General features: G+C 45.7%; 5 protein-coding genes across 9 annotated transcripts; 4 read left to right on the top strand and 1 right to left on the bottom strand.

The window, feature by feature from the left end:
• Positions 1-20254: 20254 nt before the first annotated feature.
• Positions 20255-22346, top strand: LOC132463635 (uncharacterized). Of its 2 annotated transcripts, XM_060059936.1 has the most exons (2): positions 20255-20632; positions 21041-22346. In XM_060059936.1, exons 1-2 carry the CDS (start codon positions 20299-20301, stop codon positions 22078-22080), a joined length of 1374 nt encoding a protein of 457 aa, XP_059915919.1. In that variant the 5' UTR covers positions 20255-20298; the 3' UTR covers positions 22081-22346. The 2 variants fall into 2 exon arrangements, with proteins under 2 accessions (XP_059915919.1, XP_059915920.1); XM_060059937.1 differs by having other exon boundaries at positions 20255-22346.
• An 8295-nt stretch (positions 22347-30641) lies between these two features.
• On the top strand, positions 30642-39176 carry LOC132463640 (calcium-activated potassium channel subunit beta-2-like). 2 transcript variants are annotated; one of them, XM_060059939.1, is made up of 5 exons: positions 30642-32754; positions 37562-37681; positions 37769-37939; positions 38132-38327; positions 38447-39176. In XM_060059939.1, exons 1-5 carry the CDS (start codon positions 32693-32695, stop codon positions 38732-38734), a joined length of 837 nt encoding a protein of 278 aa, XP_059915922.1. In that variant the 5' UTR covers positions 30642-32692; the 3' UTR covers positions 38735-39176. The 2 variants fall into 2 exon arrangements, with proteins under 2 accessions (XP_059915922.1, XP_059915923.1); XM_060059940.1 differs by lacking the exon at positions 30642-32754 and adding an exon at positions 33407-34133.
• Positions 39177-39453: 277 nt separating this feature from the next.
• LOC132463639 (phosphatidylinositol 4,5-bisphosphate 3-kinase catalytic subunit alpha isoform) lies at positions 39454-75477 on the top strand. The gene is made up of 21 exons (XM_060059938.1): positions 39454-39735; positions 40530-40959; positions 41401-41610; positions 42154-42404; positions 44836-45081; positions 47081-47166; positions 47437-47542; positions 49578-49730; positions 52668-52802; positions 55088-55212; positions 55345-55426; positions 55699-55863; positions 56270-56373; positions 56608-56779; positions 57202-57308; positions 59414-59535; positions 60029-60107; positions 60603-60773; positions 68450-68567; positions 68864-69015; positions 72536-75477. Exons 2-21 carry the CDS (start codon positions 40608-40610, stop codon positions 72804-72806), a joined length of 3207 nt encoding a protein of 1068 aa, XP_059915921.1. The 5' UTR covers positions 39454-39735; positions 40530-40607; the 3' UTR covers positions 72807-75477.
• Positions 75440-81109, bottom strand: LOC132463641 (calcium-activated potassium channel subunit beta-3-like). 2 transcript variants are annotated; one of them, XM_060059942.1, is made up of 4 exons: positions 80528-81109; positions 79879-80070; positions 76537-76711; positions 75440-75964 (listed from the first exon to the last, which is right to left on the bottom strand). In XM_060059942.1, exons 1-4 carry the CDS (start codon positions 80611-80613, stop codon positions 75656-75658), a joined length of 762 nt encoding a protein of 253 aa, XP_059915925.1. In that variant the 5' UTR covers positions 80614-81109; the 3' UTR covers positions 75440-75655. The 2 variants fall into 2 exon arrangements, with proteins under 2 accessions (XP_059915925.1, XP_059915926.1); XM_060059943.1 differs by lacking the exon at positions 80528-81109 and adding an exon at positions 80299-80516.
• A 2632-nt stretch (positions 81110-83741) lies between these two features.
• LOC132463634 (major facilitator superfamily domain-containing protein 8-like) lies at positions 83742-142510 on the top strand. Of its 2 annotated transcripts, XM_060059934.1 has the most exons (11): positions 83742-84041; positions 84547-84732; positions 84991-85053; positions 85216-85335; positions 86098-86177; positions 86765-87035; positions 87870-87943; positions 88441-88654; positions 89087-89209; positions 92744-92874; positions 93156-93399. In XM_060059934.1, the coding sequence occupies exons 1-11, from the start codon at positions 83966-83968 to the stop codon at positions 93237-93239; spliced, it is 1422 nt and encodes a 473-aa protein (XP_059915917.1). In that variant the 5' UTR covers positions 83742-83965; the 3' UTR covers positions 93240-93399. The 2 variants fall into 2 exon arrangements, with proteins under 2 accessions (XP_059915917.1, XP_059915918.1); XM_060059935.1 differs by lacking the exons at positions 92744-92874; positions 93156-93399 and adding an exon at positions 141911-142510.
• Positions 142511-144179: the final 1669 nt, after the last annotated feature.

The raw sequence follows: 144179 nt of genomic DNA, 5'->3' as shown, positions 1-144179 counted from the left end.
TTTCCATTGGATTTTGGATTATTGCAGAAAAATTTGCATCTTTGAAGCACCTCCACAAAAACTGAAAAAAATAAATAATAATAATAATAATAACTGTGCCCCAAAGAACGAAATGTAAACCAATGCATTCTGAATGGGAGTGTTTCTCCGATTTTTCCATGCTACACAGAACGAAATGTAAACCCACACAAATAAAGACTTCATGGTCATAATAATTGAAATATCATTAAGTTACTACTGAGTGTGTAGGGAGGTATTCTATTTTTTTCAACGGGGCTGAATCCAGTCACTTGACCGTCATGGTTGCTATGGTGGTTGCTATCGACCGCCCCCTCTAATACTCGTGGCTCTAAAAACCACGCGACAAAGGAGCTGCCGTCAATTGGGTTGTTTTTGTCGTAAACTAGGGTCCGATGGTTGAAAAATAGACAGATATTCCAAGGTATCCTTAAAAGGCAGCTTGGATGTGTTTATTTTCTGCAGTTTAGACTTCTTCTATAACTAATTTTTGTAAGCAAAACACCAAGCTCATTGATTTAATGAGGGAGGGTTATTTGAAACAATTTATTCAATAAATATTTGTGAGAGGTCATTCCTTCTCCTGATTTTACTTCCTATTTATGTCTAGGGTAAACCCCTACTGTCCACAAGCATCCCCCCCTCCCCATATGGATTTGGAGAATTGTTGCCACGTCCCAGTGGTGGAGGTATCATATATATATGAAAGAGGGCATTCAATTATAGCCTACTACAATGATCAATTAGGAGGCCGAAGCCCTAAAGGAAGTGATGCAATAGGTGATTGAGTCGACAACATTTAAGTAAGCTGTATAGGGTCTCTTATATATCAAAGGGGGTCTCAAAGGACGCATACGCTTCAACCTGTGGCTCCAGCACTACAGGAAATGACTCAGCAAGTGCTCCATCTCGTTTCAACTCACCCAGCGGCTCGCTTGCAAGATTTTGGCCTGAAGTTCTGTCCAGACCTACACCCTAGCCATCCAACATGCATATCTGAGAATCAGGCCTCTCTTTAATAATGACAAAAAGTTATGAGAGAAACACACATTAACTTTTTGTTATCATAAGCGGCGTGGTGCCGGCTCCTTTTGACCTTTTGACCCCCGTCTTCAAAAACGTGGCCACAGGCCAGCTGTGTCTACACACCTTTAGCCACAAATGTAAATCTCCATCCCACAAAAAATGGGGACTAGAAACTAACCTCTGTCTTACGTACATTTACTGTACTGTTGGAGGTCACGCCCCTTTGCCGACCTTTTCGAGATAGCTAGGGATGCTAAAATGTTTACACACATTCACCACATTCTGAACCATTAGGTCTTGCAGGCTACACTTCTGAGGGGCTTTGTCCAAATGACACTCCATTTGGGAAAACTTTTTTTCTCTAAGGGCTAGAACTCCAAATCTCGGATATGTCGTACACGGGGCCCCGGGAAATGTGTGTAAACATTTTAGCATCCCTAGCTATCTCGAGCTATAACGCAAGTGGGAAGCGCGGGGGCGGTTCTACGGCGCTATCGCTATTTTACAGGCGGATAAATGACACTTGCGTCGCGGCGCAAGTGTCAAAAGGGTTGGTCTGAAGCAGCCTAATTACCCGTAGGTGTGGTTTGGGCGTAACGTCCAACAAACCAATGAGAGTGCCAGCTCCCATCCCCTTTAAGAGCCATGAGCGCATTTGAATCGGACGAGTTGATATTTTGACAGCGCGTCTGCAGTCTCCGATGAGACAGATGCACATGAATTTCAAACTGCAAATGGCTCAGTTTATTGCCAAATAATATGGCCTAATTCACACATGGAATAAGGGGTTTTCTTCCACAACTTCAGAAATACTGAGTCTTCAAATAAATTTCGCCAAAGAAAACGTATATGATATAACATATGATATGCGGTAACTGTGGTTCTATTTAATGATATACGCAATACATTATAAACATTGTTTCTTATCAGTATTGTATGCTATCCTAATATGCATGTGTCCCCGCGGTAATAGACATTGCCATTGATTGTATTATGCGTTACGTGTTTAGTTTGCGTGTGTTTAAACAGAGCACACACGCGCGCCCGCATTCATTCATTCTTTTTAACACTCACTCGCGGTAAAACAATGTTTTTCACGATCAAATACTCATCAATCCTAAAAGTTATGGGCATGTAGGCCTACACGATGTCTGTGTCAAGAAAATATGTTTTTGCTGTACGGTGTTTGCAGATGCATTGATTTAAAAGTACAACTTATTACCGCTGCATCAGCTGTTCTTTCCCAAATAATTTACCAAGAATGTGCGGCTAGGTAGATGAGAGAAGCAAAGTGTATGCGCGAGGTGCACAAGCAATCCGTATGCATCGCATGCGCATGTATGCATCCGCCCTTAAAATAGCATCTGAACAACGCGCCACTGACTTTAAACCAGGTATTTCCTGGTCAGTAGCGCAATGGTTTTCAGAAACGTCAAAATACCGTTTGCGCCAGAACACGCCTCCTCCTTCCGCCGAACCGCCCCATGGGGCGCAAGATCATTCCCTAATTTACCGGCGAGTGGCGCAGGTGGCAAAAGAGCGCTCTGCGCCAGTTGTAAACTAGCAACGACACATGCGCCAGTGACTAAGTCACTTGCGCCGGATGCAAGATAGGGCCCAAAGTCTCACTCCAAGAACCTTAAAATATGAATCAATCCATTTGAAGTATGAAAATATCTTCCCGGTGGTGCAACAGAGCAAACAAGGGGTCCTTTGACATCTACGTTTCGAGACGATTGCAACAATGCCACACATGATCATATTTGAATATGTTTCGGGGTAGTAATTAGCTGTCGATTTTGGAGGCCTTTATCAATAATGACCAGCTATAGATTTGCTTCCCGATGGAGATTTTTGACAAATTACATGTTAATTAGCATCTACACGTTAAGCTGAGTCCAATGAGATCAAGCTCGGCCTCTTGCTACACCGAGATCATGTCCTAGACCTAGGTGTATCATGTAAAATACATGTTACCATTAGCTAGAGTGTCGTTCTTGGTGTCATTGGACTCAGCTCAACGTATAGATGCTAAATAACATGTCATTTTTCACAAATTTCTATCGGGAAGCAAATCAATAGCTGCTCATTATTGATTAAGGCCTCCAATTTCGACAGCTAATTACTACCATTAAACATGTTTGAATATGCTCATGTGTGGCATCGTTGTAATCGCCTGGAAGCCTAGATGTTGAAGGACACCTTGTTTGCCCCGTCACGCCACCGGGAAGATATTTACATGCTTCTGATTGACTAATGAATTGATTCAGCTATTCCCCCAGAAGTCTGGGGTCAAAAGGAGCCGGCACCACGCCGCTTATGAGACAAAAGTTAACGTGTATTTCTCTCATAACTTTTTGTCATTATTAAAGAGAGGCCTGATTCTCAGATATGCAGGTTGGATGGCTACGGTGTAGGTCTGGGAAGAACTTCAGGCCAAAATCATGCAAGCGAGCCGCTGGGTGCAGGTGCAACGAGATGGAGCACTTGCTGAGTCATTTCCTGTAGGGCTGGAGCCACAGGTTGAAGCGTACACACACACACACACACACACACACACACACACACACACACACACACACACACACACACACACACAATGCATTTCGCTGCTAAAACAACAACTTGGGCTGCTTCTAGGACAGGGGGTCCTTTGAGACCCCCTTTGATCTATAAGAGACCTCAAAGTACAGCTTACTTAAATGTTGTCGACCTGCAGTCACCTATTGCATCACTTCCTTTCGGGCTTCGGCCTCCTAATTGATCATTGTAGTATAATTGAATGCCCTCCTTCATATATATGATACCTCCACCACTGGGACGTGGCAACAATTCTCCAAATCCATATGGTGAGGGGGGGGGGGTGATGCTTGTGGACAGTAGGGTTGTACACTAGACATAAATAGGAAGCAAACTCAGGAGAAGGAATGACCTCTCGCAAATATATATTTAATAAATTGTTTCAAATAACCCTGCCTCGTTAAATCATTGAGCTTGGTGTTTTGCTTTCAAAAATAGGTTATAGAAGAAGTCTAAACTGCAGAAAATAAAAACAACCAAGCTGCCTTTTAAGGATACCTTGGAATATCTGTCTATTTTTTAACCATCGGACCCTATTTTACGACAAAAACAACACAATGGACGGCAGCTCCTTTGCCGCGTGGTTTTTAGAGCCATGTAAGGATTAGAGGGGCGGGTCGATAGCAACCACCATAGCAACCATGACGGTCAAGTGACTGGATGCAACCCCGTTGAAAAAAATAGAATACCACCCTACACACTGAGGAGAATAATGATATTTAAATTATTATGACCATGAAGTCTTTATTTGCATGGGTTTACATTTCGTCCTGTGTAGCATGGAAAAATCGGAGAAACACTCCCATTCAGAATGCATTGGTTTACATTTCGTTCTTTGGAGCACAGTTATTTTTATTTATTTATTTATTTTCAGTTTTTGTGGAGGTGCTTCAAAGATGCTAATTTTTCTGCAATAATCCAAAATCCAATGGAAAAACCCGTTGGCTTTTTGTCAAGGGAAACCCAGGTCGACGCTCACTTCCTGGTTGGCCAACATACGTCATCCCTCCACCACTATATACCAGTGTTTCCCATACATAGACCATTGTGTGGCGCGGCTCCACAGAATCAACATCGAGCGCCACGAATTGATTCTGTCTTTTTTTTTTTTTCTTTTTTTAATTTTTATTTTTTTTTTTTTCGATAACGCGATTTGTAAATCTAAAAATCGTTCCGTCCATTCATCTCTGCATAGCACTTGTTCTCCCTGTCATTCACACACACACACACACACACACGTAGCGAGAGCCACGATACGCTAACACATGAACCCACCGATGTCACCCGTCGCTTAGCAACCGGACACGCTGGGGTTGATAAGTTACCGGACTACTTTAACTACTACGGAGTGAAAATATCAAAGACGTGAATCAGGCAATAAATTCAATTTCCTTGACAGCGGTAATGTTCGGTGTGCATTAAAGTACAGACGGAGTGGACCAATTGCGAACTACTGCAGCTGCTCCAAGTTAAACCCCAAACTATTTATAGCGGACTACACCACCTATTCTATTCCGCATAGAATTGTATTCCGAACCGATTGAGGCGTATATATATGATACTTTTCTATTCCGATTGAGCTGTTCTTCCACATTTATGCAAATCAGATGTGTCCGCATGTAAACGCGGAGTTACATGCACACTCACTGACGGCCGCGTCGCCGTGCAGCGCCTGTGCCGCCGTGCGCGCTGCCACCCCCCCCCACCCCCCCCGCGCACCACACATTGGTCCTTGGTCTGTGGGAAACACTGTATACTGTAAAAACCCATGTTCAAGTTGAATGATAATGCATGAATCTATTCATGCTATTCATGACAATTATTTTGGCCATGGTGGATCCAGATCTGTTCCAGAGCATTTCTGCACCTCGGGCAACAGCGCAGGGTTGCCAGGTCCTGCCTGCAAAAATCGTCCTGCCCACATACCGTTCCAAATCCACCCAAAATGTCCTAGAAGCAGCCCAAGTTGTTAGCTAGGGTGACCAGACGTCCTCTTTTTCCCGGACATGTCCTCTTTTCGAGACCTAAAAAATGCGTCCGGCAGGGATTCCAAAAACGTCCGGTATTTTGCCTCGTCGCAAAAAAAATAAATAATATTATTGTTATTATTATTATTTCTTTTTTTGCCTCGTCGCATATTTGTGTTTCTGGGTCTTTCACATAACCTACTAGTTATTACCATTGTATATGTCTATGGTTATCACGGCCTTCCAAGTTCTGGAAATGGTATCTCCCTTACGTTCCACCTTCTTGCGCGAGCTGACTGTAGAGAGAGTCTGTCATTGGGCGACCGATCTCAGGGTTGCCAGAGCCACGATAATTATCCTCCAAATACGACCATTTTGGGCCTTTGGTACGTTACTTTGCCGTTTCCAATCTGGCAACATTGAGCACCTTGCCGCTTCCACTCTGTTTACAACAGCACATTACATCTGCAGCCATGCCTAAAAGTAAATGTAAGTTCACGGACGAACTAAAGAAAAAAAAAAAAATAATTTATTATTTAGAATATTGTATTTGTTATCATTATTGCTTTAATATATGAGGAGGACTGAAAAGTTTCTAATTTTCTTATTTTAATGTGGCCATATAAAGATTTTATTATTTAGAATGTTTTATTTGTTACCATTATTGACACATTTAAATGCCACAAAAAAGATTTGTTTTACATTTGCACTTTGCAATTTTGTTAAAGTTCAATAAATAGATGTTCATATTGTCATTTCATTTGTGACATTTGTATGCATTCACATGGTCATGGTGCGGCATGCTATCCACTACCCCCCCCCCCCCCCCCGTGACGAAGTGTCCTATTTTTTACAAACTCAAATCTGGTCACCCTAGCTTAGTTCGTGTTGTTTCGTCATGTTAATCGCTGGTAATAGTAAGTCATTTGTAGAAATATAGCCTATCATCACAGACTGTAGGAATGTCACCCACCCTCCATCGCGTACGACACTGACGCTCGTAATCTGTAGTGCAAGGGAGCTCGTGCACAGATCCCTGAGACAAACGGCTACGCGCACACATGCAAACCCATAGCGAGTGACGTAGGACGTAAAGTCCCGCCCAGGTCGAAGTGGCGTCGATTTAGAGAGTCCCGTACGTTTTCGTGAACACTGGATTACGTCGCATTTCAACATAAAATAGCGTGACACACACACACACACACACACACACACACACACACACACTGCATTTCGCTGCCAAATAAATAAATACTATGGCAGAATAAATAATAAATTAATTCATTATCATTCAACTTCAACATGCGTTATTACAGTATAGTGGTGGAGGGATGACGTATGTTCGCCAACCCGGAAGTGAGCGTCGCCCTGGGTTCCCTTGACAAAAAGCCAACGGGTTTTTCCATTTGATTTTGGATTATTGCAGAAAAATTAGCATCTTTGAAGCACCTCCTCAAAAACTGAAAATAAATAAAAATAACTGTGCTCCAAAGAAAGAAATGTAAACCAATGCATTCCGAATGGGAGTGTTTCTCCGATTTTTCCATGCTACACAGAACGAAATGTAAACCCATGCAAATAAAGGCTTCATGGTCATAATCATTTAAATATCATTAATCTCCTGAGGGTGGTATTCTATTTTTTTCAACGGGGCTGAATCCAGTATCTTGACCGTCATGGTTGCTATGGTGGTTGCTATCCACCAGCCCCTCTAATCCTTACATGGCTCTAAAAACCACGCGGCAAATGAGCTGCCGTAAATTGTGTTGTTTTGGTCGTAAACTAGGGTCCGATGGTTAAAAAATAGACGGATATTCCAAGGTATCCTTAAAAGGCAGCTTGGATGTTTTTATTTTCTGCACTTTAGACTTCTTCTATAACCTATTTTTGAAAGCAAAACACCAAGCTCATTGATTTAACGAGGCAGGGTTATTTGAAACAATTTATTAAATAAATATTTATGAGAGGTCATTCCTCCTCCTGAGTTTTCTTCCTATTTATGTCTAGTGTACAACCCTACTGTCCACAAGCATGGCGTGGACAGTCCAATTGGACAGTCCAATTCTCCAAATCCAATTCTCCAGATTTGGAGAATTCTACAATTCTCCAAATCCCCATATGGATTTGGAGAATTGTTGCCACGTCCCAGTGGTGGAGGTATATGAAAGAGGGCATTCAATTATACTACAATGATCAATTAGGAGGCCGAAGCCCTAAAGGAAGTGATGCAATAGGTGACTGGGTCGACAACATTTAAGTAAGCTTTACTTTGAGGTCTCTTATATATCAAAGGGGGTCTCAAAGGACGCATACGCTTCAACCTGTGGCTCCAGCCCTGTGGCTACAGGAAATGACTCAGCAAGTGCTCCATCTCGTTGCACCTGCACCCAGCGGCTCGCTTGCAAGATTTTGGCCTGAAGTTATTCCCAGACCTACACCGTAGCCATCCAACCTGCATATCTGAGAATCAGGCCTCTCTTTAATAATGACAAAATGTATGAGAGAAATACACATTAACTTTTGACTCATAAGCGGCGTGGTGCCGGCTCCTTTTGACCTTTTGACCCCAGACTTCTGGGGGAATAGCTGAATCAATTCATTAGTCAATCAAAAGCATGTAAATATCTTCCCGGTGGCGTAAGAGGGAGAACAAGGTGTCCTTCAACATCTACGCTTCCAGGCGATTGCAACGGTGCCACACATGAGCATATTTGAACATGTTTAATGGTAGTAATTAGCTGTCGAAATTGGAGGCCTTAATCAATAATGAGCAGCTATTGATTTGCTTCCCGATAGAAATTTGTGACAAATGACATGTTATTTAGCCTCTACACATTGAGTTGAGTCCAATGACACCAAACATGACACTCTAGAAAATGGTAACATGTATTTTACATGGTACACTTAGGTCTAGGACATGATCTCAGTGTAGCAAGAGGGCGAGCTTGATCTCATTGGACTCAGCTTAACGTGTAGATGCTAAATAACATGTAATTTGTCAAAAATCTCCATCGGGAAGCAAATCTATAGCTGGTCATTATTGATAAAGGCCTCCAAAATCGACAGCTAATTACTACCCCGAAACATATTCAAATATGATCATGTGTGGCACTGTTGCAATCGCCTCGAAACGTAGATGTCAAAGGACACCTTGTTTGCCCCGTTACGTAACCGGGAAGATATTTTCATACTTCTAATGAATTGATTCATACTTTAAGGTTCTCGGAGTGAGACTTTAAGCGGCTGCAGCAGAAGTGTTGAGACGAAAGATGATATAAAGACATTTATAGAATATTCCCATTCACATTATGATTCTTCGTCATAACATCCGACCAAAAATCCTTTACAGTCACCAAGCGAGGATTATGAAAGTCCAGGCCCCCCCTTCCGGCACTCGGGGTCCGACTGGGCCAAGTTTAGGGCAGGAAGGGCCCCCCATTCCGGCCCTCGGGGTCCGACCGGGCCAAGTTTCTGTGCGGGGGTCCCAGTTAGGCCTTAGAATAAGGTATTCAAATTTCAGGGCGGTAGGACATTCCTATCTCAAAAACAGTTTTTCCACCACATTCTGAACCATTAGGTCTTGCAGGCTACACTTCTGAGGGGCTTTGTCCAAATGACACTCCATTTGGGAAAACTTATTTTCTCTAAGGGCTAGAACTCCAAATCTCGGATATGTCGTACACGGGGCCCCGGGAAATGTGTGTAAACATTTTAGCATCCCTAGCTATCTCGAAAAGGTCGGCAAAGGGGCGTGACCTCCAACAGTACAGTAAATGTACGTAAGACAGAGGTTAGTTTCTAGTCCCCATTTTTTGTGGGATGGAGGTGTACATTTGTGGCTAAAGGTGTGTAGACACAGCTGGCCTGTGGCCACGTTTTTGAAGTCGGGGGTCAAAACGTCAAAAGGAGCCGGCACCACGCCGCTTATGAGATAACAAAAAGTTAATGTGTGTTTCTCTCATAACTTTTTGTCATTATTAAAGAGAGGCCTGATTCTCAGATATGCATGTTGGATGGCTATGGGTGTAGGTCTGGGAAGAACTTCAGGCCAAAATCTTGCAAGCGAGCCGCTGGGTGCAGGTGCAACGAGATGGAGCACTTGCTGAGCCTGGACTTTCATAATCTTCGCTCTGTGAATGTAAAGGATGTTTGGTCGGATGTTTACGACGAAGTATCATAATGTGAATGGGAATATTCTATAAATCTCTTGATATCATCTTTCGTCTCAACAGTTCTGCTGCAGCCACTTAAAGGGCCCTATTTTAACGGTCTGAAACGCAAGTGGGAAGCGCAAAGCGCAAGTAGCTTTGTGGGCGGTTCTACGGCGCTATCGCTATTTTACAGGCGGATAAATGACACTTGCGTCGCGGCGCAAGTGTCAAAAGGGTTGGTCTGAAGCAGCCTAATTACCCGTAGGTGTGGTTTGGGCGTAACGTCCAACAAACCAATGAGAGTGCCAGCTCCCATCCCCTTTAAGAGCCATGAGCGCATTTGAATCGGACGAGTTGATATTTTGACAGCGCGTCTGCAGTCTCCGATGAGACAGATGCACATGAATTTCAAACTGCAAATGGCTCAGTTTATTGCCAAATAATATGGCCCAATTCACACATGGAATAAGGGGTTTTCTTCCACAACTTCAGAAATACTGAGTCTTCAAATAAATTTCGCCAAAGAAAACGTATATGATATAACATATGATATGCGGTAACTGTGGTTCTATTTAATGATATACGCAATACATTATAAACATTGTTTCTTATCAGTATTGTATGCTATCCTAATATGCATGTGTCCCCGCGGTAATAGACATTGCCATTGATTGTATTATGCGTTACGTGTTTAGTTTGCGTGTGTTTAAACAGAGCACACACGCGCGCCCGCATTCATTCATTCTTTTTAACACTCACTCGCGGTAAAACAATGTTTTTCACGATCAAATACTCATCAATCCTAAAAGTTATGGGCATGTAGGCCTACACGATGTCTGTGTCAAGAAAATATGTTTTTGCTGTACGGTGTTTGCAGATGCATTGATTTAAAAGTACAACTTATTACCGCTGCATCAGCTGTTCTTTCCCAAATAATTTACCAAGAATGTGCGGCTAGGTAGATAAAATAGCATCTGAACAACGCGCCACTGACTTTAAACCAGGTATTTCCTGGTCAGTAGCGCAATGGTTTTCAGAAACGTCAAAATACCGTTTGCGCCAGAACACGCCTCCTCCTTCCGCCGAACCGCCCCATGGGGCGCAAGATCATTCCCTAATTTACCGGCGAGTGGCGCAGGTGGCAAAAGAGCGCTCTGCGCCAGTTGTAAACTAGCAACGACACATGCGCCAGTGACTAAGTCACTTGCGCCGGATGCAAGATAGGGCCCAAAGTCTCACTCCAAGAACCTTAAAATATGAATCAATCCATTTGAAGTATGAAAATATCTTCCCGGTGGTGCAACAGAGCAAACAAGGGGTCCTTTGACATCTACGTTTCGAGACGATTGCAACAGTGCCACACATGATCATATTTGAATATGTTTCGGGGTAGTAATTAGTTGTCGATTTTGGAGGCCTTTATCAATAATGACCAGCTATAGATTTGCTTCCCGATGGAGATTTTTGACAAATTACATGTTAATTAGCATCTACACGTTAAGCTGAGTCCAATGAGATCAAGCTCGGCCTCTTGCTACACCGAGATCATGTCCTAGACCTAGGTGTATCATGTAAAATACATGTTACCATTAGCTAGAGTGTCGTTCTTGGTGTCATTGGACTCAGCTCAACGTATAGATGCTAAATAACATGTCATTTTTCACAAATTTCTATCGGGAAGCAAATCAATAGCTGCTCATTATTGATTAAGGCCTCCAATTTCGACAGCTAATTACTACCATTAAACATGTTTGAATATGCTCATGTGTGGCATCGTTGTAATCGCCTGGAAGCGTAGATGTTGAAGGACACCTTGTCACGCCACCGGGAAGATATTTACATGCTTCTGATTGACTAATGAATTGATTCAGCTATTCCCCCAGAAGTCTGGGGTCAAAAGGAGCCGGCACCACGCCGCTTATGAGACAAAAGTTAACGTGTATTTCTCTCATAACTTTTTGTCATTATTAAAGAGAGGCCTGATTCTCAGATATGCAGGTTGGATGGCTACGGTGTAGGTCTGGGAAGAACTTCAGGCCAAAATCATGCAAGCGAGCCGCTGGGTGCAGGTGCAACGAGATGGAGCACTTGCTGAGTCATTTCCTGTAGGGCTGGAGCCACAGGTTGAAGCGTACACACACACACACACACACACACACACACACACACACACACACACACACACACACACACACACACACACACACACACACACACACACAATGCATTTCGCTGCTAAAACAACAACTTGGGCTGCTTCTAGGACAGGGGGTCCTTTGAGACCCCCTTTGATCTATAAGAGACCTCAAAGTACAGCTTACTTAAATGTTGTCGACCTGCAGTCACCTATTGCATCACTTCCTTTCGGGCTTCGGCCTCCTAATTGATCATTGTAGTATAATTTAATGCCCTCCTTCATATATATGATACCTCCACCACTGGGACGTGGCAACAATTCTCCAAATCCATATGGTGAGGGGGGGGGGTGATGCTTGTGGACAGTAGACTACACTAGACATAAATAGGAAGCAAACTCAGGAGAAGGAATGACCTCTCGCAAATATATATTTAATAAATTGTTTCAAATAACCCTGCCTCGTTAAATCATTGAGCTTGGTGTTTTGCTTTCAAAAATAGGTTATAGAAGAAGTCTAAACTGCAGAAAATAAAAACAACCAAGCTGCCTTTTAAGGATACCTTGGAATATCTGTCTATTTTTTAACCATCGGACCCTATTTTACGACAAAAACAACACAATGGACGGCAGCTCCTTTGCCGCGTGGTTTTTAGAGCCATGTAAGGATTAGAGGGGCGGGTCGATAGCAACCACCATAGCAACCATGACGGTCAAGTGACTGGATGCAACCCCGTTGAAAAAAATAGAATACCACCCTACACACTGAGGAGAATAATGATATTTAAATTATTATGACCATGAAGTCTTTATTTGCATGGGTTTACATTTCGTCCTGTGTAGCATGGAAAAATCGGAGAAACACTCCCATTCAGAATGCATTGGTTTACATTTCGTTCTTTGGAGCACAGTTATTTTTATTTATTTATTTATTTTCAGTTTTTGTGGAGGTGCTTCAAAGATGCTAATTTTTCTGCAATAATCCAAAATCCAATGGAAAAACCCGTTGGCTTTTTGTCAAGGTAAACCCAGGTCGACGCTCACTTCCTGGTTGGCCAACATACGTCATCCCTCCACCACTATATACCAGTGTTTCCCATACATAGACCATTGTGTGGCGCGGCTCCACAGAATCAACATCGAGCGCCACGAATTGATTCTGTCTTTTTTTTTTTTTTTTTTTTAATTTTTTTATTTTTTTTTTTCGATAACGCGATTTGTAAATCTAAAAATCGTTCCGTCCATTCATCTCTGCATAGCACTCGTTCTCCCTGTCATTCACACACACACACACACACACACGTAGCGAGAGCCACGATACGCTAACACATGAACCCACCGATGTCACCCGTCGCTTAGCAACCGGACACGCTGGGGTTGATAAGTTACCGGACTACTTTAACTACTACGGAGTGAAAATATCAAAGACGTGAATCAGGCAATAAATTCAATTTCCTTGACAGCGGTAATGTTCGGTGTGCATTAAAGTACAGACGGAGTGGACCAATTGCGAACTACTGCAGCTGCTCCAAGTTAAACCCCAAACTAATCGGAAGTATTTATAGCGGACTACACCACCTATTCTATTCCGCATAGAATTGTATTCCGAACCGATTGAGGCGTATATATATGATACTTTTCTATTCCGATTGAGCTGTTCTTCCACATTTATGCAAATCAGATGTGTCCGCATGTAAACGCGGAGTTACATGCACACTCACTGACGGCCGCGTCGCCGTGCAGCGCCTGTGCCGCCGTGCGCGCTGCCACCCCCCCCCACCCCCCCCGCGCACCACACATTGGTCCTTGGTCTGTGGGAAACACTGTATACTGTAAAAACCCATGTTCAAGTTGAATGATAATGCATGAATCTATTCATGCTATTCATGACAATTATTTTGGCCATGGTGGATCCAGATCTGTTCCAGAGCATTTCTGCACCTCGGGCAACAGCGCAGGGTTGCCAGGTCCTGCCTGCAAAAATCGTCCTGCCCACATACCGTTCCAAATCCACCCAAAATGTCCTAGAAGCAGCCCAAGTTGTTAGCTAGGGTGACCAGACGTCCTCTTTTTCCCGGACATGTCCTCTTTTCGAGACCTAAAAAATGCGTCCGGCAGGGATTCCAAAAACGTCCGGTATTTTGCCTCGTCGCAAAAAAAATAAATAATATTATTGTTATTATTATTATTTCTTTTTTTGCCTCGTCGCATATTTGTGTTTCTGGGTCTTTCACATAACCTACTAGTTATTACCATTGTATATGTCTATGGTTATTACGGCCTTCCAAGTTCTGGAAATGGTATCTCCCTTACGTTCCACCTTCTTGCGCGAGCTGACTGTAGAGAGAGTCTGTCATTGGGCGACCGATCTCAGGGTTGCCAGAGCCACGATAATTATCCTCCAAATACGACCATTTTGGGCCTTTGGTACGTTACTTTGCCGTTTCCAATCTGGCAACATTGAGCACCTTGCCGCTTCCACTCTGTTTACAACAGCACATTACATCTGCAGCCATGCCTAAACGTAAATGTAAGTTCACGGACGAACTAAAGAAAAAAAAAAAAAGTAATTTATTATTTAGAATATTGTATTTGTTATCATTATTGCTTTAATATATGAGGAGGACTGAAAAGTTTCTAATTTTCTTATTTTAATGTGGCCATATAAAGATTTTATTATTTAGAATGTTTTATTTGTTACCATTATTGACACATTTAAATGCCACAAAAAAGATTTGTTTTACATTTGCACTTTGCAATTTTGTTAAAGTTCAATAAATAGATGTTCATATTGTCATTTCATTTGTGACATTTGTATGCATTCACATGGTCATGGTGCGGCATGCTATCCACTACCCCCCCCCCCGTGACGGAGTGTCCTATTTTTTACAAACTCAAATCTGGTCACCCTAGCTTAGTTCGTGTTGTTTCGTCATGTTAATCGCTGGTAATAGTAAGTCATTTGTAGAAATATAGCCTATCATCACAGACTGTAGGAATGTCACCCACCCTCCATCGCGTACGACACTGACGCTCGTAATCTGTAGTGCAAGGGAGCTCGTGCACAGATCCCTGAGACAAACGGCTACGCGCACACATGCAAACCCATAGCGAGTGACGTAGGACGTAAAGTCCCGCCCAGGTCGAAGTGGCGTCGATTTAGAGAGTCCCGTACGTTTTCGTGAACACTGGATTACGTCGCATTTCAACATAAAATAGCGTGACACACACACACACACACACACACACACACACACACACACTGCATTTCGCTGCCAAATAAATAAATACTATGGCAGAATAAATAATAAATTAATTCATTATCATTCAACTTCAACATGCGTTATTACAGTATAGTGGTGGAGGGATGACGTATGTTCGCCAACCCGGAAGTGAGCGTCGCCCTGGGTTCCCTTGACAAAAAGCCAACGGGTTTTTCCATTTGATTTTGGATTATTGCAGAAAAATTAGCATCTTTGAAGCACCTCCTCAAAAACTGAAAATAAATAAAAATAACTGTGCTCCAAAGAAAGAAATGTAAACCAATGCATTCCGAATGGGAGTGTTTCTCCGATTTTTCCATGCTACACAGAACGAAATGTAAACCCATGCAAATAAAGGCTTCATGGTCATAATCATTTAAATATCATTAATCTCCTGAGGGTGGTATTCTATTTTTTTCAACGGGGCTGAATCCAGTATCTTGACCGTCATGGTTGCTATGGTGGTTGCTATCCACCAGCCCCTCTAATCCTTACATGGCTCTAAAAACCACGCGGCAAATGAGCTGCCGTAAATTGTGTTGTTTTGGTCGTAAACTAGGGTCCGATGGTTAAAAAATAGACGGATATTCCAAGGTATCCTTAAAAGGAAGCTTGGATGTTTTTATTTTCTGCACTTTAGACTTCTTCTATAACCTATTTTTGAAAGCAAAACACCAAGCTCATTGATTTAACGAGGCAGGGTTATTTGAAACAATTTATTAAATAAATATTTATGAGAGGTCATTCCTCCTCCTGAGTTTTCTTCCTATTTATGTCTAGTGTACAACCCTACTGTCCACAAGCATCACCCCCCCCCCCCCCTCCCCATATGGATTTGGAGAATTGTTGCCACGTCCCAGTGGTGGAGGTATATGAAAGAGGGCATTCAATTATACTACAATGATCAATTAGGAGGCCGAAGCCCTAATGGAAGTGATGCAATAGGTGACTGGGTCGACAACATTTAAGTAAGCTTTACTTTGAGGTCTCTTATATATCAAAGGGGGTCTCAAAGGACGCATACGCTTCAACCTGTGGCTCCAGCCCTGTGGCTACAGGAAATGACTCAGCAAGTGCTCCATCTCGTTGCACCTGCACCCAGCGGCTCGCTTGCAAGATTTTGGCCTGAAGTTATTCCCAGACCTACACCGTAGCCATCCAACCTGCATATCTGAGAATCAGGCCTCTCTTTAATAATGACAAAATGTATGAGAGAAATACACATTAACTTTTGACTCATAAGCGGCGTGGTGCCGGCTCCTTTTGACCTTTTGACCCCAGACTTCTGGGGGAATAGCTGAATCAATTCATTAGTCAATCAAAAGCATGTAAATATCTTCCCGGTGAAGGTGTCCTTCAACATCTACGCTTCCAGGCGATTGCAACGGTGCCACACATGAGCATATTTGAACATGTTTAATGGTAGTAATTAGCTGTCGAAATTGGAGGCCTTAATCAATAATGAGCAGCTATTGATTTGCTTCCCGATAGAAATTTGTGACAAATGACATGTTATTTAGCCTCTACACATTGAGTTGAGTCCAATGACACCAAGCATGACACTCTAGAAAATGGTAACATGTATTTTACATGGTACACCTAGGTCTAGGACATGATCTCAGTGTAGCAAGAGGGCGAGCTTGATCTCATTGGACTCAGCTTAACGTGTAGATGCTAAATAACATGTAATTTGTCAAAAATCTCCATCGGGAAGCAAATCTATAGCTGGTCATTATTGATAAAGGCCTCCAAAATCGACAGCTAATTACTACCCCGAAACATATTCAAATATGATCATGTGTGGCAATGTTGCAATCGCCTCGAAACGTAGATGTCAAAGGACACCTTGTTTGCCCCGTTACGTAACCGGGAAGATATTTTCATACTTCTAATGAATTGATTCATATTTTAAGGTTCTCGGAGTGAGACTTTAAGCGGCTGCAGCAGAAGTGTTGAGACGAAAGATGATATAAAGACATTTATAGAATATTCCCATTCACATTATGATTCTTCGTCATAACATCCGACCAAGCATCCTTTACAGTCACCAAGCGAGGATTATGAAAGTCCAGGCCCCCCCTTCCGGCACTCGGGGTCCGACTGGGCCAAGTTTAGGGCAGGAAGGGCCCCCCATTCTGGCCCTCGGGGTCCGACCGGGCCAAGTTTCTGTGCGGGGGTCCCAGTTAGGCCTTAGAATAAGTTATTCAAATTTCAGGGCGGTAGGACATTCCTATCTCAAAAACTGTTTTTCCACCACATTCTGAACCATTAGGTCTTGCAGCTAACACTTCTGAGGGGCTTTGTCCAAATGACAGTCCATTTTGGAAAACTTTTTTTCTCTAAGGGCTAGAACTCCAAATCTCGGATATGTCGTTCTCTGGGCCCCCATTTTAGCATCCCTAGCTATCTCGAAAAGGCCGGAAAAGGGGCGTGACCTCCCAAAGTACAGTAAATGTACATAAGACAGAGGTTAGTTTCTAGTCCCCATTTTTTGTGGGATGGAGGTGTACATTTGTGGCTTAAGGTGTGTAGTCACAGCTGGCCTGTGGCCACGTTTTTGAAGTCTGGGGTCAAAAGGTCAAAAGGAGCCGGCACCGCGCCGCTTATGAGATAACAAAAAGTGAATGTATATTTCTCTAATAGCTTTTTGTCATTATTAAAGAGAAGCCTGATTCTAAGATATGCGTGTTGGATGGCTAGGGTGTAGGTCTGGGAAGAACTTCAGTTCAAAATCTTGCAAGCGAGCCGCTGGGTGCAGGTGCAACGAGATGGAGCACTTGCTGAGTCATTTCCTATAGGGCTGGAGCCACAGGTTGAAGCGTATGCGTCCTTTGAGACCCCCTTTGATATATATAAGAGACCTCAAAGTAAAGAATACTTAAATGTTGTCGACCCAGTCACCTATTGATAGGAAGGTCCTACCGCCCTGAAATTTGAATACCTTATTCTAAGGCCTAACTGGGACCCCCGCACCGAAACTTGGCCCGGTCGGACCCCGAGGGCCGGAATGGGGGGCCCTTCCTGCCCTAAACTTGGCCCAGTCGGACCCCGAGTGCCGGAAGGGGGGGCCTGGACTTTCATAATCCTCGCTTGGTGACTGTAAAGGATGTTTGGTCGGATGTTATGACGAAGAATCATAATGTGAATGGGAATATTCTATAAATGTCTTTATATCATCTTTCGTCTCAACACTTCTGCTGCAGCCGCTTAAAGTCTCACTCCGAGAACCTTAAAATATGAATCAATTCATTAGAAGTATGAAAATATCTTCCCGGTTACGTAACGGGGCAAACAAGGTGTCCTTTGACATCTACGTTTCGAGGCGATTGCAACAGTGCCACACATGATCATATTTGAATATGTTTCGGGGTAGTAATTAGCTGTCGATTTTGGAGGCCTTTATCAATAATGACCATTTATAGATTTGCTTCCCGATGGAGATTTTTGACAAATTACATGTTATTTAGCATCTACACGTTAAGCTGAGTCCAATGAGATCAAGCTCGCCCTCTTGCTACACCGAGATCATGTCCTAGACCTAGGTGTACCATGTAAAATACATGTTACCATTTTCTAGAGTGTCATGCTTGGTGTCATTGGACTCAACTCAATGTGTAGAGGCTAAATAACATGTCATTTGTCACAAATTTCTATCGGGAAGCAAATCAATAGCTGCTCATTATTGATTAAGGCCTCCAATTTTGACAGCTAATTACTACCATTAAAAATGTTCAAATATGCTCATGTGTGGCACCGTTGCAATCGCCTGGAAGCGTAGATGTTGAAGGACACCTTGTTCTCCCTCTTACGCCACCGGGAAGATATTTACATGCTTTTGATTGACTAATGAATTGATTCAGCTATTCCCCCAGAAGTCTGGGGTCAAAAGGTCAAAAGGAGCCGGCACCACGCGGCTTATGAGTCAAAAGTTAATGTGTATTTCTCTCATACATTTTGTCATTATTAAAGAGAGGCCTGATTCTCAGATATGCAGGTTGGATGGCTACGGTGTAGGTCTGGGAATAACTTCAGGCCAAAATCTTGCAAGCGAGCCGCTGGGTGCAGGTGCAACGAGATGGAGCACTTGCTGAGTCATTTCCTGTAGCCACAGGGCTGGAGCCACAGGTTGAAGCGTATGCGTCCTTTGAGACCCCCTTTGATATATAAGAGACCTCAAAGTAAAGCTTATTTAAATGTTGTCGACCCAGTCACCTATTGCATCACTTCCTTTAGGGCTTCGGCCTCCTAATTGATCATTGTAGTATAATTGAATGCCCTCTTTCATATACCTCCACCACTGGGACGTGGCAACAATTCTCCAAATCCATATGGGGAGGGGGGGGGGGGGTGATGCTTGTGGACAGTAGGGTTGTACACTAGACATAAATAGGAAGAAAACTCAGGAGGAGGAATGACCTCTCATAAATATTTATTTACTAAATTGTTTCAAATAACCCTGCCTCGTTAAATCAATGAGCTTGGTGTTTTGCTTTCAAAAATAGGTTATAGAAGAAGTCTAAACTGCAGAAAATAAAAACATCCAAGCTGCCTTTTAAGGATACCTTGGAATATCCGTCTATTTTTTAACCATCGGACCCTAGTTTACGACCAAAACAACACAATTTACGGCAGCTCATTTGCCGCATGGTTTTTAGAGCCATGTAAGGATTAGAGGGGCTGGTGGATAGCAACCACCATAGCAACCATGACGGTCAAGATACTGGATTCAGCCCCGTTGAAAAAAATAGAATACCACCCTCAGGAGATTAATGATATTTAAATGATTATGACCATGAAGCCTTTATTTGCATGGGTTTACATTTCGTTCTGTGTAGCATGGAAAAATCGGAGAAACACTCCCATTCGGAATGCATTGGTTTACATTTCTTTCTTTGGAGCACAGTTATTTTTATTTATTTTCAGTTTTTGAGGAGGTGCTTCAAAGATGCAAATTTTTCTGCAATAATCCAAAATCAAATGGAAAAACCCGTTGGCTTTTTGTCAAGGGAACCCCCCAGGGCGACGCTCACTTCCGGGTTGGCGAACATACGTCATCCCTCCACCACTATTCACCTTATTCCGCTCTAGACAACGGGCGCTGCCATGACACCGACTCTGGTTTCTTACTTCCGGTTTGAGGTGATTGACCGTGAATAAATATGAGTTCAGGCACCACTTGTGCGGTTGTTGGTTGCTCAAATAATTCTAAGAAAATTAAAAACCTTTTAGAAACTGAGTGCTTTGATCACAAAATACGAAGGAGAGAATGTCCTTGTCCGGTTCCCTATCGGCTACATTCAATGCCACAGAGCAGACGTTTAGACTGGCTAGCTGTGCTTAAACTGAAACATCCGCCGAAAAAAGTTTATGTCCGTTCGCACCATTTCGTTCACAAACGACCCACCGAAGACCATCCCAACCCGGAATTATTCCTTGGATACGACAGACCAGTAGTGAAGAAGAGACGAACAATTGTTCGTGTCGAAGCGACAGGTAAGCCACTTTCAATGTTGAATTATGTAAGCGATCGCATCACTTTACAGGTAAACTCCAGTTGTTTACATTTTTACGAGCTCCACCAGCCTGTGCTACAAAAATATTTGGGCAGTCTAACCTACATTTTTATGAATAATATGCCCATTATGTCGCTGGATAGAGTAGATGTGTTGAAAACATGTCCATTATTGGTTTATTCCTGAATGCCACTGTAGTTAGTGCCAGTGGTATGAATTCCTCTGAGGGCTATCGTAGAGCTAGCTGCTATCGTTATGTTGGTCAGTCCTGAGCGAGGAAGAGCTTCCACCACCATTTGACATAGGCTTTTACTGTTATGTTGTCAGTGAGAGAAACGTTGACAGAAACTGTAGCGTTTAACATAGCCTATGTGCCCTGTTTTTACAGCAACAGCAGAAGTGACAGACCAGGAGGATGAGGGCATACCTGAGGTGCCACAACAACCATCACACAGCACTGTTTCCAGCCAGTGGGAAGATCCATCGCTCTGGGACCACAGCTATGGTGAACAGCAGGGTGTTGAGGAGACGGCCGAAGATGCCACAACACAAACTGAAGATTTCAGCTATTCCATGCTTCAGAGTGATGCAGATTCGTTCCTCTACACTGGAGTCTCACTGGAAACCTTCAACTCTCTTGTTTCCACTTTAGAAGGATTTGCTGAAAGGGCTTCTGTTTTGTCAGTGCGTGATCAGATACTAATGACACTGATCAAATTGAAATTGAATCGTGTGCTTGGTGACCTTGGTAGGCAGTTTCATGTGTCTCAGAGTGTAGCCAGTAAGGTCATCTCTTTCTGGATCGATAAAATGGAGGAGGTCTTACGCCCTCTTATTATCTGGCTTCCAAAAGAAACCATTAAGGCCACCATGCCAACTGCATTCTTCAAGCGCTTTTTCCCCAACACCACCTGTGTCATCGACTGTAGCGAAAGTTTGTTACAGAAGGCGAAAAATCTTGACTCTAGAGGAGAGTCCTACAGCCATTACTACTCGCACAATACAATCAAGTACCTTGTTGTTGTTGCCCCATGTGGCTTAATCATGTTTATCTCAAGTGGATATGGAGGACGCGCCAGTGACAAGTTTATCACTATGAACTCTGGTATCTTGGACTATTTGAGGCCTGGAGATGAAGTCATGGCAGATCGTGGGTTTTTAATTCGTGATTTATTGTTTGAAAGAAGGGTCAAATTGGTTCTGCCCGCTTTCACTAGAGGGGGTTCTCAGCTAACTGAGGAACAAGTCACAGCAACTCGCAGGATTGCAAATGTGCGGATTCATGTTGAGAGAGCAATTAGGCGACTTAAAGTATATAAGATCTTGTCTCATGTCATACCAATAAACATGACGCCCAAAATTGAAAAAATCCTCAGAATCTGTGCGACCCTAGCCAACTTAAGGGGTGATCTCATCTGTGAGCGATAGGTGACAACGGTTGTGTTCTGATGCTGTTGGGGTAGGGGTAGGGCGCACACACACACACACACACACACACACACACACACACACACACACACACACACACACACACACACACACACACACACACACACACACACACCCTTTATACATCTACAGAAAGGTTTACAGAAAGACTGATTACAAAAAGACTGATTACACAATATGTGACCTGAAATTGATTTAATAACACTACTTTGTACATCTACATAAATTGCTCCTGTATATTTCGTATTGACACTTGCTTTCTTTTGTAATTGTACTGTTTATATTTACTCTTTGTATAAGATTTGTTTTTACAGAAAGACTGATTACACAATGTGACATTAAACTGATTTAATAACACTACTTTGTAATATTCACCTATCTACAACAATACTTAATCTCAGCATATATGGAATTGATTGCATAAAAAAAATGTTTCATACTGTTAGCAGCTGCAGCATAAAATGTTTCTTATTTAGGTGCTTTTTTATGAATTCATTATGCTCACATATCTGTTGTGTAGTTTCAGTTGCTGACCAACGAATTCATCTACAAGCATGGGCAACATTGTTGAGAAATAAAATCTCTTCAGATGTCCTACCCTCTCCAGAACATAGGGCTCATCAAATGGTACAGTGAACATAACTGTCGTTTGGGCTCCAGATAAACAGTTTGGCCATCTTCAGACCGGCACAGAACATACCTATTTGTACCTGCATGTAATATCCTCGGCTACCTGTTTTCTGAAGTTGTGGTACTCCATCTACTAGCTTGATATCACTGCAGGTATGGTCAAGCTGATCCAAGAGGGTAGAATGGAGTTTACTTGGGACGGGACATTTTATTTCTAGTAGCACAGATGAGTCAATTACCCCATCTGGGCTTGCTGACAACCATGGCTCTGTAACATTAACAGTGATGCCCATTTGTGTAATGCTCATGCCTTGCTCTCTACGTGCATTGCCAGCAACCACCTCATTCTCTTTACCATAATTTGTGGCGTAGTTGCCACGAAAGGAGGGGTAGAGGTGCTCTGCAATGAATTTGTCTGGATTGGTGGATGCTCTATAAGGAACCTTTTTAGCTGCACTTGCAGTTATTCTTAGTTTTCGTGCGTTGTGCCACAAATCTGAAGAACTCTGCTCCCTTGTCTCAGATTCTAGAGTAGAAGCCTGTGCACTACTCACTTGAACATAACACTCATAAAAGCTTTTACATGTCTCACATGTGAGATCAGAACCAGCATGGGTTTGATGAGGTCTTAAAAAATCTTGCATCTACTGCAGTATGTGCAAGGCTACAGGGTTGCACTACTGGTTTGGCTCTGTAACACTTGCCCAACAGACTGTTTTTTAACTGGAAAAGTGGCTTTGTTGGGTCTTTGTCTACATTAGTCAAGAATTCGGCATGTGACATATATTGTGGGGTGTTTGGTAGTGGCTGAGCACCGGACACCCTTATACCAAATTCATCTCCTGCCCTGTGGTGGCTGAAGTTTATGTCCCTCAGTCTTTTTGGCTCGATGTTCCTGACTGTCCCTGCGTTCCACCTGCGCTACTCATCTGTACATGCAAGCCCTGTCTTCCCGGTAGTTACTGCATTTTCAACCTGTAATGAGCACATTAACAGAGCCTATACCCATTTGCCATTTGTTTCAAATGTTGTCATCCTCACCTAGCTAAACTGAATCGAAAAAACACTCATAAAAAGTGATATGATCATGTTACTTTTATTAATTCACAGATAAACAAAGGATTTTTTTTCTTCTTCATACCTTCCAAAGGATTGCTGCGGCATGACTGCACGATCTCCCTAATCCAGCCATACATGAGCACCCGACAGTCTCTATCAACCCCGACGGCTGCAGCATAACCCAAGCTATAACCTTATGGTTAGCACTTTGGCTCCTGTCGACCTCTGCCTTCAAAAACACATAGTCTTCGTGCTTACATAAAAAAATGCGCCAGACTTTATTGCTATGGAAGTAATTGAAGGCCTCAGTACTTTTATAATTGCGCATCTCCTCACGATCTCCACCCTCAGAAAAGACAAAATAATTGATTATATCAATATGGCTAACTCCTGGCCATAGTTTCATCTCATCCACCCAACCTGTCAGTTTTGACGGATTTGGGACTCTGATATGATCTTTTAAGATTTCATCGGCAGTGTGTAGCCACCGACTACTTCCCATAGTCGGTGTTATTTTACAGTTATGTAAAATAACTTCCTTAAGCCTTAAAATAACTAGCTTTAAGCGACGCTTGTAGGATCATGCAATGTAAACAAACACTTAACCGGAAATAGAAAACCGTTTAGTCAGTTGAACCCGCTATGAATCATGGGAAATAGAACGGTTGAAGAATAAGGTGAATAGAGTGGCGAAGTCACGCCCCTTCCGGTAGGGCTCATGGGACCTATGAGATCGAAAAATATGAATTGGTGTCAATGGAGAGAAAATAATAATTTTCTGGTCCCGGTCTTTATATGCCCTGGATTACACATATGTTGTTTGTGGATTTAAAGGATAATTTTTCATGCAAAGAGTTCGACCGTTTATTGTGCAATTGTTCAGATAAAGGCTGTAGAGAAAACACAACGAGAAAGACTACACGGCTCGTATGTGACGTCACGCTCCCTGCGACTGGCGTGGAGAAGACCGACAATCTTCCCATCGGCATAACTGAAACTCTGCACGTGCCCCGATTTATAATGGTTTTCACCTCTTTCGATGCTTTTATCCTCCCCTTGGAAAAAGCGGTGAAGTGGGGCAGAGAGATCGCCATCTCTGTGCCGAGTTCCAAGGGCGGGTGTGGCGACGTATATCATATGCGTCGAGAGCAGCGAAGAGCTGTAGTTCACAAAGCGGCCTCACATAAAACCTAAAATTATCAAACTTCTTCACGAACATTTTTAGTTTTCTTTGGATGAAAAATTATCATTTAAATCCACAAACAACATATGTGTGATCCAGGGCATATAAAGACTGGGACCAGAAAATAATTATTTTCTCTCCATTGACACCCATTCATATTTTTCGATCTCATAGGTCCCATGAGCCCTACCGGAAGAGGCGTGACTTCGCCACTCTATACTGTAATAACGCATGTTGAAGTTGAATGATAATGAATTAATTTATTATTTATTCTGCCATAGTATTTATTTATTTGGCAGCGAAATGCAGTGTGTGTGTGTGTGTGTGTGTGTGTGTGTGTGTGTGTGTGTGTGTGTGTGTGTGTGTGTGTGTGTGTGTGTGTGTGTGTGTGTGTGTGTGTGTGTGTGTGTGTGTGTGTGTGACACGCTATTTTATGTTGAAATGCGACGTAATCCAGTGTTCACGAAAACGTACACTGTCAACGCATGCTTTTGGCGACTGGGTTGGCTCTCAGATATACGTGTTTCTAACAAGATTATATCATTAAAAGTTACATAAAGTAACGGTTTAATAACACAAAAGCAGGAAACACGTGAGCTGCATTTCCCATTCAGATAATAAAGATTAATAAAGATCATACACATTCACTGACTGAGGATTATTCAAGGGAAAAGTACATTTCTCGCTAGAAATGTCATTAAAAACACGTTAAATGGTGAATCTGTCCTAAAATATTGCATCTCCCATTCAGTTAATGCTGGGTTTTGCGTATCATATGCACGCGAAATGGACATATCCGCCCTCCACAGTAGTTAATGCTGGGTTTTGCGTATCGTATGCACACGAAATGGTCATTTGGCGTATGTACTGCAAGCATTTTGAAAGTGTCAAACCGTGCGATCTGTGCGCATATTGGTGAGACTGGAAAAGCTGTCATATTCTTAGTTATCACAGACAATTTTTAACAATAAATGTTCTGTACGGAGCTCCTTAAGGGACAATTGGGAGAAAGCTCCCGGACAGAACCTTAGATGGAAGTCGTGCTTAGTGACAAATCACGACAAATACTTCCAATTGATATGCATGAGTTTGAAAATTGTGCTTTTTGACACGAACATTTAGAAAATACGTGTACCTGATCACGTTTCAATAGATTAAATAACGTGACAGTGTCACCTATTTTCGTGAGCCCGGGATGCCTGTACGCCGGCCATTATCGCCCGATGAAATATTCTTCGTCATATCTATCAAACCAAACATCCTTCACATTCGCCGAACGACGATTATGAAAGTAAAATGCACATTTCTCGCTAAAAATGTTTACATAAACACTTTTAATGGTTTAACTATTCTAAAATATCATATTTTCCACCCAGGATAAAAAGTATGTCCGCCATTTTCACAGAAGAATATCCTAAAAACGATCCAATAGGAAAGATGCTCACAGCGTCTATTAGAGACGTAGTGAGGCACCCCCCATTCCGTATGCAGAAGACGCCGAAGGGTACCTTTACCGTCACCGACCGACTAAAAAGGGTACCTTTCCCGTCAGTCACCGACGCTAAAGGGCCTTTGCCAACAGTCGGTATTTCACGTTCTCGGAGTGAGACTGTGTTGCCACAACCTGCCCCCTTGGCCTCCAGGGGCGCTGTGCCAGAGACGGGTTGCCACACTCCTCCACCCTTTGATGAAGGCTCGGGGCACCTCTGACTGACCAGCAACCCGGGTCGTGGCTGGATAGGGTGTTGCCGTTGGTCCGTCCCGGCCAGTGTCCCCCCTGGAACCTGTAGGACCTCTTGCCGGAGCGGTAGTCCTGCCCGAAGCGTAGCTGCTCCTGCTGCCGGCGCAGCTCAACCCGCTCCCGCTGGATCCCGTACCGCTCACGCCGGCGCTCAAACCGGATGCGCTGCCGCTTACGCTCTAGGAACTGCAGCTCCATGCATTCGGCGTCCAGACGCCGCTTCTCTACCTCCAGCCAGTTCCTCTTGCGGATCAGGTGCTCCCGGTCCTCCCTCTCTTGGAACTGACGGATGCGATCCCGCCTCTCCACCTTTCGGATGCGTCGCCTCGGCTGGGCTGCCCGTCCAGGTGGCGCTGTTCCCCGTCTGTCCTTACAAGTCTCAATTGGCTGGGGCTGGGGATTGACGTTGAAGCTCAGCTGTTGGGCGACCTGCCGGTTCTCTTCCAGCGCCTTCATCAAACCCAACAGCTGGGCCTTCAGTGCCTCCCTCTCCCGCAACCAGTTCATGTTTTGGGCCTCGTGTCTGGCGGCAGTCTCCTCCAGGGCCATCTTGTGCTCCACCTTCATCTTCTCCAGCATAGTCCTGCTGGCCACCAGCTCCTCACCTTTCGCCTGGTCAGCCTGGAACCTTTGTTCCTTCAGCCGCTGGATGATATGCTCCTTCTCAGCTACGGATTCCACCAACCTGGTGAGGGCGCTGTCTGTGTTGGAGGTGTCCGCCTACAGTGACTTGATCCTCCCTTTCAGGCTGCCCATCTGCTTCTCTTTGTCCCGAAGCTGTTCCTGCAGGTTCTCCATCCCGTTCTGTAGGTCATTGACCTTCCGCTCCTTAACCTCCAGCATGTCCTTGAGGTCCTGGATCTCCCTGATCAGGGTGCACTTCTCCTCGGGCCTTTCCTGGATCTGCTTGTTGAACGTGGGCCCCTGCTCGAGCCGTTGGACCGCCTCTCGGAGGAGGAGGAGTTCAGTTTCTCTCTGGGTGGCAGCTGCAGCTCTGTTGGGGCTCTGCATCGGGGTTCGTTCATCCATTGAAAAGGAAAAATGGTAACTTGGTCGAGCTGCCTCCATTGGAAGTCGGCGTTTACTTAAAAGATGGTCCGTAGATTGGTCGAGCTGCCTGCATGCTCCACCATATGTGGCAACCCGGCTTGGTGAGTGAGCCGCCTCCTTCCAATGAGCACACGAACTGGAGCTTACTTACAGCCAAAATGGCACTTTTATTCAATAGTAAATTAAATATATAACAAAGCAAACCCAAAAACTCAGGTTTGGAGGAATCGACAGTCTTTTTCCTCCGGGTGGAATCACATCACCCACGACACTGGTCTCTCCGCACACGCGAACCAGGAGAGCCCTGAATGAGTGTGGAAGCATGCTTTTTAAAGCATGAGCACCTGCTCCTCAGGTGCTCCGCATTTCATTAATTGGCCCCAATGTTCTTACTGGCGCCATCTGTGGAGAATCGGTGGTACACCGCCTCCACAACCTGCCCCCTTGGCCTCCAGGGGCGCTGTGCCAGAGACGGGTTGACACAGTGTGTCACTCTGTTCGAGCCTGCATGAGAGTTCAATGTTGTCATTAGCTGTTACGTGACGTCTTTCTGACCAATCGCAGTTCAAGGCCGACTTGGGCTGTACCACTTCGGGAGGGGGCGCTCAGTTACCCCCCTCTAGACAAAACCGAATTGGTTGCGACGTTGACCCGGCGCCCCCCGAAACGTTAACGGGCCACAGGGAATTCTCCCAAGTCTCCCGATTACCACTCTGCGTGTGCGTGCGTGCGTGCCTGTGTATGCAGGCGTTATTCAATTGCCTGGTAAACATATAGGACTACGGTAATATTCACACTGGTTTAAATAATGCATTTGATAGTGTGCTATTTCCCATCGTTGCTGAGCAAGAGTTTTGTTCGAAAGTTCAGTGATAGAAAACAAATAATAGCCCGGGCTATTGACGTTTTACGGTACCACTGTCATGCACCTACCCGATGTCAAGTGGACCGGGTTGAATTCACTGCGGGTCACTCTTCTTATATCCATCTTACCAAAGATATTTTGGTACTGTCCTTCTCAACACTCTCTGATCTCACTAAAAGGCTAGCAGAACGAAACAGCAATATCGACGAGATGCGCTATGCATAGAGAAGAAAGAATACCGACGTTGAATTTGCAACATTTTGCAACAAATTATTCTAAATCTGCCCATACATGGACACGGCAGAATTTTGAGGTTTTCACGCGCTACAATGTTGCATCTGTGGCTGCTGGTAATTCCATCACAAAGAAGTAAACTCTACGGGGCTATTTTCAGCATTATGTTGTTTTTTTAACGGCACAGCGATCCGGGGCTATCCCAAAAGATCCGGGGCTATAGCCTCGAATGCCCAGGTCTAACGACGCGCCTGCCTAAGGGAGACGCCAGCCACCCTTCTGAGAAAACTCATTTCGGCCGCTTGTAACCGCAATCCCGTCCTTTCAGTCATCACCCAACCCTCATGACCATAGGTGAGGATCGGAACGAAGATCGACCGGTAGATCGAGAGCTTTCCCTTGCGACTCAGCTCTCTTTTCGTAACAACGGTGCAGTAATGCGAACGCAATACCGCCCCCGCTGCTCCGATTCTCCGGCCAATCTCACGCTCCATAGTACCCTCACTCGCGAACAAGACCCCGAGGTACTTGAACTCCTTCCCTTGGGCTAAGGAATATTCACGTGCAGAGCCGGCGCTGGCCGTTTCGGCGCCCTTTCGGTGGCTCAACTTGCGCCCTGGACAGGTCTTCCGAGCGCGGGGGGGGGGGGGGGGGTGCTACGGTGACGGTTTAACTTATCCATTTAAGTTAAATGGATAAGACTGGCGATTGCTCCCGCGCCCCCTCCCTTCTCCGTTCGCGTCGTATATTTTAATTGACTGATTAAGGGCGCCACCAGAGGGCGCCCCCAACGCATTTGTCGCCCTAGGCGGTCGCCTAGCTCGCCTATGCCGAGCGCCGGCCCTGTTCATGTGATAGAAATACATCTTGCATGTAATAAAATAAAAGATCTAAAAAAACAAAGTAAAGACCGTCACGTAGCCAAATGGAATGGCGTAAAAGTACCGTTCTTTCTTGGAATATTTACTCAAGTAAAAGTATGTTGCAATAAAACTACTCCTAAAATTACAATTTATCCAAAAAGTTAGTATTTGTAACGGAGTTAATGTAGCGCGTTCCTACCCACCTCTGCACGCGACCAGCTCATTAAAGCCTTATTCCCCACTGAACTACATGTCCAGGTACAGCTGCAGCATCCACAGACAGTGTGTTGGGGCTACAAGGGTCTTCCAAAAGGAGAACTCAGCTGCTGTAAGGGCTTCGGTGGGGGTCCCTTCAGTGGAGGAGAAGCCGGCATGGGTGGCTGAAGTGACTGAACTGCTGACAGCACGCAGACAGCACGCAGCCCACGCCCGGGTCCTGGTGTCTGCTGGGGTGTGGTCAGCCAGGGCATTTGGTAAGGGAGTGCCCCGAGTCACCCAGGGCTCAGATGACAACGCATTGTCTGGGGCCTGTTGTGGTGGGGCATACCTGTGTGGGGGACAGTTATGTCCAAGTCACAGTCGAGGTGGTGCTGTGCTCTGGCCTGGTGGGACAATCGTGACTTTGGGTTGACAATTACTTTGGTGAGGCCAGATGTGGTGCCAGGCTTCACTTTGTTTGAGCCCAACACTGTGCTGCTGCGCATAGTCACGGGTGAACTGGCACCCCTGAAAGGCAAAGGCATGTTTACTGTGACTGTAGGAGAGAGGTCTGTGCGTCATCAGGTGTGAATAGCGTCTGTACAGGACCCGTGTATCCTGGGGTTGGACTTTTTGAGGGCTACGGGCTATCAGCTGGATCTGGAGAAGGGCACGGTGAGCTTCCAGGGGGGGCCTGCTGTCACTATGGCCCCCAGTGAAACCCCTGCCATTCCTCCTATCCGTCTTATCACACTCTGCAGTACGTACAGCAGAGACTGCCTTCAGCATCCCCCCTCCTTGTTCCTCCCCCCTGTGACACCTCCCCGGCGTGATCTTTTCTCTGCCACCTCCAGCACCGGTCCCTTCACCATCATGGGCCACTCCACACCGGCCCTGCTACCTCAGACGGGGGATTAGGGGACGCTGTCTGCACTGAGGGAGGTATGGAGAAAGAACTGTGACACACTGGACCCCCAGCAGAAGGGGAAACTGTTGCAGCTGTTGCTAGAGTTCCAAGGCAGTTTTGCCATGAGTGAGGAGGAGGTTAGGAGGACCTATCTAGTGCAGTATGACATTGACACGGAGAACGCACGGCCCATCAAGTGTCGTCCTCGCCGCCACCCTCTGGCACATCAGCAGGCATGTGACCAAGCTGTGTGGAACAGGCAAATATCATCAAGCCCTGGGCAGCAACAGTCGTCATTGTCCCCAAAAAGAACGGTGGCTTGCGGCTCTGCTCAGACTACAGGCCGGTGAATAGGGTCACCAGGAAAGATCCCTACCCCCTGCACTCATCGACGAGTCCCTGGACTTGTTCTCGGGGTCCTCCTGGTCTCCTCCTTGGATTTTCGCAGCGGATATTACCAGGTACCTCTCTCCCCAGAGGCCAGACCCAAGACAGCCTTCTGCCCTGGACGGGGTCTGTGGCAGTTCAAGGTACTAGTTTTGGACTTTGCAATGCCCCTGCCACCTTTGCGAGGTTGATGGACAAGGTGCTTTCTGGTATTCCCCTACAGCAGTGCCTGGTGTACCTTGATGACATCCTTGTGCATGGCAGCTGCTACAGAAAGATCCAGACTTTGCGTGGACTATGGTGTGTCAGGGGGCTTTCAGCAGCCTTCAGCGTGCCTCTCCCCAGCCGACCCCACCTTGCCCTTTATCCTTGATACAGACACTACCGGTGTGGGTGTGGAAGGGATGCTTTCCCATGTGGGGTCCGAGGGAGGGAGAGTGTTGGCCTCCTTCAGTCGGGGGTTTAACAAGGCTGAGCGTCGCTACTTTGTCAGACTCTTGGCAGTGGTGCTGTCAATCAGGCACTTCAAGTACTATCTGTGTGGCCTGCCCTTCAGGGTGAGGACTGACCACTCTGTTCTTCAGTGGCTCATGACTTTCAGGGGAGCCAGAGTGGCAGGACGCCAGGTGGGTGGAGGAGCTCCAGGCTTTCCAATTCAGAGTGGGGCACAGGGCTCGGGCGCGCTACAACAATGCAGACAACCTCCATCGCCACCCGTTTGCCACAGCTGGGTGCAGGTACTGTGAGTGGAGGGAGACCCGTGAGCAAGAGCTGCGTGAGGAGGAGGAGGAGGAGGAGGAGGAGGAGGAGGAGGACTGTGCTGCAGTGGGACAGGTAGAGGTGTTCCTCTGCCAGAAGCTGCAGGCAGTGGATGTGGCAGAGTGGGGACAGCAGCAGGAGCAGGACACGACCTACAGCCTTTACTGCTATAGGTGGAGACACAGCAGGCACCACCGTAGGAAGAGGTGGCCATGCTTTCAACGACGACCAAGGGGCTGTGGTCTAAGTTTTGGGCCCTACTTCTGAATGAGGGTGTGCTGCAGCGGGCGTTGAAGGAGCCAGCCATGGGTGAGTAACAGTGGCAGGGTCCCCAAGAGGCTGCAGGAGGCGGCTGCTTCAGCCCATCCATGGAGCAGCAGGGTCTGGGCATTTTGGAGTCGCAAAGACACTCCGCCGCCACCATAGTAGATGCCCTGGTGGGGGAATGTTCAGCCACTTTGGGAGTGCCAGAGAGCAGACACAGTGACCAGGGGAGGAGCTTTGAGTCCCGGGTGTTTGCCACCATGTGTGAGCGGCTGGGCGTACACATGACACGCCATCCCCTTGCGGCCCCAGAGTGACGCCTTGGTGGAGAGATTCCACCGCACCTTGGGCCAGCAGCTGGCCATCCCACCTCTCGGCACCAGCAAGACTGGGACACCCATCTACCCATGCTGCTCCTGACGTGTCGCTCCGCGGTCCAAGAGTCCACAGCATGCACGCCTGCCCTTCTCATGCTGGGGAGAGAACTCCGCACCCCAGCAGAGTTGGCGTTTGGTGAGCCACTCACAGGTTATGGTTAATGCACAACATTGTATTTTCAATTATTATTTATTATTGATGTGCTAAATTCAATCTAAAAATGTTCTTCTGTGAATTCCGATAACACGGTTAATCTAACAGGTTGGAAGGCCTTTTGTCTGATAATGTTTAATAATGCATAGGTTCTACAGGAGAATAGCCAGTAATAAAACATTTTATGCATTTTATGTATAACCATTGATGGATACCTTTATGTAGTCTTTGCTAGAGAGAGAGAGAGAGAGAGAGAGAGAGAGAGAATTTGGCTTGCATGATCAGCAAGGGCTATTTTAGATTGTGTAAAAAGCAACAGTTGTTGTTGCTCCAAATGTTGCCCACAAAGAAGGTTTAAATTTCTATTTTGTTCTGTTTCCATTTTAAGGTTTGTCCAAAATACACATACAAATGCCCTTTTGGCATATACAGTACTTTTATGGTGTAGGCTGAGTGTGATCATCTATTCTTCAGTAAGAAATATTCAGACCTAGAAACGCGATACTAAATCAATTGTTTTTTGCTGATACTTAACAGACGCCAGGTATAGATGGTCTTGAAAGGGAAAAAAACATCCCCAGAACGTTTTGGTCAGCAAAATGAGGGCCTAAATGAAGTAAAATGCTTTATTTTATTTTAAAATGCTTTATAAAGGGGAGGATCTACTAGCTTCACATTAATAAAGGCTTATAATAGATTCTGGTGAGAAGAAGCTTACAGAAAATCTGAGAGGTGGGAAGCCTTTCAGGATGGAGCGATTTCAAATTTCAACAGATAATAATGAATGGTCATAAGTTACTATAACATTGGAAGACAAATCATCCAGAGAAGGGTTGTCGACATCCAGAGAAGGGTTGTCGACATCCAGCGCCGAAGCCCTCTAGTTTGTAATATCTGAGGCGGTAGCGCTTCCTTGTGGTGAAACGCAGTAACGTTTCCCAGTTGTCATTCTATCATACAGTACATTGCAATACTTTAACTGTAGTTTGAACTAAGCCTTTCAATTGATACAACTCCTCCCGAATACCTCACGTTCAGTACAGTAAACACATACAGAATTATGTGTACAGTGAAAATTAGCAACAAGCAGCCCAGAATTATCAAGCTCACCCATTTATCATTGGCTATTATGGTATACAGTTTAGACACAATCTGCCTGGCCCACTTATTTGAAGCATGGCAGCATTGTACAAGGGAAGTCATATGACAAACATAGGTATGGCAGGCATTTTGTTCACTTGGAAAAGTTTAAATAAGCCATGCGTGGATGTTGTTCCTTAGAGCCCATATCATTTTGGAGAGTAATGGTAACAGATACACACACTACTGTGGATTATCCTAACCAACCAAGCCCACAACAGGTAGGACCTTGTGGATTAAACCCATTCATTCATGCATTCATTCATCTGCTGTTTCCGCCAAGAAGACCTACAGTACTGTAAGGTATCATTTTAGAATTATTATGACTTTTGAGGCAATAGAAATGTAAATACAAAGGGTTTAGATTATACATAATATTACATTGTGATAGAATACACAAATCCTATATAGTATGAAATAAAGGGAATAGTGATGTCTATTATTGACGTCATACACTGCCGAAACAAGGGAACTCTTATCAAATGAAATTCAGTTCCTATGTGACAAGTATGCACATATGTTACACACTGCACACATGCATGCAACATACATGATTGTACGAATATAATGCCTTTATTGTGTGACTGCTATATGAACAGCCTTTACAACATGCTCTTGATATGCAAGTCGCGTGCCCTATACAGGCCACAATATCGAATTGCCTTCTCCACTTTTAGCATTGTTAAGTGTTTACTACCCATACTTTGAACTGCAGGGTTCCCCACATACAGTAGGGCTTGTGTCTCTCTAAAACCACCATACCAAGTGGGCCCACCTGGCCAATAATTTCTGCATGGCAACATGCACACGCTCAGGCATTCTCTATTAAACACTAAATCCATAGCAGGCTTTAAAGTCTGCTGCTCAGAGTGCTTTGTAGAAGATATCAACTATATGAAACATGTAGAAGTAAGCCTTCAGGGAATCCAGCATAGATATTACACTCTTTGACGCCCCTTTTTGACGGCCCTCAAATACAACAACGCAGCCACACATATAGACCTACTTGTCTGAGGTGTACCCCGAATGGCATTGATGGATTATTCACTCACACAGAAGGTTTGCTTTAAGTTATCAGAGAGTAACCAATGACCCAGACATAGAGCTATAAATAAATATAATAGTATGGTCCATTGATCCTATGGCACATGCTGGAGGACAGCATAGTTCATCTGAACATTAAAGGGGAAGACCTCTGAACTTGACATTGCGGCATTAGCTGGCTATAGTTGGGTCATCTGTACATACAGTAGGCACAGACAAGAGCATCAGACTCGTTCCCGCATGGTGTCATGTGATCTGTCAGCACACACAGTTGCCCCCTGAGTAACCACACAGAGGAGGACAAATATATACAACATAAATGTCAGCTTTCTTCGCCAAACATTTGCATGCTAGCTTGCTTTGGTTTTAAATAATCATTATAGAGTAACTTGATATGATATTCTATGATAATGATGATACATAATGCATAATAATTATAATTATAACAATAATTTCCACAATAGTAATAACAATGATGGTTAAAAAAAAGAATCATTACAATTTCATTAGCAGATAAAGTGGTTATAGCAGCACGCTTAGATTAAAGTTTACATTTCTTGGAGATAAATATGATACGAAGTCCTCGTCAGCAGCCATCTGTGACATGGCAAGGATGAATTTGAATCCCTTCCTTTATCATTTGTTGAGAATTTGCATTGCAGTGCATTGCTAGAAAAGCCCATTCTCAAATGAAGACTGCTTTGCTTTCGGAAACAGTTGCTTTGACGACAAAGAAATTTTCTTTTTGTAAGTCACTTTTTTTTGTAAGCTGTAATATCATGCGATACTTAATGTCTTTCAAGACATAAGGGAAACATTAAGAGGTCACTGTAGTAGTCCCCCCTTATATATCCTTGGACTAGAAGCCCCTCCCCAACTTCTGACTTCAAAATGTGTGAAGCAGCTGTTAACTGGACGTTCAAGTGGACCTGAGAGTATGCTGGTCCTTCTGAACGTGTAAGTCCCCTGTTTGGCTCAAATCAATGCAGGAAAATCACCCAGAATATGATTGCACTCATACAGAGAAAGAGAATATATATATATATATATATATATATATATATATATATATTAGAGCTGTCAAGCGATTAAAATATTTAATCGTGATTAATCGCATTAATGTCATAGTTAACTCACGATTAATCGCAAATTATTTTTCTATGCTAAATATCCCTTGATTTTTTTGTCCCATAATTCTTCTCATTTTAATTCTCTTATCAACATGTTGAAGTGCATTGGCTTGCCTTGTGCAAATGATTTTTTATTGATAACAACATTGGCATATACTAATCAAAATAGGACGATACAAAAAAAGATTTTGTATCGTATAATTCATCCTGTTCAATATTGCAGACCCCTTATTAGGTTTATGATTTTTGCATTTATTTGCTTTTGTGTTTAACATTGAAATTTTGGTGTCTTTTTCCGAATGACAACATTGTTTCTTAAGCAGTTGGGAAAGTCATTCACTGTGGAAATGACTCATAAAAGAGGAATTTGTTGGACTCTTCTCCCTCTGTTGTGACCCAGATTGTAGAGTGTATCCTCTACGAGACTTAACCCTGGCCTTTTCTCTCTCTCTCTCTCCCTACTTTAGTGTAAATTAATCATCACTCAAATTTGTTGAACAACTTAAATCTGCCCTCTGTCCTGCTCACACATTACCTATAAAAGAAGGAAACAAAAGTGATCAAAAAAGTGAAACAGAAGGGTCCATCAGCGGTTTAGTTTTCTAATTGGATCTGGAATTAGAATAAAATAAAATTCTGAATATTTAATAAAGAATTTAGATTGTTGAGTGCGATGCCTGGTGACCTGACATTTCTAATTTTTTAAATATCATCTGTAATAAAAAGCCATAGTTTAAAGCGTTTTGCAATTGATCCTCTCTTCATTTCCGACCCACTGTGGGACATACAACTAATAACTCATAATATATTAAATTGTTTTGTCTGAGTGGAAACAGATAAAAGGTGAATGGGCTTGAAGGGTTGATATGGGACCAGGCTGTGCATCACCGGTAGCAATATTTACTGTCTCAGCGGATGGGACCAGGAGATAGGAAACCACCAGCAAGACTCTTGTTGGTGCAGCCCCAACGATGAGTTTGTGTTGACAGCAGGGTGTTCATGCTGCAGGCAGGTACTGCGTGCTTTTCAAACTGGAGCCAGTTCAGTTTGTCAGCATTACCACCTTTCATCTATGCCCATCCCTCATCATCTCATACTAACCTCATTATCATTACTGTGAAATTTGATATTTATCTAGTTTGAAATTACATATTTATCTAGTGACAGGGAGATCACTGCTTCTTTCCCTTGGCAGCACTGGACATCATGATCTCTAGAATCCTGTTCAGATGGTGGTGTTGGTGGTGGTAGTCGCGGTGGTGGTGGTCGCGGTGTAATGTTGTATAGGATTAGAAAATACATTGATGATATGTTTGAATGACGGGAATGGTTAGAGCTTGTGAGCTTGGCAACCCGTTCAGTATGCACCAAAGGTACCGGTATCCGTAAATATATTGTATAAAATATAACATATTTGTCACAACATGGGTTCTATGTTTCTGTTCAACAAGTATATTAATAACTCCTCTCCACAGGTCTTTTCAACAATCTCTCCGCACCCCTTCATCATGTAAAGGAGGGCGCCACTCTTCCGGAAAGATGTTCTTTGTCGCTGGCTCCAAACGCAGCGGAGGAGCAGCCAGAGGAAATGAAAAGTAAATGTTATCTCAAAGTATACCAGATGACACCCCTATGTGTCTGCATTCATATCAATCCACAAAACCCTTTCCTTCTGTCATTAGGTCCATGTACCAGAAGTTCCGCGATGTGGATATATTGGACAAGAAGAAAACAGTGACGGCTCTGAAACCCGGAGAAGATCGAGCCATCCTGCTGGGTCTTGGGATGATAATCTCCTCGGTGATGATGTACTTCGTCCTGGGTGTCACCATCCTGCGCTCCTACGCAGACAGGTAAGAGAGGAAAAGATAGTACTTCATTAATCCCATATTGTAGATTCACGATGGAGATTCATATTTGTATTTAATCTACAACATCCGCAGCCTGACGTCCTCATCTTTTTGTCTGTAAAGTTATGTCAGAGTAAAGCTTCCGCTAAATAGATTTGGCTTTCAAAACATCCTTCTCTGCAACTTTAACCCCAGTGTGTGGACAGAGGAGGGAGTGTGTGTGGTTCTCAACTCCACCATCGCCGCTGACGTCAACTGCTCCTACCACTGCGGACCGGACTGCTGGCGGGTCTCGCGGTACCCCTGTCTGCAGATCTACGTGAGCATCAACAACACGGGCCGCGTGAGCCGGCTGTCCCACAACGAGGAGACCCATGACGCCAGCTCTGAAGTGAGTAAGCTGCTGGTGGTGGTGGTGGTGCCAGAAAGGGAGGGGAGATTTTGAGTGTATTAAACAGTGGTCTTGAGATAACCCTCCATGTGTGTCATTGCATATCTATCTCTGTCCAGTGCTTCTTTGTCCCCAAGTGCCAGAAGGAGATGGGGGTCATGCAGGCCATGGTGGTGAACATCTCGGAGCGTCTGAAGGCCAACCAGCAAATCTCCTGTTACTACAACCCCAGCGAGAGGCAGCACGACACTGTGCTCCTCTCTCGGCTGTACGGCAACACCGCCGTCTTCCACTCGCTCTTCTGGCCCTCGTGTATGCTCACTGGCGGCACCCTCATTATCATCATGGTGAAGCTCAACCAGTACCTCTCCATGCTCTGTGAGGAGCTTGGCAAGGTCCACAAGTGAGAGGAAGGTGGAGGAAAGCTAGGTAGGCTGCTGAAGTAAGAAGTGAGAAGAGAAAATAATCTGGGCCATCAGAAAAAGAAGAAGCAGGGTTGGGGTTAGTTCAAACATATCTGACCTCTTGTAGCATTGCTCTCCCGCTGTGTAACAGATTCATTAATCCTCACCTCATGAGAGTTTAAAGATTATAATGTTAAAATTGGGTGTTTATTATTTATGGTTATTTAAGTGCCACAGGGCAACACATATTGCCATGGCACGTGCCTTTTAAAAAGATGGGAGGAAGTCATCTTGAATTAAAGTATAGTTGTTCTGCATTGTATTTAATATGCAATGCATACAAGAAACAGCATCTGAAGGTAAAGCTTATCCAAGCCTATCCAAAAATATGTTTTGATAAGAATTGTGTTTTTATATATATATATGTATATATACTAGAGCTATTGCCTGGATTATATATATATATATATATATATAATCCAGGCAATAGCTCTAGTCTAAGGGGTGTATGGCTAGTTGGTGCATGACAAACTGTTTAGGTCTGCACACCACTGTATTGCAACATTGTACATTTACATCTTTCGTCTTTGTTTTGATGTCACGCGTGAGGGTTTGTCATTAGAGGCGCTTTTCTAAGATTTCATAAGTAAAATGTAATAAATTGTAATGGTGGTTTATTGTGAATTCCTTTTATCTTGTCTAATGGCAATGAATGTTTCCTCCACATCCATTCTGAGGAGGGCGGTCCATGATGAGACTGCTAGCCTCCTTCAGCGAGCTAACAGTGTGCGGCTAGCGAGCTTTCAAAGTATGCTGTGTATTTCGGAACCGCCACGATGAATATTACGATGGAGTGCCATATACGCATCTTTCCAGAATATATTGGCCCCATCACCAGTAACTATATAAATAATTCTTAAAGAACGAGGCTTTTCCGACTTTCATCGATCCAAACTTGGATGGACTGAGCTGGTGAGCCGCTCGGGACGGACGGTATCCTTCAGGTAGCTTAAAGCTAATTAGCCTACTGGCTTTTACCTTCTTGGCTAACCGGTTAGCTAGCTGACAAACATAGTCATTTTCTTGCGGTTTTCTAATTTATCTATGACAAGTAAAGAGGGTAATCTTTGAATTTAGTCAACACCGTCGATGGCAGGCACGCCATTCGCTGCCACCCGTCTTTTAGCTCACTTTATGAAGTGAATAGTGAGCCCGTTCACATCGGAAAGTGACTGGTTTGCTCAGTGAACTTCGCTTGCTACCAGGTCATGTATCCTGAACATTCAATACTGTCTGTAGCAGTCAGCGCAAACACTGAAGACTTGTTTCGCTTGTTTTGCCGACCGAGAGCTAACGACAGCTAGCTGAAGTAGCGCTAATGAATATGAGCTAGCCACTAGGTTTGTTTACATGAATGCTTCGTGACATTAGCTCAAAACATCGTCACGCACTGTTGTTACCTGTCAACCTATTCATTCATGTTAATGCAAAAGTCAACGTTTGAGTTTCAAAAATGTTGTTCAAGATGTGAATGAGTTGACCTGCTACGTCTAGTCTAGGGAGGCCTATATGCTATTCCAACATCATAACACTTAAATAAATGATCGATATTTATAAGGCTATAATATCGTATCTGGATTACTAAACTACGTGTCACGATGAGCTGACTTCACAACCTGAAGGCCACTAACGTTTACACTACTAACCAAGAACAACAACATTAAATGATGCTCCAGACCATAGGAAGAATCTTAAAATGCTTTTTACACCTCTCTTTCTTTATTTTCTTTATTTTCAGCACAAACAGACATCATTCACCTTGCATAGCGAGTGCTGAGAAGAACCAGAGGAGCTTGAGAAACCTCCAAGAAGCAGGATGCCTCCCAGGCCGTCGTCGGGGGAACTATGGGGCATGCACTTGATGCCCCCGCGCATCCTGGTGGACTGCCTCCTGCCTAACGGCATGTTCCTCACGCTGGAGTGCCTGCGGGAGGCCACGCTGATCACGGTGAAGCACGAGCTGTTCAAGGAGGCCCGGAAACACCCGCTGCACCATCTGCTGCAGGAGGAGACGTCCTACATCTTCGTCAGCGTCACGCAGGAGGCTGAGCGGGAGGAGTTCTATGATGAGACACGCCGGCTGTGCGATCTCAGGCTCTTCCAGGCCTTCCTGAAGGTCATCGAGCCTGTAGGCAACAGGGAGGAGAAGATCCTCAATAGGGAGATTGGTAGGTCGGGAGTCTTTTCGTTACAAATGCCAGGTCAGTCTACTGTAGGTTATGGTGATGGTGGTAGTGATGGTGGTGGCACCGGGTTCGTTCGCAGCCTACATGTAGAGATCATTAGAGCAGGATAGTGCTGGGCAGGACAGGACAGGATTGGACTGGGACTGGGTTTAAGCCCCGATACCTGAACTAACCTGGAGCATGATGCCTAACTCTTACCCTCTGTTTAATTACATTTATCTGTCACCCTGGGTAAAAGCGAATGCTAAATTACAAATTAGTGGATGGCCAGTATTATTGTTGTTGTAATCGTGTTTGAGCTTAGCATGTCTTCTTTCATGCAAGGCTGTTTATATTCAAATTGCACTGTTCAGATAATTTAACTCAGTTAATCAGAGTGTGGTTTTAGAGTATAATACGATAATATATCCTCTTATTGCATAGGATTTGCCATCGGGATGCCCATATGTGAGTTTGATCTGGTGAAGGACCCGGAAGTCCAGGACTTCAGGAGGAACATCCTGAACGTGTGCAAGGAGGCAGTGGACCTCCGGGACACCAATGGGCCTCATAGCCGGGCCCTCTACGTCTACCCCCCAAACGTAGAGACCTCCACAGAACTTCCAAAGCACATCTTCAATAAGCTAGACAAGGGTACAGATACCTTTTTCCATCTCTTGCATGCCACCACACAGTATTGTAGCCGTTGTTTCATCATATATATATATATAGAGAGAGAGAGAGAGAGAGAGAGAGAGAGAGAGAGAGAGAGAGAGAGAGAGAGAGAGAGAGAGAGAGAGAGAGAGAGAGAGAGAGAGAGAGAGAGAGAGAGAGAGAGAGAGAGAGAGAGAGAGAGAGAGAGAGAGAGAGAGAGAATTATTCACATCAACATAATTGCCATTATTTTGCCCAATACTGTCATGAAGATGGTTTATTGAGATTCACAGATTTGGATTAATTAATATTCTACGGCCCCTACCGTTTATGAAAAAATAATTATAAAGCAATTGCAGAGTTGTAACAGTCTTAAATTTGGTTTAATGTAGCAGTAGTACAAAATTGACTGCATTGTTTTAGAATAAATATTATTTATTAAGTTAATTAGGACCTCTTGGTAAGCCAATCACATGAGATGAAATTTGATAATATGCAATTAATTGTGTGTTATACTGGACATCGGTTCCCCTCCCTCTTCAGGTCAGATCATTGTGGTGATATGGGTGATTGTAACGCCCAGCAACGACAAGCAGAAGTACACGCTGAAGATCAACCACGACTACGTGCCGGAGCAGGTGATCGCAGAGGCCATCAAGAAGAAGACCCGCAGCATGCTGCTCTCCCAGGAGCAGCTGAAGATGTGTGTGCAGGAGTACCAGGGCAAGTACATCCTCAAGGTGTGCGGCTGCGATGAGTACCTGCTGGAGAAGTACCCTCTGAGTCAGTACAAGGTGAGAGGACCCCCAACCTTCCGCCCCCACCCCCCACCAACACCCCCCACCCCACTTTCTGCTATTCCGCTGAAGCCAGATTCGCCCGGGATGCGGCTAGGCGTACGATGACTGGAGCTGCCAAGAGGGTTTCTTTGTGTTTGTTTGCATATTAAGGCGGGTTCTGTACGAGTTTGAAAGTCGGTGGTACATCATTCATTCTCCATTGTCCATGCACTTGCAAGTTATGTGAAAGAAAGTGAATCAAAATTACTTGCATAGTTTACATGACGTTAAATTAGTTTAACTTGCTTGTACCGCACCCCGTTACTCGATAAAATTTGAATCATTCATTTATATACACATTACATTTATTAAGTTATGGTATGTAAAATAGGTCATACGTTTCCTGAAAAGTGTTAAACACCTTAATCAATATTGTGATTTCCAGTGTTGTGCCTGAACGCGTTCATTGAACGATAGTTCATGAACTCATTCATATTTTCGGCGAACGTGAACTGAACGTACTGTATTACTGCCTGATGAACGTTACTGTGAACTCGTTCATTCTGGTGTCTGTGAACGGCACGCGCACTCGGTTTAACTTCGTTCAATTGGGGGGTTATTTGTTTATCAAAACGGCGGATGCGCACGCAGAATGATTTGTTTGACCGGTTGCCATGGTTATCTCCGTGTGTTTCATTTGCAGTTGCGGCGTTGTCAGCTTACTGTTACATTAAACTGCAATCAGAAAATGCGGTTATATGCTATAGACCCTATAGTGTCTGTGGTGTAAAGGCTGGGACGAATTAAAAAATATAAATACACTTTATGTTGAAAGTATAGACCGTCCCGATTCCCATTGAAACGAATGGCGCGGTGATTATTCTTCAGAACGAGATCTGTTAAATAGTGAAAAATGAATCAAACTGTAATCAGACAACACGGTTATATGCTATGGACCCTAGAGTGTCTGTGGTATAAAGGCTGAGACGAATTTCGAATTATAAATATGTACAATCCATAACGTTATCTCCCGCTGGCTCATAGCTCAGCGGACTAGAATACCTCCTAGAATCATTGCTTGTTGGCCGGAAACGTAAATGGGGGCTGTTTACGTTTGGTTGTAGTCTTTTCGCTCGGTTCTCCGACTCAACAGTAGGGCTAGAACCGAGCGAAAAGACTACAACCAAATTTGAACTACAACCAAACTAGTTCCCTTTCCGCTTCCGGCCAACGAAGCAATGAGTCTTCCAACAGAAATCAATGGGATTTACAAAATGCGCTAAATGTACAATACATTTTCGCTACGATGCTTGATTCAACCACTCTATATCATCCTAGACAAATCACGAAGTGGGCTCGATGTTCAAAATACCGGAAAAAAATAATAGCTCACACAGCAACATATTGAAAAAAAGAACTATGAACTAGTTCATTTTTTGGAACTGTGAACTTAGTTCAAATCTTTGAATTATGAACGTTGAACTGAACTAGTTCATTTTAAAAATTGTGAACTGAACTTTGAACTAGTTCATGTAGAAAGTGAACTATCCCAACACTGGTGATTTCCACATGAACAGGTAACTTCAGAGAAAGGTTCAGCGTGTTTCAGATTTGTGGCCAAACATCCCTGATTCCTTCCGCGGGAAGGAATTGCTTAGTCTGATTTCCAATAACATATCAGCAAACGCTGTTCTCAAATCCTGAAAATCAAACCGTCCAGACTAGGGCCCGACCGATTTATCGGCCTGCCGATTTAATCGACCGATTATAGCCTTTTTGAAAATAATCGGCATCGGCCAAAAAGACGCTGATTACAACCGATTTTTTTTTATTATTATTATTATTTTTTTATAAATGTTATTGCGATTAGTATCCTGCAGATTGCGCTCCTACTCGCCTTGCTAACTAACAACTTTAGCTGGAGTAAAAAAGAGGAGATTGAATTTTACCGTACAACATGAAAGCACGCTCGCTCAGGCAGCTGCGCGCTCACCTCACCAATGTACACAAGACGCGTTGTTTGAGCATGTTGTGCCTGTTTTTCTTTAGGTCCCAGGCCATGTTAATTTGTTATACTGTAGACTCTAACGGTGAGACCATACTGCTCAGCACGCACGTGTTAGTCACTGCTCACGAGCGCAGCACATTGGGAGTTAGTTATTTATTTTACATTACACTTATTTTTGACTGTAAATGTATTCTAAAACACTCAAAGGTTCTGCATTCAATTCACATATTCGTCAAAAGTGTTTAAAGTATATTTAAGGTATCAAAAACTATGTTTTATATGTTTTTTTTTTTTTTTTAATCGGCCGATTAAATCGTAATCGTAATTTTTCTCTGAAAATAATCGGCATCGGCACTCAAAAATCAATATCGGTCGGGCCCTAGTCCAGACGATGGTTGATGTTGGTTACCCTCCTGTTCTTCTCCCCTCTCCTGACAGTATGTGCGTAGCTGCATTATGCTAGGACGGATGCCCAACCTTATGCTGATGGCCAAGGACAGTCTCTACTCACAGCTGCCCATGGACACCTTCACCATGCCCTCGTATGCCCGCCGAATCTCCACGGCGACGCCCTACATGAATGGCGAGACGGTCACGAAGTGTCTGTGGGCCATCAACGGCACGCTGCGCATCAGGATACTATGCGCCACGTATGTCAACGTCAACATCCGGGACATCGACAAGGTAACACCGGCTGGCTTTGTGGCGGCAGATAGCCTCAATAGCTCCTAAGGCTGCCCCCGAATGCCCCCTGTCGATCAGAAGAGGATTATGGCGTGTTTCCACAGAGCGGTCATCTTAGGTGTGGTACAGTTAGATGCGGCTCACGTTTACACCCCGCCGACAGCCCCTTATGGTAGGGCGGAGTTTGAGCAGAATGGTGATAGCCGAAACATAAACATTGTGAAATCATAACAGCCAACGACAGTGTAGCCTGCTAATAAATTCAATGAAAAAGAAGAATGCGACACATTTAACAAAGGGCAACAATGTAGGAAGTCCGAGAAGGACAGAAAACTTTTGCGTGACATTTTCTTCAATAAACAAAGCTTTCGCCATTGTCCATAAATACCTTGTGGGTTCTGTATTGGTTCGTTTTCTCCCCCTGTCGCACGAGATGAGACGATTCTGTCGACCATCAACGGTAGGCGTGTGTTGCTTAAATTTGTCGGCACCCTTTCAGACCGCTTACCAATCAAACGGAGGAGTACCAAAAAGTAGGTATGGCTAAGCGTGGCTCAGTGCGCTTACTTTGGGACCCTGCCCACCTTGGGTGGTGGAAACGTGAACCTTACCGTACTGCACCGCTCGGTGGAAGCCATTAGTCAGCCAAATTGGTATAAGTTGCGGTCGAAGGCAAAAAGTACAATGTGTAATATATAACACAACCGGCTCACTGGCTCGCGAAAAGCTCTGCTTCCCATTAGGGGTGTGAACGGTTAAAAAAAATTGTAAACGGCTACAAGACCCCTTTTTTTTCGTGTACACGGTTAACCGTTCTTTCTATTAATTAATGATTTATTTATTTATTTTTTAAAGTGGACCGCAGTCGCGCTATAGGGGGATTATTTGTTTAGCAACACGGTGGATGCGCGAGCAGAATGATCGCAAAAAGAAAATTTGTTTGACCGGTTGCCATGGTTATCTCCGTGTGGTTAATTTGCAGTTGCGGTGTTAATTAGGATGTTGTCAGTTTACTGTTACATTAAACTGTAATCAGAAAACACGGTTATATGCTATAGACCCTATAGTATCTGTGGTATAAAGGCTGGGACGAATTTCAAATTATAAATATGTACACTTTATGTTGAAAGTATAGACCGTCGCGATTCCCATTGAAACGAATGGCGCAGTGATTATTCTTCAAAACGAGCTCTGGTAAATTGTAAAAAATGAATTAAACTGTAATCAGACAACGCGGTTATATGCTATAGACCCTAGAGTATCTGTGGTATAAAGGCCGGGACGAATTTCGAATTATATGTAAACTTTATGTAGAAACAATGGCGCGATTCCCATTGAAACAATGGTGCGGTGATTTTTTATATTTTTTACAATTTATTTCTTACCAGCATTCGTAGTGTTGGTCAGCTGAGAAATATTCCGCCAAAGAAGTTGATGTCGCTTAGCAACCAAGGAGGCTTGCGGAGTGATACGACAGAAAAAAAAAGCCGCCCACACGCACGTGTGGTTTGTTTCCAAATAAAAGTGAAAGAAAATGTCAGTCGTGTGGGAGTATTTCATTGTCTCGGAGACAATGAAATCCAAAGGACGGACGGACGGACGGACGGACGGACGGACGGACGTTATTTTTATTAATATATTTATATCGTTACATTATACTATTGATTTTGTTTCACCAAAAAAGTTAAATACAAGAACGCCCCCACTCCCGTCTGGGCTCCCACCCCCCCCTATATAGATAGATAGATAGATAGATAGATAGATAGATAGATAGATAGATAGATCTCTCCATCCTGGGCTAATGTGCTCTTAAAGGTTTCCATTGGAAATGTTCCTCTTCAGTATGATTCTACCAGCAGGAATGGTTCCCATCTGGCTTCCTGCTCCCTGCTCTGGTGACGTGTTCAGTCTTCAAAGGTTGACTCTGAGCAGGATGTCAATGTCTTGTTGAGGCTGTGCACCTGCCAACAGATTTACTGTGTTATCCTGTTCCTCCTAGATCTACGTCAGGACAGGCATCTACCATGGTGGAGAGCAACTGTGTGACAATGTGAACACGCAGCGCGTACCTTGCTCCAACCCCAGGTAATCACATCTATACATTACCACCTCCTGTACATTCCCCCCACCTGTACATTACCACCACCTGTACATTACCACAGTTTAGACGTTACCAACGCCTGTACATTACCACGATTAATTCACTACCATCGCCTGTATATTACCAGCTCCTGTACATTACCACAGTTTCCCTTTTCCATGGCCGCAGCAATCACAATGTTTTTACTAAGGGCAAGCTGGGAATAACAATATCATTGTGTGTGTGTGGGTGGGTATGGGTGTTTTTCCTCCTAGGTGGAACGAGTGGCTGAACTACGACATGTACATTCCAGACATCCCGCGCGCGGCCCGGCTCTGCCTCTCCATCTGCTCTGTGAAGGGAAGGAAGGGCGCCAAGGAGGTCAGCAACACGCCTCAACACCCCTCATGGGCCAGAACTACATGTATATCTAACATGTTATATAATGAGGGCTTTCTTTAGGGGTGTGCATCTCTCCTTTATAGGACAATCCAAATACGTATCTAGATACATGTGCTACGATACGATTCAGGGACGATATATTTTTAAATTGAACGATCCGTTATGAATCAATCTGATAGATAGTTAATATTAGTTTAACGTTAACGCATTCATTTTCTATTAATTAAAATAAGCCTTCTATAAAAGAGACATTCAAATGTGTGTGTGTGTGTATATATATATATATATATATATATATATATATATTCACAATCAAATGTAGATGTATATGGCATGGGGAACATGGAATCTAAAGTTTTTATATTTATTTCTTTATGGCATGGGGAAAAAATGGAAGACATTTATAAATGTAGAACTACATGTCAATTTATTTGTTTATTTTTAGACTTAATCGCTGTCCTACACAATTTAAAAAATAGCGAAGCATTTGTCAGCGGCAAGACCCAAAGGACTTCCACTTCCGATTTCAGATTCGCTGTTGCACTGAAAATCGTTTCACCGTTTTCGGACATATGGCTGTTATTTGCACACTCACAACTCCGGTTGTTCTCTGCTTGCTCTTCGGCGCGCGCAGAGACGCAGGGTGCGCGCATAAACATACACAAACACAAACACACACAGATCCGCTCGCTTCCTTAAGTTTCATTTTCCGGATCCGTTTGGGAATGAAATGAGTTTACAATGCTGTCTTGATATCAGGCTAAAGCTCACTCAACCCATTCGCAACGTTTAAATTGATGTGACGACAGATTCTTGGTCATTTTAAATCGATTCAGGGGCCCATTTATTGATGTATTTGCATCTGTGTTAATCCAACCGGATACTGATATGTATCGGTGAACGGTGAATCGTTACACCCCTAGCTTTTTTTAATCCAAAGGAATCTAAAAGTGTAGTGTAATTACAAATAATTCCTAGACGTGGAGAATTCAAAATTATCAACTGTACTGATTGTAGCTGTGGGAATGAGAAAACATGATCCGTCACATCTTCTCAACAAGCGTATTGGGTCTCAACAGAAAGCACCATCAAAATCCTACAGAAGACCTACACAATGAGTCCAAACATTTTTTTTTGTGTTGCTATTGTATGTTAACCTGGCCGCTATAGTAGACCAAAGCTAAAAAGGAGTAACAGTCAAACACCGGACACAATACACTGGAAGCTTTGAAGCCATGAGCTGCTCCCCTCCTCTCTGATTTCTAATTGTTGTGGTCTAGGAGCAGCATAGGACTCACAATACCATATTTTGAGTGCTATGACGATATGTAATGCGATTCAGTAAGCATTGCGATTCTGTACATTTCTTGATGCAATTGTACATTTTAATGTTATTTAAACGTTTGGTATCCAGGCAACATTGAAGAACCCACACTGAGTAAGCTAGAGTTTGAAAGTATCCAAAAAAAAAAAAGATCCAGTCCTTGAGAGGACGTGGTGCGCCTAGCTGGCTAACTTTAGCAATAGGTCTGCCTAGCTTTGTGGAAGGCTCCGGTCATGCAATGTGTAGACAGGCAGAGTGCAAGCAGGTAGGCGGGTAGAAAGACAGGGAGGCCCTCTAATAATTTTATTAAGGCTGAATTAACAAATTTAAAAACATGCCGAAAAATGCTTAGAAAATAAATAGCTGTCCCTAGCTTTAACGTTTGGGTTTATCGTCAAGGTTTGTGGGCTACAGGTCCGTCCAGGTCTATTGAATTAAGTTGATTGATTTATTGAAAATGTGAATTGACCATGAGTTGGGTTGGACAAAATAATATGCATTTTGGCACCATTAACTTGCTTCCACTGAGATTAAACATTTTCTAGTCAAACTGACAAATGCAGTATTGGCGTACAGCAAAGAATACCCATACTCACCTATACTCAGAAAGTCAGAATATATTTTTCCTCCCTCCATTAATGCTGATCCCCTCCCCCATGCTGGATGTGTTTGGCTTGTCGGGTCCTGCAGGAGCACTGTCCGCTGGCCTGGGGCAACATCAACCTGTTTGACTACACGCACACACTGGTGGCGGGGAAGATGGCCCTCAACCTGTGGCCTGTTCCCCACGGCCTGGAAGACCTGCTCAACCCCATCGGTGTCACGGGCTCCAACCCCAACAAGGTGAGAGACCAAAAATCTGCTAACTGGCCAAAAGGAACGTGCATTTAAAAAATGTTATACGCAGAATTCTATTTTACATCGAACATAGTCAAAAAATAAATGAACTAAACAGCCCAATTATATAAAAATAATTGAAATATACTGTGACTGCCTGGTGGCGGGACATTAATTGTTGCCCGCAATCACTCACACATTATTCATTCCTGCAAACTTTCGGAAAGAATCACTGTTTTCTTGGTCAATTGAGTCACGTGAATCGCATAGAACCTGAGAGTTTTTCTGTATAATCAAGGGCTACATTTTGCATCGAAGTCTGTCATTTGAAATCTTTCCATTGTATTGTGTGCTACAACCTCCGTAATGAATATTCACGCTGAATCCCGCCCAGGGTAGCTCAGAATTCGAGTAGCCGTGTATCTCGAAACACCGATCAGTCCTTGGGCCGCTGATTTTCACCCTATTTCACAGATGATTTTCGCCCTATTTTACTCTGAGGAGTTTGCAGGTCTGATTATTATCTCTGTGAGGGAATCTGTAAGTTTTCTCCCTTATTTGGCATTCAACTTTTTGTTCGCTCTGTATCGTCAAAACATTAAACAAAGGGATCACAAGGAGTGGCACTCGCATCACGTGAAGCATTTCCCAAGCAACAAGACAGGGGTTGGCTCATGTTTCAGAACAGCACCGTACAGTCTTCCAATTTACATTATTATTGATTTTCTAATGACGGGATATTTGCCGTTATTTTTATTTCGTTAAGTGTCTTGGGCCAGAGTTTAAGGCAAGAGGGGGGGCGTGTGATCACCATGGTTAAGATGGGGATCACACGGCCCCTACCGCTATTCCCCTCTGTTTCAGTCCCTTTCAGAATGTGCTGTTTCTGGTGTCTGTAGCTTTAAATTAACATTAACTGCTGCCCATTGCCGACAAATGAGCTGTCAGAGTGAACAGCAGCATGGAGGAGAAAGTGATTGTTGCTGTTTGCGGACTCACAGAGCTCCTGGAACTCTCTACGCTCCAGAAGTCCTATAGCATCTCCTCTGCGGGAGTCCGGCAGGAGCTCCGGCGGATAACTGATAAATGAGTCTAATGAGACAACAATTTTTGTACGGAATCTCCCTGCTTCTGAAATGCACGAACATCTCCGCCCAGTGCCTGTCTGCTTGTCCACAAAAGGGCGTATCTTATTTATGCTCTAATGGAAGGGGGATGTGGAAGTGGGTGGTAATATTCAAATGTGTCTTATTCCTACGTCAGAGGAGGCTCTGAAACTGGCTCATCTGGAAACTAGGCGGGGTACTTTCATCTCAGTCAAAAATGTACGGACTTATTTCAAAGTTCATATGCGTGTGGCAGCACCAGAGAACCAAAACAACACCTCAAATCCCAGAAAAAGTTTTGTTTACATAACATGTCATCTTAACCCTGCGTTCACACCAAAAGATGCAAAAAGTTGACGCGCGTCACGATCCCATTCAAAGTGAATGTAGAGACGCGTTGCTGCTTTGCTGCCGCTGCATTTGCTGCCGAGAAAACGGGCAGCAAAATTTGATTTGACGCGCCGCAAAACTTCATTTGCGGCGCCGCAAAACTTCGGCGGCAACGCGTTCAGGCAGCAAATGCATCTTTTGGTGTGAACGCAGGGTAACGCTGCGGTATGTGTCTGGATGTAAGGAGCTTATTCTGGGCAGCCTTAGATTTTCGATGTAGGTGTCCGAAAGAGGACGTTCACCTAAAGTCACCTCCCTGCGTTCACACCAAAAGATGCATTTGCTGCCCGAACGCGTTGGCGCCGAAGTTTTGCGGCGCCGCAAATCAAGTTTTGCGGCGCGGCAAAGGTTTTGCGGCGCGGCAAAGGTTTTGCGGCGCGGCAAAGGTTTTGCGGCGCGGCAAAGGTTTTGCGGCGCGGCAAAGGTTTTGCGGCGCGGCAAAGGTTTTGCGGCGCGGCAAAGGTTTTGCGGCGCGGCAAAGGTTTTGCGGCGCAGTTTTGTTGCGCGGCAAGTTTTGCCCGCGGTGCTTCTGAATTTATTCACAACCATGGCCGACATTACGAGCATTGCATGTCTTTACCTGTTGTGGAAGAGGGAGAGACGTTGGAATGCCGGCCGTTTATGGGTTCATGAGACCATTCGGAGCCGTACAGAGCTCGGTGAATTTCACCGTCTTCTGCAGGAGCTCCGTCTGGATGACGACCGCTTCCAGCGCTATTTGAGGTTGACTCCGGCCAGCTAGACCTGCTAGCTAGGATCGGTGCTAGGATCTCTCGGTTGGACATTTATACTTATATATATATATTTGTATTGGACACTTATAACTGGCCACGGTGGTGTTGAAGATCACCGGGTATGCGGAGACTGCAATTATTATCTTCTCCATTTTAGCACTTTGATCTGGATCAGGTAGTGAACTCAAAGTCACTCCAAGGGAGTAACACAGATTGGCTGTTACGGCATGTCACTCAGTGGCAACGCCTCAGTGGCAACGCTGTTGAACGCTGATTGGCTGTCATCACGCGTTTGCTGCCGAAAAGTTGAAATATTTCAACTCGAGCAGCATTTGACGCGCCGCAAAATACGCGCCCGTGCCCGGCAGCGGGCACGGGCATGCTGCGCTGCAAATCAGATTTTGACGCGCCGCAAAACAAATTTTGCTGCCCGTTTTCTCGGCAGCAAATGCTGCGGCAGCAAAGCAGCAACGCGTCTCTACATTCACTTTGAATGGGATCGTGCCGCGCGTCAACTTTTTGCATCTTTTGGTGTGAACGCTGGCAGCACTATACTAACCCTCTAAAGGACGCTGCAGTACACCAATGCCCAGATGTTCAGAGATAGGTGATGAATTACTCTGCATGCGGCCTCCCCCCGGCTTCCACTAGTTGATTATCAATGAGCACCTGGGCTGACATGGTCGTTTTTTCTTGGCATTGTGAACACACAGGAAACGCCCTGTCTGGAGCTGGAGTTTGATCACTTCAGCTGCCCCGTCAAGTTCCCCGACATGGCCTCCATCGAGGAGCACGCTAACTGGAACATATCGAGGGAGCTGGGATACAACTATTGCCACACCAGCCTGGTAAGGGAATCACAGGATTGGGTTGTGAAATTACACATGCGGTTTGTGTGTGTATTTGGTTTGTGTGTTAGTGTATTTGTCTGTCTGTCTGAATCGATGTGTGTGTCTGTGTGCGTGTGTGGGTCTGTAAGTTGTTGTGTCTTTTTTTGCATGTGTGTGTCAGTGGCAGCTGTTGGTTTTCAAAGTGAGGGAGGAAGGACTGTGCGCTTCTGAGAGCGGATCTTAGTGACTGATCCATTACGCCTCGTTTCCACATACGTATGTTTTTCGTATCCGTGCTTCCGTAAATTTACGGAAGGGGGCGCTAGTGTTTTACGTACGGACATGAATTTATTTACGGTCAGCCAAAAAGATGGTAACGTATGATAATGGCCGTTTTTAGGAGACCGGTACTTTGGAACATGAGGATTGACATATACAGAGATAAAAACAAAACCAACCAGGCTTGGGAAGAGATCGGCGAGGAGTTTGGCCTGCCAGGTACTTACATGTTTTGTGAAAAACATAAAAACTTTCATACGGTATCTCCGTAAAACGACGGCGAAAGTTCTTTCGGTCGGAGACGGTTGGATCGCATACGAGAATGTACGTATGTGGAAACGAGGCTTTAGTCAAATCAGGCCTACTCTTGATTTGTAAAACTAAATAAAAAAAATAATGGGTGTTTCAGAATGTTGGTCATGGTGTTAAGCCAATTAAGATTGAGGGACTTCATTTATAGACCAAGTCAATCCTCCTCGGTGTTTGTGTTGCAAAGATATCAGTGACCTGTTCATCACCAAACTTCAGAATTACGGCGTGGGTAGCTACAAGTTTTCAGCACCCTTTCAGACGGCTTGGTAGCCCAACGTAGGAGTGCTGACAAAATAGGTAGGCTCAGTGTGGTGTTCAATTCGGGACCTTGCCTAACTTTTGGTGGTGGAAACAAGAATATAAGTGAACCGAGCCGCAACGAATCGCACCGCTCGGTGGAAACGCCAATATAATGCTGCGTTTCCACTGCAGGGTGCGGTTCGGTTCGCCTCGCCTCAGTCCGGGAAGGAGGGGGCGGTATAGTCCAGCTCAGTTCCGAGGTCGCGTTTCCACCGCCGACAGTACCCTTTATGGTAGGCCAGATGTCGATCGCCGCGGCAGCTACGTAAACATCGTAAACAACGTCTTCCTCCCCAAGAATGCAGAGGAACGTCTCCACCTCCTTGTTCGCCCAAGCAAGCGTTTTACGCGACATGTTCATTGTAAAGAATGATACTTCGAGGCTACTGTTTGTTTGTTTTTATCCCCACGTCGCCCGGAAGTGACGGTTCTGTCGACCAATCAACGGAGGGGGTGTGCCGGAGGGCTGTGGAGCAGCCCTCCGGGCTGCTCCAAAGCCTTATTGGTTCATAGCGCTGCCAGGGCTCCTGCTTATTGGTTCATAGCGCAGCCAGGGCTCCTTCTTATTGGTTCATAGTGCAGCCAGGGCTCCAGCCTATTCATGAATAGATTTTGGCGCGATTCAGACACCGTAGCTGGTCACATCCTCTCAGAGGAGGAATTTCCTCTCCCCCATTGAACCCCATGTTATTCACCAGCCGCCAACACTGCCGGTGACATGAATGGGAGTCAGTGGAGGCTGAGGGAGGAATGTCCTCAAGCAGTGATTTTCAATAGGCGATAGGGGGTGCTAATGTCCCTTTACCCAGGGAAACTAACATTACATATACAAAAGTAGTCATATTTAAGGGCATTATTTCATTAGTAGTCTGGGCAATCTACATTTTTTATTTTCAACAATGTTAAGGAGGATCTTCCTCCCTCTGCTCACTGGAGAAGCCTGTGTGTGTGTGTGTGTGTGTGTGTGTGTGTGTGTGTGTGTGTGTGTGTGTGTGTGTGTGTGTGTGTGTGTGTGTGTGTGTGTGTGTGTGTGTGTGTGTGTGTGTGTGTGTGTGTGTGTGTGTGTGTGTGGTTGTATTTCTGCGTGTTTCCGTTTAGCTGTGTGTGTCAGTGGTTGTATGTCTGCATGTTTCTCTTTAGGCGTGTGTGTGTGTCTCTTGGAGTGCGTGTGTCTCTAGCCGTGTGTGTGTGCGTGTGTCTCTTGCCGCGTGCGTGTGTCTCTCTAGGCTTGTGTGTGTGTGTCTGTCAGTGGTTGAATGTCTGTGTGTGTGTGTCTGCGCCTATATGTATGTCTTTGTCAGCATTTGTGTAAGTATTAGTGTGTGTAGATGGGCCGGTGTTCTGGCAGTACAACAGCACAGTGTCAGGATGTGATCAGCGGATCTAATCCTAGGGACTTGTATTGTGCCCAGAGTAACAGGTTGGCGCGTGACAACCCCCTGACTGACAGCGACAACGAGCAGCTCCACTTGGTCTGTAGCAGGGACCCCCTCTCTGAAATCACAGAGCAGGAAAAAGACTTCCTCTGGAGGCACAGGTGAGGCTGTGTGTTTTCTTTCTGATTCCATTATTAAGTTGCGAGAAGCTCTCCAAACCTAACCTGTGCAATATGCTGTTGCTATATTTATGCATATGATATGAATTATTAAACATTTCTGTTTGTTTGTAGACATTACTGCTTCAACATACCAGACATCCTTCCCAAGCTCCTGTTGGCGGTGAAATGGAACTCCAGAGATGAGTCCGCACAGGTACGCCGTGTTCGCACTTCCAAACGCTGACAGGCTCTTATTTTGAAGGGCATCACATGGGTAACCGCTTCGGCCTCTGGCCTTGTTCGTCAGATTAATGCAACTTCAGAGATTTTTACAGAGATAACGCTGGGACGAATGTGCTTTGGAGTGCATTTTAGGATGTTGGAAAAGTAAATAAATACAACGTAAAGGGAAGTCAAAGTACTGTTTGTTTTGGTGGGGGTGGGGAGCATTTCCATGTGTGCTGAAGGGCTTGTTTCCCCTCCCAGATGTACTGCCTGCTGAAGGACTGGCCGGCCATTAAGCCTGAGCAGGCAATGGAGCTGCTGGACTGCAACTTCCCTGACCCCAAGATCAGGGAGTTTGCGGTGAAGTGCCTTGAGAAGTACCTGACCGACGACCGGCTGTCGCAGTACCTCATCCAGCTGGTGCAGGTGTGTGTACTGCGTAGTATACTGGGAGGGTCTAGTGGTTTGGGGTCTCTACTGGAGAACCATTAGTATTGGTATGATACTCAGTGGATATTGGGGTAGGAACCCAAATATCTGCACCCCAATATGCGCTGTCTTGCGTGTAGGCATCCCGAGGTCATGAATGACTTGTATCTTAATAAGTAAATAAGCGATAAGTTGTTTTAGATGAAATTGTCTAAATAAATACTTTATAGATGCTATCCAATGTGAGTGTTTGAATCCGGTCATCTGATTGGATTTATACAGCGTTCTCTATTGTCTGTTTCTAAGTGTGTAAGCAAACATTTATGTAACATGATTTATATAACACGTACTTTACTTGTTAATTTTAACAAGTAGAAAATGATCTTGTGTGTCTGGTCTCTAGGTTCTGAAGTACGAGCAGTACCTGGACAACCCGCTGGCTCGGTTCCTCCTGAAAAAAGCCCTGACCAATCAGCGTATAGGACACTTCTTCTTCTGGCATTTGAAGTGAGGAATCAGGAAGCTGTTAGCCGATAGCTCATGTGATCCCGTGGACCTTGCCTCACTTCACATCGACTCGTTCATTTAATAGAATGGAAATGTTAATTAGTCTTTGTTTGACACACCAGTGTAATTACTCTTATTTGACAAACAAAACCAACACTATACATAAGAAAATACGCCCTCCCTCGCTATCTCTCACATGCCCCTATTCTTTCTCTGTGTCCCTCGCCCGACCAGGTCGGAGATGCACAACAAGACGGTGAGCCAACGGTTCGGCCTGCTGCTGGAGTCCTACTGCCGGGCATGTGGTATGTACCTGAAGCACCTGAGCAGACAGGTGGAGGCAATGGAGAAGCTCATCAACCTCACTGACCTCCTCAAGCAGGAGAAGAAGGACGAAGCCCAGAAGGTAAGGGACTAAAAAGGTACCTAGCCCTTACCCTAAAGGGATGAAGGCGTGGACACACACGCTCTCACCTTGGTTCACAGCATCCCTCCTGTGTTTCAGCGACTCACTTAATTCATTCGATAAATGGTTGTTGGGATGTTTTTCCTTTTGTTTGGCTGAGGAAACGATGATGAAACAAAGTGTATTTTGCTGCCAGAAGAAAAAAAGTGTGAAAACCGTAACTAATAACGTTTGAGACGCACCCTGGCACGCTCCCATGCCCACACACTGTCTGCCAAGAGCTGTTGGAACACACAGGGGAGGTGCTGCAATGAAACGGCGTGTTAAATCACCTGACAAGCCTTTTTTAATGCGACACTTATTATAAAGAGGGGGAGGTAGATTTAATCATTTCGTTTTTTATGTCTCTTTGCTCTTGCCAGGTCCAAATGAAGTTCCTGGTGGAGCATATGAGGAGGCCCGACTACATGGACGCCCTGCAGAGCTTCACCTCGCCCCTCAACCCCGCCCACCAGCTGGGAAACCTCCGGTAGGAAGACTAGCGCTACGGCTAGGAAGCAGCCTAGCTCTCAAGCTAGTACATAGGCAAGCTCTCATGCTAGTATGAGGTCAAGCTCTAGGTCTAGAAGGTAGCTCTCTCGCTAGATCCCACGCTAATATGTAGCCTAGCTCCCATGGCTAGTATGTAGATTATTTCTCATGCTAGTGCGTAGATATGCTCGGGTAAGCTACTATCTGGCTATCTCACACTAGAAGATAGGCTAGATAGCTTTCCCTGTTCCATAGGCTAGTGGAAAAAGCTAGTTCTCAAAGTATGTTGCTATATAGCTTTCCTTGGTATAGGATAGTATGTAGGCAAGCTCTTGCATAGCCTAGCACTCAACCTAGTACCAAAGCTATAAAAAGCTATATAATGACGCCTCATTCTCGCCCCCACCGCCCCCTCACAAACACAACAAGCATGGAGGATACCGGTGAAGAAAACGAGACGGCGGCGTGAGATGAAATTGTTTCAAAGAGGAGAAACAACGGCTCCATAATATGGAAATTGTTTGGGTTTAAAAAAACAGATGAGCAGCAGCTGCAGGTCATCTGTAGAGAGTGTAGCAAAACCGTTGCGGCTAAAAGTGGAAGCACGACAAATCTGTTCAGCAGCGGCACAATGTGCAGTATGGGGAATGCGTAAAACTCTGTGGCTGTGCTGCTGCATCACCGGCCGCGACAGCTTCTTCTGCCCCGAAACCAGGGCCGGCGCTCGGCAAAGGCGACCTAGGTGATCGCCTAGGGCGGCAAATGTGTTGGGGGCGCCCTCTGGTGGCGCCCTTAATTAATTAAAATATACAAAACAAGCGAAATTAGACCAAACATGTTCCCAAATGGAACGGAGAAGGAAGGGGGCGTGGGATTAAAGTTAGGGCGCACTGAAACCCTCACCGTAGTACGCAGGACAATGCGTCAAAATCATCTATCCCACTTTATTGAAAATATCGAGATATATATCACCATTCAGCCAAAAAATATCAGGATATCATATTTTGCCTATATCGTGCAGCCCTACTATGTTGCCTAGCTCTCACGCTTGGATGTAGGCTGGCCCAATGTTGTTGAGCGTGATAGCTTTCAGTGTTTCCCCAAGCACTGTATGTTTAAGGCGGCCGCCTGAACAACAATAGGGCCCCGCCTTGATTACCAATGTATTAAAAAAACAAATATATATAGATTTTTTTTTTTTTTATCTTTAAGCATTAACAAAGTACAAAACTTTTGTAGCGAAAGAAAACATACTTCCATCAAGTACCAAAAATAAGTAAGGAATAATCACCGAGAGGCCGGGCAATAAAGAGTTTGATATGCCCGGCTCGTGGACGGCTTACGCGGTAACCTTCCGCGAGCCGGGCATATCAAACTGTTTATTGCCCTGCCTTGATGTGATTATTCAGTTTATTCTACTTCGCGCCGGCCAACATAATAAAACAATTCATATACTTTAATAATTAGCCTTTTTCTTATTCGTATTGCATGCTTATTAAATGTATGCTCTGTTTAATTTCATCTCCATCGAAAAGTAGTTCCCTTTAGAACTACGGTGAATAACGTTAGCTCAACTGTAGGTAACGCGTTTCTATAGCAACCACACAAGGCTGGATCTGATCTCACTAGTTTAACAACGTAGTTGTTACATTCGTATCAAGTCAGCTTTAATGACGATCGATCAAACATGCACTCCTTGGTTTATTTTTACAACGGACCTCATGTTGGAAATGTATGTGATAGAAAACGATACAAGCGGCGTATTGATTTACTGTGCTCAGTCAGTAGCAAGTAGAACCGACAAGTCAGCTGGCAATATGCCTCATTAATGCACCCCTCCCAGCCAATCAGAACCGAGCATTCTTAAATGAAGTAGAATAAAGATAAATAATGCATCGGTAATACTGTTCTAAACAATAATCGTGCCATAAAGCTTTTTGAATAGAATTGAAACGGCGGCACCCGGTGGTTACATACATTCGAACTGAAACCCTCACCGAAGACCGCAGGGCCATGAGACAACCCCCCCCGCGCTTTTTATTTTCCCTAGTCCATGTGCTATGCTTTTGTTCGCTTATTGGTTTTGAATATGTTGTATTGTAGGCTAGAGGAATGCAGGATGATGTCTTCTGCCAAGCGACCTCTTTGGCTGAACTGGGAGAACCCTGACATGATGTCTGAGCTCCTCTTCCAGAGCAATGAAATCATCTTCAAGAACGGAGATGGTGAGCTCACGACGCCTCCCTCTCCCCACTCCCCCATGTCCTTCCTTCCTTATTGCCTATTTTCCCGGCAGTCTTATCTTTCCTTGTCTCATATTGTGGCGTGCACACAGTATAGTTGTATAGCATAATGCATGAGCAGAGCCTATTTATACAACACCACTCCCCTCTGTGGTCCTTAACCCTGACGCGTCGCCAGGAACGTGTCCAACTCCACACGCCACAGCTCCTCCTGCAGCCTGCTGCATCGCAGACGGATGCAGGCGGTTAAGTTCATGCAACCTCAGCCTCAGTTCCTTAAGGGACATCAGGTGATCAAAGAGGCGCTCCTGCTAACATGTTCACCCTTCTGTTCTCAACTCACCCTCTCTGCATCTCAAACACCTCTCCACATTGCCCTGCCCCTCTCTATATCTCTTCATCCCTCATCCTCTTTCTTTCTCCATCTCTCCTCCCTCCATATGTCTCTCGCTCTCCCTCTCCTCTCTACCTCCAGATCTAAGGCAGGACATGCTGACGTTGCAAATCATCAGGATAATGGAGAACATCTGGCAGAACCAGGGTCTTGATCTCAGGTAGGCTCCCCGTCTCCGTAGTGACAGCCCTGTGATAGAACCGGACTGGCCCTGCCCCCTTCCTCCTCCTCCTCCTCCTCCTCCTCCTCCTCCTCCTCCTTCCCCTTCAACTTCTGTTTTATCTGTGCTGCAGTACCTGCATGCTGATTTACAGTGGTGATTTAAAAGTGGCTCCTATGCTCATTCTATAACCCTCTGTATCACACACACTCACTCTTTTGCTCACTTGCTTCTCTTTCTCCCTCTCGCTAGTAAAGTCTCAAGGTACCAGATAAATCCTATGATCCATTGATCTATTAAATACACTTCTTAGCTTCTCCTTCTACACTTTGCTTTGGAAGATTCTTAGAATATTACCTTTCTTTTAATTATTACAACCAACACACACCATGTCCTTCACTCACGTGCAAACATATATGGTTAAACTCGCACACACACACACATTCATAAACAATCATACTCACACCTCACTCTCTCACTTGCTGTGCCGTGCAGGATGCTTCCATACGGGTGCTTGTCCATCGGGGACTGCGTGGGTCTGATCGAGGTGGTGAGGAACTCCCACACCATCATGCAGATCCAGTGCAAGGGCGGCCTGAAGGGAGCGCTGCAGTTCAACAGCCACACGCTGCACCAGTGGCTCAAGGACAAGAACCGAGGAGAGATGTGAGCTGTTTTACCTTTCTCTAGGTCTTTACAGTGGTAATCCTGGAGGCAGGATAGTCCAGTAGTCTCTGTTTCTCTTTCAAGAAGTTCTGATCCATTCAAAGTGGGGCTGTTACTGTAGTATAACTACTTTCAAATGTGAGTGGAAAGTTGGGTAACTGTATCTCCATCAAGGAGTACGTAATGGGATATGAAAGAATCTCCAAATGCGTACTGCGATTTGTGAACGTGTATTCAGAATCTGCATGTGCCTTTACCTATTGAGATTTGTAAATGTGTAAAACAAATCTGTAAATGACCAAACAAATCTGTAAATCCATATGGCTAAGTATTTTGCTCAAGTCATCAGTTACTTGTGCGTTGACGTAACCTTTCTGCATTGGCAGAGACCTGCAAATGTGTGTGGCGATTTGCAAATGTGTTTGGAGATTTGTCTGTGTGTTAGTAGTTATACTGCCCACATACCAGCAGTCGGCAGTAGCACCCAGTGATTTTAAAATTGACAGGGCTGGGCTGTGTTTGCAGAGTCACTAGAATATGATCATTAAAGGAGACATATTATGGTGTTTTCCCAGCAAGTAAACATAGTATTTGAGTTCTAGAAAACATGTTTTTGAAGCTGTTTGCTGGAAATAGCTTTTAGAAAAAAACTCGCCTACCGCTATTCCCCTCTGTTTCAGTCCCTTCAGAATGCGCTGTTTCTGGTGTCTGTAGCTTTAATGCAAATGAGCTGCTGCCCATTGACCAATGAGCTGTCAGACTGCACCACAGCATGGAAGAGAAGGGATTGTTGCCGTTTGCGGAGTCCTGAGCTCTATATCATATCATATTATAATAATAATATTATATATTGGTATTTTTATAATATTAGATCCAATATCACGGCCAAAAGCTATGGGTGCCTCAGATTACATTATGAATCATAAAGACTGCGTTTGACGTCTCTGGCACTTCCACAAAAAGTAAAGAGTCGTAGTGGGGGATATCTCGGCCATGGTTGAGAGGAATTGGGGGAAAGGAACTTTGGCCTTGACTCTCTGAAGTCCATGAACCATGACATGGAGGAGATTGTACTCCGGGAGGTGAGCTGCCGGACTTGCCGCCGAGCTTCACGCTCCGGAGCTGCCGGACTGCCGCCGAGACCTACCCCCGCCGGACCTACCCCCGCCGGACCTGCCAGCTTCGGTGGCAGTTCAGCTCCCGGAGTATACCCGCCGGAGCAGCCGGAAAGCTTCGGCCGCAGTTCAGCTACTGGAGTATACCGCCGGACTGCCGCCGAAGCTTCAGCGGCAGTCCAGCGAGGGTAGCTAGGCGGCAGTCCGGCAGCTCAGCCATGAGAGTACAATCCCTTTCCCCTCCATGTCTCCTCCTCCGGACTGCCGCCGAAGTTTCGGCAGCAGAGGTTTCAGAGATTGTACTCCAGGAGCTTAGCTGTGCAGGGCTGCCGCCGAGTTCCCCCCGCCGGAGCTGCTCGTCCGCTGGTCCACAAAATCTTAGCTATGCTCTGATTGGAGGGGAGTAGGGAAGTGGGAGGTAATATTAAACTGTGCCCACTTCCTACGTAGGAGGGGGCGCTGAAACGGACTCGCCAGTTTGGTAACTGTAGGTGGGGTACTTTCAGGAATGCATATCCCACTCAAAAAGTCATGGACAGACTTTTCAAAGTTTGTATGCGTGTGGGAGCATAGCTGTGTGGCTTGAAAGACGTCACATGAGAAGAGATTCCTAAACAAAGACGTTGGATCCTTATTTTACTAAACGAAAACGGTGAATGACCAAGCCGTCTTTGGTCATTCATGATCGTACAGGGGGCCACATTCTTGTAAGAACACGTTAAAGGGGACATATTTTTAAATCAACACTTTTCCTGGGATTTGGGGTGTTGTTCTGGGCCCCCGCCGGAGCTGCCAGACTGCCCCAGAAGCTTCGGCGGCAGTCCGGAGGAGGAGACATGGAGGAGAAAGGGATTGTACTCACGGATGGTAGCTGCCGGACTGCCGCCGAGCTACCCCCGCCGGACTGCCCGCCGAAGCTTCGGCAGTCCGGCCGTCGTCGAAGCCGTCCGGCCGCCGCCGAAGCTTGTACTCCAGGAGCTGAACTGCCACCGAAGCTCGCAGGTCCGGCGAGGGGAGCTCGTGGCAGTCCGGCAGCTCAGCTCCCGGAGTACAATCCCTTTCTCCTCCATGTCGCGGTTCATGGACTTCAGAGAGTCATGGCCAAAGTTCCTTTACCCCAATTCTTCTTAACCATGGCCGAGATATCCCCCACTACGAGTCTTTACTTGTTGTGAAAGTACTAGAGACGTCAGACGCAGTCTTTATGATTCATAATATCATCCGAGGCGTGCAGCTTTTGGCGGTGATATTAGATATAATATATAAATACCTATATATTATTATCATTATATTATATAGATATAGATATAGAGCTCCAGGAGTCCGCAAACGCCAACAATCACTTCTCCTCCATGCTGTGGTTCACTCTGGCAGCTCATTGGTCAATGGGCAGCAGCTAATTTGCATTAAAGGTCCCATGACATGCTATTTTATGTATTCTTAAATATTAGTGGGCAACTAACACAGTATTCAAAGACGTTCCCTAAATTCAGCCGTGGTGCAGAGTTACAGCCACTCCGAGCCAGTCGCACATTGAGCTTCCCCCAAATGCGCTGTTTCGTTGGGCGTGTCAAGGAGGAGGGTGGGGGTGTGGCCCTGAGCAGCTTGCAGCCACCATGCGCTCTGTTTACAGTGGATGTATCGCAATGGCGAGCCGCACACAGCCTTTAGCCGTGTTCTGTAAATATTCTAGAACACACGGGAGTCCTGGAGCTCTATATCTAAATATTATCATATAGCCTACACAGATATCTATATCATATAATATATATTATCACGGCCAAAAGCTGTGTGAGCCGATATTATGAATCTCAAACGACCGCGTTGGGTTCTCCGACGTTCCTGGTTCTTCAACGTCCACATCAATGTGAATACACACACTGTAACGCAAGTGTTTCTTGTCGGTTCTTTGACGTGTCTTGTATTTCCACAACGAGACTGTCGTGGGGGTTATCTGAGCCATGGTTGAGAAGGAATTGGGGGAAAGGAACTTTGATTTGACTCGCTGAAGTACATGAACTGCGACATGCCGCCGGTTGCCGCGAGGCACCATCGCCCGGCAGCGGGCAGCCGGCAGCAGGCAGCGCGCGGTTCAGTCGACTTCAGGTTGATGTGAAAGTGGAAGAACCAGAGACGTCGCAGAACCCGACAAAGTCGTTTGTGATTCATAATATCGTCTGGAGGCGCACACAATATGTTATATGATATAGATATCTATGTATATGATATTATTTAGATATAGAGCTCCAGGACTGTAACGCAAGTGTTGTACACTTCCTTGTTATTTGGATAACCGTTCTGCTGTTGGTGTGACGTCGGACTCTCGTATCTGGTATTTCTACAACGAGACTCGTATTAGGGGGTTATCTCAGCCAAGGTTGAGAATGAATTGGGGGAAGGAACTTTGGCTTTGACTCCCTCAAGAACATGAACCACGACAAGGAGGAGAAAGGGATCTTTGCCGGGCAGCGCTTATGCACCTCCGCCTCCGGCGGTGGTCCCTCAGCGGGGCTCAAGCGGGAGACATTCGCCGCCAACAATCCCTTTCTCCTCCATGTCGTGGTTCATGTTCTTGAGGGAGTCAAAGCCAAAGTTCCTTCCCCCCAATTCATTCTCAACCTTGGCTGAGAAAACCCCCAATACGAGTCTCGTTGTAGAAATACCAGACGTGTTATGCGCCATCACACCAACAGCAGAACGGTTATCCAAATAACAAGGAAGTGTACAACACTTGCGTTACAGTCCTGGAGCTCTATATCTAAATAATATCATATAATACATTGATATCTATATCATATAACATATTGTGTGCGCCTCCAGACGATATTATGAATCACAAACGACTTTGTCGGGTTCTGCGACGTCTCTGGTTCTTCCACATCAACCTGAAGTCGACTGAACCGCGCGCTGCCTGCGGCCGGCTGCCCGCCACTGCATGTCGCAGTTCATGTACTTCAGCGAGTCAAACCAAAGTTCCTTTCCCCCAATTCCTTCTCAACCATGGCTTAGATAACCCCCACGACAGTCTCGTTGTGGAAATACAAGACACGTCAAAGAACCGACAAGAAACACTTGCGTTACAGTGTGTGTATTCACACACACACATGTGGCACTCGCACGGTCGAGTCTCATTGGCGGGCCAACGTCTCTGGGCGGGCCAGGCAGAGTAAGGGGAGGAGCTGAGATTCCTCATGACGTCATGAGCACAGATTTCCAAATCAGCGCGCTAGAGCCTCCGTTTTTTCAAAGGTGAGCAGAACAGCTAGTGCTCGTTTTACACCAAACGCAAGTTTTAGCCACTGGGGGACCATAAGCAGGCTAGGGGAACTCATATTTATGTTAGAAAACCTCATAAATTGAGATTTTCATGTCATGGGACCTTTAAAGCTAGACACCAGAAACAGTGCATTCTGAAGGGACTGAATCAGAGGGGAATAGCGGTAGGCAAGATTTTTTTCCTAAAAGCTATTTCCAGAGAACAGCTTCAAAAACATGTTTTCTAGACCTCAAATACTATGTTTACTTGCTGGGAAAACACCATAATATGTCTCCTTAAGGCCCTTTTACATCAGGGAAAAAAGAAAGATTGACTCAACCTAAATAGGTTAGAGAACCAACGTCCTTTCAGCGAAATGGAGTTTTACTTCTGATCCAAGTGTTACATATTTTAGGGATGGCGGTTTAGGATGAGGGGTAGGGATGTGATTAACTCAAAAATGTCATGGTCGAATAATCAGTGGGTGGTATGAACGAATAATCGATTATTCGATGTGTGCCGCCATTCACAAAGGCAGCCATGAATAATCGGCAAAAAATCACTTAATATCTTAAACCCAAAAAAACGATTACCTGCTAAGTAGTTCCAGTCAAATTGTCTGTTCAGCCTTCAAAACGAGAGCTGGTAAATTGTGAATAATGCATTAAACTGTAATCAGACAACGTGTTTATTTTGAATTATATGTAAAATGAATTATATGTAAAATGCATAAAGTTAGCTCTCTGGCGCATAGCTGAGCGGACTAGAATACCTCCCATTGCCAAGTCGTAGCTAAGGTCTGTCCTATTTACTGGAGGAGTGAACAACGTTTCCGTTGCATAAGAACCTTACGGAAGGGTAATGATTGTTCCAGGTATTAGTCAAACCCTCAGTTATGGCTTGTGAAAAACTTTATATTTGGATTGTAAAACGCATGAAAATATAAATGAATGGTCTTCATTTATTTTCTTTGGCAAGTGACCATGGTATAAGCGGGATAATGCCCTTCGAAGTGTCCAACATTACTTCCGTACGTTAATTCGTGTTTATTTGAATGGGAAAAAATGTTAACGGTCCAAATTAGGGCTGGGCGATATATCGAATATATGCGATGTATCGCGAGATGTTCTCCAGGGGATGTATAAAATGCCCCTATCGCGAACATCGAATATAAATTGGCACGCAATGTTTCTTTTTGCCGCCGCCGGCATACTCGTTGTGCTTTCACGCGACGGGGCGACAAGATCTCATACAAAGTGAACGTAGAGACGCGTATCTGCCAATCAGCGTTCAACAGCGTGGCCACTGAGTGACATGTGTAACGTAACAGCCAACCAGCGTTCAACCGTCAAACTCGGTGCAGTGCAGTCCGGGGTGAACTGCAGCACGGAGGAGAAAGTGATTGTTGCCGTTTGCGACTCCCGGAGCTCTATATATAATAATATAATATAATTGTTTATATAATATCACGGCCAAAAGCTCTGTGTGCCTCCTGATGGCCGTAGCGTGGGGAGCTCTCATAGGGATTGGGCTTCTCGGGGTTTGTTTAACGCACAGCGTTCCCTTCTCTCGCTATTTCCGGTGGCTCTCTAAACTCACTCCCCCCGCCCATTGCGAGTCCACGAGATTCTCATGGACGCGCGTGTGTGACGTAGTCTGGAAGGCGCGCTGCTGTAGGTGTTACTGACGTAACATTATGCCAGACATGGTTGAATCGAGCATTGATGATGTGCTCTAGAGGAGATTCAAAATATATCGAGATATATATCGTGTATCGAGATATAGTAAAAAAATATCGAGATATTCATTTTGGCCCATATCGCCCAGCCCTAGTCCAAATGTTAAAAATCTACTTTGACCCTCGGGAACGAATAATCTAATAATCTGATATTCTGACCCATCCCTAATGAGGGGGATGATGATTGGGTAGTCATTTGGCGCTTTTGTAAATCCATTCATGTTTTTTGGAGGCGTTTGTTTTTTAAGTTGTTTACCCTGTTTTCTGGATCTATCTGGAGGCTTTCTCTGTCGGGTTAGGGTGGTGTTCAATGAGAAACTGTTACAACTACCCCCCACTGATACCATAAAGGAACTCCTATTCAAGTACCCAAGTGCACGTTATGCATATTACTGATCAATATATATAACAGATGGTCTTTAATGCAGTTTACCACCTCGGATTAGAGTTCTGTGTCTTGAGAAACGTTAATAGGCTTTTTTTATGCTTCAGCATGTCCAACATGTACATGACCATGGGGACTATGACTAAGCAACCCCATTGGGATTTGTTGAACTGATTTATTCACAGGCTAAAGCCGCAAATGATCCACCTTGGTGCGATGGTGTGGTGTTAAATTGAGTTGTAACTGATGACGTGTCTATATATTCCTGCTCTTGGAGCAAAACTCCTTGACTTTTCAGCGCGCGTGTGTGTGTGTGTGTGTGTGTGTGTGTGTGTGTGTGTGTGTGTGTGTGTGTGTGTGTGTGTGTGTGTGTGTGTGTGTGTGTGTGTGTGTGTGTGTGTGTGTGTGTGTGTGTGTGTGTGTGTGTGTGTGTGTGTGTCACAATCAATCATCAGATCGGGCACATACCGATACTGAAAACACATTTGCATATTCCTGTAATCATTTAAAAAATCCCAGTACGCTAATAGAGATTTCTTATCACGTTTATGAATCTGATTATCCACACACGGATTAGGACAGTTAATCAACTCTTCCCCCGCAGTTGTAAACAGTTAGGCTACAATATAGATAGTAAACCCGAAGTCTGCAGGCCTGGTTTGGATGTCTGAATCCTAATTATAAAAAGTGACTCTTTAGCCTAGAGCTATTTGCTTTGATAATCGACAGTTTGGATTCAGTTTTATGGTAAAACATGTTGTAGCTTCATATTCAGGGACAATTGCAGTCATCTGTTACTTTTGTATGGAAAGCCAGTTTAGTCAATATTATATAATTAATAAATAATTAAATTAAGATAATGTAGGTTTGATAATGAGGTGATCTTTATTTATCTATGGATTTATTTCATTGCCATGTTTATATAATTCATAGGCATAATTATTTATATATGTATTTACTTGTTAGATTCGTACTTGAATGGCATGCCATACGTTTGGTGTATTGAATCAGTAACCTGCCTATTGAATCTGATAAAATGCTTTAATTGTATTTTCACACACTTTAGAACATATACTGTGTTTTATTGCTGTGATGGTTGTTGGATTCAAGGGTATGCTGCCAGATTATTTACTGCGATGTTATCGTAATGCATTGTTATTTAAATTTGATATTGTTCCTCAGGTATGACCAGGCCGTCGATCTGTTCACGCGGTCGTGCGCAGGCTACTGCGTAGCCACCTTCATCCTGGGCATCGGAGACCGACACAACAGCAACATTATGGTGAAAGAAGACGGACAGGTAAAGGTTCAGCTGGCCTACGTCCACCTGGTTTATTAAAGTTACTCTTTATTCACCTAGCGGCCATCCCGGCTCTAATATCAGCCTGGAGAGAACTGAATGTGGAATATAGAGCTAGCGTTAAGAACCAAGATGGCCGCTAGGTAAATGGGGCCAACACCTCATAACACGTAACAGATCGCATTAGAACGATAAGGGTTTTAAACTCTTAATGGCGGTCGATGTGTGTGTCTTCACACCGATGACGCTTGACAGCGTTTGCTTCACTCTACTTGTTGTTGCCCCTCCCCCGATAGCTGTTCCACATCGACTTCGGCCACTTCCTGGATCACAAGAAGAAGAAGTTTGGGTACAAGCGAGAGCGTGTGCCCTTTGTTCTGACGCAGGACTTCTTAATAGTCATCAGCAAAGGAACCCAGGAGTGTACCAAGACCAGGGAGTTTGAGAGGTACTTTGTCATTTCCTTCAGTTTCCATAGGGGATTAAGCGTTTTATTATCCTTATCATTATCTGTTTGTTTTGTCTCTGCATTTTTGCAGAGACAAATCTGATGTATGTTTTGTTTGTCTGCATCTATTTCCATTCGGCCTCTCATTCTCTCGCAGCCTCGCTCACTCTATTCCCCCTCTCCACCTCTCTTTCACTCTATCACCCTCCCTCTTTCTCTATAAGGGGGATATATGTGCCTTGCCTTGCCTATAATGTCTCTTACGCCCCATCGACACTAGTGAAAACAATCTTTTCCCCTCCGTTTTCCTTGCAACGTTTCAGGAATTTCTCTGTAGGATGGGCAAAATGATTCTTTTCCGGGAACTAGTTCTTTCAGTTCAGTTCACTATAACGATTCGGTCGTTTTGATTCGTTCGTTACGTCAGATTACATCTTAAAAAAATAAAAAAATAGTTTTTTTTAATTGGTCATGGGTCCGGATAGGACCGTCAAGACCGCAGTCCGCCGTTTGGAGATGCCTGCTATATAGTATATCAAACGTCCCACCAATATTTATACCACTTGCTTACTCTCTATATTTCATTCATGGTTTTACATTTATAATTTTATTTTACTTTACATTTAATTCTTCATTGTTCAGGCATTACAGAACTTGCATGGTCATAAATAAAAAATACGAACTGCAGTTTAATTTCTTTGTTTGTTCTTAAATTGACGTAGAATGGAGCAAAGACTCCTGGGATTGGGAAATGTGTTTATCCAATAAACAGCTGGAGGTCAAGTCTATTTTCGAAAAAATGTAGGGGGATATATGAGTGGCCCCACATCGAATGGTATGACCCAAGATACTTCAGACAGAGAAAGCGCGCATATTCGACGGTACCGCCTTGTCATTGGTTTACCCAGGTGCCATTCCAACACCATTGCTACCTCTCATTGGCTGAATCTTTGAGAAAGTTGTAGACTCAATCAATATAAGTCGCGGGGAGACGGAGCTCTGTTCGTTCGTATATTTTATTTACGTGACCATATGTTTGGTTTATGTTAAAAAAAAAAGAATCAAAGAACCAGTTCTTCTTGTTTTGGGGAACCACTTCTTGTCGTTCACGTTCGGGATTCGTTCGTTGTAACGAATCAGTCGCGACCGCGACTGCAATGAGTCCGTCTTGCAAAGACGGACTCATTGCAAAAACACATCTAGCTGTAGTAACGCTGTAGTACATATTCAAGGCCACTGTGTGGCGTTGGTTCTCAACCAAAAAAAGAAGACAAGGCGGAGCCTGCGCATCAAGCCTGCGCATCAAACCTGCGCATCAAGCCTGCGCGATGTATACAAACATACAGTCGAGGAGTTTGTTGTTAAACCTTGTAGATTGAGCAGAAAATACTTTTGGATGTACAGTGTAATTGCATTTACCATGGGGCTGTATTTAAAGCTACAAAAATTATTCAAACAAAGCAATTCGACGGAACTCTAACGTTTCCCAGCTGGTGGAGGGCCGATGACTTCCTCGTTTGCGTATCTGGCTTCCACACGAATCCTAACACGAAAACGCATAGAGCCGTTTTTCTCTTTTCACCCTGGGACCTGATTTCAAAAAAGTGTGTTGTCGGGCCCCGAAAAAATAGACGTTCAGCTGAAACGCACAGGACTTCTGCGTTTTCCCCAAAAATGTATGCCCCTCCATCTGTCTTTCCACCTCTTTCTTGCACTCTCTCAATTGCCTCTCTCTCGCGAGCGAGAGAAAAGCATCAGTCAAGGTGGTCTTGACTGGGGGGGTGGGGGGGGGTATTTACAGTGTTGCCACAGTTACCTTGAAAAAGAAATCTGATTACTGATTACTAGTTACTCCTTAAAATAGTTACTAGTTAGTTACTTTCCTGATTACTTGATTTGAAAAGTAACTAAGTTAGATTACAAGTTACTTTATTAGTTACATTTAGCTGCGACAACACCCCCTGCCGCCTCAAAATAACCGGTTTTGCCAATACTAACCCCCCCCCCCCCCCCCCATATTCTTTACTCAGGTGTGTGAATTGACCTTGTAGGTGAGTCAATCTATGAAAAAAAGGGCTTAACCCCAAAAAAATTTATACAAAAGGTTTTTCAATTGATTCTAGTAGTATTTGGTGTGCTGAATAACATACTAAAAGTATACCAAAATATACCTCCCAGAAAGCCCTCATTTCCAAGATGGCGGCCGAAATGGCAGCGGGGAGCTTGAAAAGGCTATATCTCAAATTGAAAAAGATTATTCGAATGATTTTTCACTTGATTCTGGTACCTGCAAATATGCTTATGAACATACTAACAATCTAGGAAAATATACCTCCCAGAAAGGCTTCATTTTCATAATGGCGTCCAAAATGGCGGCCGGGAGCTTAGAATGGCTACATCTCAAATGGAAAATGTTACAAAATAATGTTTCAACTGATTCTGGTACCTCTATACATTAAGAACGTGCGAAAAATCTAGGTAAATATAACTGCTAGAAATACATCATTTTCAAAATGACTGCCTGTAAGCTTACATTGGTTAAATGGTTAAAATTGGTTACTATTCAAACTAGAAAGGTGGTGTTGGTGTTGAACAACTTTCTCCTCTGGAAGAAACTTGTTATGTGGATTGTCACATTCCTTAAGTTGACATGGTCCACAGACAGTAGTACAAGGTAGTCCATATTTTCTGTAAGAGCAGCGGAGTGTCTTGCAGGCAGTGGTACAGTTACAATGAATGACCTTCAAGAGACTGTCTGGAGCAACATTCATTGTTGACATGAGTGGGACAAATCTATTGTCCTGCAGGCTCCACCCCCAGTTCAGGGCATCCATACCATCTTCTGTTCCCATCCAGACCATGACCTGGTAGTATACTCTACGACAGTGAAATTTGGTCGCAGATTCAGTTGGTGGCAGGCGTTACAGTTGATGAAGCTCTGATATGATATGAAGCATCCATAGCGCAAAATAATATAACATTATTTTTGTAAAGAAATAAGTCGGAGCTCTCCTCTCCGTTTATATGCTTTACTCACAAGTGTGTGAATTGACTTGGATATGAAGCGCATATCCAGCATCCGTAGCGCACGGAATGTTATGTTATTTTGCGTAGTGCAAAATTCGTATTTTAAAGAGATAAGCTGAAGCTCTCCTCTCTTCTTGTTAAAAAAAAAGATATTCAGCAGCGGCGGTCATATTTCAGCAGCGGCGGACCGCCGCTGCTAAATGCATACAGGGGAGACACTGATATATTTATATAGATATGTGTATATATATTTTTCAATACATTGGTATTCAAGGCGGGGCCCTAGTGTTGGTAAGGCGGCCACCTTAACCATACAGTGCTGGGGGAAACACTGGTTCTTATGCAAGTCGCTTTGGATAAAAGTGTCGGCTAAATGCCCTTAAGGTCTAAATATCAATGTTCTCTCCCTCTGCTTCCCACTCTCTCGCCCCACTCTCTCCCACTCATATCTCTTGCCTATGTCCTTCCCTCTCTCCCACTCTCCCCCCTTCAGGTTCCAGGAGATGTGCTACAAGGCCTATCTGGCCATCCGCCAGCATGCCAACCTCTTCATCAACCTGTTCTCCATGATGCTGGGCTCCGGCATGCCCGAGCTGCAGTCCTTCGACGACATTGCCTACATCCGCAAGACGCTGGCCCTGGACAAGACAGAGCAGGAGGCTGTTGACTACTTCATGAAGCAGATGAACGATGCCCACCACGGTGGCTGGACCACAAAGATGGACTGGATCTTCCACACCATCCGCCAGCACGCCATGAACTGAAGCGGGCGTAGCCCCCGGGGCAGTGGCGACCACGGTGGGCATGAGGCGAGAGCGGTTGGGACTGAAAGGAAAAGGTTCCTACACCCGGTGGAAGGAGTCGTTCCCCTTCCTCTCTTAGAATGCCGTCTAGGGCGCCGTGACGATCGCCGGCGTGCTTTTGTTGCCTTTTCTACTCTGCGTCTGACCCTCAGCCGTCTGCTCCGCGGAACTCTCCAAGACCCGGGGGGAGCAGGAGAGGTTCCGCTCAGATCTTCTACCTTCTCCACAGCAGGGAAGAGGAGAGCGGGGAACATTCAGCCTTCTTCCTGTAAGCACCGAACCATGAGCGCACTGCTTAGTTGATCCTTAAAACATCAGCATTGAAAGACAGTATGACTTATTCTGGTAGCCTAGCAGTTACACTAAGTTATGTTCTACCCACTACCTATGAGGACCTGAAGGAGGCAGAGCACATCTCGCCTCAATTTGGGCCTCTTTTGTCCGGAGGATGCATGGCAAGGAATTGAAAAGCGGACCCGAAACAGATCCCTGAGGTGCCCTCAAAGCCGGTCGACAGGTTGAATCTGGAGGCATCGGCACTTCGGCAAACGCTGCAAAGGACAGGAGGGTCGCTCTGCTGTGGACAAGGTGTTACGCAAAAAGCTGAGTTTATTCAAAGTATAACGTTTGACTCCCGCTGACGACTATCACGTTTTTGTTTTGTTTCTTTTAATGTTCGTGTCCTCCATATATCCCCTCTCGTTCTACAGATGTGGGCCTGGCCTTTTTTTTTTTACTGCAGTATATTCATCCCTGGATGCTTACTGTGCACATATACCTTTTTAAGTCTTTATTTTATACTGAGCCAAAGTCCCTGTAAGTCACCTATACATCATTTGTTGTTTTTAACTCACTACTATTCCAATTCCAGTTTATCTACGTAGCACTGATCTTTTCTCCATTTCAGTTTTTTATTTTATGAAAAAAAAAAAAATGTTATCTGTCAGTATTATAATTAGTGTTTCCAGCATTAAGTTACTTAGCGTTGCAAGGGATGAAATACCCATTTCAAGGTTTGAGAAAGCTAAAGTACATGTTTGAGTTCAGCTCTATTCTTGTTTATCGTTGTCCTTATTTGGTTTCTGTGAGTGACTAAGGCACACCGTTGTTCTCATCGTGATGTTGTGTTACACTATGCAAACTGTACCTTATTTGTCTGTTCGTACTTTCCCACACAAACGTGTTCTGGTTAAGTCCTCGACAAAGTGATGAAGTGAAACCCAGATGACTTTCCCCACCTTGTCGCAGTCCAAGGCTAGCATTTTATAGACTGAACAGAGAAGATGAAAATGAAGAATAATAAGAAGAAAAATGAACCGATGATACTGCGTCATCATCGCTGTAGAACTGGCTGCTCACGCACAGAAGGACCATCAACCCTGCCTTTTCCATGTTCTTATTTGACTTTTATTTCTGTTGTGCTGAGTCATGACCTGTATGGGCACCACAGCCCTCATGGCGACCCTGTTTTAACCTGTTAACCCTCTGCTTCAAGCCTCTTCAGCTGAGATACCGAGACGATGTAGGTGATTTAGAAACAATCTACTCTACAATCCAACCTTGTGATCTTTAATTCCCCGAAACCCGTTCCCAAAGAAATAGTCTGAACCTCAAAGGGAAATTAAAGAATTACATCTGAGAGTGCCCGCTGGCGTCATGAGTTGAGGCCTTGTCTCAGCTCTACCAAATAACACAGAAGAGATGGACGCCTTCTTGGCCAGGCCTCACGTCTCTCATAGATAAACATGTATCTCACTAAGACCTGTGGATGAGGGGCCGTGGACTGCCCAGGATAGCGATGCCTTAGTGAATGTGTGCGTTTCCGTACAGGATACAGACCCAATGGGCTGGCCCCATTCAAGAGTGTCACATGCAGACGATAAGATGGAAAAATTATCCTAAAGTTCAATGCCTTCCCCCCCCTACACTTTGTCTTTGTATGTGGTTGCTTTGGTCATTTTATCGCTGCATCATGCATGAGGTCCCGAGTGCGATTGTCTTTTGGTTGACCTGATGTTTACTTGAATTTCATGTTAAAAGAAAGAAAAATGACCTTGTTACTTGTACTTGTGTGTGGTACTACAATGTCACGATGAAGGTAACTTATACCGAAAAAACGTGCAAATGCTTTCCTTGAATAACGCTACAGAGGTAATATATTTTTGTATTTTAAAACGTATAGGCAGAGGAGCTGATGTCTGTTGAAATCGGCGAAAGATGGAAGGAAGAAATAAATAAATAAAAAATAAAAACTAAGTTGGAGTCGTGCATTGTGTGAAGCGGTTCTCTTAGTGAAACCAAGTAGACGGCTCCTAGCTGTCGAAACGATATGAAACGATATGAATCCTAACTGTTGAAGGACGGGTCTTTGAAAAGTGCAGAGTGTTGTTGTGCAGAGAGAGATCTGAGCTCAGTAAGGGGTTGCCCTGCATGTTTTATGTTTTTGTTTGTTGTAAAGGACACATCATCCATATGATACATCTATTCATGTGTACATTTCCATAACACCTCTTAGAATGATCTTGTCAACCCACTTCCCTCCCCTATTCCTCTTATGAACCCATGTCTGACAAAAGTATTAATTCATAAACTCATTGTACTGTTAAATAAAAAATATTTGTCTTTATTGAAAGCGCAGTCTTAATTGTGTGTGTTTGTCGCTTGTCATCATAATCCAACTCCAACCACAGGCATCTGGTCTGCATTGCATTCCGCTGAGGGCCTGCTAAGGGGCCGTTGGGACGGCGGTTAGGTCTGGACGTGGAGGGGCCGGTCCTCGGGGCCCTGGTCCCGGTGCAAGGGGACGGGGGCTAGGTCTGGATGTGGAGGGGACGGTCCTCGGGGCCCCTCCGGCCCAGGTCCCGGTGAACGAGGCTGAGCTGCTGGGTGAGCTTCACTAGTACCACCAGCAGGGCCCCTCCGCCTAGCATGAGGCTGGGCCACAGCAGGGCCCTCCTCAGGGAGTACTTCCTGTGCAGCAAGGCGTGGCCCCGGTGCTTGGCGGGGTCCGTGAGACAAGCCAGGCTCTGGCCCAGCTGCTCTCCCAGGTTGTCCTTCACCACCAGGGCCTCGGCTTGCAGTGCCGCCGCCTCCATCTTACACTTGGGGATGTAGAAGCACTGGGAGAAGAGATATGTTACGGGGGCTCAGAATTCCCCTCTTAATAGACTTAGAGGTTTGTTTGAAAGTTGCCCTGTGTTCTTAACCATTATTTCTTAGGCTGGGAAGATTGATCTGCTCATTACACCATTGGCTCATGTGTGGCCCAATTCATAGCAGATACCTTTTCAGGGGGCCTTTGGGGAAATTATTTTACTATGGTCCCCCTCTGGCCATCTCCACTTCTTTGAGGTAATTAGATGTTACCTAATTTTGTTGAGGAATGTTGAGGCCAGGTTGGATAGAAGTGATCCAGGCCCTAACTCCTGTTATTAACCCCATAGTCCTGCCCAACTGCAGCGCTTCAGGATCAAATAGTGTGACAATGAGGGCCTCCCTCCGTCCACCGCACGTTCACACTATTTACAGGACAAGACTAGAGAGCACAGAACAAGGTGCTTCTGATCCCATCATTTCCAGCATGCTCAAATTTAAGATATCCCATAATTTGCATTAAATTATATTCCTCCTGAACAGACTAACAGCAAACCCGCCCAAGGGAGAAGCCTGGATGGGATGACCTGTGCAGTACCTGGGGCGCCAGGATCAGGGCGTCCTCGTGGTGGTGCAGGAGGTTGGCCCGGCCGGAGGCGCTGTGGTTGACGGTGACCCGGAGGCAGGGCATGATGCTCACCCCCCGGCACTCCACCCAGTCCTGCAGGAGCTCCACCTGGACCAGCACGCAGCCGCCGCGCTCCACCCAGTTGCTAGGGGAACACCGGCCAATCAGGTATGTCAAGTTTTTCTTGGTATGGAACTTTACCACGGTGACAGTCTCAAAGGGGCGTCACAGACCCACAGGACCAACCAAGGAAACACAGCTTTACTTAAATAATTCTAACCAGTTAACACACCATTACAAGGTTTAAAGGAGAAATCCGGTTTAAAATGGATCTGGGATATGTTTAAGATGATAATGAGATGGGATGTTCGTTTGGGAGGACAAAAGCGCATGTAAACGCATTCTTAAATAGGCTGTTTTAGCCGATTCTACCAAAACGCTATAAACTGGGATCCATGGGGGCATCTTGTCATGGTAAAAACGAAATCAACTTAAAAGGCTAGAAGTAGCCCGACACTTCTTTGATAGTATAATACGGGTCTTAAAATATAAAACGAGTCATTGAGAACTTTGTAAGTGTACAGATTGTTTATTAAAAAGTACATTTTATACACACAATACCATCAGTAGATCACCCGTCGACGCCATTTTGTTTTTAAGACTCGATAAGTAGATTGGCGAACACAGAGCTTGTGTGTTGCTGACGGATGTCACAATCTCTGTGTTCGTCAATCTACTTATCGAGTCTTGAAAACAAAATGGCACGGTTAGGCCATTTGAGCACGGTTAGGGGTGAAAACGGCCAACGGCCACGGCCAGATGGCCTAGTGTGAGCGCAGTATTTTTTTTAAACATGCCAATTACAAAATATAAATACCATTTCAGGTTAAACATCTTTACAATGGGTCTTGCTCGTTGCCCGAGACAATGGCAGCCAGTCTGTCTCTTGTAACATTACCAGGGGTCTGGTTATCTGCTAGGGGGCACGGGGAGGCCATGATGACGTCACAGGGTAGGGTTGTCCCATTTGGTAGGGGATCGGTTAGGGCTAGCAATGAGGGGTAGCAATGAGCATGAGCAATGAGGGTTAGGGTTGAGATGTAGGGTTGAGACAGTGAGCAAAGAAACGGGATTGGGCCTAACTGAGTCTTGCAAATGTGATTGAGACCTCATCGCACACTTCCCAAGTTTTCCGGGCAGACTTCTTTGATTTGCCATGGAAGGATGCCATAGTGTAGCAAACACTGAAGGCATGGAAGAAGAGGATACCACGTGTTTTCTCTGGGCCTATGGCTGAAACCACCTCATGTATTGGGATCCATTCTGTCTTCTCTCCTTTGCCAAAAGTCACCCACATTTTCTCAAGGCCAAGTTGCATCAAAGAGGGCTTAACAGAAGCGGCTATGATAACAATGTTTGTGTATTTGCCATCGATCATCAGGGATTTGTGTCCTTGTTTCACTGCATGCTGGGCATGAAGGAAAATATGTGTGCTGCCTCTTCATGACTGCCCGGGGCTACTACATCCAGGTTAGCAGCTTGGTGGCCAACGGCATCTTCCCCCTTCGTCACAATGACTATATTGGCTGTTTACATATCTGTAATTTTATCAGCAATGAAATGGAACAATTCCTGCTTGTTGTTTTCATCCCGTAGGAAGCTTTGCCAGTTTGACAGAGTTTTGCATGTGCCTGTTACACTCCTCCTGATTGCTTTTTCCCGTTTTGACCTTGCCTCAGACTTCAGACTGGACTTCAACTTAAGTAAACACGATGTACATCCGACTGTATGTATGGCTGTATGTCTCTATTCTTGGAAGTATTTATTGCATATTCATCAATGCATAGTTAGAGGCTGAGGGTTTATCCTTTTGACACCTTTCAGCAAGCACTTTGATGTATTGGATACAACTTAGTTCATGCCTTAACCCTACTTTTAGGCTGATCGTTCTTCTAATGCCTTTTATATCCCGTGTGATCTGTACACCATCAGGTTAACTAAAACCCATTTTACCTTGGCTCGGCTGTGCCAGCGCGGGATTCAGGTGCGGCTATCTAACTCTTTCAATTCAGGTGCGTCTACTGTTTTGGGGTAAATTAGGCAGCATTTGGGATGCTAACTTTGAATTGAATAACTTTGAAATACTGACATTGAACCCCATTCTGAGTTTAACTGCAGTGATATATCACCAGTTTGCCCTGGTCGTGCAGATATTCACTCTTGTCTAATCTATGTATGATCAACAAGCCAACAAAAACTGTATTTTGATGCGTTAGAGGTTGTTCCTTAGCATAATCTAAAGCATCTAAAATAAATGACACCAATTCGTCCTTAATGAACAAACTGAATACATTTCTATGAGAAAACAATTATCGCTTAACTGCTCCATTAACGTGGTCGAAATCTTGAAAAATGGCTGCCATCTTGAAATTTCAAGTAGCTGTGGGTGGCTTATTGTCATGTGACCCAAAGAGACTGCTTTTGCCAATTTTCATGCTTGAATAACCACTTAAACCATTATATAGCTTAACTGCTCCTAAGGTGTCGAAAAACCTTGAACAATGGCTGCAATCTTCAAATTTCAAATGTCTCGAAAATGTTTCTGGTCGAGTGACCCATTGAGACTGCGCATGCCAATTTTCATGCTTGTATCATCAACTGTATGAATCTGACGAAAATAAGCACTTAATAAGCCGCTCCGCTCATAGGAATAAAACACATTGAATATCGATACAAGCGATATTATAGTGTGAAATATTGTCCAATGTCCAGTCTTTAGACCAAGACTAATTTGAACGAAATCTTTCCTTTTTCAATTAGCTATTTTGTTTTGCAATAGAATTCTAATAACCCAAAATCAATTAGTGTGCTTCTATCTAAACCCTTTATCTATTACCCCTTCAGCTTATATAGTCACAGGAACAAACAATAAAGAATCAAGCTGTTAAGAACTAGCTACTCTTTGTGCATGTAGACATGTCTCAGACACTAGAACGCACAGATTATTGTATTTTTATAGGTCTATATTCCTACAATTTGATAGATAATTTCTGACTCCACCCAGCGACTATACTGAAGTCACCGCACCCTATTTGGAGGCAAAGCGGCAAAGCATGGAGCTCTTAAACTGGTAGTGGAGACGCTAATCAGCGTTGAACGGTACGACTCAGCACAGCCAAAAATGCTGATGGAAAAACAGCGATGGGTTCTACCTGTATTCACACATCCTTACCTTTTCACATAGGGTTCTACCTGTATTCACCCATCCTTACCTGTTCACAAAGGGTCTGACCTGTGTTCACACATCCTTACCTGTTCAAATAGGGCTTGACTGTGGTGATTCCCACCACGAAGAACATTAGAACGGAGAAGGCCATCATGGTGAAGCCCAGTAGAACGGCCCTGTCCTCCCCAGCACTGGATACGGGAATCTGGGCCTTGAGGCCGCCATCATCAGCCACCTTCCACATCTGCTCCTGCACTGGCCGTGACTGGAGCAGGCCTCTGTGAAACACACACACACACACACACACTCACACACACACACACACACACACACACACACACACACACACACACACACACACACACACACACACACACACACCCACGCACCCACGCACCCGCTAGATTGTATGGGGACATTAATATATGCATGACCATTGCATGGCAGAGACTCAACACCTGCCTACTTTATCTCCACATTAATATGGATGACACATCGGTACTTACAGATTCACACTGGCACAAATTCATGCAATGCAGCTATGTGGACAATGTGTACAAGCTCACAAACACACTCTCTCGGTCTCTCTTTCTGCATCGCACACCCTAGGGATGACACGGTAAAGGGTGCAGAAAAGCAAACAGAACAGGGAGAAGGCTGACGTACACAGCTGCTGTGTACACATTGGTAATGAAGCAGACCTCTCTGTGAGAGGGGAGCGGGTCCGGGTCCTACCTTGTGGGCCTCTTGCGCGCTCCCTGCAGGTTGATGTTGATGGGGACGTTGTAGGATCCACGAGGAGCCGTCGCGCTCAAGAACATCTCCACACCCTGCTGAATACTCACCACTAAGGCTGCGCCCGACCAATCAGGCCTGGGTGAACCACACCCCCGCCACCAAAACCCCTATCTCCCCTCGCCTCGATCCACAAGTCAAACTAGGAGCCAGTGTGGCTCAATGTGCGGCTGTAACCTCCCGTAGACACTGTAGATGGGACTCACCGCGCGGACTGAAGGAAGTGATTGCGGTTAAAGGTGGATTTTCCTGTTGTTTACCGAGTCTCAAAGGTGACTGCACAAAGGCTTCCACCCTGGCGACTCCCAGGTTCCTATAGAAACAGCCATGAGGTGAGCCAGGTAACTAATGGCTTCCCACTGGACCAGGGTGTCCCTGTAGACACACCAATCAGAGACTGGGTTTGTAAGACTTCCCTCTTCTGTACACAGTGCTAATGTATATACAAGACCGAATTAAATACCCAATGAAGGCCAAGTGCTGTGCTGTGCTTCATTACTTTATATTACTTTATTCAGCGTTCATCCAAAGTAATATACAGTGAACTGAACACAAACCCCCGTCACAGTAAACAGGGTGGAGGCGGTGGTGAAGGGGATGGATGGGGGCTGATGTGAGGGGAGTGGAGACATTTTGTGGTGGGAAAGCATTAGAGAGGTTATGGAGTTGGGGTTGTTTTTTACTCTGCCAAAGTACGGAGGAGGGATGCTTCCTCCACACATGGGAGAGGGATTCATCTCCTTTTGAAGTGTTTGATTTCGGGCTGGAGTTCATATTCAATATGCAGGGGCAGTTTGATTGGCTGCTCTGCATGGGAGTTCCCGGTGTCTTTAATGCACACTTTGATAAACAGAGACTCCATCAGCAGGATCAGGGAGAGAGCGCCCGAGAGAGAAACCAGTGGTGCAGTGGCCTGCTGGCTGTGCTGTGTGTTCTGAAAGTAGAGGCTGCAGTGGTCTTCTCTCATTCAATGAAGGGGAGGAAGTTGTTTGGTTGCTAATGGCAATGAAAGGGAAGCCACTGAGCGGCCCTGTCGCACATCTAGTATTGCAACTGTTGTGATGTCTTTGTTTGTAATATAATAGCAGACAGGTAGCTGGTGTTGATAACATTTGTCTTTTGAAGGGTTTTCCTCGTTCCATACCATGGTCCAGCGTTATTAGAATCCTAACATGATCATGGATGGTGATCCATCACCTGCCTCAGCCTCCCTCCATCCATCTGAACTGGTATCTGTTTTCCGAAGGACAGCATTCGAAGGATACGCATTCTCTTTGCCTTTTTCCCAAAATGCTGAAGTTCCTCTACCCCAGATTTAACTTTTTTGTTGTTTTGTTTTGAAAATGTAATGTAGTCCTCCGTGTCTTTCTCCCGATGTTATTGATTCCAGAATGCCTTGTGCTTAGTTTGGAAATGGCGGTACATTGAATGGCAGCAACTTTCCACAGTCATTATTTCTTGTTTCTGTTCGGGCCTGACAGCTCTGAGTAAGTATGCTGTTGTCTCCTTTTTTCTGCTGCTGTCCTTTAGACTTTTTGTGTAGGAGGGCTTTAGGAAGCTGTTGGCAGCCAGAGGCTACTACTTGAGCGTTCATCCTCATTTAGTTAGCTGTCAGAGGTGATGTTATCCCCCGCTGGCCCCCAGATCATCAGTTGAACAGAACAACTTTCATTTGTCCCTAGCACTCGTTTTGATAAAGAAAGGTTTTAGCATTTCACGGCATAATACTCAAAAGCACACAATTGTTGTGTCCACTAAATATATGAAAACATTATGTCTGCATCACAAATCCACTCAAATCCATTTAGACTAGAGAACACACCTGCCCCCCCCCCCCCACAGATACACACACACGTAGACTGGAGAACCCATCAGCCCACCCCACACAACACACACCCCTGTCCCTCCCACCCACCATAAAAACTATAACTATATTGTCCTTCAGGAATGTGTGCTACATCCAGCCTGTTTATGGAATATCATGACTGCCTGTGCGAGACACACACATATGCACACACAGGCACACGCACACACACTCGCAAACAAGAAACGTACCTTCAATGCCACAAACATATTCCATATTTATAACTGAGACCGTGCCACACCCTCACTGATCACCTGCTTCCTTATGAAGAGGAACTGGGAACTGGTGAAGGCACCGGAAACATGCTCTATTCCCAAGGCAGAACTTTGCAGAACTATTTAAAACACACCGAGCAACCCCAGAAAGTGGAAAGTGCTGGCAGCTCTAAATTTTAGTTATTTTGAAGGGAGCTTGTGAAGATGGATGGTTGCAGAATCAAGCCTAATTTACGTATGAGTTTCCTAACAATCTGTCTTAAGCAGCTACTCCTCACAGTTCATTACACACCAGAATCGGTAAGAGCAGAATCAAAAACAAAGAAACATCACAAAGCTCAGCTCCAACTCCAGAATAACAACAAACAGAACACTAAACAAACAAGTGTCGTCCCCCCGGCGCCAAAACCCAATGTTGCCATACAACCCTGAGAATATCTTATGCAAATGTTCACATTTTCAGTGACGTTCACATTTGTACAAGTGAGAATTGAGAGCTGGGCGATCCAATTGTGACCCAGTTCAATTGTTGTTTTACATCTCTGAAGTGGAGCAGCGGTGATCGGTTAAGGGCTCTGAGATATATTAACATCTGTAGAAGTGGCAACCTTTGACAGAAAACCCTATGAAATACATCTGAAGAGAGCATAGTTACACACAATACAAAAGAAGTGGCTCAGGAATAAGCTGGTTGTCTGGCAACCAGAATGTTGAATTTTCTTTATTGACACTTTTAGCGATGCAATTGTCACTAAAGTAAATCGCAGGTGCGTACAGATAATTATAAACTATATACAAAGGACTTTTTGAATTAAAAGATAATGGCAGCGATAGCAGTGTAACTTTGGTGGATGACACCCTTTGCTCACCTCCTGTAAGTGTCTGCTGAGAAACAACTCTTGATGTGAAATTGGAGTAAATGTTAATAAAAAATGCATAAAGCAGATTATCTTCCCTCACCTTCCTCTTGTTACCTGACACACTGCAGCTCCCAGAGCACTGTGGTGCGGCTCGCTGACGTTCCTCCACATGAAGTAGACTATTCTCATAGATTATATAATTCTGTTCTGAGTTGAATTCACTGCCTCATTTGTTTCTCTGAGCTTTATTCTTCAGATAAGAAGCCTGTAGTTTGATTCTACTTTTCTTCTGGAGATTACGAAGGAGAGTCTCCTCAGAGATGCTGTTCTAAGTGGAGTCACACTGTCTTCCATTTCCGTTCCCCTTCCTCCCCTCCTCCACGAGGGACATGTGGAGTCAGAAGCTGGTGATTAAAAGGAGAGAAAGTCTTTCAACATCATGGATAAACACCAGAAGAGGAGGATCACGTTCTTAACCATCGGACTGATATTCCTGCTCAGCGGCATCGAGTACGGTGAGTTTAGCTTTGTTTGTCTGATTCGAAATCTTTGTAGCTCAAAGTAGTAGAGCGAACGATAAAACTTGGGCCTGACATTTCAATGATTGAACTGGTATAACTTGTGGAGATGGTAGTCACACACACACACACACACACACACACACACACACACACACACACACACACACACACACACACACACACACACACACACACACATTCATGGCTGCACCATCTGGATAATTGAATCAGATTATGATGAAAGCAAATGGGGCATAGCCTCACCCTTCCGCTCTCCTCCCTCTCTCCTCCTCCCTCTCTTCTCCACCCTCTCTCCTCACTCTCTCCACATCTCTCCTCTTTGTCTCCCATCCTCCCCTCTCTTCTCCCTCCTTCTCCCCCTCTCCTCCTCCCCTCTCCTCCTCCCTCTCTCCTCAGCCCCCTAGTCCATTACACCACCTCCTTCTAGTCCATGACCCTATCCACCCCAGCTCTTTATTTAGCTCTCCATTCCTTCTAGCGGTCATTCTGCCTACAATATGGCGTTACCTCCAGATCCTGGAAGCCCCGCCCTACTTCCTGGGTCTGGGCCTATCAGCGTTCAGCCTGAGCGGGCTGCTGACGGGGCCGCTGTTTGGCCTGTGGTCGGACCGCAGCAGAGCCACAAAACACATCATCCTCTTCTCCAACCTCTTCGAGATCGCCGGTGAGAGAGTCTGACTCAGTTATGATCCACCATCACACGTAATGTTGGGAGAGAGTGTGAAAGAAAGAGAAAGAGGGGAGAGATGGAGGGAGGGAGGAAAATGGAGAGATTTATTGTCGTTCTTATTGTGACAGATGTGTTGTATAAAGTTAATCATCATGGTCCTGACCCTAACCCTAACCCTAACCCTAACCCCACTCACCACACCATTAAAGTCATGCGGTGATCCTTTTTTAATCCCTTCTCTTGTCTCCTCAGGTAACTTCATGTATTTCCTGGGATATTCAAAATGGTTGTTGTTATGTAGTCGGCTTGTAGCAGGTGAACACGCTCATTCTTTTATCGCTACACAAACGTGCATGCACACACACACACACACACACACACACACACACACACACACACACACACACACACACACACACACACAATTACACACACAAATGAAACCTACTGATTATTGTGTTTGTATGTGTATTGCAGGTGTGGGTGCGGGGGCCGGGTCCTCCATCTTTGGATTCATAACGCGTTGCACGCAAGCAGACGAGCGTGCCAGTGTCTTTGCCGCCATCATGGCCTTTCGCCAGGCCGGTCTACTAATTGGTCAGTCATTGCCATGGCAATAGAATGGTCTCACGTTCCCCCTCCCTCCTCCCTCTCTCTGTTCAGTGTATCGTGATATCAGAGCTCACTCACGTCTCTCTCTCTCTCTCTCTCTCTCTCTCTCTCTCTCTCTCTCTCTCTCTCGCTCGCTCGCTCGCTCGCTCGCTCGCTCGCTCGCTCGCTCTCTCTCTTTCTTTCTTTCTGCTTGACGGCCAGACTCTCATCTGTGTTAAATTGACCTTAAGAGATTCAGTGTTATAAACCAGCAGCACCACGGCCAGTGAACTGTAGTTAAGTTATGATATAGTGTCCAACAACCTCTCTCTTTCTATCTCCAGCTCATGTATGTTCTCTAGCTCTCTCTTTCTCTCTCTCAAACTAGTCACATAGACACTTATGTGTGATGTATCAATAATCTCTCTTTCTCTCTCTCCCTGTGTCATCCTCACATGTCTGTTCTCTCTCTCTCTCTCCCTCTCTCTCTCTCCCTCACATGTGTGTTCTCTCTCTCTCTCTCTCTCTTTCTCTCTCTCTGTGTCTCCCTCACACGCGTGTACTCTCTCTCTCTCTCTCGCTCGCCCTCTCTATTTCTCTGTCTCCCTCACATGTGTGTTCTCTCTCTCTCTCTCTCTCTCTCTCTCTCGCTCGCTCGCTCTATTTCTCTGTGTCTCCCTCACATGTGTGTTCTCTCTCTCTCTCTCTCTCTCTCTCTCTCTCTCTCTCTCTCTCTCTCTCTCTCTCTCTCTCGGTCTGTCTTCACAGGCCCGGCGTTCAACATGTTCCTACGACTGTGTGACTTCAAGCTGGGCCCGTTTGTTGTGGACAAGTACACCTCTCCCGGGGTAACCGAGTCACCTGATAATCAATACGCTGAGCCTATCAATTGGCTGAGCCTATCAATACGCTGGCCGTTGGTGCTAGGACTCCTGATGACACGTGGTGGTTCCTCTCACAGCAGCCGTCTTTTGTTTCCTGCCAAATAAGTAGAGGTCGCCGCCCCCTTTCGCTGTTTCTTCAGCCAATAACCACTTATTATCCATCGCTTTTTCACCGGCCCCTCTTGTAAAAGTGCATGACACAACATAGTCTCTCATCTACACATACAAACTAGTTCCTGTGTGTTTGTCTGCCAAGTTCTGACTGCCCGTACAACACTCCATGATGACCCGAGGCCAACCAGGGTGTTCCTTCCATGAAGGAATCCTGCGGACCCTATGAACCAAACAAACGCTTTGGTTTTCAGAATAGAACTGTGTGAATGGGAATAAAGTTCCTTTCCTGTTCCCCCCTCTCTCCTCCTCCCTGCCTTCCTTTCTGTCTCTTTCCTTATCCCTCCCTCCCTCCCTCCCTCCATCCCCCCTCCCTTTTCCTTCCCTCTCTCTCTCTCTCTCTCTCTCTCTCTCTCTCTCTCTCTCCACACCCCTCTCAGATCTTCATGTGTGTGCTGTGGACTCTGCTCCAGTTCGTGGTGCTTGCCTTCTACTGGGACGTACCATCTGCAGACTCAGCGGAGGGGGGTCCATTACAGGAGGAGGTGGTGCTGTTGGAGATGAACGAGGAGGAGTTGCCCCTGGTGGCCGCCGAGGAGGATTCTGTGCACCGCTACCTCGCCGTCCACTCGGACTACCGGCCCCAGCCTGTCCGCTGCCCCTCCAAGGACCACGACCCAGATCCCCCCACCAGCCCGGGCGCCGGCAGCGGTGAGGGGGGGGGGGGGGGGGGGGATGGGCGGGGGTCGGTCGATCATCTGTGGAGATCTGCCAGGCGGCGTTGTCTATGCCAATGCTCATGTTTTGTATCTGCTGTATTGATCTCTCTGCAGGCATGCGCACACACACACACACACACACACACACACACACACTCACACGCACACGCACACGCACACGCACACACACACACACATTCAACAGCACTGATTCCCCAGCTCTGTGTGTGCAATTCTCTGGCGGACGTCAGATCCCATTCAATGTGCATTGACGGCCTCTGCTTGGATGTGTCTGCTGTGTGTCAGAATATGTATCCATGCTGTCAGGTGTCCAATCCAATTGGTGTCATGATCACACATGGGTTACAGGCAGCCAACGTATGCCGCCATCGATTTACTACAAGCTGCAATTTATGTTCCATCAGCCCCAAGCCCTCCCCCACTCCCCGTCAGCTTCCTAGTTTAATTACCTGTATCCAAGAGCGTTTGTGTGCAAGGCAGTAAGTGATAGAGAGAGATGGAACAACAGTTAAAGACAGAGATTCCCTATGGCCGTTGTTCATAGACCCCCCCCTCCCCCCCACCCCCCTCCCCAGTCTCTGAGCCGCAAAGGTAATTTTACTTCAATGAAGTCCTCCTCCCCTTACGATGTGCTTAACGTGTGCTGCGTGGATGTTGTCCAGGTCCTCTCCCTCTTCCTCTCTACTCTTAACCCTGTTCTCAAATTGTTCTATTCTCTCTTGACTCTCTGACTCCACCACCACCACCTCCCTCTACCCTCTACCACCCTCTACCCTCCACCACCCTCTCCCCCCTGGCGCTGCAGAGTTCCTGCGAGAGGAGGTGGTGGTTCTGCTCACGGCTCAGTTCATTACGCTGTTCAACCAAACCGCACTGGAGGTGAAGAAGGACAAACACACATACGCATGCATTCTGCAGTTGACTTCAACATTACCCACACACACACATGCCATGCTCACCAATGAACAGCATTGGGGGGGGGGGGGTTCCTCAAAGGCCAAAAGTGTACCTGCATCAGTTGGTTAATAATAGCGAGAGAGTTGGAATTGTGTTTTGGCATGTGGTCACTGTGAGGATACCAGGCAGAACAATCATGTTAATCATTTAACTATCACAATAAAGCATGTTTCCCATAATACCTTCTCTATTGAGGGAGTCATGAGTCTGCTGTCCTCATGGTATGAGGAATATGTACAGCATATTAATGCTTTTGTTGAATACTCAATTCTGATTAGTCAATCGCGGTATTCCACCAAGTAGCCGGCGGCCATCGTGCAAGCAATGGCCCCAGTTATCCAAACGCACAATCCAACAGTTGCTACTTTTTGTGGAAGCAATAATATCAATTAACATTAACCGTCTCCAAACGGCCCCAGACAATGGTGACCCCGATGACACAGCGGTACTTTGGCTTCACGGAGCTGGGCAACAGTCTGATGTACGGTGCGTGCGGCGTGGAGGTGATCCTGGGCTTCCTCCTGGTCCGCTGGCTGAGCAGCCGCGTGGCGGACCGCGTGGTGCTGGCCGTCGGCCTGGCGATCTGTGGCGTGGCCTGCGTCTGGTGCCTCATCTTTCTCACCGACCTGCGAGGTGAGGAGGACCACACAGATGGCCGACTAATCTGCTTCACAAGGGGGGAAACAGTTATATACCGTGCAGAAAGAAAGAAACACGCCTAGAGTGGAATCACAAATTGATTTGTTTGTGTGAGCCTGTGCAGGTGTGTGTGAGGGTGTATACGTGTGTGTATAAGTGTTTGTGTGCTTGTGTTACGTGCTATGTTTGTCTTATAAATGACATCATTAGGCTTTGGGAGGCGGGCCAATACGTCAACATGAGCTGATGCTCGGAAGGCCTTTCATAAAAAAAACTAAATGGACACTTTGTTAAAACCGAAGAAGTTTTGCGCTGTTATGCTATGCATCACAACTAGCCAACAAACAGACGGACAAACAGACAGACCAACAAGGGCCTGACGGACAGCACTGAGCTCCTCATTGACACACGGTGGCTCTCCGGCAGGCGGGTACGAGTGGGAGCTGACAGCATTCATCATCGGCGTGTTCCTGCAGTTGCTGGGGCTTCCTTTCGTGGCCGTGTCTCAGGTGTCCCTCTTCTCCAAAGTCACCGCTGAAAAAACACAAGGTGCGGCTTTAACTTCATACACGCAGTGCGCCCTGCCTTAGCCTTCAGCCCGCGCTCACACACAGCACCATAGGTGTTCCTAGAGGCCTGACAGCTAATGAGACAAAAGATCTACATAAACGAACTAACTAAGTTTGGAGTTTGGGCATCCAGTTATTAGGGGTCCGAGCAGCGAAGCTGCTTGGCCCCTATTGTTTCTGTAATGTGTTTTTTTTTTCTCAAATTCTGTAAAAGTCATACTGCAGCCTATACCGTAAGTCGAAAACTCTTGAAATGTTCAGGTATGGTTACCAATAACACCCTCTACCCATAAACCCAAATTTGTGATACTGCACCCAAAGGTGGCGCTATTGTAAAAAAATCATGAATTAGGCTTATTTCTCCTCACCACAATGACCTGGACTCAAAATTCTTTCAGAATATTAATCTCTAGAATCAGACGCATTTATTAAATCGTGGTCTTATGCACTAAATATGTATACTTTTCCCACAATTTCATATTAAAGCTAAACATGATAAAAAGATTCACAGGCTACAAAAATAATCAAAAATTCACCAAAATCACCACATAAAATCTTTAGACCCAGCCCCACAAGGATCATCGAACAGAATTTGTTTTACTTAGTTCCATTTGAGAAATAATGGCCAAAAAAGTTGCAGCAGGTAGCCCATTTTTCTTATATGACCATTTTGTTCATACGACTATTATTAAGTGGATACCATTACCCCCCACTACTAATAAACCCACATTTTGGTACATCATCCAAAGGTGGCGCTATTTAAAAAAATGATGAACTAGCCTAATTTCTCCTTTCGAGATTGACCTGGACTCAAAATTCTTTCATCATATTAATCTCTAAAATCAGATGCATCTTTTTCACCCTGTTCTTCTGCTCCAAAAATGTTTATTTTTCCCACAATTTCATAGAAAAGCCAAACGTCCAAAGTCTCAACCCATTTTGCCTATATGAATATTTTGTTATTGTATAACTACCATACGGCTATCATTAGGTGGATACCATTAACAGTACAAATTTTCTGATCCCTACTCTTTTAAGAAAGCCCTTAAATCTCTTGTGAAATGTGTGCTTGGCGTTTTCTTGATTTTGTGTGATTATCAATAGACATTTCAACACTGTGAATGAGGCTTCATGCAGTTCAGGAATGTCAGTGGCTCAATGGGATATTGCCGTGTACTGGTGATCTTAGGTTGAGTGTTCGAATCCTGATTAGAGCATTATGAACAAGCTGAGCATGACATTCTGTCATTGCCCCTCATTTAAGAAACACAACATTGAACAGCACCTGAAATTCATTAGGCAGTCAACATTCCAGCTCATTAGTTTCCAAGAATCTGACTGCCATGAAATACTATGGCGTTAAGGGGAACTTCTTTGTTAACCCTTCATAATGAACTCTGTCATATTAATATTTCTTCTGTAGTGTAACCGTACGTCCACACCAGGAGCGACCAAAGCGTCAAAGACGCTTTGGTCGCTCACAAAGTTTCGCTGCGAATATTTCTGTTCGCTTTGGTCGCTTTGGTCGCTCATGATGTACAATTAAATTTTGCAGACGCATTTAAAGGAGCCGTATGCTTTTAGTACAGACAGCCATATCAAAGAGTGAACTCTCCCATACACTTTGGCCATATTGCCGAGACGGTTTTGCTTGTTGGATAAAGTGCTTCGACAACAAGTAGGACAGTGATTCCCCCCAATATAAAAAAACTCCTAAAATGTAGGCTAATTACAACCGAGAACAAAAAACCCTGCGTGCTGTAGTAGGCTAGTTAAAATATGTTTCACTGATCTGCATCTGCAAATCATGATCTGCACTCATTCGTCGCACTCAAAACAAATAGACATTGGCGCACATGGCTAATTTGCATACGTGCACAGGACTGGTTGGCTCCGCAAGGCAAATAATGGAACATATCTATATCTATTCTAGGCCTATCTGTCTATCTATCTATCAACGCGTGTCTAGTTTTAATGTGATGTATTGTGTGTATGTCCAGTCAGACTTGTTCTGTGTGGTCTTGTAGGCTACTGTCCTGTGTGGGCCGAACCACCTAAATGGATTCCTGACGATTTGTGTCGTTTGGTATAAATAAAGACTTGACTAGGCTATATATCTATCTAGACTATTTAATTAACAATTATTCACCTCAGGCTCCGTGAATAGTGGGGAATAGAGGGATAAAAGACAAGAGATATATCCCTTGTCATTTATCCCTCGTCTTGTCGATTAGTTTGTTTATGTGACGATTTCAAAAACTTTTTTGGTTTTGTTTAAAGCATGCTACACACGATTTGTTGGTCAGATTGGTGGCATGGAGAGCAAATGAAAATGATTCCCGCTTAAATACGAACGTTCTAGATGTATAAATACTCCCGCTTATCATCACTTGGTATCCAAACCACTATGGCGTTTCAATCTCTGAACTGAAAAAGGGTTGGGTCGTACAACACCGGGTGCCCAGTTACAGCCGCGATTAATACTTCAGCCGACATTTTGTTCAGTGAGTGAATAAAGGTTGGTACGATTCGAACCAAAGTGCCTGCCGGTGTTCCCTCGGATCCACGCAAGCGAAGAGCGTCTATACATTCCGATTGGCTGTCAGTGTTTGGCCGCTGAAGCGCGTCATAGTCATTTACATAAAGTTAAAACGTTTTCAACTTTTTTTTGACGCTCTGGTCGCTCAACTTTGGCCACTGGTAGCGTTGGTCGCTTTGGTCGCTTTGGTCGCTCTTGCCCATAGAAAGTGAATGACTTCCGGCGATTTGGTCGCTCAATTCGCTTCTGGTGTGGACGTACGTGTTCTTGACATCAAATGTGTAATTTCCCCAGAATTTCAAAGATTTTTCAGGTATTTGCTTTTAAGAAAGCCCTTAATTAATTTGAGAAATGTTTGCTTGGAGTTTCCTGGATGTTGTGTGCTTATCAATAGACATTTTCACCATGTGAATGAGGCTACATTTCAGGTTTGTCAGTGGCTCAATGGGATAATGCCTTGTACTTGTGATCCTTAGTTTGAGAGATGAATCCCGATTAGACAATTATGCTGAACATGACATCCGGCCATTGCTCTGCAGCCCAGTCACCTGAAAGTCGAGGCACAGTATGGCATTAAGGCGAACATCAACATCTTTCCTTCATAATTATATGTCATATTTATGTATCTTCCATTAGTGTGTTCTTGACTTTTCATTTTGCTCGGACCCCGTTAATCACTGCTTGCGGTTATATTTTTTCTTTGGGTTTATGATCATTGAAATATACGCTCCTTAAAAGTACTAATGAAGCATTACTATTTCAAAGAAGGAATCTCATAAAAAGATCTTTGACTGAAATTCCTCCATTAGACCAAAACCATCTTCCCCCAAAAATGAATTATTCAAGATATATATGTTGTGTTATTGGGAGGTTAAAATATTTGTTACTTGAATTTCAAATAAAAGTGCAAATAAATAAGTACTTTGCAAACTTTGAATAAGTTACCAAACATCCCCTTGCCCCTCCATGCTCCAGGGTTTAGTCAAGGTGTGCGTCGGTCCGTGGGGGGTCTGGCCACCATCCTCGGGCCTCTGTGGGCGGGAGGCCTTACAAACAACTTGTACGTTATGCTCGGCATGATGCTAGCTCTCCTGACTTTAATCACAGTGAGTACCACGCCTTCAGCAAGCAGTGTCCACCTTGTATTACAGCTGCAGGGTTAGCATGCAGGAGACGGAGACAGCCAAACCCACCTGCTGTCTATTCCCTCCCTTGGTATTACCCCAACTTAATATATTCACACACAATCATATCCCAAACTATGCCAAATTAAAATAATTACCCCCTACATTATCGTGCATAAAAAAAGTGTTCATAAATAGTTTCCTGTACACACATCCATACAGAAATTATTATTATTGATGTTTGCTTTCTTTATTTTTCCTAGATAATGACCTATTTGTCCTACAGCCACCTCACCGAGCCTAGGACCGTGGAGTGTGCGGAGGGCAGTGCAGACAGCGGCCTTTAGGCCGGGCCCCTGAGCACTAGGGGTGGTGAGGAGAGGCCCTAGGTCTCCTGAGCATCCCTAGGGCCTCCGACCCCGCGGAGGTGAGGGGAGGCACTTCTGCAGCACATCAATGCACTTGTCTTGTGGTTCTGGAATAAAAACACCCACAGCTTCTCAGCCAGCCCTCGTCGTTCAGTTGTATGCTGACGTTGTACCAAACAAACCCCTTCCATTTATTCCACAGCCTCAGCTTGCTGTAGCCCGCACTGGCAACAGTACTTGTGTACGTGCAATGTAACCATACCTTTACAGGGACAGACACATATTCAAGTCAGTTTTATGATGGCTGTGCTATAATCGGCCACTATGTGTTTTTCCTCCCTCTCCCTCTCTGACCCCGCGTCGACTCTAATCCCTTCAATTGAATTGAAGAGCAGGTGACCCTGGCTGGCAGGAAGCTGTCCGAGGCTCTGAGTGGATTGGATTGGATATTGAGAGACTGTCGGAGCCAAGCTAGATGGCATAGTCAAGATGCGCGAGTGTTTAAACACTTGTTTAGTAATTTGTTCACTTTTGGATATTTTGAGAATGAAAAAAAACACCTCGTTTAAAATAAATAATAAATAATATTGGAACTTTTCAGGACATCTTCACTAGTGAACTGGATAAAAATGCAAAATTTCCCCTTGAAATATCTATATGTATAAAAGTGTTGACCAAGAAAAACCTTCTTGACTGAAACACTGGCAGGTTGAAGTGGGTGTTTTATCAGTAACACGGATCGTCCTCTAGGGTCCGCTGTTTGCTCTGCGTCCCCGTTCAGAGTTTGAAGGAGCACCAAGGTAAATTGCAGTGCCTTGGTGCCACTGACCGCGGCTCAAACAAATCTCTCTCTTTCTTGCATAATAATAGATAAGGCAGAGTAACCTGAATAGTTTTCTCCAATCAGCATTCGATGTTTGACTATACAGTTACTATTGCCTGAAGTGGAACTTCTCATCTCATCTTACTTCTTATCCGACATTTTAGAACTGATAACGTTAGGTTCATAGAATTAGGTCAACTCTACGTTAGCAACCTTTTTAAATCTTGATATGATCCCAGGTTTCATGTCTTCCTCAAGGAAATGTCCCACTTGAAGATTTTTTTTTATTATAAACATATTTCCGTTAAATATTGAAGTATTTGCTCGATAGCTCCTGAGTTATGGGACCCAGACACCCCAGACCAATGCAGACCTGTCCTGCTTCGTGGTACTAACAAGACACACCTCATTAAAAAATCATATTTTGCACATCCTATTTATTTTTTATTTTTTTAAGAATCCCATTAATTTCCTATGGAAAACGGCTTTTTGCTCAATAGCTTCTGAGTTATGGGAACCAGATACCCCAGACCAATGCATAAGTATTCTGCTACGATATACTAATCAAACACACCTTAATATATGTTTTCCCACTTCAATTTGATTCATTTTCAATGGAAAAATGCAGAGCCTTTCTGGTATATGTGTATTTTTTGGTTAATTTATTAATTAATTGTACTCTTTTGCACCTACTATTTCATTTGCAATATTTAAATAACACCCTTCTTCCAGATATGTGAAAACAGATTTTTGCTTTACCTTCCACCAGGGGCACCAGCAGGAGCATTGGAATGGAACTAAGTATTGTTTCATTCAGCATTTTGTTGCTGTTTTTCATTGACTATTTCATTAAGTGAACACACCCAAAGAAGTTTTTGCAAATTTCATTTTAGCTTGAGACCTATCTCTAATATTTCCTTCTTGCAATCCATGGCAATGAATGAGACTATGCACAGTATAGGTGTAAAGCGATTCACAATCAACACAGCTGGTGTGTTTTATACACTCAACAGAATATTTTGGTAATCAGGCATTGATCATTACGGTATAGCCTAGGGTAAAAGTAAGGGTAAAAATGGCTGTTACCAGAGAGAATAGATGAAATGGAAATGTGTGTGTGTGTGTGTGTGTGCCCCCCCCCCCCCCCATTAATGCTTTCCACATTTTCTGATGTAAACACAACTTTTAAGCTTTTATTCTTTTTTAAATCTCATTTCAAAACAAACCTGGCACTTGGACAAGGCACAATTGTCCTCAAACTTGTCATCCACATAAAAGACACAGCAATTGCCTTTTCTTGACTTCCTCAAACTTTTTATTCTTTGTCATTTGGTAGGACACTGGTATGTTTAACTGGTATGTCACCAGCGTTGGGGAAGTTACTTCATTACTTTACTTTGCTACCGTGCGCGGAGTAATGCCTTATGTCACTTGTTACTTTTGCGTTACCCGACCCTCCAGGTGAATTTTATTGAATTGAAATGTCCTTACGGGGCAATTTGGTTCACAACAGGTAAATAATAATAATAATAATAATAATAATAATAATCGTAATAATAATTTACATTTATATAGCTCCTTTCTCAAACCCAAAAAGCAAAAAGCCAGGTGCAAAATATGATTTTTTTGTGAGGTGTGTCTTGTTAGTACCACATAGCAGGACAGGGCTGCATTGATCTGGGGTGTCTGTGTCCCATACCTCGGAATCTATTGAGCAAAAAGCCGTTTTCCATAGGAAATGAATGGGATTCTTAAAATATTTGAAAAAAAGGGAGGTGTAAAATATGAATTTTTGGTGAGGTGTGTCTTGTTAGTACCACATAGCAGGACAGGTCTGCATTGATCTGGGGTGTCTGGGTCCCATAACTCGGAAGCTATTGAGCAAAAAGCCTTTTTCCATAGGAAATTAAAGGGATTTTTAAAATATTTGAAAAAAAGGAGAGGTGCAAAATATGAATATTTAATGAGGTGTGTGTTAGTACCACTTTGGGTCAGTTATGGGATCACTTTGGGTCAGTTAGGGATCACTTTGGGTCAGTTGTGGCTTCTTTTTGGCAAGGTTCTGGGGATTTTGGCCACTCTTTGGGATACTTCTGGCTACATTTTGGTATTCCAAAATTGGTTTTGGCTGGGTTTTGGCCTCCTTTTGTTTTTCTTTTGGCACGCCTAATTTGGCCCAAATTTGGGCCGTACATCATTCCAAAGCTTTACCAAAATGGCATGCCAGTTTTGGCCCAAAATACTTTTGCTATCTGGGTAACTTCATCACGGTGCCATGAAATTTGAGATGTGTGCAGAATAACCGTTTAAATTGAGTGCCAGCGGTTGTGGGCACCGGCGGTTGTGTGTAGTCTTCTTCAATCGGCTTATCCTTCAGGGGGAGAAATCAACACTCTGCATAAATTGTACCCAGCGTTTTACAAACATGGACATTTAATGGCTGTAGCCTACTACTGTTCATACTTCTGACAGGCTGGGGGTATGGGGGGGGGGGGGGCAATGTGTACAAGCGCTATTGAAATAATTAATGCGACATCTACAGTTTACAAATATTGATTCAGCCTTGTTTCTGATGGTCGCTCTCCAGAAGCGCAGCACTTACGCGCTAATCAGTCATGTCAGCTATCCCATTTCCAGAATAATAATAATTATAATAATAATATCCCAGTTATTTCTCTCTGGCCCGCACACAAGGCTTTACCTTTGATGGGAAGATTCATTTTAAAACCCTTCCGTTTTGTTACAACTTTTTTTACAAAGAGTAACCGAGCGGTTTATTGTTATTATTGTTCAGGGTGCCTCAAGAGATCCTGGGGGGGGGGGGTCAGTATGGAAAGCCAAGAAGGCCACAATCCGGCCCTAGAATGGCGCGGTAAAAGTGCAAAACCGCACGGAATCCATACGGATTCCGTATGGTTTGGCAAGAATTCCGTACGGTTTCCGTACGGTTTCCGTACGGTTTTGAATGACTAATAGCCGCGGCTATTAGTTATTCACTCCGGCTATTAGGTATGCAGAACGAGCCCCTCCCTCTTCTTTGCTTGACCACTAAGTTTGAAGGCTGTCAGAGCTGCAGTGCCTCCATGTTTCGCTGTAACATAAAGCTGTGTTGTCTTTACTAGTTTCACTACAATGTAATGACCACCATTAGCTAGTGGAAAATACATTTGTGTCTAGTACAATGATATATTTGTATGTGTGTTATGTGTTATATGTTAGGCTATATATTGAGATGGCAGTGTGCGAAATACCCGACAATATTCGGGGATGTCCTCATCCCCAGATTGTTCTCGATATGCAGTAGCCAGCTAGGCCATAACATTACATAACATGAACATGAACTGAATAAATGCCAGGTATATCGGAGACGGGCACACAATCAGTGCATTTGCAAATGAGAGCATGCAGTATGACCGATCTTGTGACATGTGGTCGGAGAGAGTCGTGTGTGTGTGTGTGTGTGTGTAGAGCAAGTTGTTGAAGGAAGTGTTTCTACTTGACGTTACAATATTTCATGGATGCAAGCAAGCCAAGACAATCAATCTATATCTATAGCCTACATGACAACACACACACACACACACACACACACACACACTTTTCGGGATTAATTTTGCTTAGCCAGTGAAAGTGATCAGCTGTAGATTCCACACACTGTTAAAAATACTTCACTACAAGTAGGCTATAAGTCCTCCAAATAATTCAGCAGAATTGCATTAGGCCTACGGCCATAAGCATATAGACAGCCGTCATTATGCGCTAAAATGGTCCCGGCCAGTGTTCTAAAATGGTCCCGGCCAGTGTTCTATAAATTATGGGAAGAGCCCCCCTGGATCGGCTGGGAAAGTCATAGTCACGCTGATTACAGGTGTTTTTAAAATGCGTATACGCGGGCTCTCACATGACAGCCATGCAACGGACACATCATCTTACATAATTTGATGTATTGCTGTATAGTTAAACTAGCAAACCATCGCAAGGAAATGTAACAAAGCTGTAGCTGAAAGATTCATCCACAAACATCAGAATAGAAAAACACTGGCAGGGACCATTTTAGCGCATAATGACTGCTACCTATGCTTGTGGCAGTAATGCAATTCTGCTGAATTATTTGGAGGACTTATAGCCTTGTAGTGAAGTATTTTTAACAGTGTGTGAAATCTACAGCTGATCACTTTCACTGGCTAAGCAAAATGAATCCCGAACAGTTGAACCTCTGAATTGATCCTGAAAGCCTATGTCCTAGAATAATTCATTTGTATTCCGTTTTAGGCCATCTCACTAAATGTCACTTAAATGTAGCCTATTTAAGCTCACCAAGTCCAGTATTCAGAATTCAAAGCATTTATTCACAAATACGTTCTATTTTTTTGACAAGCGGAGCCGACAGTCATGTGCAAGTATGCAAATTAGCCATGTGCGCCAGACAGAAGATAGACGCAATGAACTGATTATTGGGAATTGTTGTGGATATGTAGGCTGGTTAGTTGTGGTTGTTTCTGGTCTTAGTGAAACAGTCTTGCCTTGGAGTTGGAGAAGTTGGAGTGATTGTGTGAATGTCCGAGAGAGAGCGCACCTGCCGTGGTGATGTTGGGCTTGTTGTGGGCTTATATGTGATCAATGATGTATCTGTCTGATCGTATTAGCTGTAGATGGATGGTTAAATAATGTCACAAGATCGGTCATACTGCAGGCTCTCATTTGCAAATGCACTGATTGTGTGCCCGTCTCCGATATGCTATATACCTGGCATTTATTCAGTTCATGTTCTTCTGAGTGCGCAAGAACGGTGCCAATTATTGTCGTGTTTGCTTTGTAATGCACAACTTTGCCCCTCCCTGTTATAAAATAACGTGCATCGCAACAACTTTAGCCAATGCAGGCTCCTATTGCTTTACCAGTGTGTTTAAAGTGTGTGCGTGTGTGCGTGTGTGTGTGTGGGTGTGTGTGTGTGTGTGTGTGTTGTCATGTAGGCTATAGATATAGATTGATTGTCTTGGCTTGCTTGCATCCATGAAATATTGTAACGTCAAGTAGAAACACTTTCAACAACTTGCTCTACACACACACACACACACACACACGACTCTCTTCGACCACATGTCACAAGATCGGCCATACTGCATGCTCTCATTTGCAAATGCACTGATTGTGTGCCCGTCTCCGATATGCTATATACCTGGCATTTATTCAGTTCATGTTCATGTTATGTAATGTTATGGCCTAGCTGGCTACTGCATATCGAGAACAATCTGGGGATGAGGACATCCCCGAATATTGTCGGGTATTTCGCACACTGCCATCTGAATATATAGCCTAACATATACAAATATATAACTGTACTAGACACAAATGTATTTTCCACTAGCTAATGGTGGTCATTACATTGTAGTGAAACTAGTAAAGACAACACAGCTTTATGTTACAGCGAAACATGGAGGCACTGCAGCTCTGATTGGTTAGACAGCCTTCAAACTTAGTGGTCAAGCAAAGAAGAGGGAGGGGCTCGTTCTGCATACCTAATAGCCGGAGTGAATAACTAATAGCCGGAGTGAATGACTAATAGCCGGAGTGAATGACTAATAGCCGCGGCTATTAGTCATTCAAAACCGTACGGAATTCTTGCCAAACCGTATGGTTTGGCAAGAATGTGTGTGTGTGTGTGTGTGTGTGTGTGTGTGTGTGTGTGTGTGTGTGTGTGTGTGTGTGTGTGTGTGTGTGTGTGTGTGTGTGTGTGTGTGTGTGTGTGTGTGTGTGTGTGTGTGTTGTCATGTAGGCTATAGATATAGATTGATTGTCTTGGCTTGCTTGCATCCATGAAATATTGTAATGTTATGGCCTAGCTAGCTACTGCATATCGAGAACAATCTGGGGATGAGGGCATCCCCGAATATTGACGGGTATTTCGCACACTGCCATCTCAATATATAGCCTAACATATACAAATATATCACTGTACTAGACACAAATGTATTTTCCACTAGCTAGTGGTCATTACATTGTAGTGAAACTAGTAAAGACAACACAGCTTTATATTACGGCGAAACATGGAGGTACTGCAGCTTTAGTCTCGACAATGCGTTACTTTAGTCTGGTATTTCTCTTCACTGATCGGTTAGACAGCCTTCAAACTTAGTGGTCAAGCAAAGAAGAGGGAGGGGCTCGTTCTGCATACCTAATGGCCGGAGTGAATAACTAATAGCCGGAGTGAATAACTAATAGCCGGAGTGAATGACTAATAGCCGCGGCTATTAGTCATTCAAAACCGTACGGATTCCGTACGGAATTCTTGCCAAACCGCACGGAATCCGTACGGAAACCGTACGGATTCCGTACGGTTTTGCACTTTTACCACGCCATTCTAGGGCCAGATTGTGGCCTTCTTGGCTTTCCATATGTGGCCTTCTTGGCTTTCCATAAAATAGCGACCCACACGCAGACACTTCCGTTCTGCCCCTTCAGAATAAGAGTCCCTAACAGGAACTGGGTTACATTAGGCCTACTCTCCTCCTTCATGAAGAAACGTCCCCGTTTCCGCACAGCAACAACCTAAGCGTACCAAGGAAATGTCCCACTATACCCTTAACCATAAACATGGAGCGTCATACCCACTATACATAATCAAAATTGTTGTTATTTTACAAAAATAATAAACTAAAATAATCACCACAATTAAATCAATTAAAGGGATACTTCTCCCATTCTATCATTATAAAATCGCTATTGTAATATAGAAAAATATATTTTTTTTTTCCTCAGTCTAACCCAGTCTTCCCTTGGCCTAGCTTTCCTGATTAGAGTGGAAGCGATCAGCGGCGGTGACCGCGGCGCAGCCGTCCGGTGTAAGTGTCAGTAGTCGCTGTCGGGACGATTGAAACACTTGTTTCAAACGCAACAGGTGTCATGTTATCCCGTGGACCTGGTACTTTTTGTTTAAAATAAATAAAAGGATGTTCAACTGTCTATCCCTAAACATGACTTAGGACAGGGAAATAAGTACATTTAATGCAAATTTAGTCGTCCAAAAGAAGAAAAGTGAGTTTTAATCGTGTTTAATGTGCATCTTGACAATTACGCACAATTACGCACGGGCCAAAAATATATTTTGACCTATTTAGATTATGTGCAATTATGTGAAATTTTAGCAAAGACGAATACACTAGTATGTTGTTCGGTATGTTGCAGAAAAAGAAGAGTAAGGTCATTAGTTTCTTTTTAAAATATGCTGTTTCATTCGTCCCGCATGTGTGTTTCAAACGTCCCGACTAGGCAGGGCGTTTGAAACAAATGTCAACTTACGTTCAAAGTTAAAAAACAGCTCGATCATCCAACATATGTATTAAATTACACTTGTAACTAAGAGAACACACATGTGAGCGGTTGATCACATGTTGAAATGATTTGTATACGTAACGTCATCTTTAAAAAAGACGTTTAACTGAAAAGTGTTTCAATCAACCCGGCTCTCCCCTACAAACCACTGGTTACGTAAATTTGTGAGCTCACCAATAAGGAATGAGGCAGGGCGGAAGCTCGCATGAACAAATTTGCAATGTGAAAATCTATTGTTGGATTTGGACGGGGAGGACGGGGGCCTTGTGTGTAAGGACGGGGAAATGTGTGTAACCAGTAGATGCTCAAGATGAGCTGGGAATATTTTGACTCTAGCAAACGACTCTAGCAAACGAAATAAAACTTCAAATTTATGTTGTTGTTTGTGATTTGTTTACTAACCCAAGTGTTGTTATACTAAAGTAGGCCTACTGGGGAGAAAAGAGAGTACAAACACTTGTTATGCTGAGCTACTGTAATTAGCAAATGTTTTTATGCTGTACAGTAATATACAAATGATCAGTTTGAAAAAACGAGGGCAGAAGATTCAGATTCAGAAAACTTTATTGTCTGTCGTAACAGAAAATCATCTTTGACGTGGCTCGACAAACAAACATGAAAATGTACTGATAGGCATTCATACAACAACATTGATCTCTGAGAGCACATACAGTGTGTATAGATCTTAAAACAAGTATAAATATTAAAAACTGTAAAAATAACTAAATAAAAGCTGTGGATATGTGTAAAGTGTAAAGTGACAGTGCGTCAGAGTTCCTTTGTCCATAGTTCATTGTTTATTTACGCTGTTTATGGCAATGGGTATGAATGAGTTTTTGTGTATGTTTTTCTTAGATAGGGGTACTCTATACCGGCGGCCTGATGGCAGAAGTTGGAAGGACTTGTGCAGGGGGTGGGTGGGATCCTGTGTAATGAGGTGGGCTTTCCTTTTAACTGCCTGGCTGTGGAGTACTGATAATTGAATTTGAGTTTTGCCAGTTATTTTGCTTCCTTGATTGACGATCCGGGAAAGCTTTGATTTGTTTTTGACAGAGGTGAGGGTGAACCAGGATGTGATGTTGAACGTGAGTACAGATTCTATGAGTGATTTATAGACAGCTGTTAAAATGTCCTGTTTGACATCAAAGCTCCTGAGTTTCCTCAGCAGGAACAGGCGTTGCTGTGCCTTTTTGTACACAGAGTCTGTGTGCTGGGAGAAGGACAGGTGGGTGTCCATATCTGTGCCCAGGTATCTAAAGGCCTCTACCTGCTCCACTGTCTGCCCATTCAGCCTCAGAGGTTCAAAGAGAGGTTGGGGGGAAGATGTTTGCCTCCCCCCACAACACAGCTCCTTGGTCTTGGAGATGTTGAGCTCCAAAGAGCTCTCTTTGATCCACTGCATCAGGGCGTTGACCTGCTGATAGTAGGCAGCCAGAGAGGAGTGATCCTTGATGTCGGCCACCAGAGCCATGTCATCTGCATACTTAAAAAGGGGAATGTCACTGTTGTTTGTTATGTTGTTTGTGTAGATGGAAAATAAGATTGGTGATAAAACACAACCCTGGGGGACACCAGTGTTTAAAATCATGTTCTTGGATTTAAAGCCATTTACCACCACGTGCTGGGACCGGTCCTGCAGGAAGTCTTTTATCCACAGGATGAGTGATGGGTGGACTTGTATATCCAGAAGGCGGTTGCAGAGGGTGGCCGGGTTGACTGTGTTAAAAGCGGAAGAAAAGTCCATGAATAAAATCCGTGTGTGGGAGTGTTGGGAGTCCAGCTGTCTGCAAACGGTGTCCAGGAGAGTCAAACAGGCATCCTCCACCCCCCGCTTTGCCTTATAGGCAAACTGAAGTGGGTCAAGCTTGTCCACCACCATAGAAGTGAGGTGATCACACACCACCCTCTCCATACACTTAGAGAGAATAGATGTGAGGGCCACCGGTCTGAAGTCTTTCATCTCCCTGGCGTTGGCTCTCTTCGGCACTGGTATAAGCGTGGACTCCTTCCACATCCGTGGGACACAGCTGGAGTCCAGGAGATGCTGGAATAGTCGAGTGATTACATCACCCAGCTGAGCTGAGCATTCCCTCAGCACCTTGCCCCTGAGCCTGTCCGGGCCAGAGGCTTTGTGAGGGTTGATGCGGCCCAGCATGGATGTGACCTTCCCTTTATCCACTGTGAGTGATGAATTGCTGGTGAGGGTCCAGTCATTCTGGGGGTGTGGCATGTTGAACCTGCTGTAGTATGTGTTGAGCTGCTCTGCAAAGGTGGCAGGGTCAGAGCATTGGATGAGGGCCGGTTTCTGGGCTCTGCCCATCATGGTGTTTAGTCCCTGCCATGCCTCCCTTGCATTGCCAGTGGTGAATTTTTCCTCCACTTTGTTCTTATAGTGGAGTTTGGCCAGCCTGGTCTTCCTTCTCAATTCACTGTTGCACTCTTTCACTCTGTTTTTGTCTCCCTGTAGGAATGCCACCTTTTTGTTGTTAAGACACTGTTTCAGGTCCTTGGTAACCCAAGGCTTGTTGTTCGGGTACATCTTGACCTGCTTTGTTGGAATAACAGTGTCCACACAGAAGGACAAATAGGAGGTGATAGAGTCTGTCAGCAGATTAAGGTCTCCCTCACAGCTTTGGAAAAATATTTCCCAGTCTGTGATCTCCATGCAGCCCCTTAATGCATCAACAGAGTCATTGTTCCAGACTTGAACAGTTTTTGTTTGATTGTCTTCTGTTTTTAGTTTTTGTCTGTATTTTGGAAGCAGCAGAATGACATTGTGGTCGGAGCGACCGAGTGGTGGGCGGGGCTTTGCGACATAAGCTCCCGGTATGTTACCGAAGCACAGATCCAGCGTTCTGTCAAGTCTGGTAGGTGTGGTGACATACTGCTCCAAGTTTGGAAGCAGTGTGGTGACATCGCATCTGTTAAAATCCCCTAACAGGAGGACAGGCTGATCGCTGCTCTGATTGACAGCTCTGTTGTAGCAGTCAGCAATGCGCTCCGCTGCACATGTGAAATCAGGTCCAGGGACATACACTGTAATTTGTGTAAATTCACGGGGAAGGTAGTGAGGCCTGAACGACACGGTCATGACTTCATGGTGTTTACTGCATTCAGTCTCTCTTACAGTGAAGTTGACAGCCCACTTTGTGTTGACAGCCATACAGAGCCCGCCCCCAATCGACTTCCGCGTCATCCTAGTGTCTCTGTCAAAACGAATGATCTTAAATCCATCTATATCGACATCGGTTATTTCTTCTGACAACCATGTCTCCGTGAAGCAGAAGAGGCTGGTTTGACGGTAGTCTGAGTCAAGTTTGATGAGTGCGGAAAGTTCAGTTATTTTGTTGCGTAATGATCGCACGTTGGAGAGAGTTATTGCAGGTAGTGGCAGCCTCCTACCTCGTCTCCTCATTCTGTTCCGTATTCCTCCTCTGGATCCCCTTTTCCTACGAATGCGCTTGATGTAATGATTCCTCTGTAGATGCTGAGGAATCCCATTCAGGCAAGAAGGTGTTGCTTGTAGATCCAGCGAGGCAGGCTGCAGATCCAGCAGAGCCTCCTGTGAGTAGGTGAGCCTCCCTCCATGGCGTGTCATGGAGTTTGCCGGTGTGATACAGATCGCAAATACTGGTTCCAGAAAGGCGATCAGGACACACAAACTCGCTAAATATTTGAGCGTAGTAGTTATACTTGCTGTCGATAAATACCGCACTTAAGGACTCTCAGAAAACACAAAACAACTCCAAAAACATGCAAATTACGGGAGCAGCACGCCGCGAGTCGCTCACAGAGTAGCGCCCCGTTGCCAGGCAAGTCTAAACCAAGTCTAGCCAACGTATCACAGGGATATGTTTACACAAAGTTTGCTCGCGCTACCACTCGCGCTGGGACCATGGGTCCTACCCCCTCCAAACGGAAACAGGCGGGCGGTGCAGCGGGCGCAATGCACTGTGGTAGTTTGAGGATTTCTTACTTTTGAGCCAGAGAGACACTTTCTGCCTTTTCTCAGGCTAGAATGAACCGATTTCAATTTTCTTTGCACATTTGTAATACATAGAATTATTTACATCACATAACCTTCATATCTCCACCGGTGAAGTATCCCTTTAAAATAGTTGCGGCACAACATTTACGTTCAGCTCCACAGAAATAATAATAAACCAACATTCAAACAGCATGTCAACCCACATCCGAAGCTCAGATATAATAACACACATATAACCATAACTGAATAACGCTATCCATAACTGATAAAGTCCTTGAATTGAAGAGTAGCTTGAGAGCCCCCCATCGGCGCCCTATGCTTGGGCACTGGGGCTCTGCGGGTTAGGCATGGGATGCACTGCTCGCACAACTGTTGAATATCTTTAAAAATTGAGGGCCAATAACAAGTTTGCCTTGCCCGTTCCCATACTCGCTCCGCAGAAAAGTGTGCCGAGGCAGGACCCCCGTGTAGGTGCTGCAGCACATCAGGGACCAGTGAGGAGGGCAGGACAACCTGACACATGTCACCCCACCCCCGTGCAGGAAGATTTCACTGTCCGGCAGAGCAGTCCATTTTTTAACAGCAAGGCAGGGATATTCAGTCCATAATTTCCAACATTGCAGAGATCTACCTTTCATGTGCCCCCGCGGCGGTCGAAAACCACTCCCCTCAATCCATTGCAACACTGCACTTGTGTCAGTAATGGTTTTTGCAGCTCTCTTATTCCAGTCCCGTCATGTGAAAGTGCATGCATGAAAGACATGTCAGACTCCCTGTCTGTGTCCACTTGCTGCCCCGTGGTGAGGTCAGAGGTGCAGGGGTCCACAGCAGATGGCGGAGATGAGAAAATGTCTGACAGGGGAACCAATGGCTCGGTGTCTGAGCCAACAGAATTCACCTGAGCAGCTGTCTCCTGATGGGTGTTATTCACCACACCAGAACCTGGGTTTTGAGGCCGCCTTGAGAGAGCATCAGCATTGACATGCTGCTGACCCTCTTTGTGCTGCATGACCCAGTTAAAAGGGTCATGTGGGGTCCTTGTCAATCGACATGCTGCGAAGACCCAGCAGAGGCTTATGGTCAGTTATAATGGTGAAGGCGGCTGATCCAATGTAGTGTCTGAACTGGTGTACAGCCCACACCACAGCCCCCAACTCTCTGTCGAATGTGGACAAGCATTTTTTGGTCTGAGCCAGCGTCTGACTAGCATACACCACCACTCTCTCCAGCCCTTCCCTGTCCTGAGCCACCACAGCCCCCGCAGCATCCATAAAGGCATCTGTATACACTTTAAAGGGAACATAAAAGTCTGGCATTGTGACAATTGGGGCAGATGAAAGTACTCCCTTCAAATATTCAAAGGCTTCATCACATTCCGTTGTCCACTGGAACGGTATGTCTTTGCATGTTAAGCGGTGCAGAGGAGCTGCACGCCGGGAAAAACCCATGGCAAAACGTCTATAGTATGAGCAAAGGCCGACAAATGCTCTCACCTCAGTCTGAGTCTTTGGTGTGGGTCACGTTCTGACTTTGTCTGTGTTTTGAGGGTCTGGCTGCAGGCCATGGCGGGACACAACATGGCCGAGGAATACCACATGATCTTGGGCAAGATGACATTTTTTAGGGTTTAACCTGAGGCCTGCTGATTGAATCCTGGAAAGCACTTCACGCAGAGAGGAAATATGTCCCTCAAAGGTGGGACTGTAGATCAGCACATCATCTGCCAGGGAATGTTCACCTGCCAGGGAAGCCCTCTTCTGTCACGGTCTGTCCGTCACGCCCCTTTCACCCTAGCAGCTGGGCTGCGTCAGGTGGTTAGTGGAGCCTTTAAGTTGGCTGAACACTGTTCACCTGTTGCCAGATTGTCTTCGCTGTTAGGTTCATGCAAGTCTCTCCAGCTATTCGCCTGTCTCCTGTTCCCGGTTTCCCGATCCTGCCTGTTCTCGACTACGTTCCCCGTCTCGTCCTTCTGGATCCTCGTTCGCCTGTCTCCTGTCCCGGCTTCCCGACCCTGCCAGTCCCCGACTACGTTCCCCGTCTCGTCCCTCTGGATCCTCGTTCGCCTGTCTTCTGCCCCGGTTTCCCGATCCTGCCTGCCCCCGACTACGTTCTCCGCCCCGTCCCCGTTGATTTGCTTGACGAAGTAAAGATCGGAATATCATTGTGTTTGCTTGTCTCTGAGTCGTGCTTTTGGGTTTTAATCTGCCAGTCTCCTCGGTGGAGCGTGACATCTTCATCATACGTTGAAATGTTGCAGGTGAGTAAGTGAGGCCCATTGGCATCGACCGCCACTGATAGAGACCCCTGCCGGTGGTGAAGGCAGTTTTCTCCCTGTCGTCCTCAGCGACCTCCACCTGCCAGTAACCGCTTGTGAAATCCAGAGTGGTGAACCACCGGGAGCCAGCAAGAGGATGAGAGTCTTTGACGGTTATATTATTCAAGCGACGATAATCAATGCAAAACCTCCACTCACCATTCTTTTTCTTCACCAGGACGACAGACGAGGTCCAGGGGCTACAGCTTTCCTCAATCACCCCATCAGCTAGAAGGGCCGCCACCTGCCTGTCTATCCCTTCTCGCTTGTCTGGTGAAGTCCGACAGGCACGCTGTCGCATGGGACTATGGTGGCCGGTTTTGATGTGGTGTTTTATAAGTGTACATTTGCCTGTCAATTTTTTGGATGTGCTGAAGTGTTCTACTAGCAGAGCACCCAATCGCGCTTTCTGTTGCTGACTGGCGGGCGAATCCTCTAGTGACACAGGGAGCAGCTCATTTGGTGAAGTAGCAGAGACTGTCTCGACAGCAACCTGCGGGAGTGATACAAGCTCAGACTTATCCCCCGATAAAAACTGCACAGAAAAGCAGCTTTGGCCAGACGCGTTGTTAAAATCCTGACCACTTCAAAGTCATAGTCACCTTCAGTGCCTCCCACTAGCGCCTTCACGGCAACCTCATACTGCCTCGCCCAGCAGGGGAAACTTTGCTTTTACTCTCCCGCAAAGGGAGTTGGTGGAGAACGGTCTTTCCCTGCAGCGCTGCCTGTAACTGTTCCTGGTTAAACTTTTTTTTCATTTATGTAGCTATTTTTAACTGAGCACACAACGACGATGAGATGAAGGCTGAAGTCCTCTGTGACGCTGGACGCATCACAGAATCTCCACGCGTACTAGCTAAACTGTGTACAGCTAAACTAACCACGCTAGAAGTGATTTATTACTTAACTGAACTTTTCACGACTTTTCCCAACAGTTTCGTCCGTTTCAGTTATTTTCGATGGGCGTCCGAACAGAACTAATCTCATCTCGGCCATCAATGTAAGCGAGCGTTTTATTGTTGCATTTATTTGGATAATATATTGTAATGACCTCGCCGGTGACATAACAATGTCCAGTCATAAGTATTTGAGGGAACTTTTAATGTTACAAAAACCAGGTCACTGAAACCCGTAACCAACGGCAGAAATCCCACACAAAACAAAACCCGGGTTACCCGGGCAACCCCCAACACGGTCTCTCACACGTGCAAGCCCCCACCCTCCTGTTCTTCCAAGGCCCTCCCCCAGCTGACCTAATGATTCGCCCCCATACTGATTGACAAGAAAAACATTGCAATACATGCACATAGAACATAACGGACAACGAAATACAATGCAACACATAACACACAAACTATTTAAATGTCCCAGGGTCGCTACATTGCCTCCCCCCTTCAAAGTTCCTCGTCCTCGAGGGAACAAACAAAGTCCCGGAAGCGTCGCAGCGCTCTCTCCTCCCTACGAGGCTGCGTTGGGGCCACGGGGGGCTGGGGAGAAGCGCCTGGGGGCGAGAGGGGCCCACGAGTGTCAGGCCCGGGGGCGGGCAGGGGGAAAGGGAGGGGTGGGGCTGGGGGCCAAGTTGCTGACTGTGGTGATCGACAGGGAGGGGAGGCAAGTATAGGGTTAGGTGGGGACCCAGGGCCAGAACACTGAGGTGTGTGTGTCCTGGGCCCATTCGCTCTGTTGCGGAGAGCTGCAGGGCTCGCTGGAGCAGGTTGAGGGGTCGCGGTGCCTCGATAAGGGGCCAACCGGTCTCTGTGGAGGGCCATCCTCCTTCCCCGAGGTGGTAGCTGGACCCTGTACACCACCTCCTCCATTCTCTCAAGGACCCTGCATGGCCCGATCCACTGGCTATCGAGCTTTGGGCATCTTCCCTTCCTTCTATGCGGGCTGTAGGTCCAGACCAGCTCCCCAGCCTCAAAGTACCTGCAACGAGAACGCACATCATAGGTCCTTTTCTGCCTCACCCTTGCGCTCAGCAGCTGTCCCCTGGCGAAGGAGTGAGCTGTCTCCAGGCGGTCCTGGAGTCTCCTGGCATACTCTGGGCCGGGAGGAACAGGGGGAGAATCGGGCGGCCGGCCAAATGTCAGGTCAGCTGGGGTGCGAAGCTCCCTGCCCAACATCAGCAGAGCAGGCGTGCAGGACGTCGACTCCTGGATAGCTGACCTGTATGCCATGAGCACCAGAGGCAAATGATTGTCCCAGTCCCGCTGATGCTCAGCCGAGACAATGGCCAGCTGCTGCTCCATACAGCGATTAAATCGCTCCACCAAGCCGTCACTCTGTGGGTGCAGGGGGGTAGTATGGGTCTTCTGCATGTCCAGCCTGCTACATAAAGCCGCAAATACACGGGATTCAAAATTTCTCCCCTGGTAACTGTGGATGGACTCCGCTGCCCCAAAACGGCTAATCATCCCCACGACCAAAGAGTCCGCTATGGTCTCCGCCCCGTGGTCAGGCAGAGCGTACGCCTCCAGCCACTTGCCACTTTTACCTACTTCCAGGTAAAATAGTCCATGGCCGTGAGGACATACTTGTTCCCCCTCTCTGTGCAGGGTAGCGGGCCCACCAAATCCACCCCAACCCTCTTCATAGGGAACCCCACAGGGAACTGCTGTAACTGGGCATGGGATCTTTTAGTAGGGCCTTTGCGGGCTGTGCAGCCATCACAGCGGCGACAGAAGTCCTCAACGTACCTCTTGTGCTGCCCCCAGTAGAAGCCAAGGCGGAGGCGACGCAGGGTCTTTGTCACCCCAAAGTGCCCTGAGCCCACAGCACCATGGAAATCTTGAATCACTTCCCCACGCAGAGAGTGAGGCACCACTGCCACTACCACCACCTCACCTGTCCGGTGGCGGGTTCCTTCCAGGCCCGCTGTAGCACGCCATCCCACAGCCGCAGGGCCTCGAACTTATCCCACAGTCCCTTGGTGACCAGGGAGAGAACGACCACTTCTTCCCATGGGGGCCGCCGCAGTAGGTCCAACCACTGGAGCACTGGTCGAAGGTCTGCGTCCTCCTCCTGCTGCCATCTCCATCCTACGGTGTCGACCTCCCGGAGCTCACAGCAGACTGGGAACTGGCCACCTCCACCGCAGAACATCCCTCCTCCTGGCTTCTCACGGCTCTCCCTTCTTTCACAGTAGCGGCAGCCATCCTTACTGCAGGGGCGTTGGGAGAAGACGTCTGCATTAGCATGGCGTGCTAATGAAGCTGTAGGACTGCAGCTCCTCGATCCATCTTGCGACCTGCCCTTCTGGCTCCTTGAAAGACATGAGCCACTGGAGCGCGGAGTTGTCAGTCCTTACAGTGAAGTGCAGCTCTATCGTTGGCCAGCAGCTCGCGACGAGTGACACAGTAGCGGCATTCAGCTTTGTTAAATGTCCTGCTGTAATACGCCACCACCCGATCCCCTTCCGGCCCCTCCTGTGTCAGCACGTCACCATTGCCAACGTTACTAGCGTCCGTGTCCAGGATGGAGGGCAGGGCAGGGTCAGGAGGGGAGAGCACCGGGGCTTTGGTGAGAGCTCCCTTGAGTGTCTCGAAAGCAGACTGGCAATCCTCTGCCCACACAGACTCCCTGTCCTTCTGTAGCAGGCGGAACAGGGGAGCGGCTACACAGGAGAAGCCCCTCACAAAGCGTCTGTAGTAAGACGCCAGTCCGAGGAAGCTTTTCAGCTGTCTGGTGTCAGTGGGGTGGGCCAGTCCTGGACAGCTTGCACTTTGTCCTCCATGGTGCTAATGCCTTCTCCCCCCACCCTGTGCCCAAGGAAAGTTACCTCTCTCCTCAGGAAATGGCACTTATCAGGATGGAGCTACAAGCCCGCCGCAGCTACTCTCTCCAGAAGCTGACACAGCGAGGCAAGTGCTGTCTTGAAGGACCCCCGTGTGCCAGTATATCATCCAGGTCAGGGACGGAGTGGGACACTAATAGCCACCGGGAGAATCCTCCCCGGTCCGGCCCTTCCCCCCCCCCCACCCGCCAGCAACGTTTTTTCAGTAATAAAAAAAGAATCTGTAAAAATGAATGATATAATTATAATTAAGAAAATAAAAATGCGTAAAATAGGCCACAGTTCTGCTCAGGGCGGAAGAGAATTGGCACTCCGAGAATTGGCGCACTTCCTTACAAGACCGGTAACCATAGCAACGCCGGTAAACAAAAGCAAGCAACCACGAACTTGCTCGCCTTCTCTGTCTGACGTGTCTTTAGGGTCATGCCATTAGACGTGGGGCCCGCTCATATATACCCCTACATTTCCGAAAATGGACTTGCCCTTCAAGCTGTTTATTGGATAAACGCATTTCCCAATCCCAGGAGTCTTTGCTCCATTCTACGTCAATTCAAGAACAAACAAATTAAAGTAAACTGTAGTTCGTATTATTTATTTATGGCTATGAAAGTTCTGTAACGCCTGAATAATGAAGAATTAAATGAAGTAAAAAAAACAAAACATGAATGAGACATAGAGAGTAAGCAAGTGGTATAAATATTGGTTGGATGTTCTCGAGACATATATTGTTTATTTCAGGGATTTTCACGGCGTCTTGACGGTGAATAAATTATGCTCAGGGCCGGCTTGCAGACGCTTCGCGGCCGCTCACAACTGTTGGCCGGTCCAACTGACTTCGCAGGCCGCTACACAATTGCGGGCCGGTCCACCTGTCCTCGCTGGCCGGCCGGTCCGACCGGGAAATCTCCCGATCATCCCGACGGCCACTCCGCCTCTGATCCAGGTAGAGTGGTATACGATACACTGCTGCCGGGGGATGTCGGCGAGCACTCTGTCCATCAGCCTCTCGAAGGTCGCAGGTGCATTGCAGAGGCCGAAAGGGAGGACCCAAAACTGCCACAATCCTCTGCTAGTGCAGAATGCAGTCTTGGGTCTGGCATCAGGGGTGAGAGGGCACTGGAAGTAGCCAGAGCGGAGATCGAGTGAGGAGAACCAGGACGACCCAGCTACGACATCTAAGGCCTCATCAATGCGCGGGATGGGGTAGGAGTCCTTCCTTGTCATTGCGTTAAGTGGCCTGTAGTCGACACAGAATCTCCACTTACCCCCCTTCTTAGGCACCATCACCACGGCTGCTGCCCAGGGACTATTTGAGGGCTCTATGAGGCCCGCCTGCTGCATCTCCCACACGCCTGGTCCGCAGCCTCCTGGCGGGCCAAGGGCAGGCGACGCGGGCGCATTCTAATGGGCCTGGCATCCCCAGTGTCGATCTCATGCTGCACCAGGTGCGTCTGAACCACATTGCACTCATTCAAGGCAAAGCTGTCCTTCAACTCCGCCAGTAGTAGCCACAGCTGCTCCTGCTGTTGAGGGTCTAGTCCATCACAGTGCCCCTGCCAAATTGCCCGCACAGTATACAGCACAGTCTCCTCACCTGTCTGGGGAAGCTGGGCAGGGGAAGGGGCCCAGGCTCATGGAGTGGGGTGCTGGGGTGGCAAGGGAGTAGTCTGTGGGGGCCGAAACACGAGGGGGTGGGAGGGAGGGGGAAGGGTTCCTGGAGGAGGACTGAGACAATGGACAGGGATCGGGAAGACAGGGTGGTTGGAAGGTCTTTGCAAGGGGGTGAAGGGGGCCGGGGACGTGTGACTGGTCCATCTGAGCTGTTGTCGGTGGGGGCCGGATGTAGGAGGTATTTGGCGGGGCCATATAGACTGTGGGCCCTCTTTGGAAGCCAATCGCCCCCCTCTCCAGGTCCAGCTGACAGCCTGTGCACCGCAGGAAGTCCAGCCCTAGGATACAGGGGTCCTGCACAGCTGCTACCCACACTGGGTGGAGGACAGTCTTTCCCCCTACGCAGATGGACATCAACCCCTTCCCTTTCATGGGAGCCCTCTCCCCCGTGACTGTGCGGAGCTGCACAGTTGTAGGTTGGAGTACCGTCCAGGTTGGCAAAATGTCTGGCCTCACCAGGGTCACTGTAGACCCTGCATCGACTAAAGCCAAACAGGCCACCCCCTCAACAGTGACAGGAACATAACAAAAGTCCCCCGCCCAGGTCCGCCCCACCAAGACAACAGGCTCCAGGATGCTGTCGTCTGCTTCTGGGGGGGGTGGAGCCCCGCCCCCCCGGTTGCGATGATGGGCTCCTCCAGACGACGACGGCGGGGGTACGGGGCAGGGCCTCGCGTCTCCCCAATTACGCGGACCCTGACCCGTTTCCCTGGGCTCTCACAGCTTTAGGGCACTTTCTGACAAGGTGGCCAGGCTGCCCGCAGCCCCAGCAGACCCCCCTGCTCTCGATGAGACGGGGGGCGGCGGGCAGCCTGCATAGAGACAGCGCAAGTTCAGTGAGCTCATCCACCCAGGCTGGCATCTGTGAGTCCTCACTCCTCTCCCTTGCCGATCTCACCATCGGATGAGGAGCAGGATGTCTGTCGATTGCTCCAGCCCACACCAGCTCCCTCTCTATGGCCATCTCCAGGGCCTCTTGCAAAGTCTGCGGGTGGGCTAGTTGGGTCTGCATGCGTAGTTCTGTAGGGGAAAGGGCCTGGAGTAACTGTTGTTTTCGAGTTATTTTCGATGGGCGTCCGAACAGAACTAATCTCATCTCGGCCATCAATGTAAGCGAGCGTTTTATTGTTGCATATATTTGGGTAATATATTGTAATAACCTCGCCGGTGACATAACAAGGTCCAGTCATAAGTATTTGAAGGAACTTTTAATGTTACAAAAATCAGGTCACTGAAACCCGTAACCAACGGCAGAAATCCCACACAAAACAAAACCCTGGTTACCCGGGCAACCCCCAACACGGTCTCTCACACGTGCAAGCCCCCACCCTCCTGTTCTTCCAAGGCCCTCCCCCAGCTGACCTAATGATTCGCTCCCAGACTGATTGACAAGAAGAACGTTGCAATACATGCACATAGAACAACTGGCATAACGAAATACAATGCAACACATAACACACAAACTATTTAAATTTCCCAGGGTCGCTACAATATAAAGCTACAATATAAAGGAAGAATCGGTCAACTCCATTCACTGAACGGGGCGATCCACTTTATTTTCAGCACTCCCAACACAGAGTCAAAACAGCGACCCACACGCATACACTTCCGTTCTGCCCCTTCACAATAAGAGTCCCAACAGGAACTGGGTTATAAAAGTACAATTTGGATTATATTTACCATAGTTATTTTTCTATTTAGCTGATACTTTTATCCAAAGCAACTTCCACAGTGAATTTAGTATTTTGATGTCTGCCAATGAGGAGCAGTTTGGTCTCCGACAGAGCTCCTCAATCTCGGGGTTGGTATTCAGGGTTAGGTTTAGCAACAGGACGACCTCCAAGGGAACCGTCCCTCTGTGTTGGGGAGGCAGAGAATGAAAGACCAGAGGTCAAAGAACCCCCGGGTGAGGCTTGTTGATCATCAAGGGTGCAGGTAGGTTGGGGTGGGAGTCCCCACACCCTGACCCATTAGATTACTCTGAACAACCCTTCCTCACTAAACCCATCTGCTTGTTCTTAAACAGAACCCAATTCACCCCTCAACAGCCGTAGGCCTAGTCCTGTTGAGTTGGACCATTACCCTTCCGCCGTGGATATTCTTATCCAAATCAGATATCTTTTAAGGTACATCAACTCTTGTCATGTGAGAAAGATAAAGGTAATTGGCCGCAAAGCAAAACAGCATTTAATTTCGCCCTAGCCGATGTATAACAATTATGTGTCTCTGAAGTGAAGGGCAGTCCCTGGTCTGCCTGACGGCATTAGTCTGACGTCGGTTCGTTGTTAATGAGCCACAGAAGATGGATGAGGTCCTCAAATGGTAAATATGAAGGAGGAACTGAAGAAATCTGTCCGGATCCACTCATTTCATGATGATAATATGATTGTTATTTTTCCGCTCTTGCTAATGCTGTTTTCTAGTTTTTGATAAATGCATGAAGAGATTAATACTAAGCAAGTATTCTTGTTTTTGTCTGTATATTGTGGTGCCGTGTCCTGAGCCTGAGGAAGGTAGTTGATTAGTTGGAGAACATTTGATTCCTGCGTTGCATCCAGCCCCGTCACATATCTGTTGTTTAGCTCCTTGCTTATCACTGGTGGGAAAAGGAAGTAGGCTAACTGTTGGACTGAATGATAATGCTATTGGTAGCATGCGATCCAAGGTTATTGTTGAGAACACAATCCTGTAGGATGAGAGACAAATATTGCTTGTGTATGTAGCCCTGTACAAAAACCACAAGTTACAGAGCATAAAAAATAATTAACAGTATAATAAAATGCTGTGTTTAATGTTCATAAATAAATAGAGTTAATATAATAATAAAATGGGTTAAAATGTGTGCGTGTTAAAAGCATAAATATAATACGTTTAATAAAACTATTTACAGTTAAAAGATAAATTAATGTAAAGGTCTTTAAGTTTATCAAGTCTAAAATATTTGTGAATTCAGGATATAAAAGAGAAAGAAGCCGTGTTTATGTTTAACTTAACCTTTTACCTGTCACACGTAAATCATTTAATTTGTTTTGTCTTTGGTTGCATTAAAACTTCACAAGCCAATCCGAATAAAGTCTCAACGTGTAAAGGGCGGGACTAGTGCAGCAGGTTAGCGTGGGGAGTAGTGAGCACATGTAGAGAAAGAAACCTGACCGGACTGAGAGCTAAGAGGAGGCATCGTAGTGTGGGAAGCAGTTCAGTTTTATCGTGAGGTCGACTACTCGTGGTCCTGATTTAAACTTCTTTGTGACCTGCAAAAAGGTGAATACAATGTGTATGCCTCCATTGTGCTATATCTAACTGTTATAGTAACGAAGAGTACTGGATGTGTAACGCGGTTAGCGACGTGCTAGTTAGCGGTAGCATTCTGTGTTAATGTGCCCGCATATCGTAGTTTTGTATTGTGACTTAAGTTAACGCAAAGCTAATGCTAGTTCGATATGAAATAGTGTTTGATATTATGGCTCATTGGATAATATGCTTAAAGGAGCTGGACGTTGGAGAGAGAGGGGTTTCCAGCAGATGGCTGTTTCTGTGTTTTCTTCCTTGTGACTTCGCCACCGCCATTGCCCACGTGTGTGTTTGGATTGCCACCGCCATTGCCATTATCTTCGTGAGAATATCATCCCCCAATCCCTTTCTGCCCCTACTAATTACACCCTGGATTTCGTGAGTACTGATTTACACATTGCACGTGCTTTTATTTTGAGCTCAACGCTGAGTGAAGCGGCCAGTACAGTTTTTAGGCCCCACCGCACACAAGCTTCAACTAACAGGCCTGCAACGGGTTAACCTCATTTAAAGTGTCTTGTTAATTTGATTGTGTGTGGTACATTGAGTTTGCATTGTTGTAAATTGGAGAATCCCGTGCATCTGATTTTATTTATTTTATTTGTTTATTTGTTTTCTTTTCCTAAAATACATTCGAATAGTATTTCATTTTCTTGAATAAATATGTGATTGAATACTTTTACATTTAAAATACAGTTGTGGTGGTCATTTATTAAAATTATCCAACAGTAACATATGAATCAAAGTTGTAGTTTCCTACAACGAGCCCAGGCCCAGTCTTATTGTATTAACCACTCTAGATTTATTATTTAACTACATGGGACAAGGGTTACATGTAGAGAAGATATAAATACTTCATTGGTGTGTATGCATGGAGTACCCCTTCCCCATGTTACCTCCCACAGCTTCCCTGCTCCGAACCGTAGTTGGGAGCGAGCTGGTTTCAATTCTATTACTTGGCTCGTTGCAGGTAACTTGCTTGTCTAGTGGTCCGGTTAACATAGCCGAAGCACAAACAGTGAGGCGTTGGTTGGTTGCAGCAATGAATTAGGCTTTCTTTATTCAACAATGGTACATTCGCGAGCATAAAAGGCTACTATCACGTTCGCACTGTAGACTCCGACTGATTTCCCGCGTGGTCCTTCGTTTACACTACCCACAACACACCCGTTCGATTACGTCACACCTAATGCGCCACACAAACGTATTTTACCCCAACAAAACCACCAGGGGGAGCCAGAGACTGCAACACTACCCCCACTCTGGAGAATGTTTAAACCCTTAACATATCTCCAGCATCACTACACTGTACACAGGAAAATACCAATTAGACCGTCATTATACAAACATCCAACCATAACATGTGTTTCCCACAGGCCCTGAAGGGGTCATCTTCCAGTGGAAAGTTAAGGTGAAAAGGCAATGCCTATAAACGTAAATTAAAGCGTATTCCCCACTCCTTCTTTCGTACATGTAGGCAAATGGCATAAACACTCATACATTAGTGTACTTTACAGGGTGTAAGAGTTCAAGTGCAATAGCGTACTACAGGGTGTAGGATTTCAAGTGCAAAAATAGGGCAACATTTTCTATTAAACAAATAACATTTTTCTTTCTTTCAAATCGTTTTTCACACGCATGCCCATCAAGTGCCTCAACGGTAAACATACCCAGGATGCTCCAACAAAACTATGCGCACCATTAGTTTTCAAACCACCGACTGGTGACAGCAAACAACAATATCAAACCGTTAAATCGTATAAAACTTCACATTTCTAACCTCAACATAGGCGAGTTACCTTGCAATGACACTACTGGAAATACAATCTTGGTTATTGTCAATACTCAAACTCTTTTGCTTTGACAATACTGGAACTTCTTTTTGTTTGGACAACACAGGAACTCTTGTTTTTGTTGTCTTTTACTGGAACTCTTTTCCTCTGAGGAGGGCAGCGATCCGCCTACACCCAACCTCAGGCAACTATGCTCAGTGATCAATCCAGTCACCAAACATGTCAGGAGCTCTGCGGACCCTCCGGGGTCGACGCCGAGGGGTGGAGCTCAAAAGAGGACGAGCAGCTTCTCCCCTGGCCGTATGCGAGGTCCCAGCCTCCTCCAGCGAAGGCTCAGCGGGGTGGCAAGGAAGCTGGCTGCTGCTCGGTGATGGTGGTGGAGAGAAGAGGCCTGGAAGGGCCTCCACAACAGGGTCCTCCGTCTCTGGTGACGTGCCCCAAAGGTCAAGGGGACTGCTGTTGATTTCTGAAGAGCTGGGGTCTGACGACGGGGGTGGCGCCTCCACTGGTGCCCACGTTCCAGCCTCCCGAAATGTCCAGCTGTTGTCTAGTGCTGTCCTGGAATGGTAAGCTTTGAGTTTGTCGTGATGAACGACTTTCATCTTCATCCTCTGACCCTTTTTAATCCGGTAGACCAAGTCGTCCAGTACGCCCACAATGAAGTACGGACCCTCGTAGGAAGGCAGGAACTTCCGCACTTTATCCTTTACTCTCTTGGTGCCTTTGACTAGGAACCATACTGCATCACCGACTTTGTGTTGGACTCTGCAAACATTTTTGTCGTACTGTCGTTTGGCACGCTCGACAGATTTTCCCAGCGCCTCCCGGGCCAACTGGTGAGATAGCTCGAGCCTTTCCCGGAGCTGTACGACATAGGATGGAGGGGTAGTAGTGTTGTCTGGGTCAGGTGGCAACCCAGCAACAAGATCAACTGGCTCTGTAATTTCCCGCCCGAACAGCATCATGTTAGGCGTCAGGCCCGTGGAGCTGTGTTTGGATGCACGGTAGGCCATGACTGCATATGGGGTCATGATGTCCCAGTCCCAGTGACATCGTTCCGCAGTGGTGGCTATGATTTTCTGCAGGGTGGCATTGAAACGTTCTACTTGGCCGTCTGACTGCGGCCGAAACGGCGTGGTCCTTGTCTTGTCGATTCCCAGCAGTTCACACATTCTCTGGAACACAGCTGACTTGAAATTAGTACCTTGGTCGCTGTGTAGGCACTGTGGAGCTCCGTACCGGCACACCCACTCGGAAACGATCTTCTCGGCCACCGTCGTTGCTTGTTCATTGGGAACCAGGTAGGCTTCCACCCATTTGCTGAAGTAGTCTTGTACTACTATTATGTAGCGGTTGCGCCTTTCAGTTTCATTTAATGGTCCCATTAAATCGACTGCGATGCGTTCGAAGGGGGCACCAACTCGCACTGTGCCCATGGCGGCTTGAGGTGTTTTCTTCGGGCGGGCTTTTGCAGCACAGCTGGTGCAGGTGCGGCACCACAGAGTGACGTCATCCCTCATATTGTACCAGTAGTACCGGGCCTTGAGACGTGCGAGTGTCCTTTCTCCTCCAAAGTGGCCACCGACTGGGCCATCGTGCAATTGCTCCGTGACTGAGGTGCGGTACTCTTGAGGCAACAGGATCTGTGGATAGAACACCTTTCCATCTGTGCAGTAGAATTTCCTCAGCAAAACGCTGTCTTTCTGGTAGAGCCTTTTTCCACTGCGACCAGTAGGCTTTGGTGGCAGGGCTGTAGGGTGCTATGTCCGCCCAGGGTGGCCTGCTCCTCCCCTCGTCCATCCACTTCCTCACTGGTGCTATATCTGGGTCAACTTCTTGGGCACTGATTAACTGCTCTTGGGTCCAACCAATGAACAGGTTGGTTTGGGCTGGCTCACTCACCCTGTAGACACCTGGTCGGAACAGAGAGCCAGCTTTATCATCACTGAAAACGTCCGCTACACCCACTGGAAGATGCTTAGACTTAACTGCTGGGCTGCCTCCATAGCTATCTTCAGGCACCACTACCCCCACTGGAGGTTGCTCTGCAGGAGTTTCCATGGCATCCTCTTCGGCCATGTTGCACTGAATCCCCTTGTGCTGGAACTGGTTACTGAGGCTAGGCTCCGGCACTGTGCATGGGCATGACGTCCGGCAGGGTCTTCTGGAGAGCGCGTCCGCATTTTGGTGGTGTCTCCCTGGACGATGGATCACCAGGAACTCGTACTCTGCTAGTTTCTCGAGCCAGCGAGCAAGCTGACCCTCAGGCTCCTTCATCCGAGTCAACCAGCGCAGGCTGCTGTGATCAGTCCGTATGATGAATGATCTCCCTAGCAGGTACTGCCGGAAATGAGAGGTGAACTCGACAGCTGCCAGAAGTTCTCGTCTGGTGGTGCAGTAGTTTTGCTCAGTGGGTGACATTCTCCTGCTCCCATAGGCTAGCACTCTCTCCTCACCTTCTTGTACTTGGGAGAGCACTGCTCCGATTCCCCAGTCACTGGCGTCTGTGTCGAGGAGCAGTTGGCCACTGTCGAGGGGATAACCCAGCACCGGCGCTGACGTCAACCGGCTTTTCAGCTGCTTGAACGCCTCCTGGCATTCATCCGTCCAGTTAAAACTTGCATACTTTTTGGTGAGTTCGTGGAGGGGCTTGGCAACTGTGGCGAAATCTTTGACGAAGCGTCGGTAGTACGAGGCCAGGCTGACAAACTGACGCACTTCAGAGACGTTTCGGGGTGCGGGCCACTCAGTCACCTTTTGAATCTTTTGGGGGTCAGTGGCGATACCTTTGCTGGAGACAATGTGCCCCAGGTAAGCCACTCGCTCTCGGAACAGGAAACACTTTGATGGTTTAAGTTTCAGGTTGGCTGCGCGTACACTTGGCTCAGCCGCTCCAACATGTCGGTGCCGTCCCGCCCCAGGACAATGATGTCATCGAGGTACACCAAACAGGTCTCCCACTGCAGCCCGGCCAGGACACGGTCCATGAGCCTCTGGAATGTGGCCGGCGCATTGCACAGTCCGAAAGGCATCACATTCCATTCGAACAGGCCCTTACGGGTGCAGAAAGCAGCGGCTTTTCGGGCTCTCGGCGTCATATCCACCTGCCAGTATCCTGATGTTAAGTCCAGCGTGCTGAAGTACCTGGCGGTGGACAATGTGTCTAAGGTGTCCTGGATGCGGGGCAGTGGATACGCATCCTTAATGGTCCTCTCATTTAAGAGCCTGTAGTCGACACATAGCCACGAAGTCTGGTCCTTCTTCCTTACCATAACAATTGGTGCAGCCCAGCTGCTGTTGCTGAGTTGGGCCACACCAGTGTCCAGGCTCTGCTGCACCTGCTGGTCCGCTGCAGTTTGTTTGTCTCCAGCCATCCTGCGTGGTTGCTGTTTCACAGGTGGACCAGGGATGGTGAGGATATCGTGCTGCACGAGGCCAGTACGGCCAAGGTCAGTGGGCCCCGTGGAGAAAACGTCACTGTATGACCGTAGCAGGCAGGCCACCCTCTCATGGTCCCCCTTTGGCAGACTAGCACAGCTCTCATTATACAGGACCTGCAGGTGGCTAGGCAAAGAAGCAGAGACAGAGTTAATCGGTTCAGAGGCCAGTGGGGCGAGGGGTGGCTGGGGCTCCAGCTTCCCTAACACCGTTGCTGGTTGTAGGATCCCTGCCACAATGCCTCTCTTCAACGTGACAGGTAAGGCTCCAGGGTTGAAGACTCTGATGGGAACGTTGGTGGACCGCTGCGACTGTACGACGAGGTGAGCCACTAGTACGTGGTGTTTTTCGATGAAACCTTTAGTTGGGCTCAGCATCAGGTCTCCGTCAGCAGCGTGGCGAAGGTGGGCGGTGCCGGGGACTACATACTCACAACCCGATTCCAACACTGTTGTGCGGGCCACTCTGACAATGTGCACCCGGGACTGAGACTGATGACTTGGGTTAAAACGAGGTACCTTCTCTCCGCATAGGGTTATCTCACGGCGACCATAGTCCAGCTGGGCACTCGTCTGATGTAGGAAAGGGTGCCCCAAGATAACCTCGGTGCTCTCTGCTGTGTCGGCCATGATGAAGTTCACATTGGTAGCTCCCAACTCGTACTGGTAGGTTGACTTCCCCCAGCACTGCCAGACCACCGGGGCCGATGCCATGCAGGACCTCCGCGACAAATGGCTCTATTGGGGGTCTGGACTCTGTGGGAATGGCGTTGAAGAGATGGAGGGGCAACACATTCCTCCGAGCACCAGAGTCAAGCAGAGCACACATTTCCAATCCATGTATCAATATTTTAACACACATGTCGTCTTCCTGACTTGCAGTACAGGTGACCACTATACCTGTGTCGGGTGCTGTGTTCTTATCGACTGTCCGAGCTTGCTGTCTGGGTCGACGGGGAGAAGGGCAGTTTCTCATCATATGCCCTAGACCGGAGCAGTTGTGGCACTGAACATCCCCCATAGGCATTTTGACATTTGTGTCTTTCTTCTGGTGCCACTGCGGATTAAATCTTGGAGCCCTCTCTGGTGAGTCGATGGACCAGACAGCTACCCCCACTGGCTCCACACAAGCTGGCATGCTGTTATTTTCATGTACCGTGGCGGCCCTGGCTCTCTGATTTACAAAGCTGCGTTGGCCAGGCTGCATGAATTGTGTGACTGTTCTGGCGGCCCTTCTGGTGGTCTCATAGCTGTGTGCGATGTCATATGCTCTGGCCAGGGTGCGCGGCTGCTTCTCCAGTAGTCTTTGCACCACCTCGGCGTTGGTGAAGACCTCCACACTGATGGTGTCCTGCTCCAGCTCTGTACGGTCAGCATACACAATGGACACTTTCTTATAGATATCATCCCTTAAGAGGTGCAGCGCTTCGTTCTGCCCCCTAACCCGCTGTCTCAATTCGATGCCGATGGCTGCCGCATGCTCGGAGCGCGGCCCGTAGGCAGTCTCTATTTCAGCCACAATCCGCCGGTAGTTCCAACGGTCAGATCTGGGATTTTTATGGACCATAGCTCCAGCCGCGCCATTCAGGCTGAATCTCAGTTGCGCCATTGTTGCATCTGACCAATGATTTGGCATTGCACAGCTTTCGAACCGGTGAATAAAGTCTTTCCAGGAGCCCATTCCATCAAAATGGCCTGGCTTCAATATTGGAATTCTCTCTCTATATCCATAATGTTCATCGTCACTGTCCATCGCTACAATATCTGGCGCTGTGTGTGATGACTGTGGCGCCGGCTTGGCGCTTCTCGCAGCTGACTGGCCGTATTGGTAGGTGTCGCGGTGTGGGGCATAGTTATCCTCATAGCTTATTACTCCACAACGCTCCACGGGCTGGGGCATAGAGGGTGGAAAAGGTGTTGAAGTGAACTGAGGGGACAGTAAGTGGGCCGGGGCAAAAGGGTTTTGTGCCGTAAAATTCACGGGGTTGAACGGGTTAGTCAACCGTGATGGCGGTGGCGTGCTCGGTTGAGCGACGGCGTATGGCCGTGAACCATCCCTCCGTCTGCGGCTAACGTTAGCTCCATGCTAGCCGTGAAGGGGTTAGTGCCGTCGGCATATCGGCCGTCCATGTGGTTAACTGGGTCCATATCAGTGTCTCTTACATCCATTAAAAATGGGTTGGTGCTTATCCATCTCGACTCTATCTCGACAGGCCTCCTATTTCAAGCATTAACGGTACCTTTAGCTTTAGCTCAGTCTGCGTCCGACCGTCCGACGTCCATACTCTCACTTTCTTCTTGCTTTGTTAATCCCGGACGAGCCCCCAGTGTTACCTCCCACAGCTTCCCTGCTCCGAACCGTAGTTGGGAGCGAGCTGGTTTCAATTCTATTACTTGGCTCGTTGCAGGTAACTTGCTTGTCTAGTGGTCCGGTTAACATAGCCGAAGCACACAGTGAGGCGTTGGTTGGTTGCAGCAATGAATTAGGCTTTCTTTATTCAACAATGGTACATTCGCGAGCATAAAAGGCTACTATCACGTTCGCACTGTAGACTCCGACTGATTTCCCGCGTGGTCCTTCGTTTACACTACCCACAACACACCCGTTCTATTACGTCACACCTAATGCGCCACACAAACGTATTTTACCCCAACAAAACCACCAGGGGGAGCCAGAGACTGCAACACCCACATCACTTTCGACATATTGAAAATAAAAACCTCCGGCAAAAGTCTATGCATTTTGAAAGGAAGTAGCATAATAGGTGGGTGGGTAAAATAAGCAGACACACACACACACACACACACACACACACACACACACACACACACACACACTTAATTTCCCTAATTTGTAAGCAGAGCTTGTAGAAACGTGCGCCTTCAAATGAATTAAACTTTTACAAAACGGCCCGCCGACGGTATAAGCCCTGATTTGATTTATGATATGTGACGCCGGTGTGCTGGCCCTCGCGACGGCTCCTCCGCCCCCCGCCGCAACCCCCGATGCATTTGTTATCCAAACACTCCCTTCCTCATCTCTCTGGCGGTGATGGGGGTGCGGGGGTTGGCTGGTTTGTTTCTTTTGTATTCCGGTGCTGGCATGGCCTCAGAAACGTGGAATCAATCGTCTCCCTTCACCACCTCCTACACACCCTCTCCCTCCTCCACCCGTTTGCACACACCATAGCATAGCAGCGGTAGCGGTGCTGTGGTGGAATACAATTATAAACACCGTCAGGACGCCACATCTTGGAGCCGCTGAAAGGGGGTCCGTTGATTGCAGCCCATTGTATTAGCGATGGAAATGTATTCATATTTAATTAGGTGTTCTGTTTATGCGAAAGAGACCAACCGAGGTACTCTGTGAGGCGTGTATGAAGAGAGAGAGAGAGAGGGCTTTTCTCCGTGGTTCATGTATGGCTAACGGGACCCCGGTATCAGACGTGTAAATGAGCCAGTGGGTTATGGCTCACTGATGATAACTCAGCACGCCCCTCACGTGACAGGGAGCACTTTATCCCCTCCAGCACCCTATCTGAATATTCGTCAATCTGTCATCAGCGATGCTCCTCCCGCCCCCCCCCCCCTGCTCCCGACAATTTGGAAATTATGAGGAATTGGGACTCGACATATTGACCAACTCATTCCAGATTATCCAAGAATGGATTTTAATGATGAAACAAAGCACAAACACACAGAAGTAATTAGAACCCAGAAAAAAACACAAGAACCTGCGACAAATCCACCCCATTAAACACGTTAAGAAATATATCAGACAAAGCACCTCTCAGCATTCATCGGACACACAACTTGATGTGTGGCTGGTTGTTTAAAAGCCCCCCCACCTCCTGCACCAACACACACACACACACACACACACACACACACACACACACACACACATACACACATGGGGATATATGTGGGGACACATGGCAAAATGTGGACTGGTGGGAACCACCCTTTCTGAGTGGTCTACAAGGCAGAAACTGATCCACACGCCATGTGCAGCTGTTATAACAGCCGTCACTTGAAAACTTAAGTCTAAGTTTACCGACTGCTGGGGACCCCGTCAGGTAGAAGACCCTTAAGGGGACCTGTGACGTAATGTTTTCATATGTTAATTTTGTCATACGACTGTGTGTGTTTCAAAGGTTACCAATGGGGACCTCAACTCAATAAATTTAAATGAGCAATGTGACTAACATGTATTTTAACATGCACATTATCAATAGTGCATTATTATATATTACTATCGCGTTAATATTGCATCTTGCAACACATGCCCCTCCACCCTCATACCCCCCCAACAGGATGCCTTAATGGAGCAAAGATTCAATTTGGATGTATATGTAACTCTTAGATTTACATTTAGGGCATTTAGCAGACGCTTTTATCCAAAGCGACTTACAATAAGTACATTTGTCATAAGAAGTGAAACAATATATCGATGTCGGTACAGTAAAGATGTTCATAGAACCAAGTGCAAGTACAATCGCTAGGCTAACCCATTCTCCATGTACAGCAGTGATAACAGCTACTGCTGATGCTACACAATTAAGTAGTATGAATAAGTGCAACGTAGATTAAATGCGTACAATAAGTGCGTACATTAAGTGCCAGGACATACAACACGCAATGGTGGCCGGAAGGGGCTGGGTAGCTATGCAGAGTCAAGGTGAACTCTGAACAGGTGAGTTTTGAGTCTTTTGCGGAAGCTGGTGAGCGACTCTGGGATCCTGACATCGGCAGGGAGGTCGTTCCACCACTGAGGTCCCAAAACAGAGAAAAGTTGTTACTTTGCTGATCGACCTTTGCTTGCTCTTAACGATGGCGGTACCAGACGTCCAGCTGAGGTAGTTGAGCAGAGGGATCGAGCTGGGGTGTGTGGCTTGACCAACGCTTGGATGTGGGCAGGGTCAGTTCCATCGACTGCCTTGTATGCCAGTACCATCATCTTGAATCTGAAGAGAGCTACTACTGGGAGCCAGTGGAGGTCCCGGAAGAGGGGGGTCACATGGGAGAACTTAGGTAGGTTGAACACGAGGCACGCTCCCACATTCTCGATGCACTGCAGAGGTTTAATCGCAGAGGCAGAGAGTCCAGCCAGGAGCGAGTTTCAGTAGTCGAGGCGGGACATGACCAGTGATTGGACTAGAAGCTGAGCTGCTTCCCTTGTGAGGAAGGGTTTCGTTTTAGTACTCCATGTATCCAACTCTGTGACGCTTCGACGGAGTCGTGCTTTTTTGGCAGTTATTACGTTATTGGCCATTATAACGTTATTGGTTGCTACAGGGACTCATCTCATACTATAAAGCAAATAAATGCAAATGCATGAAATAAGGACCTCCCCACTTGGGGCCACTCTCTGCTCCCCCTAGTCAGACAAGGTGAACAATTTCACAATTTTCACGGCCTCAGATGTGACATGGTCTCGGTGCCCTGGAGGGTCCACAAGACCTCCACACTCGGGGCTTCCTCACCCTAGTTAATAAGGTAAGCAGTGAGTGGCCCAGAGTGTGGAGTTCTGGTGAACCCTCCAGGGCAGAGGGACCACATGGCATAGGACTAGGGCCTAGTCTGACAAGGTGAACCCTTTCGGCCTTACACGCGACGTTGTCCCGCTGCCCGTGCCGTTGTCCCACTGCCCTCACATGCGAGATGGATATGTCGCATTTGACTTTAACTTTAAATGTTGTACATCTACACAACGCATGGCCAAGAACTGTGAGTCTACAACAGGATGCCTTGAGTGTTGAAGTGAGAGGCATATCTCTGCCCTCCACCCAAGACCAATACCTTGGACAGAAGAGCCACACCCCTTTGCAGAGCATGGCGGGGAGCAAGAACCTCCCCCAACTTCAGAAGTCACAACCCGCTGCACCGAAGTCTGTGGCGGCGGAGTCAGAGTGACAGATCATACTCTAAGATCTGCCTTTTCACGGTCTACCCTGCTGGCCATCGTGATAGAGCTGTGAAGGTATATGCAATCATCGACGAGCACAGCAACAAATCACTAGTTCGTTCTGAGTTCTTCGATGCCTTCAATGTCCAAAGTCTCAATTCGCCATACTCTCTCTGGACTTGCTCTGGAGTGAAAGAAAAGACAGGAAGAAGAGCTCTAGGCTTCCAAATCGTTCTGTGTATATATTGGGCATTTGATTCTCGTTTCAGAAACAGGAATATATTTAAAAACTAGTGGTAATTATTATTTCTGTTTTAACATTCAAAAAGGTATATACAAGGTGCTTTTCTTATAAAGTCAAAAAGGGGCAAACTAATCTAAAATAATAATTGTTAAACATATAGAGAATCATCGGGGGATTACTTCCATGGTCGGTAAACAATGCGACTGCTATCGCTCAGGGCCCCGTTTCCCGAAAGCATCTTTAGCCTAAGTGGATCGCAGAGTGGGTCGTACGAGCATCGTACAGTTTTCACACCGTTTCCCGAAAGCATCTTTGGTAACGAACGTCTTGAAAACGCTCGTAGCTAACGAGTGCTCCAGGGTACTCGTAGGACGCTAAGAGCCTTGTTAGCCTACTATAGCCTCAGTGGCGTAACCAGCGGACATTCCTAGTATTGGATGCGTTTTATTATAACACATTGGTAATGGTGTATCACGTGCGTCTGAGCCTAATGTGGGCCATTATGTTCTTAGTTTGAGAGAGACAGTCCAGGAAATGTTTGAGCAGGCAGAGCACTTAAAATGTGTGAGAGAAAGTGGGAGGGATTTGTGCAGACTGACATAGGCTACTTATAAAACGTAGCCTAAAATAATGTAAAAATAAATAAATAAATAATAATAATAAAAATATGAATTATAAAAATATAAAAAAAATGCAAAGGAGCAGGCAAAAGGCTGGGATATGGTGGGGATTGGTCACGTTGACGGGAATGTTTAGTGACATGTGGGAGGGTGGAGGGGGTTAAAAAAAAAGTCTCAATCACTCTTCGACGTGCATGAAAACCAGCCGCGTAGTTATGAGGGAGGCCGTCCTCACACCGATCTTCCTCGTCGTCATCGTCCTCAATGTCCTCCGGTTCAACCAAAGCTACCCCAGCCTTAGCTGCAATGTTGTGCAACATAGCTGTCACACATATCACAGCGCATGACTTGGCCGCCGAAAACTGGAGCCCTCCGCTGGACTTGTGAAGGCATCTGGATTAGGACTGATATATATGTCGCCTAGGCTTAATCAATTGTGTTTTAATATCTTTAGCATTCATATTATTGCAATCTATTCTTTTCGTAGGCTACTCTGTTGGCCTTGATGGGGAGATATTTTAACCCTTTTTAACCCCATTTTCCTCCGACATTCCTGCGTCTCCCCCTGCGTCATAGCCCGTTTCAGCACCATGTCAGTGGACAGGTACAATCCTACGATCGTCGTGAGTGCAGCGAATGCGCGTTCACGTTAAGAGGAGTTTCGGCAAACGCTCTAAAGAAATGATCGATGGTTCGAAAGATCCATCGAGAGAATGATCTTACGAGCGAAGATCCATCGATATCGGGAAACGGGGCCCTGACCTCTCGCTTATGATGCTACAATGCTAACAATGATAAAAAACAAGAATATTTCTGCATCCGGTACGTCATGAAGTAGGGCGTGGCCAAAGACCCACGATGCGGAAGCATATCTCTCCTTGATGTTGCCCTGCGCCATTGAGCAGTTTACATAGGAATGAATAGACGCCATTTTTCAATTCAATTCAATTTTATTTGTATAGCCCTTAATCACCATTACAGTCTCAAAGGGCTTAACAGGCCAAATATTTGTGACACCCCCCTTTACCCATGCCCCCACACGGGCAAGAAAAAACTCCCTTGAATCAGCAAGGAAGAAATCTTGAGAAGAAACGCAGTGTAGGGGATCCCTTCTTCCAGGGATGGTCAGGAGTGCAATGGGTGCCACAAATGGCATACAGGTAAATACATGTACATCATATTAAAATGGTGATGGGGTTCTGGCCGGTTATCCATGAGGAGAGTCCAGGCATCCAGTCCAGCACCCGCAGCACGCTACAACTGACAGAATAGTGAATTAGAACGGAAAAGTACATAGTGGGAATGTATAATGTAATAAGAAAAGCACAAGCAAACAGAGTAGTCTTCACTACGCATCTGTTGTTTTCACACTCCAAATGCAAGATTGTAGAGGTGCGTTTTGAGCTTCCCTTTGAATAGCTCCACAGAGTCAGCTTCCCTGATCGCTGATGGCAGCCTATTCCATAAAAAGGGGGCTCGATAGGCAAATGCTCTCTGTCCAGCCGATTTCTTTTTAACCTTCGGCAATGAAAGAAGGCCGGCTCCCGAAGACCGGAGAGACCGAGAAGGACTATAAGGAATAATCAGGTCCTTCAGGTACAATGGAGATAGTCCATGCAAGGCTTTATAGGTTAGCAATAGCACCTTAAAGTCTGATCTGAAAGTTATTGGTAGCCAATGTAAAGAGGCGAGAATAGGTGTAATATGATCAAACTTTCTCGTTCTGGTCAGCAATCTAGCTGCCGCATTGTGTACCAGCTGTAGACTCTTTGTAGTAGAGTTCGGTAATCCCGAGAACAGTGCATTGCAATAGTCCAGTCTTGACGAGACAAACGCATGAATCAGTGTCTCTGCATCCACTACAGATAACATTGATCTGATTCTTGCAATGTTTCTCAAATGGAAAAAGGCAATTCTAGTTATACTTCTTATATGCTGATCAAAGCATAGTTGAGGGTCAAACAAGAATCCGTTTTGTTTGACCCTCATTTTTGAATCCGTTGTCCATTTTATAATATGTCCATGGCTCGCACTCGGGTCCAATCCCCCCAGCCAATCCGGCTCACACACACACACACACTTACACACACTTAGGCCCCATCCACACGTAATAATTTTTTTGGTGAAAATGAATACGTTTGGTGCGTTTGGACCGACCGTCCAGATGGATCTGCCGTTTTAGGTGTCCGAAAACACACTTTTTTTTTCTTTTCTTTTTTTTGTGTGGAAGACTGATACGCAAACGATGACGTCATTGCACCCCCCACCAGCTTGGCACCCATTAGAGTTCCGTAATTTTTTTTTTTTGATTTTATTTGTACTATTTTTGTAGTTTTAAATACAGCCCCTTGGTAAATGTAATTACTAACTGACATTAAAAGTATTTTTTGCTCAATCTAAAAGGTTTAACAACTGCTTTCTCCTCCTCGACTACAGCGCACAGGCTTGATGCACATGCTCAGCCGACGTCTTCTTCTTTTTTTTGTGGAGAACCAGCGCAACACAGTGGCTTTGAATATGTACTACAGCGTTTCTACAGCTCGATGCGTTTTCGCAATGAGTCCTTCTTTACGGAGATATTCCTGAAACGCAACCAAGGAAAGCAGAGGGGAAAAGATTGTTTTCGCCCGTGTGGACGGGGCCTCATACACTCACAGATACAAACACAGAAGCACACTCACAGAAACAAACACAAACACACACGCACACACACACACAGACACACACACTTACACACTCACAGACATACTCACACACACACACACAGACACACACACAAAGGTCGCGGTCTGGCGGGGCGCTGCGTGGATCTCATTAACAGCTTGCTTGGTAGATATTATAAGATGATGAATATACCTCATTGGAGGTCAGCCCGGGATCAATAATGAACCATGTCTCATTAATAATCCTGCTGAGCTCCAAGGATGCCACCGACTCGGTGATAGACGCACTCGGTGCGTTTATCAACAGAAGTGAGTGTAGCCTAACCCTAACCCTTTACTTTAACGCTCACATGATGAGGGAGGGCGTAATGGGATGAAGTACCTCTGCGTTACAATGTAGGATGTCCTTTATTACGGGGCACTTTTTTCGCTATCTATTTGTGTTTGTCAACAAGTGTGTGTGTGCGTTTGTCAACGCACACACACACTCTAAAATACAAGTATGTTACGATGCACATCGATAATGCTCAGACAAAGCACAGTTACTCTCTCTCCCTCTCTCGCCCCACAAATTAATGCTCAAAATTACACGCACGCACACACACACACACACACACACACACACACACACACACACACACACACACACACACACATAGGTGTGAGTGGGATTATAGGATCAGCATTTTAAACATTTAAGCTATATCTTAACTCTTAAGAAAGAGATTTTGGCACCACAGCAGCACCAAAGTCCACTTTGTCAACGACACCAAGCCATTTATATCTGCTAGTAAGTCACACGGTCGATATCTGGCACAGGGCCCATTGACGCATGCAACAGACCAGTGTTATGTCTCCAGTCTCTGAGAGCCACTCTGCGGAGCTCCACCAGTCCTATATCTGCCCACTGCATCCAATGCTAAGGGATTAGGCTACTTATTAAACATATCGCTCTTGGGGCTTAACACTTTACACCTTAGCCTGGCCAATGTGTTTTTCGGCCAATTAAGATGTATTTTTTTCGTTGTTTTTTTTCATATTACTCCTCACATTGAATGGAATGCATGCCAGTAAAGACCTGATCACAGAGGGGGGTGAGACCGCAGGTGGCCAGGCTCCCATCGGCCTCGTGTGTAATCAAGTCCAACACACATGCAAATCTCATCTAGACCTACGCACAATAGACAGCCTTTGTGTGTGGACAGAGAGAGAGAGAGAGAGAGAGAGAGAGAGAGAGAGAGAGAGAGAGAGAGAGAGAGAGAGAGAGAGAGAGAGAGAGAGAGAGAGAGAGAGAGAGAGAGAGAGAGAGAGAGAGAGAGAGAGAGAGAGAGAGAGAGAGAGAGAGAGAGTGTCAACACCGGAGGTTCACAGGCCCTCTTAAATTGGGTGGATCTTCCAACATGTGTTTGTATAATCCAGTGGTGTTATCTTTGAAAGCCTCAGAGACAGTGAAAAAGAAACACAGACATTGTGAATTCCTGGCGTTGCGCTGAACGCATTATTTCTTCAATGCAACATAAAAACAAAAGTTGGCAACCTCCAACTCTCGAGGGAAATTAAAATCGTCTGCCCCCTTTGTACATTTGCGGCTGCATCTCGTATTGTTGGTCGTGTTGTGGGTGGGTACCACCTCTTCTCCTGCTGCGGAAAACCATTTGGTGTCTATTGTTGACTGCTCTATGTCCCAAGTTACATGGAACATATTCTGTATTCCACATTCTATGTTACACCTTAAATCTTATATCTTTCATCTTCTATGTTCCGTGTTCTATTTTCTTCATTCTACATTTTACATTCTACAATCCATGTCATCTCATATTCTATATTAACTGATCCATATTCTATATGATATTTTCTCTATTTTATTTCATGTTCTCCAAGTTCTATATTGCACAGTATATTTTCTAAATTGTACATGCTACCTTCTGTCTTCTACAATGTACATTCTAATATCCTCATCATCCTCATCGTCAAACCGCTTATCCGGGGACGGGTCTCGGGGGAAGCAGCTCAAGCAGACTTCCCTTTCCCGGGCCACATTTACCAGCTCTAGTCCCGAGGCCTTCCCATTCCAATCTTCCCTGAGGTCTCCTCCCCACAGGTCGTGCCTGGAAAGCCTCCCTAGGGATGCGTCCAGTGGGTATCCTTACCAGATGTCCGAACCACCTCAAATTATCCCTTTCTAATCAGAGGAGCAGGGGTTCTAAATCCGAGTTCCTCATGGATGGCTGAGCTTCTCTCCCTATCCCTAAGGGCGACGCCAGCCACCCCTCCTGAGCAAACCCATCTCGGCCTCTTGTATCCTGATCTCGTCCTTTCGGTCATCACCAATCCCTCTTGACCATAGGTGAGGGTAGGAACGTAGATTGACAGGTAGATCGAGAGTTTTGCCAGATTTAGTGGTACTGATCCTCATCCTAACCGCTTCACACTCAGCTGCTAGCCTATCCAGTGTTTCATCCGATACTGATCCATGGACTGTTGATATTGGCATAATGGACAAAAATTTCACTTTCAAACTTGACTCCGGAGCAGATGTCACTGTCGTTTCACAGACTGTTTTAAACAACTTCTTTTCTGACACACAGTAGCTTGTTCTCCAGAAAGCGGAGAAACTCCTGTATGGTCCGGGACGAAATCCTCTGGATTTGTCGGGATTCGTCAGACTGCAGCTGAGGAGAGGACCTAAACGGACAGCAGAGAAGGTATATGTGGTCAAAAACCTGAGAACGCCCTTGCTCAGGAGGCCAGTCATTGTGGCTCTTGGTTTACTCGTCCGTGTGGACAGTATAGAGATGGAGAATATCAAGGCATGCTATCCCAAACTCTGCAGTGGCTTAGGTGAAATACAAAAAACATACGCCATCAAGCTTAAACCCGGTGCTGTGCCATTTTCAGTGAAAACTCCCAGTAGAATTCCTACACCGTTGGTTGGTAAAGGTGTGGCATGGTGGTCGTGCCCAAGAAGGATGAGGAGTCTGTGCGTTTGTGTGTGGATCCGACCTGCTTGAACGTGTATGTGTGCCGCGAAAAGTACATTCTACCGTCAGTAGACCAGAGCCTTGGAATGCTTGCTTGTGCGAAGTTTTGAAGCAAACTGGACACCGACACAGGGTTCTGGCAGATTCTGCTGACAAAGGAATCATCCAAGTACACCACGTTCATTACACCCTTTGGGTGGTTCCATTTTAACCGCCTCCCCTTTGGTATCACCTCAGCAACCGAACACTTCCAGCGCATGATGGCTGAGGTCATTGAGGGGCTAGAAGGGGTGGTCTGCCACATTGATGACCTACTGGTGTGGGGACCAGGGACGCTGGAAGTAATTCACAGTTGGGGGGGCTGAGAAACGTTCCGATGACATCATAATGCGAAATGTCAAACATAAATAAATAACGTTCTCGATAGGGTGTTACACTTGGTTATTTATATGCCTAGTAATCATGTGATAAAGGCTATAATGAGATGTCATCACAACCAACCTGTATTAGACCAGAGGTTTTAGAAATACACCATAAGGCCAACTTGTGAATGTGCTTCATTGAATCACACATGAAATGCAAGTATTTCTCAGAATATGTCTTTAATTAAGGCCTCAAATATTTAATTACACGCACAAGGTACTGATATTATTCATTAGACAGTGTTATGAACAAGTAACATAGCCTAGATGAGGCTATCTGGAGAAGTTTTCATTAGCAAAACGCCTGGCTGGGAACGAAAAATCTTTTGGCTGAAAAGGCTCCTCACTCAGACTGTAGCTAGTGCTAGCTTCCCCGCTAGTAGCAGCAACAGAATCCACCGACGGCGCCGCAGCAGTTAGCATCGCCGGCTCATCCAAGCTCTCCTCCTCCGGTCTGATTGGGGGGTGATCCTTTGATGGTAATGCTGGTAAAGACACTTGAATACTGACACATTCTACATTCGTAGTGTTTTGCCTTTTGGTGGAACCATGACCCACAGGATCTTTGAAAAAATCCTGTAGCTCTGTTCAAAATGTTAGTGCTAGCCTCGTTGATGACGTCCAGAGTAGAACACTTTAAACAGTCGTTATGCTGTGTTTGTGGTACTAAATTTTGTGAATGAAATCATGCTTGTGACATTTATAGTCAAATATGTTGTTTGAGTTATGTAAATAAAATGACAATAGTATAATAATAGTCTGATATATTTATTTATTTCCACGGGGGTTTTTGCATTTCACATTCAGCCTCTCGCCACCAGGGGGGGCTGCAGCCCCCTCAGCCCCCCCACTTCCAGCGTCCATGGTGGGGACGCGACTAGGAAGAGCATGATGCTCGAAAGCAGGCATCACCCTTAATGTGGACAAATGCGGACTCTCCACAAGTGAGGTAGTCTTCTTGGGCCACATCATCACATGTGGGCGGATCTGCCCTGACCCAAGAAAGACAGAGGCCATCATGGAGATAAAAGAGCCCACAAATGTCGGCGAGTTGAAGAGTTTTCTCGGAATGGTCAATCAGCTGGGAATGTTCATTCCACAGCTAGCAGAAACAGACAAACCACTCTGTGACCTCCTCTCAAAGAAAAACGGTTGGGTCTGGGACGTGGACCAAGTAACGGCGTTCACATCGCTGAAGAGAGCACTGTCTTCTCCTCCGGTCCTTGCTATGTATGACCCGAACAGAGACACCAAAGTGTCTGCCGATGCATCATCATATGGGCTGGGTGGTGTTCTTCTTCAAAAGTGGAAGGAGGACTGGAGACCTGTGGCTTACGCATCGCAATCGCTAACTCCAACTGAGAAACTGTATGCACAAGTGCAAAGGAGGCTCTTGGCCTCACATGGGCCTGTGAACGGTTCAGGGATTTCCTTATAGGTAAACGGTTCTGCATGGAGACTGACCATAAATCCCTTCTCAGCCTACTTGGAGCACAAGAACTGGATCTGTTGCCGCCGAGAATCCAGCGCTTCAGGATGAGACTGATGCGGTATTCATACTCCATTGTGCATGTACCAGGAAAATCACTTTGGACAGCAGACACACTGTCACGCTCACCTGTGAAATCCTGCATGTCTACAGAGGAACAGGGGCTGATGGAGGGCACCAACATTTATGTACACGCTGTCATGGAAGGACTACCTGTAAGTCCCATGTATGTAGAAAGTCTGAAAGAGCAACTGAAAGTTGACAGTGTCTTGCTCACGTGTCATGACCCTGTGCACAGAAGGATGGCCAGCACATGCGAAACAGAAACCTGTACTGAAAAATTACTGGCCAGAGCGAGCTACGTTCCCAGTGAAAGACGGCTTATTGCTGAAAGACACAAGGCTTGTTATACCTACTGCAATGAGGAACGACATGTTAGAGAAACTGCATGAAGGACATCCGGTTGTGGAGAAGTGCATAAATTGTGCTCGTCAGTCTGTGTGGTGGCCTGGTCTCAGTCAGCAAATAAACTAAATGGTGCTCAACTGCAGGACATGCATACAAGAGCGACAGAATCGCAAGGAGCCACTCAATGCCCAGAAAGACCATGGCAAAAGATGGGGGCGGACCTATCCTCCGGGGGAGCCAAACGTACCTCATGGTTGATTACTTCTCCAGGTGTGTTGAGATTGCACAGTTATCGCACACCAGGTCCAACGATGTCATCGATGATTTTTTGCCAGGCATGGTCGTTTTTGCCTTTTTTGCAGCCTTGTATGTCATGGTCCGCTTTTGATTTTCCCGTTCACCTGCCTGCCAAGCTGATCTCACCTAATTTGCTCAACCATCTTCACCTGTGCTCCCTCTATGTCAATCCTCTCTACTCAGTCTCTGCCAGATCGTCTCTCGTTACTCACAGAGCTTTCCCGCAACTCCAGAACTAACACTGATCCTACTTCCGAACCCTCGCCTGTCTGACCACCCGCCTTTTGTCGAGTCCCTGCCGGCCTGTCTGCTCCCCTGTTTCTGTTTCCTCGCCTGCCTGTCTGCCCTCCTGATACCGACCCCACGCATCCCCGACTACCTGCCCGCCGACGGTACCCCCAGCCTACCTGATTGCCTGCCGGTCCCTGAACTCTTGCCTGTCCCCGTTTACTCTGCCTGCCCGATCCAGATCATCTGTGCAATCAATAAACCTTTGGACTACCCTGTCATCATTGTCAGTCTGTGCACTTGGGTTCTGCCTAAACCCCCGTTACATCGTATGATTTCAGACACGGCACCAGCAGCCCAAGGTTTCCGCAGAGTAATGGTGAAGTGGAACGGGCAGTGCAGACTGTCAAAAACCTGGCTCTACTCACCTATTGAGCCACACCCCTTCAGAGTGGATACAGCCCAGCTAAACTCCTTATGGGTCGGCGTCTTCGCACCACAGTGCCAATCCTTCCCACTCAGCTGGACCCTGCACTGCCTGATGGTGTAGCTTTCGCTATGGAGGAAAGAGAGAAGAGGAGGTCAGACGCTGAAACCTACAACAGGCGTCACCGCGTCAAAGCTCTCAGTGCCCTGACGGCGGGAGAACGGGTATGGGTAACTGACACATCAGGAACTGTGCTTCAGAACCATTCCACTCCAAGGTCCTACTTGGTGGATCTTCCCCAGGGGGTGGTGAGACGCAACCACAGTCCCCTGATACCTTTGCATACACCTACGAAAGACAAAGGTTCTCCAACTAAGCAAATACCAGAGACAACTCCTGAGCAGGCTCCTGTGACACCTGCTGTGACAACTCATGTTTCACCTGTAGAGACTCCTACTCTCAGAACCAGGTCTGGTAGAGCTATAGTTGCACCTGCTAGGCTTAAGCTGTGAACTAAAAAAAAGAAGAGGAAATACTATGTTACTGTGTACTGTTTGTGTTTTAGTTTTGTGCACTTGGGAGTAATTAGAATTTAACAGTATTTTGGTTTGTTGTTAAATAATCTGCCTTTATTTACTTTGTTCTTCTTTACAGGATTCAGATAGGGACAGACCTTTCAACAAGAGGCAGAATAATCCTCTAAGGTCTGATAAGACAAAGGCAGTCTATCCTTTGTTCTCTAGAAAGGGGAGATGTGGTATTAATGCACTTTAGTTCATATTAATAATATAATTGATAGGAACCTATTTGTTGGGGCGAGGTTTTAGTCAGGTGCACGGGAAGTGTTGGTCACGTGCTCCGGTCGATCCTTTATTGGGTTAATCCCGCCACCTGCAGAACCACCCACTCTGTTGGTGAAGAGAGCCCTGCCAGCCAAAGGAGTTTGGCTTCCCAGCCAGGCGCTCTGGAAATGAAAATGTATTCATTTACTTTTACGTTAAGTTCAACTTCTCTATTGTTACGTTACTTATAATAAGTAAAATTCCTAGGCTTTGACCGCTCAGTCATAGCAGCAAAAACATGGTTGTGTGTGTGTGTGTGTGTGTGTGTGTGTGTGTGTGTGTGTGTGTGTGTGTGTGTGTGTGTGTGTGTGTGTGTGTGTGTGTGTGTGTGTGTGTGTGTGCGCGCGCGCGCGCGTGTGTTGGTGTGTTCCTGGATACTCGGATGCCAGGCTTCCGAGTTGCACTTTTGACGTAATTTCCGGTCTCGGAACAATTATAGCGTTCCTGCCTTTGAGATTGTTTCATAAAATTGGCTAGTCGTTGTTCATTGTTAGCTACATTAGCCTCTTTAACAAACCAGCCCGAAAACAAACAACACAACTTAATATTGTATTGCACGCACAGCAAGACCATGCAAAGTATAAATTGGTGACCGGAATAAAGTAGCAATGTAATCAAGTGTGTAAGAGCATTTAAAATCGAAATTAAAATTACCAACGTGGTACAAATACAAAAAGTAATAATCTCTTTCCGGGCGCAGCCATTTTGTTGAGAGAGTCATCACTGCTCTTGGTCTACTCTCAGATTTCCAAAAGATGAAGACAAAAAGGGGGCGTGCCTCAGAGAAATGCCTCAAGAAAGCTGGGTGATCTTCGACTTTCGACTCGGAAGTCTGGCGTTCGAATAGCGTAGCTGTGACTCCATCAATAATAAATCATCTTCTAAATAGCAATAAACCTGCATTCCGTGTGTGATCTGTCCATAGCTGAATATGGTACTATGCTGACATTAAAGGGGACATATTATCAAAACAACACTTTTACTTGGATTGGGGTGTTGTTTTGGGTCTCTGGTGCTCCCACACGCATACAAACTTTGAAAAAAGTCTGTACATGATTTTTTGAGTGAGTGCATTTCTGAAAGTACTCCGCCTACACTTACCAAACGAGCGAGTCGGTTTCAGCGCCCTCTCCTACGTAGGAAGGGGGCACAGTTGAATATTACCTCCCACTTCCCCACTTCCCTCCAATCAGAGCATAGCTTAGATTTTGTGGACCAGCGGACGAGCAGCTCCGGCGGGGGGAACTTGGCGGCTTCTCAGCTCCGGGAGTACAATCCCTTTCTCTGCCGGACTGCCGCCAAGCTCCCCCCGCCGGAGCTGCCGGATTGCCGCCGAAGCTTCGGCAGCAGTCCGCAGAAGGAGACATGGAGAAGAAAGGGATTGTACTCCCGGAACAGAGCTGCCGGCGGGGGTAGCTCGGCGGTAGTCCGGCAGTCCGGCAGCTCTGCTCCCGGAGTGCAATCCCTTTCTCCTCCATGTCGCGGTTCATGGACTTCAGAGGGTCAAGGCCAAAGTTCCTTTCCCCCAATTCCTCTAAACCATGGCCGAGATATCCCCCACTACGAGTCTTTACTTTTTGTGGAAGTACCAGAGACGTCAGACGCAGTCTTTATGATTCACAATATCATCCGAGGCGCACATAGCTTTTGATATTAAATATAATATTATATAAATACCCATTTATAATATTATTATTATTATATTATATAGATATTGAGCTCCAGGAGTCCGCAAACGGCAACAATCCTTTCTCCTCCATGCTGTGGTTCAGTCTGACAGCTCATTGGTCAATGGGCAGCAGTTCATTTGCATTAAAGCTACAGACATCAGAAACAGCGCATTCTGATGGGACTGAAACCGAGGGGAATAGCGGTAGGTGAGATTTCTTTACCTAAAAGCTATTTCCAGCAAACAGCTTCATAAACTTGTTTTGTGGAACTCAAATACTACGTTGACTTGTTGGGAAAACACCATTATATGCCTCCTTTAAGCATGTTGGGGTTCAACATGTCTGTAGTGTAAAACATTCTAAAACTGGTCTAAAATGGCCATATTAATACGAAAACAATGCTCTCTCTTGTTCTTTCATGGGGTCTTTGTGAACCATTCTTAGACTGTCCCCTCACCTGAGGCAACTCTGCCATGGGAGATCCTACGGAGAACAAGGTTCCAGACAACACAGCCCTCAGGTTCACAGGGACACGCAAACCTCTCCACCACAATAAGGTGAAGGTTCCAGGATATTCCATATCCATGCCCTATATTGCATATCCCATGGTCCATGTTGTCATGTCCAGACACACCAGACCAGTTTACTTTTGAGGATTTTCTCATGACCTCCTTGCAGAAGCGGCAACACAGGCAGAAGCCTCCCCATCTGTCGATTGTGATATAGATTTATAGGATAAGGCCATGTGCCGTTTTAATACCCAACACTGTCTCAGGCCTTTCATTTGAAACCTTGGATTAGAAGGCTTTGTGCATTTCATGTTTTGTCTTTGTCTCCTCCAATGGCTGAATCTGCCCCCTTTACAGCAGGCACCCATACCCTTCTGCCTTTGTGCTTTTGTGTGTGTGTGTGTGTGTGTGTGTGTGTGTGTGTGTGTGTGTGTGTGTGTGTGTGTGTGTGTGTGTGTGTGTGTGTGTTGGGTGTGAATGCAGGGCCTTGAACTTTATCACATTCTGATAACAATGGAGCAAGTTTTGTGTCTGTGTGTGTCTGAGCTCACACGTGTGTGTTTTTGTGTGTGTGTGTGTGTGTGTGTGAGAGAGAGAGAGAGAGAGAGAGAGAGAGAGAGAGAGAGAGAGAGAGAGAGAGAGAGAGAGAGAGAGAGAGAGAGAGAGAGAGAGAGAGAGAGAGAGAGAGAGAGAGAGAGAGAGAGAGAGAGAGAGAGAGAGAGTGTGAGTGTGTGAGTACTTTCTACATAGCACCTTTGAATCCATTGTAATCTAAATTGGGGGCCACTGCCTAGCAAGGGGTCTTAATCCCAATTTGCCTTTGTTTGTCACCATTTGTTCACCAAGACACCCATGTGCCCCCCCTCCCCTCCCCCCCTCCAGACACAGTTAGGATGGGTTGGCTGCACTGGGGCATATTTATCAAATAAACCCTTTTTTCCCAGGGCAAATGTACCCCCGATACAGGAGATGTTCATTAGACCTGGGTCTTTATGACCCTTCTCTTGCATGGGAGGCTTCTTGCAGAGTTTCTCTCTCTCTCTCTCTCTCTCTCTCTCTCTCTCTCTCTCTCTCTCTCTCTCTCTCTCTCTCTCTCTCTCTCTCTGTCTCTCTCTCCCAGTCTTTCTTGAGCGTGTTCTGTCTTATTGTCCATGAGTTGCCGTACTCCTCATACCCAGAGTCAACAGGCGTTATATTTGTTGAATCTCTCCACTGCGAGCCCGAAACTTTCGAGCCCGAAAGCCTGTTTATGAGGAGCGCTGTAACTGTCTGGCTGAGGAGGAAATACAGATTCTTCCAGATTCAAATGCAGGGGGTTTGGCGGGGCAGAGACACCGCTCCAACCTTGTTGGTTTCTCATCACTTTCTACATCTGCTGCCAGAGTGCAGCTTAATGTAAAGCATGTTAACCTGTTCCACAGCACCATGAAACCCTCTAGAAATGTTCATTAATTGAATGTCTTAATGTTTATTTTCTTGTCTTCTGATTCTTTATTACAGTATGGAAGGGAAGATTTGGAGGTACCTGGTCAGGCCTTGGTCAGCCTACAAATCCCAGATGTGGAGACTGCAGGGATACCTCACAGAGAGGACACTAAAGAGCCATCTCATTCATCGAGTGGACTCATTGGTTTGCGAATGACCACAAAGATGCTCCCATGGGCAGATTGCTGCATGGCATTTGCCACTTATTCAAATTGTAGAGGTTGAAGCTGTCTTCATTGTGGTCACTTGCCATAACACTGTCATGGGTTTTTATCAAAACAACATCAGTAACATTTAAATTGAGTTGATGTGGACGGCTCTTTTTTTGTCTGATTTTTTCAGTGTTCAGTGCCTGTTTGTGAGATATGCATTGTTTGAAAGATAAGCCTTTGATTTTGTTTAATTTTAATATGCCTTTCATCAACAGTGGTTTGGGGTTTTATAACAACAATTAAAGTGCTTAACTACTGGTGAACGACGTTGCAGAACATATATGGTACAAGTTTGTGTTAATTGCATGGAAAAGGGAATAACCAGTTATAACTTATATGGTAAGAGCCTGGAATACCATGGAAACAAACAAGGCTTCCTTTTACACTACAGTTTCAGCTTACTTAGTGGGTAAATTGTCATGTTTTACTTAGTAACGTTGCAGAATGTACATGGTACAAGTTTGTGTTGACTGCATGGAAAAGGGACTAATGTATTACAAACTATATGGTAAGAACCTGGTAATACCATGGAAACAAACAAGGCTTCCTTTTACAATACAGTTTCAGCTTACTTGCTGGGTAAATTGTTGTGTTTTACTTGGTAACGTCGCAGAACGTAGCCTACATGGTACAAGTTTGTGTTGACTGCATGGAAAAGGGAATAATGTATTACAAATTACATGGTAAGAACCTGGTAATACCATGGAAACAAACGAGGCTTCCTTTTACAGTACAGTTTCAGCTTACTTACTGGGTAAATTGTCGTGTTTTACTTGGTAACGTCGCAGAACGTACATGGTACAAGTTTGTGTTGACTGCATGGAAAAGGGAATAATGTCTTACAAATTATATGGCAAGAACCTGGTAATACCATGGAAACAAACAAGGCTTCCTTTTACAGTACAGTTTCAGCTTACTTACTGGGTAAATTGTCGTGTTTTACTTGGTAACGTCGCAGAATATACATGGTACATGTTTGTGTTGACTGCATGGAAAAGGGAATAATGTATTACAAATGATATGGTAAGAACCTGGTAATACCATGGAAACAAACAAGGCTTCCTTTTACAGTACAGTTTCAGCTTACCTACTGGGTAAATTGTCGTGTTTTACTTGGTTAACGTCGCAGAACGTACATGGTACAAGTTTGTGTTGACTGCATTGACAATGGAATGTATCTATTATAAATTATATGGTAAGAACCTGGTAATACCATGGAAACAAACGGCTTCGTACCCAGTAGTTAAGAAGATGTACCATGATACTAGAGGAAAACTGCTCCTGCGGAGGTTGTTACCAGGTAAGTAATTCCATAGTGGTAAATCGAAATAAACCCTTTCTAAATGGGTGTAGCTATGAATAATAACTAAGAAAAAGTAATTTATTGGAATGTACTACGCTAATAGTACATCATTGGGCTGTTACATCAACTTGGGCTGTTAACATAAACCTTGGATAACTACATTTGTAACTTGAATTAATAGGTGTTACTAAGAATTGGTTGCTTTATTTCCTAGGAAGTACACAATATCGGAGTTATTACCAACCTAAAACAGTTACAATTACACAGTACTTAGTTGAGTTGATGGGTAATAGTGGAGGTTTTACTTAGTACTTCAGCTGTAATTCCTCAGTATTTACCTTCTTATTACCAGTGGTAATTACACCGTAATACACTATGATTTACCATGTATTTACCGGGTAACTACCTCTGTATTTACCTTCTTATTACCAGTGGTAATTACCCAGTAATACACTATGATTTACCATGTAGGCCTATGTACCGGGTAAATACCTTGTAATTAGGGGACTGTAAAAGGAAGGGTTACCCAAAAATGTAACAGTTCTGAAACAATGACATCTTTTCCCCAACCACAGCATACGTCTTCTGACATGGTTGTTTAAGAAATAAGAAGCTATTCACTGCATCAGTTAGGGTTAAATAACTTGTTGCCAACTGAAACATATCACTGCAGTTTTTGACGGATGGAAGGCTCTTTCCGATTTGCTTAGTAAAATCCAGGTGGTGACTTTCTTTTTGGCTGGGCAGTGTAACTAGCCTCCAAAGCAGA

Source organism: Gadus macrocephalus, chromosome 8 (assembly GCF_031168955.1).
Source record: "Gadus macrocephalus chromosome 8, ASM3116895v1".
In the NCBI taxonomy this organism is placed as follows: domain Eukaryota; kingdom Metazoa; phylum Chordata; class Actinopteri; order Gadiformes; family Gadidae; genus Gadus; species Gadus macrocephalus.
Note: the sequence above shows the minus strand (reverse complement) of the source record. Positions and strands in the feature narration are given on the sequence as shown.

Bases quoted from the DNA above. Each gene is read 5' to 3' on its own strand.
- LOC132463641 (XM_060059942.1), bottom strand. From the start codon at position 80,613: ATGTTCTTGAGCGCGACGGCTCCTCGTGGATCCTACAACGTCCCCATC. The intron at 80,071-80,527 runs GTAGGACCCGGA...TGTGTTTCACAG, and splicing joins GCGCGCAAGAGGCCCACAAG to AGGCCTGCTCCAGTCACGGC. The intron at 75,965-76,536 runs GTACTGCACAGG...CTCTTCTCCCAG, and splicing joins CCCTGATCCTGGCGCCCCAG to TGCTTCTACATCCCCAAGTG.
- LOC132463635 (XM_060059936.1), top strand. From the start codon at position 20,299: ATGAGTTCAGGCACCACTTGTGCGGTTGTTGGTTGCTCAAATAATTCT. The intron at 20,633-21,040 runs GTAAGCCACTTT...CTGTTTTTACAG, and splicing joins TGTTCGTGTCGAAGCGACAG to CAACAGCAGAAGTGACAGAC.
- LOC132463639 (XM_060059938.1), top strand. From the start codon at position 40,608: ATGCCTCCCAGGCCGTCGTCGGGGGAACTATGGGGCATGCACTTGATG. The intron at 55,427-55,698 runs GTACGCCGTGTT...TTCCCCTCCCAG, and splicing joins CCAGAGATGAGTCCGCACAG to ATGTACTGCCTGCTGAAGGA. The intron at 68,568-68,863 runs GTAAAGGTTCAG...CTCCCCCGATAG, and splicing joins TGGTGAAAGAAGACGGACAG to CTGTTCCACATCGACTTCGG.
- LOC132463634 (XM_060059934.1), top strand. From the start codon at position 83,966: ATGGATAAACACCAGAAGAGGAGGATCACGTTCTTAACCATCGGACTG. The intron at 86,178-86,764 runs GTAACCGAGTCA...CACCCCTCTCAG, and splicing joins ACAAGTACACCTCTCCCGGG to ATCTTCATGTGTGTGCTGTG. The intron at 88,655-89,086 runs GTGAGGAGGACC...GCTCTCCGGCAG, and splicing joins CTTTCTCACCGACCTGCGAG to GCGGGTACGAGTGGGAGCTG.
- LOC132463640 (XM_060059939.1), top strand. From the start codon at position 32,693: ATGCACGCCTGCCCTTCTCATGCTGGGGAGAGAACTCCGCACCCCAGC. The intron at 37,940-38,131 runs GTAAGAGAGGAA...CTTTAACCCCAG, and splicing joins CTGCGCTCCTACGCAGACAG to TGTGTGGACAGAGGAGGGAG. The intron at 38,328-38,446 runs GTGAGTAAGCTG...ATCTCTGTCCAG, and splicing joins CCCATGACGCCAGCTCTGAA to TGCTTCTTTGTCCCCAAGTG.